Here is a 142,828-nt window from a genome sequence, read left to right on the forward strand (position 1 = left end):
CAGACCTACTAGTTTAACAGGGTCTTTGTGTGCGCTTCTTTCAAAGTCAAAATGAAACGAAAGTTATCGGTTGGCAAATAGGCTTGCAGGGCAGCCGACTTACATAATTTTTTGAACAGTTCAAAGAAAAACCGCTGCTAATCACATGTCCGCAAGCTTCCTTGTGTCTTGTGTAAAAAAACATGCATGGTTTTGTTTTGTTTTTTTGCTGAAATAAAAGCGTAGATTTGTTGAAAGCGAATATGTGAAAGTGTTTACGTACCACTTGGCGCCTCCTTTGGACTGTCAGATGGCAAGCTTTTGCTGCTAGAACTGCTCGAACTGCTCAGATTCCTGGACTGCTTATGAGACTTGCTCTTCTGTTTATCCGGACATTTTCCCGGTGCCTCGCCGGAATTCTGGAACGTGTGTGCGGAGTGGTGGTGGTCCGCCTCTTGCTCCTCGGTGTTCGGCAGAGCCATGCGTTGCGAGTGGCCAGCCAGGTGGCGTGACTCCACCAAGGCAGCTGGCACACTTCTTCTCTCACTGCGATGCCCTGACGAGTCCAGCTCCAGAAGTTGTCCTTCGCTGCCGCTTCTCGTGAGCCTGTCCGCCCCCGACTGCTGATTCCTGGAGGAGTGGTCCTTCTCCATGGGAAGCTGAAGCTTTGAGTCCTGAGCCCGCGTGACTTCGTCCTCTCGCTGACCAGTGTCCCGCGACGCATCTTGCTTGCTGTCGCTCAACTGCAGCTGTTCTCCGCAGGACACTGACCAGTCGCTGTTCTTGTCGCGACCCGCGTCGCTGGCCTCGCTCCTCTCAGGCGCGTCGGGCGCCGTTTGTTTGACATCATTCCGGTCAGTATGTGACTCATGATCCCCAGTTCGAACATGCTGTCTCGCCCTCCTCGTTGACCGCTCAGGCTCGTACGCGTCCTTCGACGTCCTCGAATTACTGGGAGTCGACTTGCTGGGCTCTGCGCCACTGCCGTTGGACGGTCGCCTTGTCGGCGCGACGTTCCGCGGCGCAGCGTGCGGCTGAGCTCCTCGTGATGCCGGGGTCGCTTCACGAGCGGCCTCTCTTCTTGACTGCTTGAACGATCCCTGCTTCTTCAGAGGAGTCCCAGTGTCGTGACCTTCCCTGGAGCGGCTCGCTGCAGCCTGCCCGCCGTGGCTCCTGCTGGCTTTACGGAGGCGCACCGTGGGTATGGACTTCGGGTCGTGCCGCCCTTCGTCTGTGTCGCCCTGGTGGAAGCTGTCGCCGCTCGTGTCACTGTCGGCTGCTTTCTTCGTGTCTGCTACGCAGTGATCCTGTTGCTGACGCGTCTTACCTGTTGCCCCGGCGTCCGAGAGAAGCACTTCGGTCGTGTGGTTGATGAAGACACCTCCGAGGTCCGGTGGCTGGGTTGACGGACCCAGGCGCCTCCTCGCCGCAGGTGGCGACTCGTTGCTCGGGATGTAATCCGAGAACTGGCTCATGCGCGATGGCATCTGTTGCTGGTGGTGGTACTGCTGCTGCTGCTGTTGCTGGCGGTGGTACTGCTGCTGTTGCTGTTGCGGCTGGTGCTGCTCTTGATGCTCTTGCTGCTGGTACTGCCCTTGATGCTCTTGCTGCTTCATCGATAATGCCGCGTCCGTGGCAGCGTGTGGCATGTTGTCTTCCTCCTCAGTGGCCATCGACCGCGCAGGTTTCCTGTCTAGCGCGCTGGTAGTGCGAAAGAATTCGGCACTGTCCGGCATCCAGTACACGGAAGGCTCAAGTAAGGATCCGCCGCTGTTCTTGGCGAAGTGGTTGAACCACGGCTCACTTGTCTCGCCGTCAGGGTATCGCGGGCGTCTGTCGGCGCTGCTAGCGGGTTCCTTAGTCGCCGGATGCGGTGACGGGGCGCGAGGTTGGCGGTGCGCCGGAGGCACCGAGGCCGCCGGAGGTGAAGGCGGAGGCCTCCAACGTTCGGGAGTCTGGTTACGCGAGAGCAGGAGGGGGCCTTCGCGAGGAATCCAGGGCGGTGTCGACAAGCCGAACAGAATCGGGTCGGGGATGTACTCAGGAGGGCTGTAGTCAGATGTCTGCGACAGGCCAATGAATTAAAGAACTTTAGGGTTTTACGGGCCGAAACCACGATTTGATTATGAGGCACGCCCTAGTGGGGGACTCGGGATTCATTTTGACCACCAGGACGTCATTAATGTGCTCCCAATTCACCGTACACAAGACGTTGTTATTTATTATTTATTATTATTTTATTTTATTTTGTGCCACAATTCCCTTCGTTCTACAATTTAAAAGCCAGCCGCTATCGCAAGTAGTGACAAGAGAGAATTTTCTTGCCGTCGACATCAAGACAGACGTATCAGAACGCTATATAGCATGGCACTTTACCAAGGATTTATGCCCAAACCCTGTCACACACTCCCAAAAGTTGTCTGAGCCTCATCACACACACAGAGCCATAATTAGGTTTAGTTGAACCATTTGTTTAATTGTTTTCTTGGAAAAGCACAGCAGGCATTGCGTGTGTGGCATCAAGAAATTAAGGTTATGGAAACTAAAATGTCATTTGACGAAGAAGCATGTACCCTGTATAAACCTAACTAGGGTGTCCACGTATACTGCATGCTATATCTGCGTGGTACAGTATTGAAATGCGTAGAACTTTTCATATTTTTTTGTTTTTACAATATACATTTCATCCCTTGCAGCTGGCGACGAACACCAAGCTGGGGAAGTTATTTAACCCTCTTCTGCCTACCCCCAACCCCTTCCGAAAGAACCCGCTAAATCTTGTATACGCCCTTTTGCACTTGACCTCTTGCCCTTAGAGTGCTCCTAGTTTATTAAAGTTGAATTTGCTCCAGCAAACGAACTTCTCAAAACTTTCCTTGCTACACCTTGCACACTTTACAGCATTCGTGCTGAATCCAAAGCAGTGTGAACATGCGTAACTTGTTTTTCACGTGGCCAATTTTTTTCGTCACACACAGACTAACAACTTCGCATTCTAGACAAAACAACTATTTGCAGTTCTAATAGCGTAATAAATGTAATTGTTCATATATAGGTTCATATAGGTACCACTTTGCTTTCATAAAAAGATATGTAGCTTTTCTTCTTCCTCTCTTATTTCGAAGAGAGCACCGTGACCGTCAATGGAAGGCATGCAGCGTCGCACATGCTGTTGGTATGCTTACTGGTTTTGCTCATCGTGGGACAGTAAGTATTGCCCGAACATTAACACGCTTAACAAGAAATTATGATCAATGCACAGTTCAAAAAGCAAGTCTACTTCAAGACTACCTGTGTGTGAACAGCGCAGGGACACTGCTCTTGACAGGACAACGCGATCTTGTTCTTGATGTGTCTCATTCTTGTGTTGTCCAGCCACACTTAATTACGCATTAACTGGTCCAAATGCATAACTTCACTTACCGGAACTGAGCCTGTAGTGATAGCAGTGACTGAAATAACTCGCAGCTCTCAATAGATAGTGTGTCAACATGAAAATAAACGTGTCGGATCATGGAAAGAGTATAAGAGCTTGCCAAAACTCACCTTCGAAGGCTGGTTGTAATCATATCTGTAGCTCATTTCTTCGGGACTCAGATAACGTTCCCGGATCAGCTCTGAAAAATTATCCTGCAAGTTTAACAGTTTAGGTGTCATGTATAAACAAAAAACTGCATCAAGCACTTGACTCATATTTTTGAATACAGCGTAGGGCCGCTTTCCTTTTGTAATGGTGTCCTGTATACATGCGCGCATGCTGACTTAGTGTGGATTTAGCATAGCGCAGATTGCATCGAGTTGCCGCGTTATCGCGACGCAGAATAATCGTGATAAAAGCAGCTGTATTTAAAGTAACACAAAGTTCTAATTGCGGTCCATGCGTTCAAGTCTCTTAGTCAGCAAGGTTATAGTAGCCGATTCATTCGGGAAACACCAGTTCTTATATTATACGCAAAAGCCGTAATGTCGAAACTCCCTTATTCCTGAGACTCCACTAGAACAGTTTGATAAAACGCTCCGATTCGGTACAGACGAGACACCTTGGTTTGACAGCATGATCACCAATTTTGTGCCAGCGTTTCAAATGGCAAACGGGAGTTCTAGTCCGTAGTTCAAGCTATGCCGGCACACTGGCAGCAGTTTTGCATGTGCATACGGGAAAGCAGTTTTGGAAGCGACGTTTAGTGACGCTGGTGTGCGATAACGCGCTAGAATCGTCATCGGTTGTTGTTGTTTGGTTGTCGTTGTCGTCGTTGCTTGGTCTTCGTCGCCGTTTCTTGGTGTCGTCGCTGTTTCGTCGTCGTCGTTGTTGTTTGGCAGTTGTCCTTGTTTGGTGTTGTCGTTTGGTCATCCTCGTCATCGTTTGGTCGTCCTTGTTTTGTCGTCGTCGCTTGGTCATTGTTTTGCCGTCGTCATCACGTCGTCGTCGTTTTGTCGTCGTCATCATATTATGGTAGTCGTCGTCATCGTTTGGTCGTCGTTGTCCTAGTTTGGTCGTGTCTAAACATCAAGCGGTGGTCGGAAGGCTTCCGCATTCGTACACGTAGGGATAGCTAAGTGCCCCTTTAATTTTTTTATTTCCTCAGTAGCGTTTGGGATGGCATAGACCGCCCAAGCAAACCTCTCACCAGATTTGGCCCTTGCAGACAGACAAGTGCCGTTCGTAGATCACGCACTGAACATCGTATCTGCAAAGTATCAAGCAGCTGCCTGGCGCGAAGCTAAATAAAATTTCAAACTGAAGTTCGTGCGCCCTTCTTGGTGAGGGAGCGGCGCTACCTGCCAGACAATCAAGGTCATACGCATAAACGCCTCTATGTCAGATGCACTGCCTGCGACGTAGCAATGTGCAGAGTAGCAGGCTAGCTCAGGCTGACCTCTCCATTTCTTTTGATAATTTATCTCTCTCTCCTCATCTCATCGCTCTAACCAACCCTCTGCCGCCCCCTGTTGCGTTTTCCTTTTATGGACGCCCTTTCAGACCCGCAGTTGTCTCTTCTGCGCCGTACGTGGCATGCCCGACTGCACTCTTTTCTCTCAGACAGACATTCTAGAGACACTAAATTTAGATAGATAGAGAGATAGAGAGAGAGAGAAAGAAGACCGGAAAGGCAAGGAGGTTAACCAGACGGACGTCCGCTTTGCTACCCTGAACTGGGGGAAGCGGCATGGGGAGGAAGAGAGGGAGAGGAGATACAGAGATCACAGTTTCGCGCACATTTGAAGGTTCGCACCGAGTCTACACACGGTTGCCAAGAACTGTCGACTTGAGAACAATGCATTAGTGGCTTTGTGTGCCATCGACGCGTGCGACCATGACCCGAGGATCTCCATTTCCGGAAATGGTCTAGAGTCCAGCTAGTTCAATGCTGTCCGCAGAGCGTCACGGGCGACGTCGTATTTGGGCCAGATACATAGAAGGTGTTCAATCGTTTCTGTGGTTTCATAAGAGTCGCACCATAGGGGTATCTCCCACTCCCATGCGCAACGAGTAGGCCTTCGTAAATGCCACCCCGAGCCAGAGGCGGCACAATACTGTCGCCTAGGAGCGGGAAACTTTTGATGGCACTTGGATGGATCGAGCCTATGAGGATGATACTTCGGGAGATTGGAAGAAGACCAGTATTTGTGTGTCATAGCTTTAGCCACGATATGAAGCTTTCTTGCAGCGTCTGTTCTGTATAAGGACATTGGAACTGGTTAGGCTTCCAGATGGGCAGACCGGGCGGCTCCGTTGGCGAGGTCATTACCAGCAATGCCGGTATGTCCAGGTAGCCAATGTAATATAATTTCATGGCCTTTAGCGATAGCTTGATGGTGATCTTGTCTTATTCCATATGTCAGCTGTGCATGAGTCCTATGATATAGGGCAAAATGCACACTGAAGTGCTGCCTTAGAGTGAAGAAATGACCCATTTCTAAGGAGTCTCTTGCAGGAGGTATTTGACAGCAGCACACAGGGCAGCAAGCTCTGCCGCCGTTGATGTCAGGTCGGACAGTTTGCATTTCATCGTGGTTTTCGTCGCCGGAATGACAACCGCACCTGAAGACCTGGTAGGTGAGACCTAACCATCGGTATATATGTGTATTCGGTCCCCGTATGCCTCATTGATTAATATCAGCGTTATCTGCTTCAGAGCTATTTTTGGGTGATTGGCCTTCTCTTTGCACCCGGAATACTTAGGCGCACCTGATGCTGTTGGAGACTCCACAAAGGCACTGAAGGCCTTGCTGCTGGTATACATCCTGGGAAGACAATCTGTATGGGTGATTCAGAAAATGCTGCACGAGGTTTCTGCGATGGCAAAAACGCCAAGTGATGATCGGGGACTCGGGAAAGATGACGGATTTGCGTCCTCAGACAATCCACAGCAACGTATGTTTGGATAGAATGAACTTTGGCGAGCCCGATTGTTGCAGCTGTTGATGCACAGCGAGGAAGTCCTAAACACGTGCGCTATGATTGGCCCTGTAAGTTCTTCAATGAGCGAATGCACTTGCACGTACTGGACAACACTGGAAGACTGTAGCGTAAGTACTTTATGAATAGAGCTCTGTACAACTGAAGCATAGAGCGTACAGATGTGCCCTATGTTTTCCCACACATTAATATCAGTACCTGGGCAATCTACAACAGTTTTTCTTCAGGTACGTGCAACGACGGCTCCAGGAAAGATTCCGGTCGATTATTACACCCAAGAATCAATGGGTCTTTCCATCGGTGATAGTGTGTCCATTAATGGAGACTGGGTATGGTGTCATATGTTTATATGTGAATGCAGTCAATGCACATTTCTCGGTCGATACAGTCAAGCCTTGTGTTTGAAGGTATGCTGATGTCAAAGTTGCTGCCCACTGCAAGCGCCCGCGAACCTGAAGGCGAGTGACCGCAGAATTCTAAAGGCAGATGTCATCTGACTATATAGCGAGGTAGATTGTTTCAGGTAAAACTTCAGCTAGTCCAATGAGTGCCACATTGAACAACGTGGGACTCAATACTCCTCCTTGAGGCGCGCCGCAGTAAGTGTAATATCCAGTTGTGGGGCCATCTTCTGTTTGTACAAAAAATGACTGGCGAGTTATGTAGTCGGATAACCAGCGAAGCATGCGGCCGCCGATTCCAATAGTCTCCAGGGAGTTGATGACGGCGTCATGTGCAACGTTGTCATACGCGCATTTCACGTCGAGAAAGAGCGCAACTGATATGCGCTTAAGGCTTTTCTCCTCTTGCACAAACGTTGTCAGGCCAATGACCCTTCAGTTGAAGAACGACCCCGGCGAGAGCCTGCCATGGAAGCGGGGTAGATCTCGTAACGCTCGAGATACCATTCTAGAGGTGCAAGGACCATCCTTTCCATCACCTATCTGATGCAACTGGCCAGAGTGATAGGACAATAGGCCGCCAACTCCAACGGAGATTTCCCCGGCTTTAGCAAAAGTACCAGTTCACTTAACTTTCATCATCATCATCATCATCATCATCAGAATGGTTACGCCTACTGAATGGGGAAAGGCCTCTCTCATACTTCTCCAAATACCCCGGTGATGTACTGATTGTGGCCATGTCTTCCCTGCAAACTTCTTAATCTCATCCGCCCACCTAACTTTCTGCCGCCCCCTGCTACGCTTCGCTTGGAATCCAATCCGTAACCCTTAATGACCATTGGTTATTTCCCCCCCCCATTACATGTCCTGCCCATGCCCCATTTCTTTTTCTTGATTTCAACTAAGATGTCATCAACTCGCGTTTTTTCCCTCACCCAATGTGCTCTTTTCTTATCCCTTAACGTTACACCCATCATTCTTCTTTCCATAGCTCGTTGCGTCGTCCTCAATTCAAGTAGAAGCCTTTTCGTAAGCCTCCAGGTTTCTGCCCCGTACGTGAGTGCTGGTAAGACACAGCTGTCATACACTTTTGTCTTGAGGGATAATGGCAACCTGCTGTTCATGATCTGAGAATGCCTGCCAAACGCATCCTAGCCCATTCTTATTCTTCTGATTATTTCAGTCTCATGATCCGGATCCGCGGTCACTACCTTAACTTAACTTCCTAACTTAATTAACTTAACTACTTAACTTTCATTGCCGGGGAACTCAACCTCTATGCCATGGATTGTTTCAACTGTTCAGAAGCACTCTTCTTGTCCAAGGTGTCCCAGGGCAGCATAGGTGACATCTCAGGACCTGGCGAGCATAATCGTTTAGAAACGGCCAGGGCAGCTTCGAGTTCTTCCATCGTAAAGGACACGTCTATTTCTGATATCCAAGCCGCAGGAAGGTCACTTGCTGGTCAATGGAAGGTCAATGCTGGTGTCGACAGGCTCACCAGTGACTCTCGCACAGAATTACCCTGCCACACCAAACTCAGTTTGCCGAAGATGGATGGCCAAAGCTGCGAATGGGTGTCATTGTTGTGGGGACGATCGAAGACCATGGGCTGTCCTCCAGATATGTGAAAGCGGCTTGCGAGGGTCCAGTGATTCACAGAATGTCTTCCATCGCTCACTCTCTATAGTTTGTCTATGCCAGGCTTAACTTCCTTCTGAATGCGGCGTGCGTCTCTGAGATCACAAATTGTTATAGTGCGTCTGTATCGTCGTTCTGCACACCGTCGATTCGCGTGTAGTCTCTCAAGTTCAATGTCGAAATCCTAAAACCAGGGAACAACGCTCCCGTCGCCAACGTGCATCAAGGAAAGCTGCGTCGGTGATGCGTAAGCCATGTTTACTCTCACCTCCTCCACTGGCACCTCCTCCACAATATATATATATATATATATATATATATATATATATATATATATATATATATATATATATATATATATATATATATATATATATATATATATATATATTGTACGAAAATGTGGTCTTCTGGCATCGTGCCATGTGCGAAATACATCATATCTTTTAATTAGTTTTTCCCAACAATAATATCAATCCTCAACTTGCAAAAATACATTTAAATCCTAGACGACGCCATACTAGCATAGCGGTACTGCAGTTTGGGCGGAATATTGTCTCTTCATTTTATCTGCTAATAACCGACCTTCTTTCCATAGAACAAATTGTATTAGAGTCCTAAAGGAGGAAACATTAAACTTAGCGTTCTTATTCATTGAGCCTTAAATCACAACTACGATATCAGCTATATCCCCTCTCAAACAGTGAATATTCCACAGCACCAAAGGAAACAAATGCATATACCCACGAAAGAGGACAAAGGGTGTGGGCGCCTTTCCAACTGTCACATCGCTCATCAGCGACCGCCACGAATATCTTCTTTTTTTCTCTCTTTCCCCTTTTCTCTTCGTCTAACGAGAAATTTCCATCAGGAACAAATTTGTCCCGCCGCACTCGTTGTCTGACATTTGTCGAACAAGAGCTTTGCAGCTACACGACACGGCGCGGAAGGACATCAGCGCTCGTCACAGAGCGCGCTGTGGGGAGCTCCCGTGGGTTCAATATCGCTAATAACGTAAACGGTTGGCTCATTCGCTCACACTGTGGTTCCGCAATGTCGGTCACGACCTTTAGGTTGTTCGTCGCCATTCGCTATAATTCTTCCTCAATCCGTAACAGCGCTATACTAAATGCGGGCAGTTTATTAGCTAACAGCATTATCTTATTAGTTTTTCTAATGGCGCTGACCGAAGCTACAGCTGTGCTTTTTTTTCAGCTACTTCGTAGAGTTAGAAGGCGCGATCCCGTGCAGATGTACACGCACCTACACGCATGCACGAATGCGTGTAGCGTTGCGTCATAATTGTCGCGCAACAACGCCATCTCTGCAACGTTAGTTTGATCGAAGCAGAGATTGCAGGAGTAACACGAAGGGTATTCGTTCGGCAAGAGGAGAAATTAGAATTTGGAAGATAAAGTTGGCACTTTCTCCTGAAGAGGGGGAGAAGAGGGAACATTGGCAGCGATAGCATGCGAGGTTTAGCGTTGCGTTTGAACTCCTCGGACGGTTTTCTAACTATGCGCGACGGCAACACGCTGGCTGGACGCAGCAAGCGCAAGGCAGCTCCTGCTGCGCTGAAGGAACAGCACCCTCGCAGCTGCCAGGCGTCTCACAACGCTGTCGTGATGAAGAGCGCCGGCCGTGCTGTTGCAGAAGTCGCACCTCGACGGTGCACGAGATTAGACAGACGGAACACCGTCGGCGCTAGTTAGCGCCCAATGTATACTGTAGGCTTGACGTATACTGCCCGTTCAGCTCAGACCAGTGCATACACACAGCAGCTCAGCAGCAAGGCTAGTGTGGTTATAGTGTGCGTGCACACAACGCTGTCCTGGCACCGCCACTGAGGCGATTGAGCGTAGCGTCAACGGTGCGTCGACTTTGCTTCGTAGTTGATGCAGCCAAACGCATTCCGCGTCTCTGAAGACTCTCTAGGAAGGAAGGAAGGAAGGAAGGAAGGAAGGAAGGAAGGAAGCAAGAAAGAAAGAAAGAAAGAAAGAAAGAAAGAAAGAAAGAAAGAAAGAAAGAAAGAAAGAAAGAAAGAAAGAAAGAAAGAAAGAAAGAAAGAAAGAAAGAAAGAAAGAAAGAAAGAAAGAAAGAAAGAAAGGAAGGAAGGAAGGAAGGAAGGAAGGAAAAACTTCAATGCTCTATATACAGCTTTCAGCGGCTAACAGAGGTCTTCATGTTTTACTGAAGTCTCCGTCGTCTTGAGTGGTCGGCGCCCCTATTCCAGAGCACCGCTGAGCCTGGCCACTTTGAGAGTGTGTTGCACCAATCCTTTTTGGAAGACTCTCTAGCTCTCTGTGTGCGTTCTGTGCATTCGCCGTCGATAGGGCACGCGTGACCGCGTCGACACCAACGGCGACGGCGCGAACGCACCTTGGGTTTCCTTACTTGGTTTTAAAACCAATAGAAGCCCAAAAAATACGATTTGATCGAAAGTCGTTTCTTCACGTAGTCCACGTGGCACAGAACTGACTATGTTGTGTGTTTTAAAATTTATTATGCTTCTACCGCACTACTATACCTCGTCGTTTACCAGGTATGCTCCATCTTATTCCTGTAGAGATAGCTCTGCCACAATAAACATCAAGTTGCGGAGAAGCCATTTTTACGATACCACTGTTAATATTGCATGCATGAAAGCGGCTGCTCCACGTAGTCCGCGAGCAGTGAACAATTAATATTAAGGCGAAAGCCTTAAGTGGCTCGTTGCAATGGCTCATACCCTAAAAAAGTGGCGTCGAGTCCAGCGAGACAAAAAATATAATCAAGAATGGCTCATACCCCCGTAAGCAAGCAAAAAATCCAATGGCTGAATACGAATAAAGAAACCAAGGAAAGAAATAATGCAGGAAAGAAAAAAGAACAAAAAAGGAAACGAAAGAAAGAACGAAAGAAATAAGGACCAAACGAAAAAAACCAAGGAAGAGAGAACGAAAGAAAAAAAAGGAAAGAACCTTTTGGTAGTGGATTAGGTGTTCACATGTGTCGTTGAAGAGGTCGACCTACAGCGCCATACGTTTACTTCGCACTACGGCTCGTTATGTCTTGCAAGAAATCTGACCACTCAGGTTTTATAACTTAATGTACTGCCACGTATGCAGCAGGCTTTCGCCTTCACGTGTTACAGGAGTGTAACATGCTGCCGAACTTTTTTTTTTTAGACGCAATGAAATTTGACCTAATTAATGTTTGCGTGACGAATATACCCAACCCGCTCCTACGCACCTAACCACGCACCATGACTCCTGCAAATAAATATCTGCCACAAGCAAAGTCTCATTGCAGAGAAGATGTTGCTGTAATTCAACTATGCCACAAGCAATGTCATGTTGGTAAAATAGACAGAACATTGCATGCATGAAAAGCTCCTCCACTACGTATTCCGTGAGCAGTGAACATTTTACATTTGTTTGTAAACCTATCAAGCTTCGTCAAGTTATATATATTTGCCTGCTGGATGTACCCTCCTTAGCCCTCTGCTCCCCACAACCACACACTACATAAGCATTGCCATTTGTTGGCCGTGTTGGTAAACTGACCTTTTCCTGAAAATAAAGTTGTTGAAGTTAGCGCATTGTAGCGTCGTCTCCCTTCTGTCCTTGTTCGCTGGCGCTACATATGCTTTCGAACACACTATGTGTCTGACTCCTGTAAAGAAACCTCTGCAACAAGCAGAACCGCACTGCAGAGAAGCTATTGCGGTAATGCAACTATGATACAGCGTTACATGCACAAAAAGTGGTTCTTCCACGTACATCACGGGCTGTAGAAATTTTTCAGCGGCCACGCAAAAAAACTTTTCGCACTGGCATTTATCGTCAAGTGATGAAATTTCGTCTGTCTCAAGAATAAATGATAACTTGGCGAGATACATACGCATTTCTTTAAAGCGCTCGAGAATTCCAACGTCGTAGTGGTCGCGAAAAACGTGAACGGCCTCCAAAAAAAGAAGCTCTCAAATGTCATGTTTTTATACACGATGTGTCGGGCTCGGTAACTACGTCGCATCGCCTAAGTTTACTGTAAGTCTGCTCCACTATCGAAGTCATGCTGTCTCTTTATCATTCATATACTGTTAAACTTTGCATGTGAGGCTCCGACTAGTGTGTCGTTTCAAGCTCCTGTATTACCAACCCGCCCACCCACTTCCGCTTGCCCCACTCAGGTAAAACTACTGTCCGTTTGCAAAATATATTTTAAAGAAATTGCTCTCCCTTATCCGTAACTGTCACAAAGCAGCATACAGAGGGGTGCGAGCACGCGTGCATCGTAGTTAAATAAAATTGTTGTAAGTTGTTATCACACATTGAAAATTCGCAGCCAATGAGTTAAAAGTCACAAAGTGCTGGAAGCCTAACTAACTGCCTGCTGTGAAGACTAGTAAAGACGGCTCTGGGGGGACACATAGAATAAAAAGTGACATTGCATTAGGGTTCGATAATAAATATTCTTTCAGGTTCCATTCTTTGTTGACACGGACCGCGGGTCTTAGGAGCCGATAACAAACGCAGAAGAAAGATAAATGTAAGAAGCGTAAGAAGCAGCCGCCGCCACTCAGTTTCAAAAGGGATGTTCATACCATTCCTTCCACGGCGTCATCAGTATCGAAGTGCTGGTAGAGCCACGAAGAAAAAGAAGGCAAAACAAATACGGCCGAGTGAATTAGGATGAAGAAATCACGGACGAGCAGCGTTTTGCGTGTCGCATTTATGAATTCCTTTGTTCTTAGCTTTGCTTGCGGAACACGAAGTGCTTCGCAAGTCTTTCGATAATGTTTCCAATAATGCCATGCCACCGCTCGACGAGTTGCGTGCGCGGAATATACTGTCGCTGAGTAGCGCCGGAATTGGAAAAAAGAAGAGAAAAAGAACTCTACTACTTTAATTTACGCTGGGTATTTGGCTCTTGCGCAAGGTTACTTAAGTATTACGGCTAATCACGGCCTATAGGATCGATATATGCAGCGCGCAAAGCCCCCAGCGCATAGCCCCAAACTATTGCAGCATTTGTAACCTTCTCTGGCACCGCCCTAGAATATTACGTGCCCCACTGACTCATAAACCTCGCAAAATCGTTAGGTCACGTTCGCCACGCAACCGTGATGACGCGCACAATGCAGAATATTAACTACAAAATAAATGAGCACAGAATAAAATTACGTGCTCTTTTCCGCATTATACCAAGATATTATATATTATCCGAATTTGAACGAGAAAAGGGGGAATAGAGGGGTCCCATTTTGTTAAAACATATAAAGCCAGCAGATAATGAATCCAAGGAAAGCATAGGAAGAATTTTTTATTATTTAGTATTGTTTCTTTTCTTTTTTTCCTGGCAAGGGTGAATTTGTGAATGAGGAGGTGACCTAACGGCAACGTTAGCGTAACGGTTTCGACGAACGGACAAATTTAACCCAGTTTCTAAAAAGGTGTAAAAAACATATTTTTAAGCTTTTCAGTGATTTGAATGTTTCACAATGACGTCCTCAAAAGCTCTGGTGAAGTTTAAGCTACGACACTTTAATAGCGAACGTCTATCTACTTCACAATCAATTATTGCCTTTGCTTTTTATTCGAGAGTTTTCTACTGTCTCGTAGAAATAGCAGAGTTACTGTATCAAGATATAGGTCATCTTCGATAGCAGATGCATAAGCTCAGGGCTGAATTGGGTTATCGGTATCCCGCAAAACATTTGGCGCACGAAGCATAATACCATCTATTACAGCGGCGCGTTATTATACCTATAGAAAAAAACAAAAGCCGAAGTGTCTTTAATGCCAATATTCATTTTATCAGTTGTTTTCAGCAAATTTCATGCCTCAAAGCATAAATTTGCGATGGAATTACTATAGCAGTAGACGAGCAAAACGAGAACAAGGTAAAAGCGGAAGCCAACGTTTCGACAAGTGGACTTGGTCTTTTTCAAAGCGACATATGCTCTCGTCGGCACAGTATTATATGGGTAGGGTTCTTCTAAAGGGAAGAGGAGGTAAGGCGGGTGGGTGAGGCAACGACCGAGGGTGTGTTAGCGGAGAGGGTGTACAATTGAAAAGAAATGTGTGCTATATTCAACGTCGGTAGAGGACTGTGAGGTAGCGCCATGGTGTCAGCCGGCTGACGTGTCACTGTAAGTTCCTTTTTCCGTGGAAGTGGCCTGGACGACGGGGAGGGTGGGGGAAGATTATGTGCTCCGTTGCCTTTCCCCTCCGCCTTACCCTCTCTCCCCTTTAGAAGAACCCTAACCATACATATATATATATACTGTGCCGACGAAAGCGCATGTCACTTTGAAAAAGACAAGTCCACTTGTCGATGCGTTGGCTCCCGCTTTCTCGTTTCGCTCAACGTCTTGAATTTCCATCTCCCGCTTTCCCCGTTTGTTTCCCTATTGTAGTAAAGGAGCGTTTCCCTAATGTGTTTTCTATCGAGAGACACCTCGTATACAGTGAGGGCTATACGTATACGCTTAGTGAGTACGAACGAATTGCGTAGGTCAGGCTTTAGTCGTTTAATAATGCAGAAGTATTAGCAGATAAAAGCAGCTCGCGCCAACAAGCAGGCACATATACATATATTTAAAAACTTACATGCGATCTTATCTAATCGAATCCGATCAAAATATACTTTTCCCTCTAAACGCGATACTTTCTGGAAAGCGCTATGGAATCAAGCTGCGAACACGTGTTTCAAGCACTGCTCACTCATGACTTCTCTCTTGCACCGCTGTTCTTGCGTCAATTGTCGTCCAATTTCCACGTTCTTTTAACAGCTGCCGTGACATAGAAAGCGAGTCATGTCTGCCACAGGAAATCGTGCTGTCTGCCACAGGCAATCTTTAAATATTTGATGCAGCCATAGAAAGAAAGGCACCTGATGTAGCGGACGGAATGCGGACGGTCCCGTCTCCTGTAGCTGTTAGCTCAATGCGTCACGAGAACGAAAGCAATGTATGATGTTTGTCGAGAGAACAATGGCTATGAGAGCCGTTTGCGTAGAGAAGTGCGACGCATATCTAAATGCATACAAGGCTTCTGCACCTCTTATGTTACAGTAGCACATACCCATTCGAAATTGGCACACCGTGATCGCACTCATTCTGCTGGGATGAACCAAGAATGGGCACATATACCAAGTGGGCAGCCCAAATATAAGAAATTTATGAAAATCAAAGAAGCCGTTAAATATCGTGCGCTAAATTCCATCAAAAAGTGTGACTGCTTTAAACATACCTACGTGCCGCATTATAAAAGTATTGATTTTATATAACGATTTATTGTTTGATTACACAGAATAAGACTACGCAGATTATAAACTCACTGGCATTGCATACTTTGTCGGTCAACGTTAAGTACTATGCCATGTAAATCGTGTATTCGACGAGACACTTTAGCAGTGACGTACTTCAACCAAATATCGGTGGCGAACGTTGGCACATAAAACTTCGCCATAGTAATTTGTCATAATAATGCACGATGAGCAGAAATTAATAAGCAGGAGTTATCTGCCTCGTGTGCTCGTTCAGAAACTGCTGTCTCTGCGCAACAACCGCGGTTCTCGCCTATAGCAGAATCATGCGGAGCAGGCCCCCGTACCTGCATCGATGTTTCTCCCCCGATGCATGCTCCAACACGAGCTCTCATTTCTCGTTCTAAGAGAAGCGAATACTCGACCATTTCTAATTGTGAATTCTCGAATCTAATGAGCAAGAATATTCGATTTGTATTCGAGATTTCAAATATTTGTGCACCGTTGTCAAATATCCCCACAACTCCGCAAAGTGTTACGCGATGGAAGACGCTGGCAGACACGTATATACACAATATTTGCCCATAGAGGCGCACTGGCAGACACTCAAGGCAGTATAGGCGCACAAGCTGCGTGCGACTACTCCGTCGCTTTTGTTGTGCGCAGGCGCCTTCTTCAGATCGTTCCGCAAGGGTATAATTAAAACCACAAAATACGATTATAAAATATCGACAGTGCATCGACTGATAGAACACATTCCCATCACTTTTCTCATTTGATAACGTTTCATAAAGTTTGACCGCTGGGGTTATTTCTTTTTTCTACTGCTTCCCACTATACGAGAGCAGGTGCCTAGTCATGCTGCTCTTTGATGCAACTTTCTTGCGACGGCGTCTTTCATTGCATTTCAAGGAAAAAAAAACTTGATTTATTTGATATGTTACACTGAAGTCGAGTATATATGATCACTGTCGCGTGTCCCGACAGCCCCAGCACGTTTACATACCGGTAATGGACAAATCAAAGGCGGCCGGTACTCGATGCAGAAAGCTTGGCTAGTTGTAACTTAGACATTTGAGACATTTTCAACTTTGTATGAAAAATAAAAGAAAAAAATAGAAAGACCTTAGAAGAACTCGGGAACGAAGACAGGTACACAAGGACAGCGTCTTTCCTGTTTCTGCGTTCGTCTACAGTGTTCGCCGACAGAAAGCGAATCTTTCTATAGGTGAACTTTCGCGGACGTTGCTCATCGTGGCTGCTCGTGCTGTCTTGCTGAATAGCTCACACACAGCACAGCCGATCATATAGCCAATTCGTTATATGTAGCGCCATCGGTGCTATAGCTAGCTCTACATGTGTGCCGGTGGCCATCCCGGTTCTCCATAGAATTTCCGCAGCGAACCGACAAAAGGTACCTAAATATAGCCTCGCTGCACCGATATACGCCAAGTGCATAGCTCCTTTATTAAAGGGAACTTCACTGCGCCTTCTTTACTGGAGTCGGGTGCGCCGGATCGGTCGGCTCCTTGCCGAGTTAGCTGACGGGCCCCTTATGCAGCAGTGAAATGTGCCGATCCCGCGGATATGGATTGATGACAAGCGATCCGATCCCGGATACAGTGTATATAATCCGTCGTCGCGCGGATATACCGTGGGTCGCGTATAGCGAGGGGCGTTTCCGGCTTTCTTCGTCTTGCCGATTTCCCGGGAAGGCACGTAATCGCTATATGCTACGACACGCTGTGCAAAAGGTAAACAGTTTCAGGGCATTCAATAAGCCGCTTCACGAATGCTTCGCTACTCGTGGATCCCAACATGTGCGCTGAATCTGCACATACTTACTGTGATAAGAATTATGCGGATGCTCCCGGCGAATTTCGCCTTCACCGTGATGTTCCGTATCTATTTATGCACAAGTACGCAATATGTTTACCTATAAACCGCATATGGAAAGGCATATGCTACACTATTCGATCCCCAAAGTTCTTCAAAACGGATCTATATTCTTGATTGAATTATTCCTGGTTTTTCAGAAAATTGAAGCGCGCAAGCTAAACTTCCAAAAAAATATTTCTTTTAGAGCGCAAATACCTTTATCCTAAGTATCCCGAATATTAAAAATTCCAAAACAAATATTAGCACTCACAATCTGAAAATTGTGTAATTTCACTGGCGCCGCTCTTTACTGGAAGCGCAGGGGCGCCTGTGCGATGTCATTGCAGGTCCCTATACACGGAGTGCTGAAACTTTTAAGGGTGCCGCGCATAGTTAGAACACCTTCCGAGGAATTCAAGCGCAGCGCTAAACTTTGCTGCGGCGTTAGAAATGTCACTGCACATAGCGTTAGAAATGTCCGATCGAGGTCTAAGCATGCAAAGCTGTAGAAGAAACAATGCACGTGCGGTTCTCACCCTGAGCTGTCGCAGTCTCTCGGAGCGCTCGCTGAGCAGGCTGGTGCGTTGCTCGATCTCGTCGAGCTTGCGCATGAGCATGTGGTTGCGCTCCTCGTTCTGCTGCTCCTCCATGAGCAGCCTACGCCAGTACTCGTACAGCGACGCATGTTCGTTCATGCTGCGCACGAAAACAACCCGCATGCGAAGCCCCGCTTTATCAAACGCGACGTTTCTTCTGTCACCACCTGCGGAGCTTCCGAGTTATACTTTCCGCATACGTCGCCAACAGTGATTGTACAGATTACTAGTGCGGTAAACCCTCGTTGTACCGAAATCAGCGCGACAGAAAACGGAATTCGCTATAAGCGGTATTTTGTTAAAAACTGAGAGGTTCTAAAAGAGCCGTCCTAACGCGGTAAGTGCGCTCCGACGGTCCGGAAGTTCGTGAAACGTGCTATCGTGAGCAAAGGAATCGCGGACAAGCTGTAAACTAGGATGCATTATTCCGTTCCCGCTTTGAAGACTATTGCATGATGTCGGCATGATTTCGGCTTGAACGCATTGGTTAAGGCCTGCACCATCACTTGCGACTTGATATTAGCGGTACGAAATCGCACTATCGTGTTTCTTTTATTTGTAAGAGATGTTCCTCATTTATAATTTTACACTAAGTCTTATTTATTTGTCCACGATTGTACGTTGAGACAGGGCTGAGTTCCATAAGGGGCCGTATGAAAGTAGCGAGATTCTGATGGACTGCCGCCAGCGACTGCCTCGTCTGTCGTTTCTGATCGCGTGATGCACCCACAGTCCCGATGAGCTGCCGACATGTGGTTCATTTCAGCGCTGTGTTTGTACAAGATACGACACGAAAAAAAGTAAGTGGTCACCTTTCCTGCTGCACCGAGCTGTCCCGTGTGGATTAGTCGATTTTCACTTCACACTATAAGCAGAGTCTGACGCCGCTCCACTTCGAATATTCCGGTATAAAAATGCACACACTGCTGATGGGACATCGTATAACTTCGGATAAAGTGATGTATCGGATAAAGCGATTTCGTTGTAACGAGTGTCACAACGGAAATGACAAGCAAGAATGAAAATAAGGCTTAAACACCGCAGTCAATGCGAAGGCAGTTTTAATAATAATCCTGTTTCCCTCCGAAGCTGATGATTTCTCTATATACGTTCGACGTTCGCTTGCTGTTCGATCGTCTAAGAATAGGTACCTTCGATCAAACATAGACGTTCGATTTCATTTTTGCAGACTTTCAAAAGTGAAATAATCCAACCTGTTAGGTTATCGCAATACCGGTCCGCTGTAGTTACAATTTGAAACTGCCACCATCTGAGGAACAGTACCAGTAGTGGAACTTTATTCTCAGACGGGCCATTTGCCATATATATATGCTATACCAAGGTGTATGTTCTCGTCAGATGGTGCATATAACGGCTGCTTTGTTATCGTTGTCACCATTATCATTCGCACTATAAAAGGTTTGTTAATTAGGGGTAAAGTTAATTATTGAGCACTTTTGTACAATTCCAGAGGCAGCACTTCGTCGGCAATGCTGTATTTTCGCGCGTACAAGCCGACCGTACATGCTGCCTGCACGGAGGCTTAAACCCCAAGGGAAAAAAAAGAAATAATCGGGCATATGACTCACACAAAGGACCGCATACTGGCTGAACATTACAAAAGCGAGACGGCACTGTTGTAGTCACGAACAAAAGCTCCGGAAACAATCATGTTTTGCGCGCTTAGTCACCGCCGCAGTCACAAATTCCTGTCAGCGTAACGCAGCCTCACAGCACTGCAGAGCGGTTTTATGCGCACATTTTACTTGAATGTGTGACTTTTTTTTTTTTTTTTTACCTACGGCTTTTTTTGCGATGCACTCCGCATTGTCGTGGCTACGCACTTAAAGGAAACAATGGTGCGTAACTCTTATCGACTATGTGTTCTTAAGTTTCCAGAATGTTTCTATGTGGGATTGTATGCGCAAATCTGTAACAACGCAATCATTGCTTACGTAACTGCCTGAAAACGCTACGCACCTTTCATTGTCTCTGTAATTTAAGTGCAAAATTTCAATCAAGCTCAAATTAAGTACAATGTACGAAAGATGCTCCATAGTGCGTCTTTGATATCTTAGTGCATTCTTCGTGATCTTGTTCCGTGGGGCATGTCTTAACTAGTTCCATACACATTTAGGCGCTTGTAGTCTATATTAGTTACATAGGAGCGAATATGCAATGTAAAACAGATTGCACAGCTGGCAGCATGGAATGGTACATCATTAATAATATGCGAACAAACGAATTCGCTATATAATCTTGGAATAAAGCATTTTCACTCATGGTCACACATTTTTTACACATTCCACGCAAGTTTGAAACCATTACCACCGTCGCATAAGCTCATTTTCAAGTTATTAAACGTTTTCATAAAACATCGAGACGACTTGACTCACGTCGTCGTGATTCAGTCAGTCAGCAAGCACGGAGCGCGCAAATAAAAGAGTACTCCGCCTTACCTAAGTTCTGGCGACGCGTAAACGCGCTCCACCGGCGAATAGCTCATACCGCATGCAAATGAAATTTGTCCCTCCGCTGCTGCGGCCTGGCGATAGCCGCGATGTTCACGCCGACGCTGAACAGGGGCATCTCGGGTTCTTCCCGACAGAGTTCCCTGCGCGCGGCGTGGCCCAATAGCCGCAGCGTGCGTGACCTACATTTTGCGGGACGGGATCTGCCGCTAATGATTTGTATTCAGGCTGCGTCGCTATATAAAAATGCGTCTAAAACGTTGCAACATCAATGAAAAAGGAAGAAAGGAAAACTAGGTCGGCGCCGCAATTCTCGCGCTCATTCGTCATATGCTATATACCTGAAACTTCTGAACACTTTCCACGGACCAAGGTAACATCGGGATCAATTAGAGTGGCTTGCGCGTGTTCATAACCCGGGCACTGTACTCCTCTTCTTACGTTCTCTGACGAAGGCCCCGTAATCCCATCTTTCCTTTAGGAGACAAACTCTCAACGTTCTCATTCGACAACCACGGAGCAAGTTTAAAGTCAAAGAGAACAAAATTCACGTTCCCACCGTTCGCGCGGGACTGCGATGCCAAGGCGTCATGTTCGTCTTCCTCGTGAGGGTACCGCAATCTCAGTCGGCCGGCACCGTTGACAAGGCCGCAACACTTTCTCCCTGTGGCGAGTGCGGCGTAAAACTGGTGACAGCCGCCGAGTAACTCACCTTTGAAAATGTCCCGCACTGTGTAGACGGTGCGTTGGGCACGTGTGCGTAGGCGGGACGGCGATATGCTCCGCAGAATCGATATACGGATGCGCAAGCTTTTTTTCAATTTTTGCTATCTTTCTTCTAAGCCCACCGAGAACGTGATGTAGCCGCCGCTGCACTCTGTTTGGGTAATTACGTGCGATTCACTCGAGCGCTCAACCATTTCAGTTTACGCGGTTGCTACGGGCAACGAAAGCAGACAGCGCTCGACACGTTCGCAGAAGGGGGGAGAAGAGGAGAAAGTCTGGTTTTTGTGTGCGTGTCGTGCCACACCAGGGCCTAGGCGTCATTTTCGTCGTTATGCGGCCATGCTCGCCGATGTGTTCTTTGATGCTGCCCTTGAAAAACTTCGTTACGTCGAACATAACCGTTTACACCTTCGAAGGACCCGCTTCAGTGATCATTGCGTTACGAAATTAAACTGCCGTCCAAAAGTGACCGTGGGCGGCCTTTTACGGCGTGCAGCGTATTCTTATGAATGACCAAGGTTGATTTATTAAATATTGTCTGCGTATTGTGCTTTACAAGCGCGAAACGTAAGTGAACAATGCACAAAAAGCACAGTCGCATAGACAAAAGGCTGCATCTATCTTGTGGGCTTGCAGCCGATTTGTAGCCGTCGCCGGCCGTTCCCCTGTCCCAATGTTTGCCACGTGTAGCTGCGTGTGTAGCGTTGTTGGCGTTGTCGGCAAGTTTCACCGGCTTTGAAGTGGGCGATAGCGTTAGCGCGGTGCGCCCGGCTTATTATGGTGAAACCTTCCATCGCACCGCCGTTGTTTTAGATGAGGCGAAGATCGCACGACCATCACCAGGTGTATACGGCGACCACAGAGAAAAGGAAAAGACAAAAACGCATCTCTTGACTGACCGTCAAGAGAAACTGCTTGACACGGTCGCCACTTGCTTAGGCCTAGGTAAGCTGATCTTACGAGCTCTTACTTTGTAAATACGAATCGGCAGGTGATCTGCATGCGTGAGCGCATAGTTTTCACGTATAGGCTGCCTTAACAGCGCTTGCTTGGGCTCTTGTCGTTGGTGTTGCCGCGTTGGTGTGAGGAAACAGGTGAGGAAACGATGCCGGTTGGGCGTTTGTTTTTGCTTTTGGTTGCCGGCCTCTAGAAAGGTTTGAACCTGTTTGACACATGCGCGTTGCCCTTGAGACTCAAACTGCTCAGATTGTATCTGCTGCACCTAGAAATTAAACTGCTCTTAATTGCCGGGCGCATTTTGGGCGTTATATTTACACACGATCGTGGTGGTCGTGGTACGAGTTTCTTGGCTGACGTGAGGAAAAGGCCACTGTCTGCCAACTTGTTTCTCGACGTGTATCATTTTAACCCTTTCTTGGCCGAACTTTTCGTACCGCATACAGTGTCGAAAAACAGGAGTGAACACGGTGCTCGATGCGAGAATGTAGTGATGTGTGCCGAGACACGCTGGAGGCGTGTTCAATCGCGCATGCTGCCAACGTGCTCGGTTTGATGTTCGTTGCGTCTCATTGTTCTATATAAGGTTCTGGGAAAGCTTTGAAATGGGTGTAGCAGCCGCGAACAGAGAACTCAGTGCAAGCCTCACCACGTTGCACGATTGATACCCGCTCCGGAGATAAGACAGCGCTAGATGCAGTGCGCGCGTGTGAACGTGGCGCTTCCGGAAGCCGGTTGGCAAGTGTTTCTATCCGCTCCCTTGGCATCGCAGGCTCGGGCTCAACATGTCATCTGCAAGCCCCGTCCAGTACAAGAGAGCGTCATGGTGGTCGCGAATGAATCCGGAGAAGCAGGAGACGCTGCTCAAGATGTCCATACTCTCTATGGCAGCAGTGCTGTGTGAGTAATGTGTTAGCATTTGGTGCACTGAGCTGGTTTTAATGTTAAAGACAGACCACTGTTCTCATAATGAAGTGTAATTTACAGATTAGAAGCCGTTCAGTAAGATGCTACCGAAATTTAAAGCATATTACAACACTATAGTATTCAACTCTCAAGCTCCACGTAATATTATTACAAGTATGCGGCCATTAAAGGAGATATTGGAAATGGGTAGTAGTTGGCCTAAAGTTCTGATATGTAAGGGGGACAATGCACACAGGTTAACCAACTTAACACGAGAAAGTAAAAATTGGCCATGGTGTCGTGATGACCAATATTACAGTGAAGTTTCATTTGCATTATCCCCATGTTGTTCCCGTACCAGCTTTCTTCCTGTTAAAATTGACCTTTGTCGCAGCTACATGCTGTACACTGTGACCTGCTAGGGTGAACGGGAGCTATTATTAGTGCATGTTCAAATGCATTAGGGAGGTCAAATTGCCAGCTTTATCTGTCCAATCCTTTCTGTACAGTCATTGTGCTCACCTCAATACACTTCTTTCAAGGTTTTTAATGATTACTGTAAATGGTGTTTCTTGGAACGCAGTTCCATGAATATGTTAGGCTCAACATTCATTGACAAGGTGCTGAGCTATTGTGAGGAGGCTGTCTGTATTGAATGTGGACAATAGCTTGTATTGTTTTCCTCATTTTCCTTTCACTGCTGTTTAGAAAATAGCATCCTTCAACAATGCTCTTATCTCACCGAGTTGCAAGAGAGACAATGAAAAGCCAGGTGGCCTCAGGAAATCATGTTAACAATGAAAATGAGCTGGCTTCCACTTCTGATAAAGTCTTAAGTGGAATACGAAAGTCATGTAAGAACTAGGGCTGCTGGCTAAAATGAATGCCACAGTTTTGTGGGTCAAGATCCCACATACTTGAACCTATTTCTTGATATACAAATGCATCAAAGCCAGTTTTGCTTTAGCATTTTTTATTCGATGTGTGTTCAAAACTGCAGAGATTGATCTTGTTTCAAGGAGATTCGCTGAGAAAATAAATTGGCAAATGGGAATGTGCATTGAAGCTCAGACTAGGATTTCTCGCAACTAAATGTACTGAACAAGAAAGAAAGAGGTATAGTGTAAGAATTGTCCATGCTGATGTCGAATGTCCACAAATACAAAAGTTCAGATTGTCTTTTTACATTAAAAATTCTTAAAATTCAAATTTGCTTGAAGTTTTTAACAGTACCGAATTAATTAAACTGTCCCAGTAGCACATGTTTTGACTGAAGTATAAATCATCAAAAGTGTGATGCTGCATTTGTTCCACACAGAACGAGCATTATAGTGTACTTAGTTTGCAAGCTGCCAAACGTGCATGGTAATATCATGCCAGAATGAAAACGAGATGAGTAGAAATAAAGAACTCGCCTCTTTCACCTGATTGCTTCCGAGTGGTCCATACGATGGGAGTGTAGCAGGATTCTAAAGCTCGCTGACCCCAGAACTACGCCTGTGGGAAATAATTGTTCCAGTTTCATGCACAGCGACAAACGTAGAAAGGGAAATTCGCTTTCTAGTTAACTTTCATGTGTGGAAGTGACTCCCCATTGCAAAGAAGGCATTGCAGTATGGTATCAGGTTCTTGAAAACAAGGTGGCTCACTAACTGTGTTATGTTTATTTTTCTTTCAGCATTCGTCTGCCGGCTCTTCTCTGTACTACGCTTTGAAAGTGTAATTCATGAATTTGATCCATACTTCAACTACCGCACTACCCGCTACCTCGCTGAGGAAGGCTTCTACAGCTTCCACAACTGGTTTGATGACCGGGCCTGGTATCCTCTTGGAAGGATCATTGGTGGCACAATCTATCCCGGTAATTTGTGATTGCTAAATATTTTTTTTCTGATAGCCCTTTGCATGTAGCTGTGGTATGTAATCAGCCTTGGCAATTAAGAATTGCAATATTTATAGAAGAAAAAGCTGAGATCTCTGTTCCCTAGTGAGTTCAGATTTCATTTTATGGCTCTATCCACGGAATTTTGCCAGTAATGCGACTCTACTTCCAGCATGTGGTGGTTAGAGGCATTTTTTTTTAAAAGCCAAGTAGGTCATACAATTCACTTGGTCACTGCACTTATGCACTGTCATAGCACTGCTGAACACATCTTCAAAAGAACCCGCATATAAACCCTTTCACTACTGATAACGAGTATAGTTCTCACCGAAATTTGTACCAATATAGCTGATTGTTCGTGTTGTCAACATGAAGAAAATACCTCGCAGTGTGAATTGATGGCAACTATATATCTGGCAGCTTGCTTCTAGTTGCATTTGTCGATGTTAGATTGCAGCGGTGTCAAAATTAATCATTTTTGGAAGCATCAACCGGTCAGCAGTCGAGATAAGCAAGAGACATTTTGAATATCTGTGAAAAAAAAAGCAGGCAAGAGGTTGTTGATACGACCAGGCCCATTACAGGCATAGGTAGCGGTACAAGATAGAGAAGGTTTGAGGAAGAGAAAAAAGATTAAAGAGACGTATACAAAACTGCTAGAATCAGAAGCATTTATATCATACCTGAGTAGCTCAAGCAGGCTAGGTGCTATTTATCACTGCCCCATTTCAAAGGGGGTGCCAATAAATCACCATCATCATCATCAGTGGCATTGTGTATACTCCTTCCCTTAATCATTTGCTGCCTTAATCATTTGCTGCCTGAAAACAAATCAGCCTGCACACCACATTACTGGCAGATTTTGCACAATATTAATTTCCTGTGATATAGAAAGAGTGAACACTAGGGCCCAATGCTTATGAAGTGGCAGAACTTAAGGGCTAAAACCGAAAGGTTCAGCAGCTCATTGCATAAATCCATGTGATTAAAAAAATAGTGTAACAGAGAAGAGTAACCTGTGCCTCAGTAGCATCGCCACTGGCACGAGCTCGTCGTTGCTGTCCTTCGCCGAACGCTTGTGACTGCTGCCCATTCGCCTGTGTCCGCTGCTAATAAATCTCTTGGCAAGTACTGGAAGTTGCTGGGTTTCAACCACCCTGGAACTTCGGATTCATCATGCCTGACGATGCACGCACTCTTCCAACTCCTCCAACGGTGCCGCCCAGCCTGGTTTGTGCCAGTGCCTTGCATCAGGGAGATTCCCCTATCTTCTCTGACACAGATGACAAAGACGTTGAAGATTGGATCTCCTCTTACAAGCGAGTGAGTGCCCATAACTAGTGGGACAATGCTAGCAAGTTGAGAAATGTAGCATTCTATCTCTCGGACGTTGCGAAACTATGATTTCTAAACTATGAAGCTGACCTAACTGCGTGGGTGGTCTTCAAGACCAGCTTTACCCATGTTTTTGATCGGCCAGCAGTACAAAAGCTTTGTGCAGAACAATGTTCCAAGAGATTGGAGAATTTCACAAACTCTATTGAGGACATTATTGACCTTTGCAAACATATAATAAAGGATATTGAGGATGACGCATTCCAAATGTTATTATCGAAGAGTCCTCACACTTTCATTGAAATGATCAAATTGTGTCAATGTTACAACGAGTTGCGCAGGCAACAGCTTCGCACTTGACGTCCCCCTATGCCCACCGATTCTTTGTCAAGTCTTGGAGTCTGCGACAACCATGCTACTCTGTTCCTAAAAATTAAGAACTTTGTTCGCGCAGAGGTTGCTCGCCAGCTATATTTGATGTCTTCTCTCCCAGGATCACCACCCGCTTTGCCACCTCCGATCCACGATTTCATCCGTGAGCAAGTTTCTCAAGCCGTTCCTCCGTTCCTTGAACAGACGCCAGTCACTGCACCTCTCACATACACAGAAGCAGTTGCCCGATTTCGTCCACACATGCTCTTGCCGCCCCCTTTGTATCGACTGCCGACCTTTTTGCCACCACCTATGCCGCTACTAGACCGACAGCATTTTCCTCTTATGTCACTACCAGACTAACAGCATTTTCCAACTCCTCAGCCATGACTCGGGCCTTACCCCTATCAGTGGTGCACCTTCGATGACTAAGAGATTTATTAGCAGCGGACGCAGGCGAATGGACAGCAGTCACAAGTGCTTGCAATCATGAGTTCGTGCCAGTGGCAATTCTGCTGAGGCACAGGCTACTCTTCTTCGTTACAGTCGCATCAATGAGGCAGGTTTCGTTACTGATCTTATAATTATCTCTTGTTATTTTTGTTTGAGGTGCCCTATGCATGCTTCACATTGTCTCTCTTACATTTACAGGTTTGATGGTGACATCAGCAGCCCTGTACCATGCGTTGCAGTTTCTGCACATTACAGTGGATATTCGCAATGTGTGTGTCTTCTTGGCTCCATTCTTCTCAAGTCTGACCACCCTCGTAACCTTCCTGCTTACAAAGGAACTCAAGGTGAGTTGGGTGATCGCCACTGCAGCCATGCTGAAAGACTCCATGTGGAAAACTGGCCAATCATTCCTTGTGTTTTCTTTATGATTCTTATGAAAATTATATTAGCTATACAGAATTCATATTGACTCTGTCAGATTGGTGCATTAACTGAACCTGAAATGCCTTGGCGTCGGCAATGTGGGCTTAGCAACTTTTGTGGCTGTCCTCAGATGTGCACATTACCAGGTGCTTGCGTTGATAAATTTATCTGGTTACGTTGAAATCCCTGTGACTTCAAGGCTGGGAAGGCTAAAGAAATCAAATCGGATTTCTCCCTCAGAGCAGCGAAGAGACATTTGCCACTGGCAACATCATCTGCATTCTTTTATTCGTGTGAATACTCCTTATTATTGTGATAAGTGTTTGTAGTGCATATAATCATACGCTGTAGAGAACAACTGCTTGATCATTAATAGATTGCTTGAGCCTGGAAATGTGTAGCAGTAATGGGGATAGAGAAGAAGACAGCACACAAGCTACAGTATGTGAAAATGGAGAAACCAACAGTACTCGTTTGGCCATCATCCACAGCACCATAAAAGGCTGTTTAGAGTGTTTAGGCAAGTATGTTGAAAACATGCAAGTCCAGCGTGTGTTTCAGATATTTCCAGACATGTTTCAGATAGTGCAAGCCAAAGTCATGCTGACAGTACATGAAATGCTAAAAATGAAAATGAAAGAACAAGTTCTAGTTTGCTTTTACTTGTTCATGCTTCATTAGTCCATCATATTGCAACCATTCTCATTATTTCAGCCCAAATCTAGTGTGCTGCAGTTTGGTGCCCTAAGATTGGCAAATAATTTTCTCCAATTGAAAGCACTTTTGTGCAGCATTTCACTTTCAATCACTGATCACTGTCTTTGCGCAGGACACTGCTGCTGGCCTGATGGCCGCTGCTATGATATCCATCGTCCCTGGCTACATCTCTCGATCAGTAGCTGGGTCTTACGACAATGAAGGCATCGCCATCTTCTGCATGCTCCTGACTTACTACATGTGGATCAAGGCTGTCAAGACAGGAGCCATATTCTGGGCTGCCCTCTGTGGCCTTGCCTACTTTTACATGGTGAGCTAACAAGTGTCAACCACATATATCACATATACGAATGGCCAGTCAGAGCGTGCAACTGCTCTTAAAAGGCGCCTCACCGGGCCACATAACAAATTTTGGTTATGCACTGGAAGTTATGTGCCCTCAAAGGAGTGTTCTACCACAATGATATTTCAGGTGGTTCATAAATAGCAGAAATAAAAATATGTGAAGTGCTGAGAACCCATGACTTCAGGAGGCAAGCTTCACCACCAACATAGACTCTCTCCACTTTCCCCCATCAATCCTCAACAACTGAAATTCCTTCCGTATGTTCTCCCAAACTGAAGCCAAAGAATCATGATGCGGGCCCCGCCTTCCTTTTTTTTTCTTTTTTTTCTTTTTTCTTTCTTTCTTTCTCTCTGTCATGTTTTTTCAGAGTGACGCGCTTCCGGTGGCGGTGTCGCACGCAAGCTGTTGCATTTGTTTCGTTTCGCACAGCTCCCTATTTTGCGCACTCTGCAGAACACCTGAGTAGCAGTATAAGTCAGTGCCACAGTCACAAGGACTGAGGCAGACGTAAGTGGATCAAAGAGCACACCCAAGCATTGGAACCCAGTAGAAAATCGCAGATAGTTTTGCCCGTGTGACTGCACGACGTGGGAACAAACACACGAAACTGAAGTATGTACCTCTCGCTGCGACACAAAGTATAACAAAGACTCCCAGACATTCGGTATGTAGGTTTTCTTATTTCTGTAAACTTTCAATTGTCTATTGAAGAAACAGATCAAACAAATAACTGATGTGGCCTTAAATAATTCTCGAAGTCGTATGTCACTGCGGGTAACGTCGCAGCACTGCAATTTATGTAGGTTCACTTTTGCGATTGACATCGGCTCTCCGGCTGGGAGTGCGGCAGCCACGAGGAGAAGGGTGCACGGTGTTTGGTTTGAAATTTTAGCCCTTTTCACAGTGCATAACGGTGTAAAACTTCCAGACACGATCTTCAGCGTGCATTGTATGCACTGCGCTTGTCAGCTCAAAATGGCCAGACCTGGTGAGGAGCCCTTAAAAGGGGTCCTAAAATTATTTTGACGGTTCAGTGCAAATGCATTGGGTCCATAGGGTAGGTCTTTGTGATTATAAGAACCCAAATATAAGTGGTCTGCATAAACCATGTAATTTATTATTATGTTCTAAACATCTGCATAGCTACAGATTGCAACGCAGGCACTCCTTGTGTTTTCAGTTACCCCTGCCCATTCTAGGTTGAATGTGTGAAGGATGTCACTCCAGAGAATGATCCGATTTGCTTCCTATGTAACATCATTCGGAATACATGAAGCGTGCTCCTGTAGTGCATCCCGGTAAAACCAATACTGATAAAAAATAAGTAAACAAGCAGACATTGTCAAAATTCATGACATCACGGCTAGTTGGTGCAGGAACTTCAATGCGGTGTTGCCACAAGTGTTTTGTTTTGTGATCTTTATGGCTAACCAATCCTCCTCTCACAGTCAATGTCTCGTTTGGTGTTAGAAGCGTCATTTACTAATGCTCCTCAAGCTGTTTTTCTATTTAGTGTCCCTTTAAGCTGAATACTAGTGCAACTAAGTGACAGCATACAACAAATCCTGGATTGTACAATCAATAGAGCCTTTTCGTAATTCTGAAGTTCTCTTCTCTGCACTGCACTTTTGCCCAACTAATGGCAGAACCAGCGATCATTCAAATAAACATGAAGTGCTAGCTGCACATGCTCAGGATTGTTTTTTGCACATGGTTTCATAACGAGAGCCATGTCTACATTTGTCAAGCCACAGTACGAGCCAACTGGGTTTGTACACATCGTTTGCAAAACATTTCTATGCCTCCATTAGTTTGGCAAACTGCCTCGCAATAAAGCTGCCTTTGGAATCATGAAAAGGGTTTTATAGTGGCTGCCAGAGATAAGGAGGGATTGCTTCCTGGATGTGCATGTGTTAATGGAATCAATTCATTTCCGCAGGTGTCATCGTGGGGAGGCTACGTGTTCCTCATCAACTTGATTCCACTCCATGTTTTAGCACTGATGTTCACGGGGCGCTTCTCGCACCGGATTTACACAGCCTACAGCACAGTAAGGTTTTCCACATTGCTTGTTGCACTCTTTAGTTTCTGTGTAAATTAGATACTAAGTCCAATTTTTTGTTAAATCTTTTTCTTTTCCTCTCTTTTCTATGCTAGCTCTACGTGTTGGGCACACTGCTGTCAATGCAAATCTCATTCGTCGGTTTCCAGCCCGTGCAGTCCTCGGAGCACATGGCAGTAAGTACGACATGCCCTTGCTTATTTGGTGACCTAATAGGTTGCAATGGATCAAAAGTGAATGATTTCATCAAAGAATAACGGATACTGCAGTGTAATTATGCGCAGTAAATGCTGATACTAAAACAGCTGATGTTCAAAAACTTCCAAGAGCTTTTTAACACATTCGTGCAGCCATCCTTACATGGAAAAGTTTACAATTCATACTGCAAAGCATTGTAACTATTCACAGTAAGAATACAATAGATACTACATAAAAAGCTCTAGCCAGCTGTTATGCAAGGTGCAAAGGCAGAAACTGAAGCGAATTGTCATTGCCAGTGCTATTGTAGCATTGATTTTGTAAGCTCACTTAGTGCGTGAATTACTATAAAATCACAAATCTTGAGAAATTCTGCACAGTGCAGGGTGCTTGTGGAACACTTGTGAATACAAAAGTGATTCGTGATCCACATTAGCTCATGCATGCATTGAACAGAGCTGACCATTGCGATCAACGACTTGGGCTTAATGCAAGAACATTCTCTTCTTTTTCTGTTGCACCGTTTCATCAATACTAGGTACGAAAAGGTACCAGAGCATATTCTCCATTCTGAAGGGCATCACTGTCGATGACTACAAACATCAGCCACATCGTTATCCACATCTTCGACCTTGGGTCGTGGGTTCATTTCTTGGCCACAGCTTCCTATTATGTGGTGACAAAATGCAAAATGCTTGTGTATTTGTATTTTCTGTGAAAGAATGCCAGGTGGCTAAATTTAATCTGGAGTCCTACACAGCGGCATCTTTTCTTACTGGGCAGCCTAGGGGCATGAGATGCAATCAATTATTGATAACCATCATATAAGTCAGAGATGCGATGTGACATTTTGCTGTTTTTGCACTAGAACTTTTTCTTGCGCTGCTATGTACGTCTGTTGACAAAGTCCACTTGTTGAACTGTCCAGCAGTTGTATGATTGTAATGGAACATGGTAAACAGATCTTGTTTTGCCAACTCTTTGCACACACGAATATTGGTTTGTGTGCTTGGCTAGGAGGAGGTCTTACTCAGACCTTGCATGCGACTGCCTTTTCTCTTCTGCAGGCCTTGGGTGTGTTTGGCCTGTGCCAACTGCACGCCTTTGTGGACTATGTGCGTTCTAAGCTGCCCAAGGAGCACTTCGAGCTTCTCTTCCGCACCGTTGTTGTGGCCACAGCCACAGTGACATTGGCTGTGGGTGGCGTGCTCACCATCCTCGGCAGTATCCTTGCCTCTTGTTTTTACCGAGTCCTCTGTTCTCTTAGTAAGACCGACTGAACTGCACTGTGCGTTTCACAGTGCCTTCATGTCACAGTGCCTTCAGCATGCTTGGTGCCATTGCGTGAGGTGCCAGAGAGTAGGATGTTGTTAGCCGCAGGTGGACCTAGCCTTGCAAGGCTTGCCTGCAATTGCTCCACCCAAGTGTCACCTCTCGGGAGAGCTTAAAGAATGTAAACACTGTAGGTACGTCGTTCAGTGCACCATCATTCTAAAGCGCAGCAAGCGTCGGGTGCACACACAATGAGGCAGAACAGGAGGAACAGCCCACAGTTTTTGAGCCATCCATCACACGATGCCACACTGGCCTTCCCACTTCTCCAACGTAAAACTCTGGAATGAGTCTAGCAAATGTTACTAATCACAGGCTAAGTCAAGGAGGAGTCAAGGAGTCAGTCAGTCGAGGAGTTCAGGAGAAGTCAGGACACCTGCTTCCTGACTCTCCAGCATCCTCATATAAACACGATGTCATCCACACTAGTGTGAGGAGTGCCTCAACAGTGAAGTGCCCCAGCAAAAGAATTGTGCTCTGTAGCAAATCCAGAACACTCCCAACAAATAGTGTTCAATGCCACATTGAGTCTTACAGGTTCCATATAACAGCGAGTGGTACTGACACTTTTGTTTGATGCTTGGCATTTTTGGTTATCGAGTTTTCTGGGGGCTCTTGCTGTGTGCCACAAGTGCCCCCATTGCTCAGTTTCATAATATGTCTGGTGTTTTTAGCATTGCATGGCATAGAGCACAGTGGGATAACAATGCAACGACAGTGCGGCATATCAAGCACAGCAACACATTGAACAATACTATTCGCAGCTTGCCTCAAGGACCCAGAAAAAATTGCAAATCAAGTAAATGTCATAGTAAAATCTGACTGTGTGTTTTGCAGAACCACCACAGGGCACACAGCTTTTCACAGTTCCCAATTTCTTTACAGTTTTCTTTTATGAGCTTATTGGAAGAGACATGACCAACAATGCATATCATTCTTGAAGCCCACAGAATCCTGTGGTTTTTCAGCATCGATTGCACCTTGACTGTCTCATTAGAAAAACCTTTTAATTAATTTTGAACCCTTAGCTTCAAGCAACATTATTTGAAAGAGTTCATGGTTGGCAAATGTATCTGTGCACTTGCCCATAATAAGTACTTGTGAGCTGACACATGACTGCAGGAAGATGCAGGGAGCATTATAATTACTGAAAGCCGTTAAAGCAATCGTAAATTCTGAAGTGTACTTTTGTCTATTAGACAACTGCAACTCTCATTATTATCATGAGCATTTATTTTTATTAATTATATTCCTTGTTTTCCTCGACATTAACACAATGTCAGTTACACATTACTGAAATGGAATGCACTGTGCAGTTATCATGATGTTTGTTGTGGAAGAAAAGTTCACCATTAAAGACGTACTACCTCCTCACCCCCCCTCGCGCCCAATGTGTAACACTATTATATATACTGAAATATTGAGCTTATTTAAGAGTGTCTGTTTTTCAAACGTTTTATTTTTCATTTGCTGGTTAAGTTGTCTTCTCTCATGATACACAAGGCAGTATACAGCAGAGAAGCTACAATGAGAGAGAGGTGAGAGTGAATAGAAAGACAGGAAACTCCACCGTGATGGAAAATCTAGTTTGCTGCTCTGTATTGTGGCAAGGGAACAGAAACTATAAGGTTAAGAATAAGATGGGGGAGAAAGGAGAATTTAATATTGAGAAAAGAGTTTTTGCAAATGACCGTACCATCACAATCGGAGTGTTATTGCTTAGCTGAAGTATGCTTCAGAGATTTCCCCATGGACTGGACGTTTCTACTCGCTGCTCGATCCGTCGTACGCCAAGAACAACATCCCAATCATTGCCTCCGTCTCTGAGCACCAGCCAACATCTTGGTCCTCCTTCTACTTCGACCTGCAACTGCTCGTCTTCATGTTTCCAGTCGGCCTGTACTTCTGCTTCAGCAAGCTGACCGACGCAAACATCTTCATCATCCTCTATGGCATCACAAGCATATACTTTGCCGTGAGTAGCACCCCTAATCACTGCCCTTGTTTGCATGTGACTGGGCATTGTGTTTTTTGTTTAGAGTGAATAAGCACCAATGAAAAAGCATGCCAAGTCAGTTTCCGAAAATTCTGTTTTGCTTTCTTTAAGGGGGCCATGACACCAAATCTTCAAGCTTGAATTATGCTTTTCATGTTATGCAGTGTGCATCCCACAGCAAGCTAGCAAAATTTAGCACATTCACTGTGGTGGAAAACTTGTTTGTAAATTTTTTAATATTGCAGCTTAACTGTACAGCAGTCTGGCAGCACTGATGGGTGACGAAATGAAGTGAATTCTGTGCAGTAAATGTGTGCATTATACACGTGATTTAATTTTTTACATGTTTACCTCAGTGGTCACTGGTTCGTGCTCTTTTTCTCGTGTGAGTGAAATAATTACAAACGCAATGCAACAATAATGCCCTTGCTGCACTGTTGGTTGCCATTACAAATAGAGTAAGGAGAGTTTGGCATAGCATGGTTTCAGAATGTTTCGGAGCAGAAAACACAGTGGCAGCCCCGGCACTTTTTGACGTCATACAAGCCATGCCAGAATGGCAGTTACTGTCAGTGGGAGGTGCTAAGAGGCAGCAAATTCAAATTGAAATTTCAGGTTAAAATTCACACTTGAGCACCCAGTCTTCTTTTACTTTTAAAGCGAAGCTTTCTTTGCCTCTTCCTTCGACTTTCCGCTGCTGCTGTGGTCTTGCTGCCACTAATGCCAGCCACGTAGGGACGTGGATGAGGCATGGCCATGTCACAAAAAACATAAAAGGCATGTGCTGTCAGTGTTATGTTTAATGAAATTTGTTTATGAGCTGTAATTCTCAAAATTCAGAGAAATAAATTTGTAAAGAATGTAAGACAAAGTATGCATCACATGGAGGGCCTGCGCAGTTGTGGTTCAGGATAATTATTCGCCAAGCGACACCTGCAGCATCGACACCGTATGTTCTATGACACGGTGCCCTTGACACTATCACGTTAGTACATGACAGGAGTGTGGCACAATGGAAAGATGACCGGAGAAGCTCGTGTCAACATTTGCATCGTGTCGCATGTGCGCAATGCCTTCTGGACACCGTAACTAGGTGTGACCACCCACAAATGCAGTGCAGGAACTGCGGCACTTGTCTTCACGCTCACCCACAACAGCAATGACAGTAGAGGGAGGAGGTTGGGAGAATGTTAGTGAGGGAATAGAGAGAGAGAGAGGAGGCAGTTTTGTGAGCTACAATGCTACAACCCAGAATGGCGCCAAAGCGTGCGCTTAGTGCCTAGGAGACGAAGGCTCATATAAAGCGTCAAGCAGAGCAAGAACAACAAACACAAACGGAGCAGGCAAGGTAACATTTCACATCACGTCATGACTGTCATATGGCATCAATATATCACTTCCAAATAACAAATGAACGCAAACAGCAGACAAAGCTTCGCTTGCATCGATTCCCACAGTGTGCGGGACCTGCATATTTGTTTATTTTATTTTCTTCTCCTTCTTTTATATATATATATATATATATATATTAACCCCTCATACAATGATAAACAGACTAGTTGGATGACCATGTCATGGCCCCCTTAAGGAAGGTCATTGTAATGAAAGGTGTGTTGGTGTGATTGAAATATTCCTTAGCACTCAAGTGGCATGGCATCGTTGATGAACACTGATTCAGATACTATGTGGGTGCAGCTAATAATAAACTAGTTGTGAAGATTAATGGCAGTCACTAGACCTTGTGAGAACTGCTGAATACCTGTTTTGCATGTCTAGTACATCAGCTTGCATGCATGCTTCACATTTTGTACACTTCTAATGTCACGAAGAGAAGTGTCCAGCGCAGTAGTTAATTGCCAGTGCCAGTCACACTTTGTGTCCAAATAGTTTGGTCAACTGGATTGTCATTTGTTCACGCATCACAAAATTAGTGTACAGTAGTGTACAGTGTAGGTAGTCTGGATGCGGTTAAAGCAATTTTATGCTTCTTCAAAAGGCTTTGAACAAGAAATGTCACAGTGACTGGATATATGACGCCAGTTAATGAAACAGAAAAATGCTAAGCAAGAAACTTCTAGAAGTTTTGTGTCTGAAAAGGTTTTCTCCAAGAAAAGTGATATTTTCACTCAAGGTAGATACCACAACAAGTTAAGCTCCATTGTCAAAATATGAAAACCAGATATGCTGAAGCCTGCTTTTTAACCCTTTGAGGGTCGAATTATTTTGAAGAAAACTTTCCCAGGTGGTCAGATTACTTTATTGCGGACCTTGAATGTACAAGATGTATAAAGTCGGGAATAAATAGTAAAAAAAAAACTAGGAACAGTATTTTGGTGTCGGCATCACTCAGAACTGCAAAATGTTCAATAGTATTTCAGAGTGTGGTACTCCTTGAAACACGAGTCTCCGCACAGCCGCAGAGAGCGAGAATACCTCATGAGCAGCGGTGATAAACGAGCTAAGAGCAGTGCCAATCAAGATAGAAATCAACTTCCGCCGCCCCTGCGATAGCGTGCCGACAAAGATAAAAATCACGTTTCGCGCGCCTCCATCGCGGCGGAACCGAAACCACGAAAGCGCTTTGCCGCTGAGAGCGAGAATACCTCGCGAGCAGCAGTTAAGCTAAGAGCAGCGCCAATGAAGATAGAAATCAACTTCCACCACATCTACAAGAGAGTGCCGACAAAGAGAAAAATGACGTTTCGCTCGCCTCCGTTGCGATCACGCGGCGAAACCGAAACCGCAAAAGGGGTGTTGCCGCAGTCTGCGCGATGCGCTGAAGCTAGAAGTCAGTTCTGTTTATCTCCCCAAGAAGGTAGCACAAATTTCAAACGCTTCTTGTAAGCCCTAAGAGGTGGCAGCACCTCCCAGTGAGCGTGCATGGTCATTATGGCACGAAATTTCAAACAGAGGGTAGAAACCGTACCCGTACGGCTAAGACCTTGCGGGACAGAAAACCGCCGCCATACATGTACGGCGAAAACCGTCAAAGGGTTAACAACACTCCATTTCAGAACCCTTCTTGAAAGCGAAGTTACGGTCTGTTTGATTCACCTGCAATTTTTTCACAAGTTTACTGCACAGTTCCAAGCTTGTGCAGCACCAATTCAGAAGTGCAGCTGCAGCGCAACACTATGGCTTAAAATTGTTGATGCACAAAATGAAACCAACGGAAAAAAAGAAGGCTCAGTGATCAATATATTTTATTGTATTGAGCTATCATTGCCGTTGCTGCAGAATACAAATTGGGCTTAGCCAGTATGATCTCTGAGAAAGAAACAACAGTGCGTGAAGAGGGGCAGAAGTGAACTTGAAAATCATGTACCGAGTAGCAATTAAGTGTTGAGTTGCCAGTCAGTATTTTAGGTAGTCTTTTCCCATTTACACTAGCTTTATGCACTGTTGCTTCCTTCTTTAGTTGTGCCTGATTAAGGGCTGTATGTAAGACTGAAAATTTTTGTGCTTCTATGGCTGTTGATCATGCAGGGCGTGATGGTGCGTCTGATGCTGGTGCTGGCACCTGTCATGTGCATACTGGCAGGCATCGGAGTCTCTGCCATGCTCACCACCTACTCCAAGCAGGTGGACGTCGCTCCACCTGACAAGAAAGGCAAGCGCCATGAGGGAAACTACTTTATGCGCACTGAGGTGAGCACTTGACATGGCTCTAACTTTAAACATCATAATAAATAAGACTATAAATAAGATTTTCGTGTGTATAATCTGCCTGCATGTATAACTGTTGCGAGCATAGAGCATGGTGGCATTGTCAGTTAATGCCAGTGTAGCAGTTCAAAACGGTTATTTCATTTCAGACATTCACATGCAAGACTAAATGTTCTTTTTCTTCTTCACATCACATCACATTTTCTTTCTTTATGGAAGTTATGCAAAATATTTGTGCTAAAGCAGCAAATCTTTGTAAGTTATGTATGTAGTTGTATATGTACTATGTCTACATTATATGTGTGTATATAAGTATGTGTACGTGCATGTACGAATGTGTATAGTTGTGTGCGTATAAACTACATATGTAGTTGTATGCAGCTTGTATACCCAGCATGAGGACTCAATGCTAAGGTGTTGTGCTGCTGAACATCAGGTTGTGGGTTTAATTCCCAGCTTTGACAGCCTTATTTCGATTGGGGCAGCACGCAAGAATGCTTGTGTTCTTAGGCTCATGTGCACATTAAACAACCCCAGGTGGTTTGAATTAATCTGGAGCATTCCCATTATACAGCGTCTCACATAGACTAATTTTGATCTTCACTATGCTTGTATCATTTACATACGTAGTGGGTTGCACTGTAGTCTCGATGCATGTGCTCTGTGTGACATTGGCTAGTGCCGTGCAACATGTCGCAGGTGGCACAGGGCTTTGTGGCCATGATGTGCATCTTCCTGACATCATACACAATGCACTGTACATGGGTGACCTCGGAAGCCTACTCGTCACCCTCCATCGTGCTGTCGGCGAGAGCGCACGACGGCTCGCGCATCATCTTCGACGACTTTCGTGAGGCCTACTACTGGCTGCGGCACAACACCCCAGAGGTATGCACCATGCAACTGTAGCCACATTCTGCAGCAGTGACTTTCAGGGATACTTAAATGTTGTGCAACATCAGTCGCAAATGTCTTGCTGTAGCATACCTGCCAAATCTGCAGAATTTCCCATAATGTTTACAAATTAGTGCTCATTTTATAGTTTTACAAATTTTGCTTCAAGTGCTCACATTACTGGTCCGCTCGTCGATTTCTGAACCTATTTTTCTGTTGATGGTGAAAACATGTAACACAGGTACTTGCTTCGAGCAAGCTTATACAGACGGGATCCTCAGGCGGGTGCAATCTGCAACATCGAAGTCGGTGAAAAAAGTCAGTATAATTTAAAGACAATGTGTTGCTCGTCAGTATTTGCCCTGCAAAGTATATTGCTGCTTGCGTGCTGGTTTATAAAGGTAAATCATCTCTAATAAAGCATGTATGTACAGTAGAACCTTTCTAATACGTTTCGGAAAGAAAGCACCAGGAAAAATGCACTTAATGAGAAAAAATACAATCCAAATTCATTAAAAAATTAGGCAGACTCAACTGTACTTGACATCTACGTAATGCAAAACATTGCATGAATTGTTGCAATTAGAGACACTGGCACATGCCGACCTGTTCGGGCCTGAGCCACCCAAGGCACCTGTTTTCCTTGTTTTCCTTTTTGCGGCTTCTGCAAACTTGCATTAGCACTCGTCGAATTGAGCCTGGGTCAGCAGCTTCTTCTGTCGGAGGCATCTTGACAGGAAGTTGTGACATGGCGAGAATCGTTGCAGTGTGAGACACCAATACATAAAACTACTGGTGGTGGCCAAGGTGCGCATTGTTGTTTTAAGACAGCAATGGGGAAGCCAAAACTAAATCGAGCTACCGGGCAATGGCAAAATACGATGCCACAATGCCACCAGAGTGAAACATGATGCTCACGGCGCGCCGCCTGCAGCAAGAATTAGAGACGCGTTTAAGTTATTATTAAAAGCATGCAGTACACTTCCTGTGCCACGCATGCTGTGAAACATACAGGGGAGATGCTTATCGCAATGTAATAGCGTTCGTGGCTGTGAATGCCAGCGTGTGACAACCCGCGAGGAGATTTGCTGCTAACGGAACAGGAAACAGAGTGCAGAGTGCATGGCGGCATTAAAGAGTGTTAGCTTGTACGATACTCCGGTTAACGCAGGCGGACTGGGCGTTTTACCAGAGGGGCGTAGGCATAAGTGTGAGCAGCTGGAGTGGTGCAACCTTGTGGTGCAGAGCTCACCCAGACAAACACAGACATGGCCTCCGAAATTTGAGTGCACCGGCTGGCTCCGGCTGTCCCATTCATCGTGCTCCCCAGCAAAAAAAGTGTAATGCGGCGCACGTGCCCGGCTAACCCGCAAGGGTGCTGTTAGCCAAGGCGTACGGCGCCAGCAGACGCCCCGGTAGAAGGCAGACTGCGCCAGATCTCGGCGTGCTCATTGGGGGCTCTTCTTTCGCTTTTTGTGGAGCATTTTCACCATCAAGGGGAAGGAGCAATGCCCAGATTCTTCACATACACACACATGTGCACGTGCACACACATGGGAGCTTTACGTATGCGCCTGTAGCTCCAGCCCGGAGCCGTCACAGTGCCAACTACACTTGGGCTAGGTGTAGGGCCACTGCTTTACCCTCCTCCCTGCCTCATGCTTCTAAGAGTGTGTCCACTCTTTGCACCTCCGCAGCACAACGGAAAGAATTTGGAAGGGAAATATAGGGAGCTTGGCAGGCAAGTGGTGAATCATTGTGCACTATGCAAGCATAGCTCTCGCTTTCACCTTCACTTCGCCAGACCGGCGCCGCAGGCTCCAGCGATGTATTACCCTTCTCACAAAGGTGAGGAAGGTCAGGTGTCGCCAGACGCAGTGGCATCAGCAATATCATGAGAAGCAAGCATATCCATGCCTGTTGCCATTTCACCGGTTCAGTTAGCATCACTTTTCAGCGTGCACTCACTCTTCTTTCTTTGTAATGTGCACATGCTGGTTAAACTGAGTATTTGTGCTGTTGCCTTGTTTGGATGCTGCGCTGCCGTTCAGCGCAACTGAGAAGAAATGTTGGATGTCACAGCCTGAAGTGTCAATAGCTATCGCAATAGAAGATAGTGGTTGTATGGGCCAAAAACAATATGATTATGAGGCACGCCGTAGCGGGGGACTTCGAAATAGTTTGGCCACCTAAGGTTCTCTAACGTGCACCTCAATCTAAGTACACAGGCGATTGGGTCATGCCATGTCTTGCTTCACACCCTATCCACACGAAAACAAGCACCGACACCAACATGCGAAACTGCTTTGAAACTGGCCGCTTTGGTGAGCCAGCATTGGAACTAGCTCACAAAATGATAATCATAACTACATATCTCGCAAATTTCAAAGTATTGTGCGTTTCCAGCATATGACAATATTTTGCCAAGACATTCCACTTCTACATACCCACATCAGTGTAGCGGGAGTAAGTCTGCGTAAAAAAAAATTTAATCTTTTGAGAATAAATAGGCACGGGCATGCACTTTGCCCCCCCGTACACCTTGAGCCATCATTTCTAAATCAGTAAAGTATTATATAGCAGCACAAGAGCATTCTTTTCTTGCCTAATCCATGCTGCAGCAGCAATATCAGAGCTCTCGAAAGCCACCCCGACACTTCCATAGCCCTTTGTCGCAAGCGCTCTGCGACGTGGAGAAGGAGCCGGCCACGCCCACCTCAGAAATTACACTCTCTTCGTGCGATTGGGACGGCCGGAGAAAAACCTGCCGGCGCATCCAAATCTCAGAGGCCATGACACAGAGCTAATATTGCAGTGACCAAGTGTATTCTTTTTCGCTGCTGCTCTGAATTTTCAGAGGTCACGATTCACCGCTGTCGAAAATTTACTTCAGCAGTGAAGTAGAATATACTCGGTTGATGCAACGCTAACTCTGTGTTTGTGTGGTTCAGCTGTGCTCTATGAGGTGACAGGCATTTGTCAAGCCGCTGGCGTTTACCAAAACAACAGACAAGTTAAAACTCTCTATTCTCGGGTGACACGGGCCAGAGAGTTCTGCAGGGAAGCTGCCATTACAGGCGCCAACTGCTCTCGAATGTTCATGTTGCGCACCTTTTCTTGTTCACATGGGATCTAGCAGCCAGAAATTGTATTATACGATCGCAGTTTGGCAATATACTGAACAATCGTTTTCTTGGAACTTTTTAATTGGTAAAATAAGAAGCGTAACTGTACTGAATAATTTTTTGCTTTCTCGATCGTGAACATTAGCGCCGGAAAATCATACGAAATGGGATTGTATCCATGAGGTTCTATTGTATTCCTGAAAAGGAGTATTTTCAGACAAGCTTCTAAAAAAATTTTTGCTATTCCCATTGCCTTCCCTCCCCCTTCAGTGGCGTGCTTGAGGGATTTTACAAATTTTAATGTTCACAGGCTGGCAGGCATGACAGTGGTAAAAGTCGTGAAGCAGTACCTCCCATTTCATGCTGTGCTCAGTTTGAGTGCTGAATTGTGAGTTCGGCATAGAAAACAGCACTACATTGTGCAAGTTGGGGCATGTCACTCAACTCATATGAAACGTGCAGCACCTTTTAAGATGGTGTAGAAACATTAAGAAAGCTGTAGTGTGTACTGTAGTAAAATCGAGGAAAGGAATTTTGGCCATCTGTCACTGTTTTACTTTCTTCTGTGAAAGATGATTTCACTCCACCAAACAACTGCCCTGAGAGTTCTAAGAGTTATCTTTTTAGCCTAGTTTAGTGTCTGTTTTTAAAGACTGTCTGAAAATAATTTTAGACACAAATACAGCGTTTGTTACTTACTGTCGTAGCTGTGGCATTGTGCTACTAAGCCTGAGGGTGCGGGATCGAACTCGGCCACGGAAGCCATGTTTCAATGGGTGTGAAACGCAGAAACGCCCGGGTACCATGGATTGGGTGCACGTTAAAGGACCCCAGATGGCCATATTAACCCAGAGTCCCTCCACTACAGCATGCCTCATAATCAGTTCGTGGTTTTGGCACATAAAGCCCCAGAATTGAAAATGAAATTAATTTAACAGCGTTTGTTTTCCCATATTACATGTAAGTGAATGACTACAATCACTGCAACAGGTTCTGGTTTCTTTGGTACACTCTTCTGGTTTCTTCATCAGTTGACAGATGCCATTGTTTCACAGGTATAAAGGCCTCCTTAACGCTACTAGAGCTTTCAACTTTTTTTTTTCTTACCTTGGTAACACCACTGTACCCTAAATCATGAAAACAAAAGTAAAGAGAGGCACTTGGTGTTGACTTATTGGGGAACATACAAATAGGTCTGTTCACCGAAGTGTTTTATACCAGTGTATAACGTTCGCTGACCCCCAGCTTATTTATGCACCATTGGCAGGATGCCAAGGTGATGTCGTGGTGGGACTACGGCTACCAGATCACCGCCATGGCGAACCGTACCATCCTGGTGGACAACAACACGTGGAACAACACGCACATCTCTCGCGTTGGCCAGGCCATGGCCTCTCCCGAGGACCGTGCCTACGAGATCATGCGTGAGCTCGATGTCAACTATGTGCTCGTCATCTTTGGCGGCCTCTCGGGCTACTCGTCAGACGGTCAGTAGCTGCTCCCCTCTTGTTGTCCTGCTTTTTATATCATTGCCATTGTATCTTGGCTTTGACGAGCACATGTGTTAAAGCTGTTTGGCACTTTCTCGCAAATTTTTCTTCAAGTGCTTGCTCTATACCCTTCAGCTGCTGTATGCACAATTATGCACACCAATTAGTGCATCAAATGCAAACCCACCGATGACAATAATATTTAAAATGTGTCACATACATCTTGAAACACTTTTGGTTGACCTGCGCTGCAAGTTTAAACAATTAGTATAAGCTCTTTTTTAGTTAAACAAGTTGCAAGGTAAATGGCTGGGTGTATGCTCTCGGCGTCGGTACGTCGTCATCTAACAGGCTCGCTTCTTTCATCGTTTTCCACAATTTACATCGGGCATTACTTTTAGGTAGCTGTATAACCCATCACAGGGATTGCGCAGCTCAGCCAAGGTCACAGGTTCAATCCCGTTCATGGCGGCCAGCCCTATTTTGATGGAGGCGCAGTGCAGGAGCGCATATGCACTGTGCATTGTGTGCACATTAAAGAACCCCAGGTGGTCAGAGTTAGTTCGGAGCCATCCACTACAGCATGCCTTATAACCCACTATGCTGTTTTGGGATGTTAAACGTACACTTTGTTTAAGTAGCTAGATAGGTGCTTTCTAAGTACTATGTTAGACATGAAATAGTTGTTCACTTATCTGACAATCCCATAAGAATTTTGTCATGGTGTCCACATCATGTAAACTTGACAAAACTCATTCTAGAATTGATAATTCTTCTGTTCTGCAGCTGTAAACTTTTCACAATTCTGAAGATGCAAGAAGTGTGATGAAATTAAGTTTTCAATGGACATAATTAATTGTGCTTGAATAAACTATTGGTAACATAAGCACCGCAGCACCGCATCTTCATGTGAGATGGGCGGGCGAGTTTTGCAGTGAAGCTGCCGCGGCAGATGGCTACTGTTCTTGAGCATGCACACCTTGCGCATTTTCTTGTTTATATGGGATGTAGCGGCTGGAAAACATATCATACGATTACACTTTGGTGATGTGCTGACCATTGGTGCCAAAAGATTATGTGTGAACCGTTAAAAAATAAGCATAGCTCTGTTAAGTCATTTTTGTGTTCTTGATCATGAATGTTGCCTACGGGAAATCACCCATAACAGGATCGTATCAAAGAGGTTCTACTGTAGATTCCCTGAATTTTCAGCTGCCCCGTTACAATCTGCATAGTTGGGCGAACTGTCCGATTGGCTATCCAGGTTGTGTCATCGATAGGTGTTGCTTGTAATAGTTGGAATATTGGTCAATCTTTTTCTATAAAGTAAGAAAAGTAACAGAAAGACAATACACAACGACAATTCAACATTACATTTAAGCACTTCCAACACACAACAGGTGTCGTCTGCTTCGCATTACGTAGATGTCATCAGCAGTTGAGTCTGCCTAATTTTTTTAGTTACTTCAGATCGTACGTTTGCCCTGTTTGTATGTGTTGCGTTTTTTTTTTTCCCTATACGTATGAACGAGGTATGAACTACTGGTCAAGCGAGTACGGTTGAGGTTTTTACTGTATTCGAAAACAACTTTTCTCCTGTTTGATTCGCTATTCAGCATTTCCGAATGTTGTTAGCACCCCTATGCTCGAAAGCCTGAAGGCAGAGTGTGTCATTACTCCTGCTTTCTGCAGACATCAACAAGTTCCTGTGGATGGTGCGCATTGGGGGGAGCACAGACCGAGGCCAGCACATCAAAGAGCAGGACTACTACACACCGTCGGGAGAGTTCAGCGTGGACCGTGAGGGCTCCCCTGTGCTGCTCAACTGCCTCATGTACAAAATGTGCTACTACCGCTTTGGCTCCGTCTACACTGAAGCTGGTAAATGTCACAGTAGTACATTCTGCAGCTCAGCTTGGCAACGTTTCAGAAGTTCCCACAAATCTTCCTTGTTCCCAATGCGATCCTTCTTTTATTGCCAAACGTTAACCCTTTATGGACAAGTGTTACCTATTAGGCAACGCTCCTCTTGTTCCAGTATGTTGCCTATTATGCAACACACCAGGAATTTTTAATTCTATTTTTGTCATGTTTCCGTTTTGAGTATGGAGTTTCTGGCTACCGTACTTACTCGAATCTAGGCCGGCCGTGATTCTAAGCCGACCCCCGAGTGTCCGAAGCCAGAAAAAATTTAAAAACTTACCTCGAATTAAGGTCGAACAAGAAAAGTGAGGACACGTAGACAAAATGATAACAGCAATTATTTAATAGGAACATGCCTAGCTCACTCTACGTTGTCACCACCGTTAGCCTCGTCGCTACAGCCCAGACCACACGTACGCTTGCGGACTCGCACAAGCTCACGTCCGCGCACCTATGCATGCGCAGACAGTGCGACATCGCACGCGTCGAAACTCGGCGCAATCTCGGTGAACAGCTTCTCTCTATTATTATGCACTTATCTTCCTTATCGCTGTCATCTTCTTGTTGCGGCACATGCAAAAGCATCTCCCGTTGCCCCTTCCAACGATAGACGTTTTTCTCATAGATGCTGAAGTCCTACGCCTCTGTCGCTTGCACAATTTTTCGTTTGAAAGCTGCACTATAGTGTGCCATTACGATAACACCACACAGCACATTGATACCATAGAACCAGCTATAATATGACACAGGTCAAAGCGATGACATCGCTCGTGTATGTACTTCAGTTGACTACTTGCCCGGCTAGTAGTGGCTGTGATACTGACTTTTCTAGATGGCACTAGCTATGGACCATATTTATCATTTTCAGTTACAAACAGGCGCGTTTCTTTAAATCCTCGAATCTAAGCCGACCCTAGAGTTTTGTACAGTCGCCGACCGTTTATTCGGACTTCACGGGGACTGCGGAAATGTCCAAATAAACAGGTGTCCGAAAAAGTAGGTTAAGAAAAAAAGAAATCCTTTATTTCCATGCACTTATTCGGGCTCGGCAGTAGGGTTGAAGAAATCGTGAATGCGCCATTGCACGCTGTTCCGCTGCGCGCAATCAGATAAGCCTGAATCTCGGAGAGGGTCGTATGGTCACTATAGGCGGCTGAAAGCACAGTCACTGCTTGTGCACGCTCCACATGCGACGGCAGCATAGCACATGGTGCGTCATCTTCCGACTCTGAGTCATCGTCTGGCGGTGCAGCAGAAAGTTGACGAATGATCTCGCCGTCATCGAGTTCTGCACATGTCAGTACAGCAGCGTGAACACCTGTGAAACTGTCAAATGAGACGGTGTCTGGAACCACCGCACAGGTCTTGGCAGAACACTTTCGGCATCAGTAGGGTGCACATCGGAAGGCGGCAAATCCTAGGCGGCAGTTTTTACTATTTGGAAAATGTGTGTCATTATTCCTTTAACTAGCACCAGTCAGACACTGTTAACTTTCTTGACAGGTGTTATACGCTTATGAAAGGAGAAAAGTAGTACAGACTCATGATGAAACTAACAGTGCGGTAAAGTGTAGGATGGAAGGCAAGCAAAGCTTATGTTGCGAGGCTGCAAGGAAGCATCATTTTGTTCTAAAAGTCATCTTTGTTGAGGTTATGGTGGGCTAGTTGGCTGACCATTATTGTAAAAGCAGCACATTTCTGGAATACATAGACAAACGTCAAAGCAGAGCTGTCTGTTCGTGTATCCAGAAGTGTGCCGCCTCTATTTTCTTTTGTGTTTGTTTCACCTTAGTCGTTGCCACTAATCTGTCTGCAAGGATTTTGTTCTACTGCTGCAGAGGAAACCAAGAGCTTCCGTTGACCAATTTTATTCACATTTCCAGGCAAACCACCAGGCTATGACAGGGTGCGCAACGCTGAAATTGGCAACAAGGACTTTGAGCTTGACGTTCTAGAAGAAGCATACACGACAGAGCACTGGCTGGTGCGCATCTACAAGGTCAAGGACCTTCCAAACCGGGGCATCTGAGGACCAGAGCAATCGTCACTTGCTGCTGTATCCTGTGACATACAATCCGTGCAGCAGCGGGCCACACTGCAGCATCGAGATTGTTTTCCATTCTTTTGCTGGACACAACAGTGTCATGGAACACGCGCAAATCATCCTCACATTTCTGCGAGAAGCCCTGTGACATCCTTGGCTCTCCCCCCTCCCTTTTTGTTTACCCTGTGAAAGTCCTTGTGGGTTTTTCTCTCTCTCTCTCTTTTTTTTTCTGGGCCATGTGTTGAATGAGAGAATGGATGCTGAATGCGAATAAAAGCTTTCTACAAAATAATTCTCTATTTGAACTTTATGCAGAGCTTTGTGGAAGTATTGGAAGCATGTATCTGTAGTGGCCGTAAGGTTTCTAAATTCTCCTACAAGAGAAGATTTTGCCTCCAGCCTCATTAGGTATGGAAACTAGCTCAATTCATCAAAATGCAAGCTCCGTTGGAACAAGTTTCCCTCCCCGCTTTCTGCAAAGCTTAATCGGCAAGGAGCTGAATTCACGTCATTTGCAGCGTTCAACTACTACACTATCTGGATGTCAATTTTTTCTTGAACAGAAGTTTCTGAAGAACTCTGCACAATCTCTGTGCAAGTTACTGTGTCAAGTTCTAGTCGACAGTCTTATTGACCATGCGAAATGCAAGGGGCCGTACTCCAATTCCCATCCCCACAGACAGTGTACAGGAAAACATGGTCAGATTGGCTGGTACGGAGATAAGGAAGGGCCCATTCAGGTGTGGCAAGACATGCAAGTGCAGTGACAGCACATTAAGTTCTTATTGCCCTCTGTCTGCAATACCCTCTTTTCCAAGATTACACAAGCAGCCACAGTGCATTAATGCTGCACAGTGCTTCATTTGTGAATATATTTTCTAAATATATCTAGTTGTGCAATTAAGCTTTGTTTGCAAACAGGCAAAACAATTTCAAAATAAATTTTTACAACCATAGTTCCTGTGAGATATTGACACGTCCTTTTTCATATGTTGCATAAGCTGCAATAATCTCGCACCCAAGACTGGTCCAATGACTAGTCCTGAATGCAGTCGGACACATCACTTTATCCTGGTTGGAGGACGTGTTGTAGATGGACACATTTTGTTGCAAATTGAACGAAATCTGAATCTGCTCTTTCAGTCAATCAGACCGTGCTCTTTGGTTGTTTCCGTGGAGATGAAAAATTGGAAAGTTTGGAAGACGCTTAAGCTTTGCCTTTAAGAGTGGAACGCAACAGCATTCAATGATCCCTGACTGCTTCTCACGCCTCCCGGCAACCGCAGCGTAGGTAACCGTAATGTTTACCGGGAAACGCTCGCGGCAAAAACTATGCTCAAAGGTGGGCTTTCTGGTCGAAACGTAGCCTTTCGCAGGGGCCACGATGCAGCGGAGGTGAGCGCCATCTGGAAGTCTTTCAAGAAAGGGGGCGCACTGCTCCATGGACTCCGAGATATTTAAGTGCAGGCATGCGCAAATGGCAGGCACTGTCTCCGGTTTGTGCATTGTAGAAGTGCTGGAAAAGGGGTTTATTTGAGTTTTCGCGTAGCAGAATTATGTTTTCTCGTATGTTCAAATTACAGTTCGAAAGCCATCATATTGGTACGTTGTGTGTAAGTCGTAGTTTACTATTTTCCACATTTGTTAGCTTCAGAAATTCAATTAGTTCAGTGAATTCCTTGCGTCACATGAACGACCTGGGTATGTGTGATTTGAAAATGTTCTTGCTGATGTGACGCCAGACGCTGGACACCGACATGGGACGCAGGATTTTCTCCGACACGGGCTCCTTAACGCTATCGCGTGAAAATGGCCTCGGCTGCATGTTATTGCTAGGTGTCCCTCAGCTACTATGATTAAAAGTGGTCAAACAATAGACATTTCTGAGCACGATTTCTCACCGCCATGTAAAAAAAAAGACCAGAAGCAACGCCTTCCCATTGCCTAGGCAACCCACAGGCTGTGGAGCAGAAGGTACTGCAAAAAATTCGGGCAGAAGCCATCTCCGGATGACTGTCAGCATTAATGTGACACACCATATTGCCACCGTCAAACATGTTGTGTACGAGCGTGCACTGCAGCCGGGCTCCTCTTGCACTTCCGTTTGGACATGCTTGCGCCATCTAGCGGTGCTGCCACGAAGTACATGCATGGTTTTATATTTTTTTTCTGATTCAAGGGGTAAAAGTGGGTCGCATTTTGAAAGAGTAAAACTGGAGAGAAATCTTTTTCTTGTCTGGCAAGTTGGCGGATCTTGTTATTCGGCAGTCCAAAGCTCAGAATTCATAACTTCTACAAACAATTAGCACAAGCACTAGCCTCTCTTTAGACATAAACATTATGTTTAAGTAAGCGAAATCACTCACAGGAACGTGTAATGGCAAATCAAGCTGCTCGCAAATCATGTGACGAACTCATCTCGGCAAATCTTCGTTGGCAGGCATTATGAATACAATTAAACGAAACTGCGTTAACAAAAATGACAAATACAGGCAGACCCGGCAATCCCTTCTTCCTTTTGTTCTGGTTATTTTTTAACAAAGGAAGGAAGTGCAAAAAGTAGCTCGCAGGTGGTGTGGTGCTTGCCATTACTATTACAAGACCTTGTCGTTACCATGTGCATCGGAAACAATTCTGTGTCCATCCTAGCGGACCTTTCGGGCCTTTAGTCCTTGTCTGTTGTCCTGTTTTGCTGGTTTTCAGTATACTTTCTTGTAACAAAATTAATGGAATACCAACTAGACAACTCAGCCACTCTTTCTTGGGCGTAACATATCTTAGTAAACATCGTCTCGGTGTTAAAGCTACCATTCGCTACGTAGAGCAGCGTCTGCGCTACGTTGATGTGATGATTTGCTTCTCATCACATTACTGCTGTTTATGTGCATCTAAAGGGTGAGAAATGTGATGCAATACGCCATTGTTGTATTCTTGTAAATGCAACTAAAGAAGCAGCAAGCTTTAATTCACTTACGGCCGACAGGTACTAAAAACATACATACGCCAGATTTTGATTAAGTGTTAGGTAAAAAGAAGGCACTTGCAATATTCATATAGTAACGATATTATTACGATGTATCCGTGAACACTTGCTCGCAAAAGGTGGGCAGCGGTAATTCGTTTTGCAACACCTGCACTTATCCTTTATGAAAGGACGAAGTTTGGAGTCAATTCAGTTTAACCCAATATTGATACATTTTTAGGGGGTGCAAAAATCAGGAATGTTGAGTTTTACCTGAAAACGAAGGACCCTATATACTGTATAGACTCTTGTAAGGGCTGCGCCCGTGCAATGGCCGCATCCCCAACTTGGCAGCCCAAATTTGTGAAAAAAAATTCCAGCAATTCGGTGCCCCGATGCCACACACACGCATCAGCGAATTTTCACGCACTGCGCACTTCCGTGTGCCACTACTAAATGGCTCCGCTACTTCCACTACTAGATGGCTATCGCCATCTAGTAGAGGAATTCCAGATCAAGCTACATAACAGGTATTCGGCTTTAACTCAGGAAGAGGACCTTAGTGTTGAAGCAATGAATGACAATCTTGTGGGCATCATTAAGGAGTGTGCAATGGAAGTCGGTGGTAACTCCGTTAGGCAGGATACCAGTAAACTATCGCAGGAGACGAAAGATCTGATCAAGAAACGCCAATGTATGAAAGCCTCTAGCCCTACAGCTAGAATAGAACTGGCAGAACTTTCGAAGTTAATCAACAAGCGTAAGACAGCAGACATAAGGAAGTATAATATGGATAGAATTGAACATGCTCTCAGGAACGGAGGAAGCCTAAAAACAGTCAAGAAGAAACTAGGAATTGGCAAGAATCAGATGTATGCGTTAAGAGACAAAACCGGCAATATCATTACTAATATGGATGAGATAGTTCAAGTGGCTGAGGAGTTCTATAGAGATTTATACAGTACCAGTGGCACCCACGACGATAATGGAAGAGAAAATAGTCTAGAGGAACTCGAAATCCCACAGGTAACGCCGGAAGAAGTAAAGAATGCCTTGGGAGATATGCAAAGGGGGAAGGCAGCTGGGGAGGATCAGGTAACAGCAGATTTGTTGAAGGATGGTGGGCAGATTGTTCTAGAGAAACTGGCCACCCTGTATACGCAATGCCTCATGACGTCGAGCGTACCGCAATCTTGGAAAAACGCTAACATAATCCTAATGCATAAGAAAGGGGACGCCAAAGACTTGAAAAATTATAGACCGATCAGCTTACTGTCCGTTGCCTACAAACTATTTACTAAGGTAATCGCAAACAGAATCAGGAACACCTTAGACTTCTGTCAACCAAAGGACCAGGCAGGTTTCCGTAAAGGCTACTCAACAATAGATCATATTCACACTATCAATCAGGTGATAGAGAAATGTGCGGAATATAACCGACCCTTATATATAGCTTTCATTGATTACGAGAAAGCATTTGATTCTGTCGAAACTTCAGCAGTCATGGAGGCATTACGGAATCAGGGTGTAGACGAGCCGTATGTAAAAATACTGAAAGATATCTATAGCGGCTCCACAGCCACCATAGTCCTCCATAAAGAAAGCAACAAAATCGCAATAAAGAAAGGCGTCAGGCAGGGAGATACGATCTCTCCAATGCTATTCACAGCATGTTTACAGGAGGTATTCAGAGACATGGATTGGGAAGAAATGGGGATAAAAGTTAATGGAGAATACCTTAGTAACTTGCGATTCGCTGATGATATTGCCTTACTTAGTAACTCAGGGGACCAACTGCAATGCATGCTCACTGACCTGGAGAGGCAAAGCAGAAGAGTGGGTCTAAAAATTAATCTGCAGAAAACTAAAGTAATGTTTAACAGTCTCGGAAGAGAACAGCAATTTACAATAGGCAGCGAGGCACTGGAAGTCGTAAGGGAATATACATCTACTTAGGGCAGGTAGTGACTGCGGATCCGGATCATGAGACGGAAATAATCAGAAGAATAAGAATGGGCTGGGCTGCGTTTGGCAGGCATTCTCAGATCATGAACAGCAGGTTGCCATTATCCCTCAAGAGAAAAGTGTATAATAGCTGTGTCTTACCAGTACTCACCTACGGGGCAGAAACATGGAGGCTTACGAAAAGGGTTCTACTCAAATTGAGGACGACGCAACGAGCTATGGAAAGAAGAATGATAGGTGTAACGTTAAGGGATAAGAAAAGAGCAGATTGGGTGAGGGAACAAACGCGAGTTAATGACATCTTAGTTGAAATCAAGAAAAAGAAATGGGCATGGGCAGGACATGTAATGAGGAGGGAAGATAACCGATGGTCATTAAGGGTTACGGACTGGATTCCAAGGGAAGGGAAGCGTAGCAGGGGGCGGCAGAAAGTTAGGTGGGCGGATGAGATTAAGAAGTTTGCAGGGACGGCATGGCCACAATTAGTACATGACCGGGGCTGTTGGAGAAATATGGGAGAGGCCTTTGCCCTGCAGTGGGCGTAACCAGGCTGATGATGATGATGATGATGAGCAGCCCTTAGACAGGAATGGTTCGGTCTCATGTAAAGGCCGCACCTTGTCAAAATTGTGGGAAAAGTGCGATCCTTACAAGAGTCTATACAGCATATGTGGCACAAGTTCGATTCTGCCTAGCACTGAAGACATTTTATAGGATTCCTTTGTCATTGAAGAGTGGCATATATCCATTTACCCCAGTTAAAAAAATTATGGGGTTTTACGTGCCAAAACCACTTTCTGATTATGAGGCATGCCGTAGTGGAGGACTCCGGAAATTCCGACCACCTGGGGATGTTTAACGTACACCTAAACCTAAGTACACGGGTGTTTTCAACCCCATCGAAATGCGGCCGCCATGGCTGGGATTTGATCCCACGACCTCGTGCTCAGCAGCCCAACACCGTACCCACTGAGTAACCACAGCGGGTACCCCAGTTAGTGTCAGAGGTTCATTGAAGCGCAGTGAATACCAAGTGATCCAAGCGGCATAGGTCACAGCACAGATAAAGTGCAGGAAGTATCCCACGAATGCCGACTGCATTAAAAATCATCTCCATTGCTGCACTTTCTTGCTTGCAACCTGTACTGCTCTATTAGTATCCCCAACACTTCTGGTCGTTCTTGGCTCCCTCGCATGCCGGGAGTTTTGCATCGATACCAATTACGAGGGCTGTCATCCAGGTCCCCCTCACCATACACCCTTCTTTGTATCTCCACACTTCCCCACACTGTTGACTTGACATTTAGGTGTCAGGGGCATGCTAGGCAGTTCAACACTTTCATCGGCTTTAGGCACTGCAAACAGACAAGCTCATACCTACGTAGCATCAAATCGCTACACGGCATGAAAACAATTAAAACTTGAAATGCCTGTGCACCTTTCCTGCCATAAAAAATATAAATCAGATGCACTAACCAACATGAATTATGGCACGAGACTTCAGTAAATCATCCAATAGTGCACAGAATGGGCTAAATCGCCAATAAAAGCGCAGATGTGCTTCCATTGCAGGCCCCCCAACAAGAACAGGACCCTGCAGCTCTGGCAATAGTGGGCAGGAATCTCACTTGCGGACACTACTCAAGACTAAAGGAGAGTATGTTGGTAGGGAAGCTTGTTTCCTGGAAGCATGATGAGACAGTTCTATTTCTTATGCCTCCTCTGATAAAAAACCAATTACACTCTTAGGTAAACACTCCTTAGACAATTCTTAAGAATTTCCAATCTATAACTAAAACTTTCAATGGGGCCTGGCGTGGAACCTTTTAAAAAGTACAAGTACCATTGTCCATACTATGCGTCAGCATTGCTGCACTTCCACTTTGCCAGCGGCAACAAACGCAGCAGTCTTGCCAAACCTGTCGAGATCATTCAACTATTGCACTGTACTGCCTAAAGCCACGCTGCTGTTCACCCTCTTCATTACTCATATCTGCACACTTAATTGCCGCCACTTTATCGGCTAGTTAGAAAAAGTTAGCTTTTTCCACATGGCTACATTCAGTGCGACATAGAATAGAATAAGTTACCACTGCAATGTCTTCATGGGTAACTTCTCAGATATCCTAATTTCGTAGCAAAATCACATCCATTATCATTCGTTCTAGTGGCTGAAAGTATATTTTTACCATGTATATAGTCCACACCCTGCAATAACAAAACAAGCAGCAGACCTTTCTGAGCAACTTTATTGAGGAGCGGTAAAAGCCACTGCTGCTTTGCAGCAGTGGGCAGCCAGCCATATGGAAGCTCAGTCGAAGAGTCCGAAGCCCATGTCGTCATCCTCCTCTTCGGATTCCTCCTTCTTGGCCTCTTCCTTCTTCGAGGCCTCCGGCTTGGCTGCGGCTGCCCCACCTCCTGCGGCTGGAGCTGCTGCTGCAACGAACTTCGACGGGTCCTTGAGGTACTCCTTGGCCTACATGCAAATGCATGATTGAGGTGAGCCTCTTGGCAACAAGTACTAACATGCTGTGCCCACGAACTAGTTGGTTACTAAATAATCAGTGCACCACTTAAGACAAACAGACATGTTAGCTTAACTTCTCGCCTTGACAAAACAATTCTGAGTGTGCCGACTGCTTTCCCTGTGTTAGCGCATTACACTTTGCAGCCGCTCAATAGAATGGTGTGGCCAGTCTAAGCTATGTGAAACTTGCACTTGGGAAATATGAACTTCACACCATCTTGAATGTTGTCTGCTTGATAGAAAGCACTTTGAACGAAACGTGATATGTGCATCCAAGGTTGAACCTATGGCTCGTAGTTGATTCACTAAAGGACAACCAACCTTCCGAAGGAAGTTACGATAAAGTCTAAAAGGCTTTGCACAGAAAACCACCCTTTAAATACATATTTGCCTCGTAAAAGTGAGGGCATTGGATCAACTAGCTACTACAATGCCCAAGACAAAGCTACAGCCATTGAAAAATTAACATCTGACAGCAGAAACCAACTAGAAGTGGTGCTCGCTCCAACATGACACTGACCATTTCTGCCTCCTTGAATGTGATGTCTGTCTCCACAGCAATGGCAATGAGGTTCTTGAGACCATTGACAATGGAGTGTGGGACTGATGCAACAGTCGGGTACCCGATGGACAAGGATACAGCAGCGACATTGCGGACACCTTCAACAAACGCTGATCGCAGGTCCTCCGGCGTGATGTCCAAAATGTCGGGAGAGAACACAGTGCCAGAATCGTACACCTGCACAGGAAAGTTGGGCGTGTTAACACAGACAAAGATATTAAATGTTTATAATACTTGGAACACATAAATATAGGTTTGTCAATGTTGAATAAAACTGCAAATTGGCTCCAGAGCACTTCGAAAGGTGACGTTTAAACTGTATGACATTAGTTTGCAATAGCTTTTAATGTCAGAAGCACGACCTACTGAACTCCAAACCTGCACAGATCTCCCTGCTCCTGCACACCTGGTCTAGTTCACCACTTTTGCCGCTAGCGACAGAGTGTACGAGCAGAGTGCCGCTGATTATAACTTGTTCGCTGTCGTCTGCTTCTGCAATCTGTTCAGCGCTTATGCTGCCATTTCAACAGGCACAAAGCGCTTGTATTGGTGTTAAAATAGCAAATTCACAAAATATAAAAAGAAAACACAAATTTGTGAATGCTCTGCATTTGAATAGTGAAATTAGAGGAGTAGCGGTGCAAGGTAGGTGGCAGCTGCAATGCAAAACGGCATAAATTTCCCTTTCCTAACCTTTATAAGAGACTGGAAGAATTGTTTTAGAAGATTCATAGCATAACCTAGCTTTTTTGAGTAGATTCCAGATGCCCTAATGTCGCAGATGACATTAGGATTTACTGCTGTGTGCCGTAGTGAAAGACAGATGATCTGGTAAAAGTATTCACAAGTAGGTCCTGCACCCGATATGTGCAATAGGTTGATCCAGTCTGTTTCAAAGGTGAGCCTAGCTTGTTTTTAATGTTGGATGTCTAGCTCATTAGAAAGCTTGCAAAAGCAATCCCACTGCTTTAAAACGTGCTGACTGCAAGCCTTGTGTCACGGAACTCTTTTCAAACTGCAAAGCTGGCTAGCTTTTCTGCGTGGTACGGCGGCAGCAAAACGGTGGTGCGAAAGATACATACACAGTGAAGCTGTATACGTAATTCTCTTCTTGAACTCGTGACAAATTCATGGGCAACATTTAAGAGTTAAATGAGTGGTAATTGTTTGTCGTCCAACGTTATGGTTGTTTCTCTACGAATTCTACAATGTGACTTAATGTGAAAGATCTATGTGGTTTGCTACTGCATGAAAAAAGGCAATATAAGCGGCTGTTTAACACTACTTTAGAGAGCAGCAGGCTACACGCACCGACATTTTTAAGGTTCAGGCAGTCAACTTTTGGAGCCAAGTGACCGATCAAAGCCTTGTGACATCACCGTCGCTGTGTTCGCAAAAATCAACTAGGCAAGCAGCTCGTCACAACACAACAGCTGCCGTACTGTTTACAACATTGTACCAGCGAACCATACGAGTAGCAGACAAACAGTTATAAAAGCGACACCAACAGCCAACGGTTGAACGTGAGTGGGCGCAAGTGGCTCCCATAGAAGCCGGATATCTGTACAAGTCTAGAGTTCCAGTTACTGTGCAATGCTATGCACACTCGGTGCAGGTGCATACCTGGAGAATCTTCAGGCCGTACGAGAAGGGAGAGATGTTCAACATGTTGAGAAGGGTGGCCTCAGAAGCCCCGACCCTGTCATCTTTCTTGATCAAGTGGATCTCGTTGAGAATTTCAATGGTACCCTTCGAGATCTTGGTGGGGATCTGCAGGGCCTGGAAGAAAGAGGTCTTCTCGGGGCCAAGGCCGGTGTTTTGCGCCGGGATCATGACGTCCAGCGGGGCCAGGGCGCCAGCTCGGGCGGGCGCCTTCACCTTGTTGTCGATTATCTTCTCGCGCACTTCAGTCAGGTCCTCCTTGGTGAAGACGAAGCCAACGTTGCCCTTGATGTGCGGGAGCAGCTTCTCGAGGGCCGGGTTGTTGTCCAGGTGTCCACGGATGGCCTTGCGGATCATGGTGTTCTTGCCCATGAGCAAGACGGCGTGCTTGCGCAGCGAAACACGGATCGTCTGCATCTGCTTAGAGCCGACATTGTCGACGCCCACGATGAAGCACTTGGGGTACTCGTCGAGCAGCTGCACCAGCCGCAGGAAGTAGTTGCTCTTCCAGGTCGTCTTATCCTCCCTGACCATCTTGATAGTGAGCCAAGGATTACTCTTGCGAGTTTAAGGACTGTCAAGAGAAGAAAATAACATGTCGCGGTTACATGCTGGCGCGCGGTGCGTAAACGGAGATCTAACAATTTAAATTCAGTTATGGAGTTTAACGTCTCGCAACTGCGCAATTGGTTACGTGGAACTTCAGGTTAATTTTGATCACCTGGGATTCTGTAATGTGCCGCCAAATCCTAGAAGACGAGCGTTTTTCATCATTATCCGCGAGCTGCTGACAAGAGGGATGTTTGATACGGCACACGCGGAAGGCGGATAGCCACATTCACGTGTCATACGGACTGTTTATGCGCTTGCCCTCTGGTTGAGACACACACACGTCATCCGTGACAAGGCGATGTAGAGAATGCGACGGCGTGCCCATAAATTCACATGCGAGTCACTAAAACACAACACAGATGATCAAATATGCTGTACAACCACGCAGCTTGGCCACATGCGTCCGAGTATACACGAATGATTTTAAAACTGCAATTCGCAACAAACAAAACTTAGACACATGTAAACTTTGTCCGAGGACCACTTCTTTTAAATACAGAATGGTAACAGCGACACTCCGCTCGTAATAATCATTCGCAAGCTCGGCACGCAGCCTGTATTGGCCGCAAGTTTACACCGCGAACAAAAGTTCTATAAAGTTCCACGCTCATTCCGAATTGTTCAGAAAGAAATCACAAACAGTTCGCGTGTCTGCAGTTTCAATATTTACCAACAGCAATTAATATAACACTCGATTAACTTCGATTTTCAGGAGCGAAATTTCATACCGTAACAAGACGACAACTCTTCGTATGAAAGGAAGTTGTGAAGCGGAAGCAGCCGAAAGCTTCTTATCTGACTTCGACTTCATCTCGAACTTGGATTCAGGTTAGAGTTCACGAAATATTTATTTTCGGTTTCGTTCACAGCACTACTCGTGTGGAATGAAAGTACGTCAAGCTGTTGTCTTAGATTATCACATCTCGGTCCATTTTAATGTTAAGAAAATCTTTCTCTTGGTCTTTCTGAAAATATTAGTAGTATAGGCAGTATACTACTAGGCAGTTATAGGTCCTAAAATTGTAAAGCCATCTCAGCTAATTAAACCGTCCACTATGCGAATCATGCAGTTCCGGCAGCGCGCGGAACCATCCCTTACCAAAATCCCATTTAAGTTCGGAGAATTTGTCTAGTGTCAACGCTGCAGAGAGCTAGCTCTAGAAGGCTTTACGCGTTGTCTTCATTTCGCTAAAGTGCATGCAGAGAAAACGAAGCGGCTGGAGTTCAACGTGGCTTGAACCTAGTTCAAGAACACGGTTCTTCAGTGCTTCTTCCCGGCGCTCAGGCTCAGCCTGGCGCCTGCTGCGAAGAGTTGACGCGCTCGCACCGGCGCCTGCTTTATCCATGGCGAGACTAAGCGACCAAGCGCCGCCGAAGCAGCTATTTAGGGCGCGTTTAGAGTCCGACTTTATCGGCGCGCGGACAAGCGTCGTTCGACGCCGACCGCGTTGGCAGCGTCCGGTTATGTTGGCTGCACCAGTGCGGCTGCAGACGCTGTTTGTATAGTTTGTATAGGTGTTCTGTGACGCTGTTGTTCTCGCCAACGTGACGTAACGTGTGCGCGCGCTACGTCGGATTATATTTACTCTTGACTAGTCACGTAGTACGCACTGGCAAGCATGGCGGCGAGGCTCAAGCGAGCGCAGCTGCGGAGCTTCTCCGCAGCGGATCACGTGACGTGACATCTTCGCACGTGCGCGCCGGCGACTGAAGGTCAAACGTGCTCCGAGATTGACCTTGGGAGTTGTACCTCGAGTAGTAGAGCTTTTGCTCTAAAACGCCTGTGTGGTTAGGCTCCTCTTCTGCTAGAAGTCAACTTCACCCTGTCACTCCCTGGATATTCTTACTGTATGTCCTCCCGAAGTTAAAACGCTGGCAATAGTGCGACACAATGCATTTTGTACAGATTTGACACTCCGGCAATATTATGTCGCAATCAGCAAACCCTTCATAGGCACTGACTGTCAGCATCAGTCAGGCCACTGCCATGTGTGGCTGTGTCAAAGCTTGAGAGAGTGAGAGAGAGTTAAACTGTAATGCGACAAAGGCGGAGAACTCGGCCTGAGTGGTGGGGCTACCAAAGCTCAGTGTGGGACACTGCTGAAATATTGCGAATTGCTGTTAACTAGCGAAAACCATAGATTTTGTTGACGGCAGAAAATGTCCGCTTATCTATACCTGCCCTGTAAAGTGTATTTATATTGACATATATCTTATTGTAGCATATTCTCTTGGTTTTATACATGCTATTTCTGTTAACTTTGAGTATATATAAATATGTTCTCATTAAACCTTGTAGTTGACAGGTATCACAATTATTTGTGCAGCCTTGTCTGTAGTGCCTTGTTTGCACTGGTAATATGAAAGCTAAGTGACTGGCTCATTTAATTATTTTACTCATCAAAAATTACTAAATGTTCAGGGCACTGATCATGAGAGTACCATATTCTCTATTACTTTAAACAGATTTCTAACCCTGCAGTTGCAATCGCCTACAGTAGGCATAAAACATGAGAAATTACGTCGGTTACATAGTGCAGCACGCTACATCGTATAGGGAATCGGAGCTTACAGGATAAACTGCGACCATTCCCACTCTTTGAAGAGTCCGAGGAATGTGAACTACATATCCATTCCTAATGTTACCTTTATGCCTTTAACCAGCAAGCCTTCATAATGTGCAATGTAATGACAGTGATTCACTGGCTTTATTGATACTCGCATGTGAACATTGTTGTTTTATAGTAATGGTGATAACTGTCCATTATTCAAAAAGTATTCTATATTTGATTCGATTAAACTATTGCAGTAGGACTTGAACAAGATGAGTTGTGCCGTCTTCTACATGCAATTAAATATAAAGCAGGTCATACATGCACCCGAAAAGCACTGTAAAGTAGATACGTCCACATATTGTATTAAATTTGGGAATGCATTATTCAAAGGTGTTGAATATTAATTTCTGCTGGTATAAATGGGCTAACACTTATTAGAATCGACAGGGAGGAAGACAGAGGCAAGTGGAGACTCTTCCGAGTGATTCTGCTGCGGGGGAGCCGTGGTTTCTGCAGAGAGGCTCCAGTCACTGAACAAATGTATGAAGCATGGTAGCTAAATTCTGCTCAATATCCAGACAGTCAATGAGGATAGCTGGCCTTTAGGAAGCTTGTAAATTTGTTTTCTCAACTTAAGCAAAGCAATTTATTACTTAAGACAGTCTGACCAAGTTTGCATTCCTTGACAATGTGCCCTGGGGTAGTACATTACACATTGCTCTTTCAGCAAACACAACACTCTATATGCATATATAGTGACGAGCTGTTCATTACTGGCATTGGTGATGGCACAGAAGATACAACCACATTTCGGTTGTTTTTCATTTGCAAGCCCCTCAGTTTATCAGATGTTTTTTCAAAGTTTTTTTTTTTTTTTTTTGAAGTCAAAGTATTTTATTTAGGCATCAAGAAACAGTTACCTAGGAGGCAGACAAAGGCAATTAACGCCTGACAGTGTCAACCCCCTTCCCTCCACTCCCCAAACATCTCACCCAACATCGCTGTAATAATTGCTGCATTGCCTGTCGACAAAACTTTCTATTATATATCAGTGGAAAGCACTGGCAACAATGCATCAAAATGAAAACATTTGAAACAACAGTATTCTGTATCACGAGAAATGTGCAACTAAGAACGAATGACATTTGTGACATGAAGTACATGAAAATCGACCAAAGCAATGAAACAGGAACAATAAAAACTAAACTCACAACTGAAAACAACATTTACTGGTCACTTATCGCACCAAGAGGGGGAAAAAAAGACATTTCAAAATTGTGTGCCAAGAAGGTAACTGCTTATGCTCTTTTTAAATGCTTGCACTGAGACGCTGTCTGTAACAACGGTCATAACTGTTTTGTGTCTATTCAAGAAGTCAGGAATCTGTTATGATAATTTTTGTTAACCGTAGTTAGTGTGAATGTTTTCTTTGTTATAGTTATGTTCAGCTGTACACGGCATTACATGTACCAAATGATATAAATAAGCCTCCTCCTTTCTATCACGTGGGCTCCACGTAACCCTTAGATTTCACTTTGTTTCGAATTATGAAAATATTTGGTATACTTGGTATTCAATTTTTATTTACAAAGGTAATTTTTGTCAAATAATTATATTTAATTTGAAAATTTTACTATTCAGACACACCTACCAAGAAATGCAAAAGGGCAGGGCACCTTGACTCAGTCTTTGTAAAGCAGATTATTACTGTCATGGTTAACTCTAGTGTCTTGTGCATTCAACATACAAAACAATCACCATGAAGTACATTAAAGAAAGAAATAGAGTTCTTTATGGTGAAAAGTTACTTTTTTGACGTAAGTTATCACTACGACAAGTGGCATACCGCACTATTGGACATGAAGCAAGTGCTTACACTACAAGTTACGTGCATGTCCTGATAATTATTAAAGTTCATAACCCACTCACAAGCATAATGAGCAATATACTGAACAAAATGAACACTGTATCATAGTGGGTTCTGCATTTAAATTGAAATGCTGTATCACTCGCACTTTCCTGGTGCAAGCAAAAGTTTGGCACTGTATAATTTAACACATCACAGTTGCACACCAGGCAAGAGAGGAAGGAAAGCAGCACACAAGGTCATCACAAATAGTGGAGACAGAAAATAATAAAAGCCCAGCAAACATCTTTGCCACATATTTTTAGATACTCTGCAGCACATCACAATTTTTGAAACATAAAACTATCCTATCGACCTCGCCTATTTACAGGTGGACACCACATGTTCCCAAACCTATCAGGCAGCTCTCTATGCTGGCTGTCCCAAGTCCAGGGTTCATCATCCTTTGTGTATGGGACCAAAGGCACATCATATGGAAGAGGCAAGAACAAAGCATTGTTTCCACTTGACCCGTCGGACACAACAAAGGTGGTCGTCTGCCCGAAATTTGCTGGAAAAAGTAGGACTCCGAGTTCATAAGAACGTATCATCAACTGGCTTCCATTCTTCTCCAAGGCACCCCAAGCAGCCTTCGAAAGATTGGCACTCGTGACAAGCAACCAGGCAACCTGTTTGCTGCTGGGTGATAGCCGGGTGTATGTCTTGATGTGGGGGGACGCTGCAGAGCGGCCTAACCGGTCGCTCTTCCACCGGTGAAAGTAAGAGTCCAGCCATCGCTGCTTGTCTGCCGTGACTATGCTGTACGGAATCGAGGCACCGGCAGGGTAGCCTTCAAGGCTGCAGCGAACATCGTCCACTGATGGGAACACGAGTTTGAGAGGCACTGACCGTGCAGTCACCACAGAGCCCTTTGTTGTCGAGAGGCTGGAGAGGAATTCACCTAACAGCCAACTCTCTGCACTAGCACCTAGAGAACCAATGCTAGAGAACTGGGCAACGAGGGGCCAGTGGTTAGACACCAGGTCCTTGCTAGGTCCATGTTGATTGAGCAGGTTGCGGAGTCTCAGGTGACCGAAGCTCGACTTCCTTGGCCCCGTGTGTCTTCCCGGCACTGAACTGCAAGATGATCCAGATAAGCACGAGTGCATGGCAGCAGTTGTTGATTATACAAAAACATTATTACATAGTGCAGCCAATGACGATGATGTGTAAGACTACAAAGAGGGACAAAAAAAATGAATGGAGCTTGAATCGGTTAGCTGAACTGTCTTTCACCAAATCTCATAATCCATCTTCACATCTGTTACAAAGCCTATTAGCTTTTTCTCCCTGTACATCGTTAAGCACAATCCACAAATTGTTACCACTGCAGCCTGAATTAATTCAGCCCACTCTTGCTCACAGTCAACAGTGGCATAGTAAGGTCCATAGTATATGTACAGTCATTTCGCAGAGATTTCCAATGAACTCTCACCTGAATCAATTGAACTAAGCGACAGCAGTTGAATTTTGCAATCTCGCCACTGCATTAAACTGAATGCACTTTCCATCCCATGGTATTAACTACTCGGTTCCTATATTAGAAGAATGCTTACAATACCTGGCCTTTTAATGAAGCTAAAACATAATAAACTTGAATCGGATTCCTAAACTATCATACAGACCATTATAAATTTCATGGCACACTTGTAACATCATTAGGTAGTGATCTGAGCACTACTCGCTAAGCTGGTACATACACAACATAAGGATGCAACATGCTGCCCACAGCATTATTGCCAAAGGAGATTATTGCAATTCAACATATGTTGCTGATGTTGCAAAAAAATACAGTGCTGAACAAACCCTGGACAGATACAATCGGCCACTTTCTTACGGAACCATTAAGCGACTTGTGATCACAATGTCAATTGCATCTTCCCTAAATTTTTCAACATTGTAGAATTAGCTCATGATAATTACCACCAATCATATCTTTAAGTTTTAAGGTTCAACTTCTTATAACACTTCGGTATTATCACATTTCAACTATTGCCACTTTTGCTATTGCCAAGTTCACGCCAAACTTCATATACTAAAAAATAGTATTCAGCACGCTTTCCATGACCATTCTTGAGGGCAACTTTTATAGAAATACCATTTTCTAAAAGGCTCCAACTTCATTATTCAGGTTTTCATTACCAGCATGTAAAAAAACAATAAAGAATGTAACTCTCTCATTTCTCTTTCTTACAAAATGGGCTATAGGTAACATACAATCAAATATAAGCAATTCATCTATTCCACTGAGTAACAGTGACATATGTCTAATTATTGCAAAAAATTATGTAGCTTTTACTTTTACTACACAAATAGTTTTGAGCCTTTGGTTTACCTTCACATTCTCTGAAAAATAATTTTGCTGCTTAAGACACATGCTCTTGTACAAAACAAGTTAAGGGTAATATGGGTGTCCCATGTCGCAGTTTCGATTGTGATCTATTTCTCAGATGCCATTGGCTCCTTTGTGCAAGTTGTGGGAGGGAGCCAATCGTGGTTAAGAATTGCAATCCGGATAGGATTCGATCACGGTCAAAAGTATCCGTGTGACACCGGTGTTACAAACCATCTTGTGTAAATTACCATAGCTATTAAACTTTTGCGTAACAGATGGCTAGTGCACTGATGTTCTTGATTTGCCTTTGTGATGTTTTAAAATATATAATGTGCCTAAATAACTATGTTGCACATAACATGCTGTGATGAGTGTTATGCAAATATTTTGTTTTTGGAGTGGAAGATGCCAGTTATCCTTCTGATGCGGAGATGCAAATGGAAGTATTAATTACAATAAAAAAAGGACATCACAGGTTAAGTTTCACACTGCATTGATAAGAGCGAAAGCGAAATGCGCAGCTCTGACGCAGTTGGTTTTACCAGGCCAAGTTTCCACATCTGCAAAGGGAGTACCAAAATAGCAGGTAGATATAACAGAACGCACCCGACAAGGTAAACCTTGACTGCCGAGAAATCGTGCGTGCGAATATAGTGACACCACTCGTTTATGTGCATGTCACCGTAGGCCGACAGATAGCTCAGGAGGTCGGCTCTAAACCCAGTTTCAGAGTCGCCGTCCTTGGAGCCCGGCGCAAGGCGAGGACAAAGGGGTCCAACCCAGACAGCTTGCGTTTTCTGAGCCCAGTCGGACGGGACCATGTTGGCAGTGTGTATAATAACTCGTAGCCCATCTTTGTAAAGCAGCAGCATCATTTTGGTGTGGTGGGTGCCGTATACAATTTCCAGCTTGGCCTGCGCGAACGAGACGTGCTGGAAGCCGGCCGCCGACGCCTCCAGCTCCCTTTTCGCCTCTCGCTGTTCGCCGTGCACCACGAGCAGAGGAAGGTTTCGGAACTCGGCCGGGTACTGCTCAACGAGCCACGGAATATCGAAACAGTAATTGAACTGCGCAGAGCGCACTAAGCGGCCCATGTCGGGCGACAGCAGTTCCCGTACGGACCGTGCGATCTGTGCCGCATTGTAGCGGGCTGGAATTCCCGCGACACTCGTGTAGTAGAGCCTCAGCAACGCGTCGTTGTAGCATGACGGCTTCGGCTTTTCAGCGACGTCGTGGCGATACGCCCGTATGTGCTCCGGGTTCTTGCGATAGCAGCCGGGCCCGTATTTACACACCGGCCGATCGTCCGAAGCGGCATCTGCCGCTTCTACTGCCTTCGTCTCGCGTACAACTTTACTGTCTCCTCCGACTGTTCTTCTAAGAGCTTTCGCTGTTTCTTTCCTGTCAGCTGCGAGCTTTTCCGTACCGGAGGATGTGCCGGGCTTGCGCTGAGTAACTGACACGGGCTTTTTAGAGACTGCCTTCGAGATGGCAGTGGGCATACTTGGAGCATCTTCGCAGTCGGTATCGCTGCTGGAGTCCGATATCTCGTGTATCTTGACTGGTCGTTCGCTGACCTTTATTTGTTTTCGCGGAACGTCGTGGTCATTCTCACGGCTATTTTGTCTGCGCTTCGTTGAAAGAAAGGAATCCAACTCATCCGAGTCGATCGTGGCGTCGGAATCACTCATGCTGCCAGCACTCGGGAAATTTCAGGCAAGCAGCTCTTCTCTCACGAAAGTTAATCCACGATTAAGGTCTTGGTGGAATATGTACTGTACATACATGGCACAAAGCATAATCAAGCACGACAACAAAACCACAATTTACGCAGCCACAGGAACTGCATCACCACTACACCGTAATCTCCACATGCATTTCCTTCCTCTATGGCCACATGCACATGTAACTGATGCAACCATCGGCTGCTACTACATTGCGGCTACCGCATGACCGCACGTTCACGGAGCACAAAACGGGTACAAAGAAACCGAAACTCCAAAATACAATGTCATTTTCTGGAAAAATAGAACACAGCGCCTAGAAAACTATAATTTGACCAAACACTAGAGGTAGCACCATATTCACACACAACTCGCGTGTCCTGCACGTGCAGTATGGCAAAAAAAAAAAAATCAATAAGAAAGTCTAGGCACGCGCAGACCGAAATCATCCAGCGCCAGGTGACGACACCGTCGCGTGGTCTGCTCTTGCTCCCATTGCGGTTCCCAGAAACCTTCCTCTGTATCCGTGACGCAACTTTTCTCTCTGCGTCACTGATCTGCAAGTGACGTCTCGTAAGCGCGAAAGCGGCGCAATCGCACAATCACACTGACACTACTGGCGTTGTCCCAGCACAGCCGCACTGTAGACTTTAGTAATCATACTACGATCAGCAGCGCGCGACGCATTACATGGTGAGTACTTGTTCATAGGCATTTTACTCACGACCTTTATGTCACGGCTTACCTTTCGTCTGCTACAACTGAGTTGCGATGTCCAGTGACGCTCATGCAGCGCGCTCGCACTGTCGTCTTTGTTTTCGCAGTGTTAGCAGTCACCGCATACCCAGTGTAACGCCTGTGTTGGCGTTTCACGCAAGGTTTGATGGTCATAACTGAATTTTTTTTTGTAAAGTCGACTTCGTGCTGTTAGACAAGTTGTAATTTTTCTACAAATGCACATTTCCACATGAGTTGGCGTTTACATTTCTATAAGAATTGTCGCCATGCTGGAATAGTATTATTTTTTGTTCAAATATATTCCATGAATAAACAGAAAAAAAGGTGGTTGCAGATTAGTTTTCAGCTCTTTGTCAAATCGACGTCAAAAACGAATCAGCTGATTGAGAAGGCGATTCTCGTGCGGGTATAAACAAAGCGCACGCTGGTGATCGAACCGCTATGGATGACTGTTACGTAAAACGTCAGTCTCACCTGAAACTAAAAAGGTGCCATTTGTAATGAAGTTTTAAGCGCGCATATTCATCTACGGTGAGCCACTCGGAAAGTCACATGCCGAGGTTCGCGCTCTGGTCACGTGATCAGTCAGGTTTCTGACCTCACACCGAAGTCTCGAACAAAACGTGAATCAGCGCGAACGGCCCGAACGGTTCGCGAGCTCTCAGGAATTCTGGGAGAGCTGTGCTGGCTGCGTGCACAACGCAGTCTGGAACAAAGCGTCGTGCAGGGTGAGTGCGATTCCTCCGCAGGGGCGAGCTCGTTTTTTGTGTCTGTAGGTTTCGTTTGTTGTTTTTGTATCGAGCCCTTAAGCAGTTAAAGACCGCAAGTAAACGCGTTTCAAGGGGCAAAAGACCATTGTAGGAAACGTTTCGTCATTACACCTAGCTTTTGCACCGATGCGAGTGGTAGTTGATCTTGTCGGTTGCTCAGGCCTCGTTGTTCGCTGCAGTTAGTCCTAGCCACAGCCATATTGGCCACCCGGACTTCACGTCAGGGTCGCCGGTTTTTATTTTTTCTGTTCATCGAATAAACGACCTTCGAATTCCTTTTGTAATTTCTTTTCTTACAGAAATTTGCTTTATTTGAGATTGCTCGATCTGATTCAATATGTTTAATCTTCGGCGTAGGTGTATCGGCGCAGTTGAACAACCGCAATTTTTTCACCGCTACCGATCTTTTCTGCACGCTGGTTAGGCCTCATTCGAAATTTCGGAGTGAGACTCGCTGAAAACTGCTCAGTGGTTTTCCACACAACCCGAAGGGATGCAGTGCAAGTGTTGCGTTTCGGAAGCAGGGACGCTAACCGTGTTCAGTTTATTTAGCGACCTCCTCTTTGTTCCCGAGTCGTCCGGCATGAGCAATTCATTTATTTTCTTTCGCTCTGAAGTTCGTGCACAGCGGCGGGATGTCCAGTGAGCTGGCAATGGAATCTGCATTTCCGGGCTAGCGGGTGAGAGGGAGGGGGGTAGCCCGTGCGTGCGACCCCCCCTCCTCTCCAATCTTTTGGACTTTGCTCCAAGGCACTGACGCACTAGCGTTCAAGGGAGGGCACGCAGTGGGGTCACGTTCAAGTCGTGTTCGTGGGGCCACGTAGGGGAGGGGGTTAGGGTAGCACACGCCGCGAACCGTTTCCTGTTCGTGGTCGCAACTCGTTCTCTGCCTCCTCGAGAGTGGAGCGAGTCCCGTTCTTCACACTTTTTTTTACTTTTTATTTTATTTCGTTTTTTCCTTACTTTTCCGACAAAGACTGCGGTGAGAAAATTAAAGCGCATGTCCCATTTGCTACGTAGGCGGAGGAGACGCCATTCATTCTCGCGACCACTGTTGGGAGGGGGGTGTGCAGCAGTGAAGCTAACCTGATTTTTGTTGCGCTCGCACCTTTCTCTTCCTCTTGCCTTTCTTAATCGTGCACGAATTCACTGCGGCCGCACCGTGCAAAGCACGACAACGGGCCGTCGTTCACCGCAGCTTGCTTAGCCACGCATTCGTTTCTCGTGCATGCTTTGGGAACTGCATTTAAAGGCCCCATTGCATCGCCTCCTGCAAGCGCAACGTTGGTCTGTGTTGCAGCGTCCGCGTTTGCTTTCTCGAGTTATCCAGTCAGCAAGGTCTCGCTCAGTTTACGAGCGCGTCAAGTATCTAAAGTACTGCGTGGCGAGCGCTGTCTTCGCCGCATGATTCTGCCGTCATGTTCCAACTCGTCCAGGAATTCGGGAGTAAGAAAACGTCCTAGCCTCCCAGTGACCTCTGATTAAAAAAAGAACGGCTTTTCTCTGAGGAACGCATCCCTGGTGTTCGGGGTTGATTTTAGTTGGCTCCATGTGCCGGATGGTGCCAGATTGCGTAGTCGCCGACCTTGTCCTGCAGTGAGTAATCGAAAGCAAGCGGTGCGACGGCCGCAGCAGACAGCGCGCCTGGTGTGCCTCCTCCTCGAATTCGCCGGGGCTCGTCGAAAGTGCACGCGTCCTTGGAGGCGGCCTTCCAGATTTGGGCGACGGCTGTGTAGCCTTGTGGCTGCCTTCTTTGCGGTCCTTCCAAGTTCATTACGGCTGGCTCCGATGCCCGGTGGTATTTTTGTTGCACCTGGCGAGCCGATGGAAGAAACGATGGGGCCGTATAGAGGGAAGGGGGGACGCAGGCACCGTTTTCACGGCGGGGCTGCCTCACCGAAAGAATGGTGTCATCCGGGCCATTCCCTGCGTACAGTTTCGAACGTTTGCCTGACTGGATGCTCCCTCTCCCACTAGGCGCTGGAGGCTTTGTCGTTCGCGGTTGCTATGCGAGCTGAAAGGGGCTTGCTCGTGATCGAAAGAAACAAGCGATTGGGCTGCTACCTTTGAAACGGTGGCTTGGGGAGCAGGGTGTTGAATCGGTGCTTGCATGTGTAGCGTATCGTTAATTTCGCCTTCCTCCTGACCCAGGTACAAAGGCCCTGCGAGCAGGAGCCCCACAAGACCAGGCGAGCGGCGGCGAGGCGGTTTAGTGTGGCGCGGGCGTCCCCAACAGACGCAACAACGGAAGGGCCGCGAGGAGCGGGGGGCTCTTCATCTCCGTGCAACAGGGACGGCACAGCAGCGGCAGCGACTGTCTCCTCCCCGTGCGTGCACCGATGGGTTCCCCCAAGCGTTGTCCGGCGAGATGCCCCCATCAACTCTGCCGACAAGAATGACCTCGTATTCCGAAAGGTGCGCGGCATTCTCAACAAGCTCACGCCGGAAAAGTTCCACAAGCTCAGAAAGGAGCTGCTGCTCGTGGGCCTCGACTCGACGCACATTCTCAAGGGCGTAATCCTGCTTATCTTCGACAAGGCCTTGGATGAGCCCAAGTACAGTTGCATGTACGCGTCCCTCTGTCGGGAACTGTGCGACGAGTCACCAAATTTCGAGCCGCCCCCGAGCAGCAGCAGCAGCAGTCAGACCACCACTTTCCGCCGCCTGTTGCTGACCAAGTGCCAGGACGAGTTTGAGAACCGGCGGCGCGCCAACGAGGCCTTCGAGCGTCGAAATGGGCCCCTCACGCCCGACGAGCAGGAGCAGCGGCTGGTCGCCAAGCACAAGATGCTCGGCAACATCAAGTTCATCGGCGAGCTGGGCAAGCAGGGCCTGCTGCAGGAGTCCATCCTGCACCAGTGCGTGCAGCAGCTGCTGGTGGCCTCGGCGCGCGTGCAGAGCGGCGGCGACTGGCAGGACCTGGAGTGCCTCTGCCAGATCCTGGTCACGGTGGGCCGCCGGCTGGACACCCCCCGGGCCCGGCCCCTCATGGACCAGTACTTCGAGCGCATGCGCACCCTCTCCCACTCCCCCGAGCTGCCCGCGCGTATCCGCTTCCTACTGCGCGACGTCATCGAGCTGCGCGCGAACCGCTGGGTGCCGCGGCGAGGCGCCGCCGAACACGGGCCCCGCACGCTGCAACAGATACGCGACGAGGCGTCGCGCGACCTGGGCATCTACTGCGGCTCCCGGGTGAGCGGACCCCGGGCCGCTTCCCTCGGGGGAGGCATGGACGACGTGTTTGCCCCGCTCCCAATGGCCAGCCTGGGCACGGGGCCCGGGGTCATCCCCTCGGGAGGAGACCGCTTCTTTCCCTACCGCGCGGGCGGCTCGGCCCGCACGCCCCTGAACAACTCTGGCGGTGAGTGAGCATCTACGATTGATTGCGGGCTGTGTGTGCTTTGAGCGCAACACTGGCTGCATAGTGTGTGCGGAGTACTACCATTGCTGGATCTTGGAACCGCGTTTTGAACAATGGTGGGATGGCCTTGTGGCGTGCCCGTAGATTCGAGGCTGAAAGCCTTTAGTGAGACAAAGTATAATTTGCTGTTGCTCCTTCGTAATTTCTGCCTGCATCTGCAGCTATAACTTTAGTGCCAACTGCTTTGAACTTGCCCTGCCTTTGTAAAAAAATGAATTTTATTGGTGTTATTATGCGCAAGCACATTTTTGCAGGGTCCTTAAAAGGAATTTTTCTGTATTGGCTTTCTTCAGGATCAGACATGATATGCAGACATTGCAGCCACTAACCTGAAAATTGCGCTCAGCTTGCCAAGTGTCAATGAATGCCAACTGCTTTTTGAATTGTGCATATTGGCAGTTTCTGTGCAAGGTTGCGTGCAGGAAGTCATGGTTACTTCTGCCGTGCAGGATTCCTGGGCGGTGGTGGTGGAGGCAACTTCTACAACGGCCGTAACAATCAGCCCCCACCACAGCAGTTTGGCCGTGGCCAACGAGGCGGGGAGCATCTGCCCCCACGCTTCCTGAAGAAGCAGAGCCCTGGCAGCGCAGATGAGATCTCCCTGCGACCAGCCCAGAACTCCATTGTGCTCAAGCCCAAGACTCCGCTGAGCTTCTCAAAGACAAACACTGGCTCCACGGGCAGCACACCCCTGGGACCACACCCTCTCGCTAAACAAGCCATGAAGGAAGTGAGTGGGCACCTTTGTTTTCTGCATTGACTTGGCGAAAATCTAGTGATTCTACTGCAGTGGAGTTTCGGTGGCTTGACTTCACTGCAGTCAAGGCTGAAATAACATTTTATCAGAGTTCAGTTGTACTGTGCACAAGGAGATATTGGCAGACATAATTTTAACCCCACAGTAAAACAAGCTAATGCTGAAGTGGCTAAGCCTTCTCTTATTTTACATCAGTGGCTTTCTCTTGGAAAGTGTAGTATAATATTTCAGAAGTAATTGCTATAACATTTCTGTGGACATAAAACTATAGCTACAAATGCAACTCCCTCCCTGCAGTGGACAAGGTGTCCATTGGCACAATACTCAGTGCTAATCCTAAACAGCTAGGTGTAGCAGCTGAGCTGTACCAGCTAATTTGTGCAACAAGTGCACATCCAGTAGAAAAACTTGCATTCAGCTTTTTCAGCCAACAGACTACCAACATGACTAAAGAACTGACAGCATTTCGGTGTCATCTGAGTAGGCTTAGCAGTCAACATTGTTTAGTAGTGTACATTGGGCATGTCGTCATTTGGCGTAGGTCTACTCAAGTTTGGTGAAAGTGTAGTTATGTCATTCACTGAGAATGCCACTTCACTAGTGTCATAGCTCATCCTATGGGATTTTGTCTCCATACAGTCTACTGTTAATGTAGCGTACTTGTAGGTGACTAAGAGCAGGTCTCTGTAGGCCAGTCTTCTCTCAGGGGCAGCTTTTTCAGCCGAGTTCAGTGTTCATCAGGCGCCATAATTCTGTAGATGCCTTTGCAGGTTATTAGTATGGCATCCTTATAGTACATTTCTTGCCTCTGTTATCAGCTCTTGACGATTATTTTTCTGCCACAGCCCCCTATAGTGATCAAGCAAGTGGTGCAAGACAAGAACCGTGCCAACCGCAGTGCTCCTGAACGTGAGAAGGGGGCCACCCGTGAGGAGGTGATAGCACGGGTGGACGAACTCTTGGCTTCCCTGAAATTCTCCAATGGTGCTGAACAGCAGCAAGGCACCACCACTGCCAACAATGCGACCAACAACAATGGTACCACCACTCCTCCTGGGGGCAGCGACAATGGGTTGCCAGATGAGACAAGCAGAGCTTTTGAAGCACTGAAGATCCCCCGGAAGTTCCTCTCAGAGGCCCTGGCACATGCCATGTTGGCCACCCTGGACAAACCCCAGGCTGAGCTGCTACCCCAGATGGCGCTAGCCTACAAGAAGGATGGTGGGGCGGCCTACCTTGAAGCCCTGCAGGCAAGTTCAACATTTAAGAACTCACTTTCTGGAGTGCTAAGATGTTAGCTTGCTGTTTCTCCTCGGCTATCACTTGTGGAGGCGTGCAGAATCTGATCGTAAAGCACACTATGCATATCTATTTAAGAAAGCTGGACAGGAAGGGCGTTCGAACGAACATCTCCTTGGATTAGGTTGATTTCATGAGTTTCACTGTTTCCACAGAACATGCCAGTAGTAGTAATAGTAATCCCTATAGGAATAAGAAGCTTGTCTGTGGTATGACAAACCTGCTTATCCCTAGAGGTCAAAGGCAAGGAGTTCAGAGTAATAGGAGTGAGGTTGAGAAAGTGCAGCCCCGAACCTCTTAAAATTCACTGGAAAAATCCACAATGGCACTGTGCTCTGCAATCACATCAATGTTGCCTCGGACCAAAGTACAGAGGGGAAGTGCCACCGAGGACTACTGTCATGGTGCTGTGCATGTGACAAGAACATCGTGAAATCAATGTTGCTTGTAGTGAGGCCATTCAAGCAGTGGTTACAAAGACAGTTGCTGCCCGCTGCTCCAAAAGTTAATGGGGAACCCTGCGGTTCAGAGCTTTTCAATTCTTATTGATTTTGGTGAAACTTGCAGAGCTTATGTATTTAAATGTGGTAATTTTAAATGCTGTAATTACTCTAATCTAGGCCAGCCCTGATTCTAAGCTGACCCCTGAATGTCTGAAGCTAAGAAAAAAACCGTAATGTCGAATTAGGCACATACCCAGGATTCTTTTTCCGGGGGGAGCACAGCCCAAGGTAACTTTACTGTGCAAATGAGGGGGGGGGGGGGGTGGATGCTTTTACTGGTACAAATATGAATAACATCCACCATTTGACATAAAGACGTGCAAACCTGCAAAAGAGAAATCAAATTAGGCGTATCTCACAGGTAGGCATGCGAAATGCACCTCTTTTTTACTTGGCAAACAAGGAATCTCATCAAATGCACTCGCACAGGAAAGAGGCGCAAGAACGCTGCGAAGAACAAGTAAACAAGCGAAAGTGTAAAATAAAGATTTCTATAGAATACAACTTAAGGGGGGACGCGGGGATCAACTCTGGAAAAACGACCCAAAAATCACTTTTTAGAAAGTTGCAGATTTCGAATCTTTGACCCCTTTTCTATAAGTTTTCGAAGTATTTACGCTGAAAACGACTGCTAAGTACCATAAATAAATATATACATAAGGCAATACAGCGAAAATTTCGTGAAAATCGGTGGAAAAGTCTCGGTTTTCGAGCGTCCCTAGCTCCGGAACAGCAGTACGCGGTGCGGCCATGCTGGTATCGTTGAAAAGCGCGCCTCTTCGCCTTTTGACTCCTCTCTTTCATTTCCTGATAGAGAGAAGAGCAAGCATAAAAAAGCAAAAAGTCTGAAGGTCGCGGAGCTGCTTGTCGCGGCCGCCGATTGGCTTGCTCAGGCACGTGCGTTCTATGAGCCGCCCCATTGGCCGGGTCTGGAAGCGAGCTGCTGCGGCGTCTGCTTCTCCCGTTTCTTCGCGCGCTGGCTGCTGCCCCTTTGTTTACGTGTTGGATATTCGAGGTACGCCGCCGCTTCATCACTTTATTCGGATTTTAGTTTTCTATTTCATTTTGTGGTTTCGAGCATGACTTGGCGGACGTGGACGACTAAATACGCGACCAAGCACCGCTTCGGCAGCCGCAAGCGCAAACCGCCGAACATCCGAAGGATAAGTAGTCCTAGCAGAGTTGCTTCCGTGCGCAAGCTTAGACTGTCGACGCATTGCCGGGCAATTCGCAGGCTGTTGCAGCCTTGAGTTCCAGTGGTGATGATACCGAACTAATAACCGCCTTTTCCGATGCTTCCGGGCCTGCAACGCCCTGTAAATGCTCCGCGACGTACCCAGATTGTGCCACCGCCGTCACCGAGATGAACGACGAAAGTGCGGTCCAAGCGCGAGCGTCTGCGGCCGTGAAGACGAACCGTGCATCAGCAACGGTCGCACCATGGAGTCGCATCTTGAGTCACAATTCATCTTGTTGGAGGTGTTGAATATGACCGCCGCCACTGTCCGCGCGTCACTTGGTTCTGTGCCGGCAACCGAACGGAAGATAGGGTTTACGGCTGGAGGAGCATGCTCGGTGGCGACGGACTCAAGCGAGTCGAGCAGCTGAGAAAGATGCCTTGCGCAAGAAGAGGGCACAAAAAGCACATGAAAGCAAGCATAAAAGATCCAAGAAGCCAAGAGATCAACCTGACACCTGTACCTACAAGGCCGGTAGTTTCTAGTCGAATAAACATGGCCCAAAACTTCACACCTTTTTCTCAAAACTTTTTTTCTACCACCAAGGTCAACTTGCAAAGCCAATATCTCAGCCACCGTTATGAATATTTTTACACCGTTTGTTTTGTTACACTCATTGTACACCACTGCACATAGTGACATGTTTTGTTTTCAAAATAGTTGCTTCAATAATTTGTTATCTTTTGTTTTCACAGTCGAGATTTTCATGCAACTGAAGTAGCTGCAAAAGAATGAAAATATAAAAAATTTCTGTTCGGCAAAAAAAATTACAGGAATGTCACTGTGTGGAGAATACATATAGGAGTGCTATCAATGTTTGTTTGAACTCCTAGCACCAATATACAGGTGTGCAGGCATTTTGCAAAAATGAAAGCAGAACAATTTTGTAAACAAAAAAGTACTTCAGATATAGCAGCCATATTTTCACCATATTTTCAGTTTTGTTTATGTGATATTATTAACATCTGTGCAAAACTTAATCAAAATCGGATGGTAAATAAAAAAGTTAGCTTTGATCCCCATATCCCCCCTTAAGGGGGGAGGCTACCCTGGAGACCGAACTTTCTCATTTGTAAACATATCCAGATGAAACTTTCAGGGTACGTTCACACCACCGAACTATGAGGAACTGCAAAGTTTCATGAAGATATGTTTATTAGTTCCAGAGTTATTGAGGTCTAACTAGGTGATTCATGTATATGCCTGAGGAAGAGCCTGGAGAAATGCCAGGACAACGTAGGAAGCTGAAATTCACTGTGTTGATTCCTTGATAGATATCCCAGGGGGCTAAAGAGCCCTTTTCTTTAATTTCCCCTCCAAAAAAGATTTAAGACTACTTTGACTTTGATGTAGCCAGTAATGACCACATTAATCAAAAATTAATTGCTTATTATAAATTAACTGCACCAGCTTCCAAAAAAAGAAACCTGTTACCCCCTGGCAAAGTCATTCAGGAACAGAAAAAAAAAAAACTGCATACAAATATGAAGAGCGGTTCTTGAGATATCTCCTTCCCCAGCACCACTACTAGCAAAAAAATCCATTTCGAGAAAACAGGCCTTAAAGTTGAACACACGTGTTTTTTTATTAGAAAGCTCCTGCGGAGCATCTAATTAGCTCTTGCGGCTCCAGACACACTCAGTGTGTCGGATTTTCGACTGGCCAAAGCCGAAAGCACAGTTCCGCCGCTGAAGAGTCTACGCAGTCTGCACTCGCTGCGGGAGATCGGAAGTTCGATGCTCGTACAAGATGCATATCGCGCTCCCGTGCACCGAACATCTGCACTGTCTTGGGCTTTGCCGGCGTCGCGTGCAGCGAAGAACTAGAGAGAAAAAGAAAGCTGAGCAAATCTAAAAGATAGCGCAAGGCGATAAGCAGCGCGCAAGGTCATGTTGAGCCGATCGGAGTGGACAGAGCAAGGGGCAACGACGACGCGAGCGTGGCATCAAAGGAAGCAGCCGCCGCCGCCCGCGCAGCAGCCAATGGCAGGTGCACTTTTGCCCGCGGGATTTGAGCAGCCGCCGCCGCCCGCGCAGCAGCCAATGGCAGGTGCGCTTTTGCCCGCGGGATTTGAGCAGCCGCCGCCGCCCGCGCAGCAGCCAATGGCAGGCGCGCTTTAGCCCGCGAGATTTGAACACGCTGCTCCGGCCAATCAGCGCTCCGGATCACATCGCGGGAAAATGCCAATAGCGACTCAACCGCGCCGACGATACCATTTTGCAAGGCGGCATAATAGAGACAAAGAATCCACGGTCAAAACGACAAGATGGCACGGGCAGGCCGCATCGGCCGGGAATGGCGCGCGCACGAAGTTTGACTTCATTTCGGCATTTGCGCGCGTTTCTTGGGCCACGGTGGCCTCAAAAGTAGCGTTATTTTTGGTACTTTACGGTTGAATTAGGTGCTGATAATTACGGAACAGGTAGTTTATGACACACACAGACCAAAAATGTGGTTTTTCAAAAATCGACTTTTTCACGATTTTTCGATTTTCAAGGGCCGCGTCCCCCCTTAAAAATAACAGCAGTTAGCAACCAAGGTACACGGACTGCGCGGTTGTGTTACTCCGCCAGCTAATCACAAACGAAATTGTCAGTCTTTTCAAAATGGCGTCGTACTTGATAGCTCTGGAGCGTCCGTTCTTCAGTCTTTTCATTGGCGGTAGCAATGAGGTGTGCAACAGACATGGAAAAAGTGTATGGAGTCTGAGCATTTCACTCTCCAAAAGTCTGTGGTCTGCAGTTCAAAAGTCTGCATGGCCCGCTATTGCCATTCCATTTGTTCAGTTTGCGTTGCGCACAGTGTTCTGCCATGCTGTGCTTGTTTGATTAGTTATCATTCCAAACGGCTCTGCTGGCTTCATAGTTTTTCTCGTGAAGTTATAGATAGGCTGCATCAAATGGCACGAACGGTGCCATCACAGTCCAAATGAGCCCAATTCCGCCACTGAAGAGGCTGAACTGCCGCCTACCACAACGAACTCTAATGCGGACATCATCGATGACGTGCTGGGCTGCAGTGTGCCAATTCCAGACGCTGTTAAAGACTCTGCAGATGCCGACAGCATGGTTTCGTCGTGTGCCAAACGATGACGAAGTAATTGAGCAAGTTCTCCCACCGTCAGAGACCCTGAGTCTGATGATGTACCGTATGCTCCAGAGCTTTCCACATGCAGATCTTTCCACAAGCCTTTGCAGTCCTTTCATTGGCATACAGCGAAACTCAAAACTGGCAGAAATGCAGGCAGAGTTAGTTGCATGTAAGTGGAAATGCGTGCAGCAATGCATCGAACATTTGTTCCATGTACAGGCACCTTAAAACAGTGATCTTTTTTCGATACATTCATTTTTTCGGACATTCGATAGTTCGGACTTATGTTCCTCATGGAGTCCGAATTATCAGTCAGCAACTATACTACACAATTTGTGTTGCGCATGCATTATGATAATATACAAGGTTTGGTGAGGACATACGCAACAGACAACAAACGAGAACATTTGTGTAAGTTCCAAATCATGCAGGCACGTCTTGCACTGAGCAATAACATTTTAACATTTGTTAGCCAGTGAACAACGGTCACCGGAGAAAGGTAAACAAGCACACATGCCAGTGTTTACCGTGTTCTTATGCGTTGAACTTTGGCGCACGTCCAGGCTGGTTGAATGCACAAGGCTGGTATAATGCAAGATTGCAAGCAGTACAGAGAAACTTCAGTAAACTGTAATCAGCCGGAGCTCAGAAAAAGTACTTACTAAACTGTAGTGCTGCTTAACCAAAATAGCATGAGATTGCCAACTTACCTGCCGAATACTGAAGTCGGAGAGAGTGCGAATAAAGGGTAAAAGCATGCAGTATTTATTCACTTTGCATGACAAGTCTATTTTAGTTTGATGCTGCCGTGGCGCAGCAGCGACAATGGCCTCAAACTTACTGAAGCTGCGAGCCAGCTTTTCAGTAGGCCCCCTCTTTTCAGCGAACAGTCACATGGCAGATTCCTCGTTGGCGTTGCATATTCTCCATGCACGGGCGTGGCCGCACTGCAGAAGTCGCAGGCCACCTTTTTCATTGCGGGGTGATGTTCTCGTCGCAACAGTTGTATTCATGAGGCTGACATAACGCGCAGCTTCTGCCACTGTCGGGCCTGAATCGGCCGTGTTGTTGCTTTCAGTTTTGTCCTCATCACTGTCGTTAGGTGACACCAGGCAACGATGGCGAAAAGTCTAACCTTGTAGCCGACATGTTTTTGAGGTTGCAAGAGCGTTATTGAGCAACTTCGCATTCCAAATGTCACACGCCGTAGTTAATGGTAGATGCCTGTCGCGTGCCAGCGCAGGCTTTGTGCCACGTTAGACAGCTTGGATGGTCCAATTTCTCTACTATGCTGAGCATCCGGTGTTTTGTATCCAAGCTTCGACATGATGAGAGTCCTTGCTTGCGCGGCACTGAAATGGTGTTGATGTGGCTTCACACGCAAATGCAGAGTGCTTGGAGGCCAACGTGTTCCGATCACTGCGGCTTGTTGTTCTGACAGACCACTCGATGGGGATGACGCGCCACCATGATTGCGCGACAAAAACACACGAACAAAACACGATCCTACGCGAACAAGACACACGAGGCGGGTGCGATCGAGAACAGTACTATATAGCTGCCAGTCTCGCATGAAAACGACGGCGCGCACAGTTTATTCCGGTACCAGCAAATCTCTGCCCGGGTCGTCGCACACCGCATTCAGTTACCGTTTCCAATGCAATTGCGATAAGCATCTTAACCTATCTGTTTTACAGCGCGTGGTGCGTAGTGCCATTGGTAGCGTGCTGCACGCCCTTCGGAGATAATCCAAGTGTGTCGCCGTTGCGCAATGTGGGCATCGCATTTCGCTTCGGCAGCATTCGGCATCGCCCACCACAAGCTTGGTTTCGTTTCAGTTTCCCGTCGCCCTCTTAACACTAGGCAACAGGAAAACGACATAATGGACCGCCGGGGCACCATCAGCTCAACACGCATTGGCGTCTCTGGCGGCAACAATATGAGCGACACTTCGCATTTCGTAGATGTCAACAATAGTTGAGTCCTAAATTTTTTGGGTTACTTCGGATTGTACGTTTTCCTGGTTAGCAATATTCTTTCTCGTTTTTTTTTTTTTTTTTTTCAGAATGTGTAATTGAAGTTTTCTTGTATTAGCTCGCAGTGGCTATTGCATTCTGCTGCTACAAACATAGCTGGTGCAATTTCCAGCCATGGTGATCACAGTCTGATGAGGCCAAATACAAAAATACTTGTCTAGATTAATAGACAAGCTCAACTAGTTGAAAAATTACTCTGGAGCCTTCCCCCTTGTGTACATACACATGGACACACATGCACCCGTATAATGGCTTGTCTCATAGCCTTTCTGTTGCTTTGGGACATGAAGCCTCATACTTTCATTTTTATAAATTGGGTCCTGCATGAAATTAACATGGCTTAAATGCAGCTACCTGGTTTTTGCAGCATGCATTTTCACTAGACTCTACTGTTGCCACTTCTGCATAAGTGAGTTATACTGGTGGTGGCAAGACCTCGCACAGATCTGGTCAAATATGGACAGAAAGAATGTAAAATGAAAAGAATTCTTGCATAATGTGGCCCCTGACCATATCTTTTCCTGCTGCTGTTGGAGCATCGGAGTGCCATGTAGCTACGGGAATTGAGAAATGCAATTGATGTTGCTCATTTTGTGACCCTTTGTTGTGCAGGAGGTGTTTGGGCGCATGTCAGCACTGGAGGCAGAGATGCCCCTGGTGAAGAGCATGGTGGCAGGGCACGTGGCTCGTGGTGTGGCCAAGGGGCTCATCACCCTCTCTGATGTGGCGAGTGCGCTGCCCCAGGGCCAGCACTACCCGCTGTTCCTCCTGGTGCTACAGCAGCTGGCCCGCACTCAAGGCCGCCCGTGGCTCACCCAGGGTCTGGCACAGGCCAAGGTGGGAGGAGTCCTAGTAAACACTTTCTTGTTGGCCATTTGTGTGCACAGGGTGTTCTGCAGGCAACAATTTTACCAAGCTTGATTCCATGGTGAAATTTCGGAATACCCTCAAGCACTTACCCCATGGGCATGCCACTAAAGTAGTATTATGACTAATACCCCTGTCACACGGCAAATCTAATGTCATTTACAACGAATGACATTCGCTGATAATGCCATTTGTTTGCCGTCACACGGTAAAACGTAATGACATTAGTCGAAAATGACATTTACAAACGAATGAGTTCGCCAAACTCATTCGCATTCGTTTGGGACCAAATGTGTATCCTCGACACCACGAGTGTACCAGTGTTTCGCAAACAGTACATGCTTCCTTTTTTGTTTTAACAAAAATCACTATGATTCTATCAATTTTATTACCTAATTAATGCTTTAACGACATTGAAGTCAACCACGTGCGTAAATACAGAAAACTACTCTCAGTCCAGTGACCAGACAGCCGTCTTTAGCTTTCGCTGCAGGAGTAGTGTTGGTTCGCATCGTCCGCGGCCGCTTCAATTGACTTGGCGTAAAAGCATGCGCGTGTTTTCCTGTGGCACGCGCCGAGAATGAGCATATTAGAAGCCCGCATGCACATCAGAACGGCGACGACATGCAACAGCCCTTCTCGTACCACTATAGCAGATGTAGCGGACGCGCCTATCGTTCTCCTCGCCCTGTTGCTTGCCTTAGCTTTGGCTTGGCTTGGCTCGACTTCGTTGGCAATGTCGAAAAGTTAGCGATCGAACGCTACGGTTTGAAAGCAACGATCGCATATTCTAGTGGAATTTAGCATATTGGAAAATAATTATTGGACAAAAGTGGGTTTCAGGCGTGTCTTCTTTTTTTACTATCGTCATTGTCATCATTTTCAAATGACATTAGTTTTCGCCGTGTGACAGCGCGCTGTGATAATGACATTAATCGCAACAAATGTCATTTGTTGGAAATGACATTAGATTTGCCGTGTGACAGGGGTATAATGTGTGTTGCTTGCCAATATGAAGCAGTCTGGCATTTGTTGCATCGTGAGCTTGAGCACAGTGACAGAGGCCAGGTAAAGGGACGCTTTGTTTCCTACTATATTTACAAAGGTATTAACCCTTTAAGAATGGTACATAAATACTTGGAAGGAATTGTTTATTTTTCATCTAAATGTGCAAAATACGCAGAAGCATATTCAGTCGCCCAGTTGGATGTGCCGAGGCGCGAAGTACCTAGTCGCGGGCTTGAGGAGTCGACCCTTGATGCGCTCATTCGTGCAGTCCGAGGTGCCGATGCGCGAAATGCTGGAGTCTACACTCAATGTGCTTACTCGCGCAGTCCAAGGTGCCGACGTGGGAAATGCTTATGTGAGGGTCCGCAAAGTCCGCGCGGGGTGTGCTTGATCGCCAAGTCAGTCCAAAGATTGCGTGCGCGATATGCTTCATCACGAATTCCAAAACACCGAGTGCTGAAAGGCTTAGCCGCATGTCCGAGGATTCCGCACGTGAATCTTCGTCGCGAAATCCGCGTTGCCAATGCTCGGAATGCTTAGCCGCGAGTCTGAAATGTCCACAAGCATAGGGATTGTGCCACGGTAGTGCGATGTTCGCGTAGCGCCCGTTTTGACACATCGAGATTACGGCGAGTGGAGACGTCCAGACTTGCGAGGTGCAAAGAACCGAACAGACGATGCGAGCGCTGGATCAATGGCGAACGGCGCTAGTCGTGTCAGGCGCGGCCAATCTGACTCCGGCACGACCTTCAATCATTTGCTTTTTGTGTGCTGGTTTCTGTATGGAGGAGATAGCTGAGATGGCAGATTTGAAGACTGAGAAATGCGCTTTCCAGTGAGACCAAGGAGGCGGCGCTCGGTCGTGCCGTTCCGGAGATATTGTGGCTTGAAAAACGCTGTTCTTGATTTCCAAGAGATTTTTCGCCACCTTGGCTGATAAAACGAATTTTTTAGAGCACTTCTAAGTGGTTTACAGGGATAATATTTGGGTATTGGATAGAAAAAGGGTTATAGAAACTGAAAATGTGATTTTCAAGAAATTGATTTTTCGCGATGCAAAAGCAGAGTCCCCCCTTAACAGTGACGTTATAAATTGACATTGTGGGCAGAATACTCTCCTGCGAGATGGGAAACTTGGTGAATTAAAGGAATAGTAGCTGTAGGTACTGAAAATGTCATTTTCAAAAACCTTTTTCTCGCAATTTTTTTGCCTCAAGAGTCGTGTCCTCCCTTAAATATCCGTTTTGATGCCTTGATAGGTGGTGATTACTGATGCTGCAAGTACTTGTGACTGTACAGGGTGTTCGATGCGTAGGGGCCAATGTGGCTTCATTGGCCTAGGAGGGCAGTTTGGTGTCAGGGTAATGTAATGAGAAAGCATAGGGCATATTTATGTGTTGGAGCACAAAACGTGAATTGGGCACTGCGGGACATGCTTTGATAGTAACCTCTCAAGGGTCTCTGAGGGAGAGAGCTGTCCTGGGCTTGCAGCAACTGTGGACAGTGTGTGACCAAGATTGTTGTTGAAGGGTGAGTTGTTGGTGCACCTTCGCAGGTGGACTTAGAGTCACTGCTTCCCGAGGGCAACCGTGGCCCTGAGCGTCTGGCAGAGGTCTTGGAAGACCGGGGCTTGGGCTTCCTGCTGCCCCGGCTGCAGGGTGATCTGTGGCGGCAGCTGAAGGCAGACCCCAGTGCTACGGCCCTGTACCGGTGGATTCGAGACTCTGTTGACCCCCAGCAGCAGACTCAACCGGCCTTTGTGCATGCCCTGGTCACCTGCTTGCTGCGGTACATTCTTGGCCAGACCACCATGCCCCAGCTTCTCAACACCAACCAGGGCACCAATGACTCGGAAAATAATGAGGTGAGCAAGTACCCCCTTCTCTTTCTCCATGTTTTGCCTAAGTTGTCTGCCTGCAGACAAGTTTCTGTGGTAATGAAGGGAAAGCTATGGTATGGACCTTCTGCATTCATATTACAGTCAACGACCGATTTTTCGGACCCTCTAGGGAACGTAAAAACGTCCGAAAATTCAGGCAGTCCAAAAAAATGAATGCATGCGAAAAAACTCACTTTTTCTTTTTTTATCGGATCTTGAGGTAAAGGGCGAAGTACCAGGCTTCCGAAACCCTGCCAAAGCATCAGTGAAGTGGCTATAAAAAGATGCGTTCAAAAACTGTGTATGCAGCCGACTGCCGGTTTATTATGTACATTGCATCGTCGGGCAGCTGGTGTTATTGCTGCAGTGGCTTAAAGAACTTGTTGATTGTTGTTTGGACGGCGTTCCGGTTGCATGCGATCATATTCGCCTCGATCTGAGCAAGGGTCATGTCAGCACTGTACACCGATGAGAGTCAACAGTGCACGCATCAACTCGGCGCTTGTAGTCGGCGCAGGCATTGGCTCCTCATTTTCAACATCGGAGTCTTCTGAATCCCTCACAACCTGACGGACTATTTCCTTGTCGGTCAGTTCTGCGTAGAAGTCGAGCTCGTTGTCAGCGTCGACAAACTGTTCGAAAGTTATTTCCATAGGTATGGAAACTCCAGCAGAGTGGAGGTCGTTGATCACGTCGTCCATGGGCGCCGAACTCCTTGCTCACGCCAGCCTGGGATCGGCCGCTCACGACTTGCTTAATAATGGCAGTTTTCCTCTGCATCGTTAACCGACGGTACTGCTTTCTGCGCTTCGATGCCATCGGCGAGGACGACGAAGACTGAGTGGGGGCCATCCAAGGCAAGCGAAATCCTCAAGTTGCGAACAGTGGAGCTCGCTGACGAGCGTCGAAGCACCTAGGCCTAGCGTCGCAGAGCACGCTTGCACAGCACAACCGCACACCACGCTAGCCGTGGCCGGCGTAAACAAACGAAATGGCGCCGCTCCGGAAACTCCGCCGGAGGCGGAAGTGCGGCGATAAACGTAGCCAGCGTGGCCAGACCAAATTGGTGTGTGACGGCTAGATTCGGCTAGTTGTGGTTCAAAGCGGTGATATGCTACGGCTGCAAGTCAATTTCCTTCGCAAGGGCGCTGCGCGAGGAGCCAAAGGACCTTCCGTCGCGTCAAAAAGTCCGGAAAATTGGACGGCGGGGGGTTCGAGCGTCCGAAACTTCAGATGTCCTTATACATTGATTCTATGGGGCTCGTGGCGGTGCCGCAAAGACGTCCGAAATATCAGGCATGTCCGAAAATTCAGTCGTTGACTGTACTACACCAAAAAACTATACAGTTAACTCTCCTTGCAGCAAGGGCCCTGATAATCGACAAAAAATGGCCGTCTTATGTGAAGTCTGCAATCTCTGAAATCATATTACGGTCTAAGCTCTGAACGACGGACCCACATGCAACAGACTTTCAGATATAATGGACCACATTTGAGCCTTAGTTTGTTCTAACTATTTAGTTAATGCAACAGAGTTAATGGACTGTGCTATAATTGACTATTGGCTACAGCGGATGAAATTAGCAGCTATTTTATTTCAGAATCGGGCACATAACTCTTTTGCCGTATCAACACTGGGTGACGACTGACTTGCGAGGGTCAGCTGACGATCGTGGCTTAATATCGCGTGCGCGAGGGAAGAAGGCGGGGCAAAAACACACCGCCTTCTTTTGTGCGCAATGTTGGGGGGGGGGGGGTCGAAAGAGTTATACTCGGCAAGTTGCTGCTTATGGCTTGGCTGCCGTGTCTTGAAAGTGATCTGTGATGTTGAGTGTGCCGGGTGTTTTTGACGCTTAATTCTCATTGGAGCGAGAGGCAGCACGAAGATCAATTGGCTCACTGCTGGTGCAGCTGTGCTCATCTTGCTTAATTTGCTATCGCCATCAATGTTTTGCCTTTGGGGCGAAACTGCAACTTTTCTGTTTTTTACTTTGGATGTTCATCACTCACTCTTTGCAGTAAAGTTGTTAGACATCCGGATGAAAGTTTCGGAAGTGTGGTGTTTTGGATATTAGGGACTTCTGATAAAATGGACGTTTCTTGTCGGTATCAGGGTCCATTATAACAAGAGTCAACTGTATATCCGAAACTGGAGGCCATCGCTGAAATGCCAAAAGATAGTCAAACAGTCGCTGCACATTTTGACTACTGCCGGAATGCTGCGAAACATCAGATAAAAGGGAACAAATTATGCGTGGCTCTATCACAAACACTGGAGACCAGTGGAGCTGGGGAAAGGCCAGTAAAGTAGTGCCAAACTGGAATGAGACATGGCAGCAGCAGCGAGCGAATTGACCTTTGTCCTGCCCACCTTGATAATAAAAGAATATCAATATGGACATTTTTTTTACTTCGACAACCTATAACCGGTTCAAAATGGCCAAAAATGATTTATAGCTTATGACACACTATGAGCATTTAGAATCAATTACATATGCTGTATGTTACCATGCAAGTTGCTGTTGATTAGCCAATTACACCCTAAAAGAACACCATGTTCTGGATGTCATAAAATATGTTTATAATGAGAAAAATGTTAAACCTCGATATAAAGAACTTCAGTATAATGAAATTCTCAATATAACAAAGTATTTTAATTTTAGTGACCTCTTATCCCTAGAGCACCATTCATTTAGAACCTCAATATAACAAAGGGTGTTTGTGTACTGATTTCAATATAGCGAAATTTCACTGCTGCTGCAACTGACGCCGAGACAATAAACTGAAACATCTGCGGACACAGTTGGTCAAATGATTGAATTGGAAGCGGTTGCTTGCAAACACGCCCCTCAAATAACGTGCCAGCCGCGTGACAGGAATGACTGCCGAAGTCGAGCCACAAATGATGTTCCGTATAAAGTCCAAGTGCAGTAAGATCCTATCGTGCACTATGTGCTTTAGGTGCGAGTTAAAGTGCAAGGGCGAGACGAGAAAGATGTTGGCTTTCACGAGTGCCGCCTTCCCACACGAGTAGAAAGGGGGAGGGGAGCGAGCTTGCAGTAAATGCGATCAAGCGTGCGTGAGGGGAGGTAAGTTTGGGCTTGTCTCGATTTCTGGTGTGCATCTTGGCTGTTTGGCTGCGAATGCAGCTGTGCATCCTGCTTTAGAGGCAATCTACCGAATGCTCAAAGGGTGGGTGTGCCGTGATGCTGTCTTCCTGTGTGTTTAGTATTGGAGATAGTGTAATCTCTCATTTCTGTTAACTGTTAGAGTGAGAGGCAGACCAAGCATTTGCTCCCCAATGCCAGTGTTTTTCCTGATAGCGTCATCACAGTGCGGGCAATGCTATTGGCCATGGGGGGCGGAGTGCACACAGAAGCGTAGCTGGCTTCACTTAATTCGTACTGCCGATGTGAAGATGTTGTTTGCGTGGCATGAAACGTATTTGTCACAGGCTCCCAAATTTATCAGAATGAATTTTCTCATTCAAGCTTGCTTTTTTTGATTGCCTGATAATTCGTAAAAGTCTGTGGCCCCTTGTAAGAAAGATAGATCAGCGACTGTACTTATTTGCGTAAAAGGTCGAATTTCAATACAACGAAATTTCGATATAATGAAACAAATAGCAGATTCTACTGACTTCGTTATATTGAGGTTTAGCTTTAATTGCATTTCTGAAATCGGCCAGTAAAATGCATTAGATGTGGAAGTGTTCCCTTGGGATTTTATTGCTGGTTTCGACTGTATAAGCCACGACCGGCCAGTGGTGCCACGGCAGTGAAGCATCAGCTTTGTGTAAATGCTGGCATGGGTTTCGTGTGTACCTAATGCTTATGTTGCTAGCAGTATTGCTGCTTTGCATCAGGTCATTCAAATGAAATTACCTGTGTCCTGTTCTTCGGTGTTTCGCAACATCTTCCTTCCCTCTGCTGGAGCCATCTCTCTAATTTGCTGGTCTGGAAATTGGCAGGTGTGCATGCAGATTTCTCAAAAAGGAAGCTTCACAGTAGATAAGGATCTTGAAAATTCCTGCATCGGGAGAAATTCTGCTCAAGACAAAACTCAAGCTGTCTGAAAAACTTGCATGGGTGTCCTTCATGGTTTCTATGTTACTGTTTGGTGGATGACTATTACCTTGCCGGTTTCCTCTGAACTAGTTCTTTTCTGCCTTGTGCGCACAGAGCACCATACAGCAGCAGCAGCAGCAGAATGCAGTGGCACCCGAGCGTGCCCAGCTGGACAAGGAGAGGGAGCTGCTCGAGCGGTACCAGGCCCTGTTGCGGGCCTTCCTCGGTGAGCGGTCAGCCTTGCAGCTGACCGCACTGTACGCCCTGCAGACCCTGTGGCACTCACTGGGCTTTCCCAAAGGCATGCTGCTGCGCTGGTTTGTGCTCCTGTATGACATGGAGATCGTCGAGGAGGAGGCCTTCCTCAAGTGGAAGGAGGATGTCAACGACGACTACCCGGGCAAGGGCAAGGCCCTCTTCCAGGTGGGTTTCTTTTGCTAGTCGTTATCGTTATACAGTTCAACTCACTTCAGGGGGACGTGGCAGTTGAAGTGGTCAAATTGGTCAAAAGTTGATTTTCCAATTTATTTCATTTTTTTCATGATGCTTGGACCTTCATAGTACTGTTGTGTAGCGACGGCCATTCTTCTTAGAGGGCCCCTCATCAGGTCTGGCCGTTTCGAGCTGACAAGTGCAGTGCATACAATGTACGCTAATGATCGTGTCTAAGTACCGTATTTACTCGAATCTAAGGCTCACCTTTTTACCGATAACACAGGTACAAAAATTGCATGCGCGTTACAATCGAGTAAGACCCTAAATTCGCGTTACCATATCGCCATTGGCATTTGAAAAATGACCGCCTCGTACACACTTCTAGCCTAGTTGCCGTAGCTTCCTCCATGTGCATACTTCCATGCTGTATGTGTAACCAGGCGCTGATGTAACTTGAGTCTACCGCCTGTCTTCCCGTTTTCTGCGTTTATCAATCAGTATGGAAACACTGACAGCGAAGACATGCTGAGTCTACCATGATGCCGCATTTAAAAGCAAAGTTATCATGTGTGCGGAGACGAACGGAAATCGGGCTGCATTACGGGCGTTTGGAGTTTCCGGAACTTGCGTGCGGGACTGGCGCAAACAGAACAATGTTTTCGCCAGCAAAGCAACAAGGAAGGGTTTCAGTGGACCAAAGCAGGGCCGCTTCGCCGAAATAGAAGAGCTGCTCGCGAAATACATGCAAGAGCAGCAAGCGGCACAACAGCCGGCTCGCAGATGCGCCGTCGCTTGCGGTCGCGCCTTCACCACCGCTCCCGGTTGCGTAGGTGTTCTGTGGTCACGTCAGCAGCGCATGCGGGCGTGCTTTCCCAGTCACCGACGTGCGGCGACAATAATGGCCACATTTGCACTGGCATGTTACAGCTGTACCCTATTCATACGCCGATGCTTGTAACGCAGCTAAGATATTCGGCCACTCTTAGAGGAAACGTGCCATAGTAGGATAGCAGTGAAGACAAGTGCCGCAGTTTCTGCAGCATGCCCGCCATGTGTTTTTATATCACTGGCAGCTAAGAGCGCCCATCTCCGTTTGTCCCCTCAAAGTGGACATGGCTACGTTATTGTTGCAAACTTGCCGATATTAACGATGTCATTCATTACTGATACAGAAGAAACTGTTTCAATGTGCGTAATGTACTCGCGAGAAGAAAAATAATCTCGTTCGGCTTGCTCCGCTGGCCGCCAGTTTTTTCGTGTCCCACACTCACAGCGGCAGCCGCCTGCTTGTCATCCCGCAGCAAATGTGGGATGAAAAAAGAGAATGTTTCTTTTCATGAGAAATTTAACCTGCGTAATGATCACACCCCTGAACTTGTGGCAATTTTTTTACAAAAAAGGGGGCGATCATTATGCGAGTAAATACGGTAGTTGTGCGGCGTCTTGTGGGGACAGCGGCTGGAAATATTCATAGCTGAAAAAACATCAAGTTCTCTCTGCTGGTTCCCAGTGCTCTGCATAGCACATGCTGCCAAAATATTTACGATGAACGGGTTCCCCGTTTGGTTGCCGCTTACATGTGGCGAGCTCTATGCGGCCACGATGTCTTCGCAGTTGGAACATGAGATTACATAAATTTCAGTGAGGCCGCATTCTCGATCACCTTTCTTGATGTCGGTGTCACCGTTGCCACACGTCATGCACCTTACAAACTTCAAAAGCTGGTCGAGCAAATCCAAATTGACGATTGTGATGAGTGCGCTTTCTGGTCTTGCGCTTCTGGTCTGGTCATGCCGCCACAATGAAAGCAATCAGATTTACGCTTCATCACTGCTGCTAACGCGAGCACCTGGAGTTTTTCTTAGTCTAATCTCGTTCTGCTCCTCGTCAAAAGGCTGCAGCGTGTCACGGCGGATGCTACTTCTGTCGGCAGCGCGTGTTGGGGCACACGCTAGACCCACGACATTGGCGCTAACTTCCGTGACTTGTCCACTCTATTTAGTAACTGATTGCCCTTGCTTATGAAATGTGAAGACCTTTAAAATTGTCAAACATTGATTTCTTTTCGCTTGTCAAATTTGTTTCGCATATGAGACATGCATGCCGATCCAAGCATTGTTGCGTGCTTTTCAGTCGCCACACATAGTTTCTCAAAATGGTGTCTCAGCGTCGCGATGGTGTGCAAACTAGCTCGCCTAGCAGACACCAGCCAGCTCCGCCAATCAGGTGGCAGTCTCTCCCTGTGCACTTTAATAGGAAACAAATATTGTGTTTTTCTTGATTTATTTTCTGCCAATCAGTGGACGAAACTCAGCGGCAATTGTGGGAAAGTTAAGGGGGGGGAGTGGGTGACAAATAAATTTGTTTATTGGCAGAAAGGCTGTAATTTGGCACACAAATAGCACATTGCAATAAAAGAAATATAAAATTTCATTGATGTCTTTATTAGTACAGTCAACTCTTGTTACAACGGACCTTGATAATCCGACAAAAAACGTCTGTTTATCTGAAGTCTGTAATATTTGGAACATCTCACTTCCGAAACATTAGTAGCAATGTCTAACAACTTTAGTGCAAAGAGTAAGTGACGAACATCCAAAGTAAAAGCAAAAAAGTCGCAGTTTCGTCCGGAAGACGAGGCGTCCATTGCAATAGCAAATTAAGGGGGGAGGCTACCCTGGAGACCGAACTTTCTTATTTTTTAAAATATCCAGATGAAACTTTCAGGGTACGTTCACACCACCGAACTATGAGGAACTGCAAAGTTTCATGAAGATAAGTTTATTAGTTTCAGAGTTATTCAGGTCTAACTAGGTGATTCATGTATATGCCTGAGGAAGAGCTTGGGAGAAATGCCAGGACATCGTAGGAAGCTGAAATTCACTCTGATGATCCCTTGATAGATATCCCAGGGGGCTAAAGAGCCCTTTTCTTTAATTTCCCCTCCAAAAATTTTTAATACAACTTTGAATTTGATGTAGCCAGTAATGACCCCATTCATCAAAAATTAATTGCTTATTATAAATTAACTGCACCAGCTTTCAAAAAAAGAAGCCTGTTACCCTCTGGCAAAGTCATTCAGGAACAGAATAAAAAAAACGGCATACAAATATGAAGAGCGGTTCTTGAGATATCGCCTTCCCCAGCACCACTACTAGCAAAAAAATCCATTCCGAGAAAACAGGCCTTAAAGTTGAACACATGTTTTTTATTATTAGAAAGCTCCTGCGGAGCTTCTAATCGGCTCTTGCGGCTCCAGGCACACTCAGTGTGTCAGATTTTCGACTGGCGACGGCCGAAAGCACAGTTCCGCCGCTGAAAAGAGTCTACGCAGTCGGCACTCGCTGCGGGAGATCGGAAGTTCGATGCTCGTACAAGACGCATATCGCGCTCCCGTGCACCGAACATCTGCACTGTCTTGGGCTTTGCCGGCATCGCGTACAGCGAAGAACTAGCGAAAAAAGAAAAGCTGAACAAATAATCTAAAAGATAGCGCAAGGCGATGAGCAGCGCGCAAGCTCATGTTGAGGCGGACAGAGCAAGGGCAACAACGACGCGAGCGCGGCATCAAAGGGAGTACCGTATTTACACGATTGTAAGTCGACCCCTTTTTTAAAATTTGAAAGTCTGAAGTTGGGGGGTCGACTTACAATCGAAACCAAAACATGGCCGCGCCAAAAAAAGCGATACAAACAAGAGCTACAACGTAGTTACAATTTTATGTTTGCTCTATGGCCCTACCCATATCTTTTTGCTATCCCGCGTGTTTGTTCGCTTTTCGGAAGGGTTTTTCAACATTTTTGAGAGTCTTACAGTGCATGCAACACTTATGGGGGGGGGGGTGTCGATAGTTGATGGAAGCACTGCTGTTCCCATTCGCGGCGGCACCCTCAGAACGGCGGCGCTTGCGGAGGGTATCGGTAGTTCATAGAAGAGCAGACGCCGCTCGCGGGTTTCTCTTTCTCTGTTTAAAGGCATTGGAATTGGTTTGACCAACTTTTTGACGCGTTCCACTTGACTGCCGGCTACGTGCTACTTCTATGCTCCCCCAGTCGTCATGAGTGCTGCAGGCCCACTAATTGTTCGGCACTCGTTCACAGCAGCGTTCAAGGGGCTGCCATCCTTTACGCCGAAGAAACAAATCACTGCGCAGCGGGCCGCAATTTCGATGTTTCTAAATGGGTGGTGCGAGAGTGGCGACTGCAGCGAAGCGAAATTTTCACCCTGTGACGGCAAGTGACAAATTTCCCACGTGCCGAAGTCTGGACGCTTTCCGGAGCTGTAGGCTAAGCTTGCGGCGTACGTCGCTGAAATGCGTGATCGGTCCCTGCCATTGAAGTGCGACGTGGTCATGAAACAAGCCCGGACCTTCGCCTTAATTTAAAGGTTCTGCTCCGCCGTGAGTACAACGAGTGGCTGGCGGCAGAAGACTGCGAAATTACGCCAACCGGACCTGTCAAAAGAGCCTCCGTGATGGCTGCGTGTGGTTGGGTGCATTTGGCGTGGGCTGCTGTTCTGCAAGATGTCCTGGTGCGGTCGTTTGCCAAATTTGAAATTTCGCTGGACCACGACGCGCTGTGGGACCGCAGCAACGATGACGATGGCAGCACTAGTGAAGACGAGTAGTCGAGTGACCATGTCAGCTACTAATAAATTTTCGTTATCGAATGCGCCCTCGGGTATGCTCCATCTTTTTTTTTTTTTTTTTTCGATCAAGCGATATGGGGGGGGTCGACTTACATTCGAGTCGACTTACAATCGTGTAAATACGGTAGCCGCCGCCGCCCGCGCAGCAGCCAATGGCAGGCGCGCTTTAGCCCGCAAGATTTGAGCAGCCGCCGCTGCCCGCGCAGTAGCCAATGGCAGGCGTGCTTTAGCCCGCGAGATTTGAACGCGCTGCTCCGGCCAATCAGCGCTCCGCATCACATCGCGGGAAAACGCCCATAGCGCCTCCACCCTGCTGACGATGCCATTTTGCAAGGCGGCACAATAGAGACAACGAATCCACGGTCAAAACGACACCAAGATGGTGCGGGCAGGCCGCATGGGCCGGGAATGGCGCGCCCGCGAAGTTTGACTTCATTTCGGCATTTGCGCATTTTTTGGGCCGCGGTGGCCTCAAAAGTAGCGTTATTTTTGGTACTTTACGGTTGAATTAAGTGCTGATAATTACAGAACAGGTAGTTTATGAGACATACAACCCAAAAATATGATTTTTCAAAAATCGACTTTTTCGCTATTTTTCGGTTTTCAAGGGCCGCGTCCCCCCTTAAAGCAAGGTAAGCGTGGTAGCAGCAGCGAGCCAATTGACCTTTGTGCTGTCTCTCGCTTCAACTCAAACCAAACTTGGTACTGGGCACACTTTGTCCATATTGCAGATGCTTTCAAGATATGGCACCCACGCTGTTAATAGCAGCCACCTTGTTAGAACCCCCTTCTCTCCCTTGCACCGACCCTTTGCCTCACCTGCGAACGATGGGTGCTTTCGCCCTACTTTTCTCCCTTCCTCGTGCACGCGATGTTGGGCCGCGATGACCTTCACCAGTCAGTTGCCAGCCCGTGTCCACACAGCAAAAGTCTGTTTTATTCACCCGATCTTGACAAAAAGTGCCGCTAATTTCGTCTGCTGTAGCCGATAATCCGTTGTAGCACGGTCTGTTAAAAGCGAACTTCGTTGCATTAACAAAATAGGTAGAATTAAGGCTGAAATGTGGTCGGTTATATCCGAAAGTTTGTTGTTCTGGGTCCATTTTAACGAGCAAAGACTGTTTTATAAAAATCTATGAGCTTCTTGCATGTGGAAAGCCTGGCACTTTAACGACACGTTAGGGAACTGGGAATACCTTGTACTTTTGCCCACATGTCTAGTCTACATCAAGACAGTGTTATATATTTTTTTTCTTGCTCTAATAATTTTTTGCTCAACATGAGACGTATGTGACTACGCCTTCCTGCATAGAGCCTTGTAGTTATTGTGAAATAATCGAAAGGTAAAGAAACATTTCAAGATTGTCTTTATGTACAGCACAGTTTATGGATCACAGCAGAGCAAACTGGATCAACATTGGTCAAGCCATTGTTATGCTATGCTTTCCACTAGTGAAGTGACCGACAAAAAAAAAAAAACTGAATTGAGAAAATGGGTCGCAAAGTTTTGCAAGCAGTGCAGATTTATTAGAAATCACCAGGTCTGTCGTATTCGACATCAAAGCTGTCGGGCACCTTCTTGCATCTTTGTAAATTTGTTATTGGCCTTGCTGGTCCACCAAATTGAACTTCGTTCAATCACGTACACCGTGTGAAGGCAGTTGTGAACTGTGCGCGTGGCCACCCACTGTGGCGCGGGAGCTTCAGTCGCCACGTCTAGCGTTGACTGCATTAACGGTGTCGATGGCACAGGGCGATTGTTGGCTTCGCTGCTGGAGTCGCATGGTGCAAGATGACATGGCACATTATCCACATGTTCAGTTCGGTGCTCCGCTTCCGCTAAACGCCACATTTTTCTCGCTGTAAGTTTGGCATTTCCGTTTTCTGAAGCTGTCCTTCGTTGAAAATTTCTTCTCAAACAAGGGATGATCCATCACTAACCTGGGAGCTCTCGCAAATTTAAATTCTGCATGTCAAGTGAAGACTCCAGCGTGGTTTGCGAAGCAGACAACTGCGGTTGCCAGCTTGCCCACTGCCGCAGCAGCAACCAGTAGGGAGACTCCGTTCAGCATGGCAGCCAATTGGAGGCCCGCTTTCATCAGAGGGCCTGGATGAGCACCTCCAGCAGACCTGTTTCTTTTGCGTTTTTGCATTTGCTATAAGAAGGCGATGATTGAGGAATTGAGAAGCCGCAGCCAATTGGAGGCCCGCTTTCATCAGAGGGCCTGCATGAGCACCTCCTGCAGACCTGTGTTTCTTTTGTGTTTTTGCATTTGCTATAAGAAGGCGATGATTGAGGAATTGAGAAGCCAAAGGGCAAAACAGCTTTCGAACGATACCAAGATGGCGGCGCTCGGTTGCGGGAGAGACTAGATACCGTATGTACACGACTGTAAGTCGACCTATATTTTTAAGTTTGAAAATCTGAAGTGGGGGGGTCGACTTACAATCGAAATCAAAACATGACACCGCCAAAAAGCGAGACCAACGGGACCTACAACGTAGTTACAAGTGGCTAGCGGCAGAAGACCGCGAACTTTCTCAACCGGACCTGTCGAAAGAGCCTCCCTGATGGCTGCATGTGGTTGGGTGCATTCGGCGTGGGCTGCTGTTCCACAAGATACCATGGCGCAGTTATTTGCCAAATGTGGAATTTCGCTAGACGGCAAAGTGCTGTGGGACTGTAGCAGCGATGAAAATGGCAGCACTAGTGAAGACTAGTAGTCCAGTGACAATGTGAGCTACTAATAAATTTTCGTTATCGAATGCACCCTCGGGTATGCTTTTTTCCCTGTCACACACGATATGGGGGGTCGACTTACAATGGTGGAAATAAATACGGTATGTCTCCGTGAACTGCAGGGATGTTGCGAAATTTAAAGCTGGTTTCTCACCCTGTGCACTGACAAATGAATTTTTTTCGGGCAGTTTTAATGCATTTCCAGCCAAAGCATTTTGATACAGCATAGACTAAACGTTGAAGATACCAAAACGCTTGGTTTCCACAAACCCCCCCTCCCTTTTTTTTTTCAAGATTTTCGCGACCTGATCCCCACGTCCCTCCCCCCTTAAGCAGAAAGGTTACCCTCTTCAAATGAGACCGAGATCGCGGTGATACGCAGCATGAAATGGCAGCTGTGCGACGCTAGGGCAGTTTTAGGGTGAATTTTGGCTTGAATTCAGCGAGAACATGTGCAAATTATTTCGGCTTACATTCAGATTCTAGAAACGAGAAACTTAATGGATAGGTGGGAAAATCTATGTAGATTGCAAAGCCAACACTTCCAAAATTGATTTCTTTTTTTGCTTTTTTTTATGACAATGTTTCTTTTAAAGGCGTACCAACATATTTTCATCTCATGTTTTTGCTAAATGAAGGTCTGGGACCTCAAAACCCTAGAAAAAAAAACACTTGCAAGACTTGCAACACTCTCTGAAAATACAGTCGCTGACCGTTTATTCGGACCTCACGGGGACTGCGGAAATGGCCGAATAAACAGTGTCCGAAAAAGCAGATTAAGAAAAAAAAAGATCCTTTATTTCCACGCACTTATTCGGGCTCGGCAGTAGGCTTGAAGAAGTCATGAATGCGCCGTTGCACGCTGTTCCGTTTACGCGCAATCAGATAAGCCCGAATCTCTGAGAGGGTCCTACGGTCACTATAGGTGGCTGAAAGCACAGTCACTGCTTGTGCACGCTCCACATGCGACGGCAGCATAGCACGTGGTGCGTCATCTTCCGACTTGGAGTCATCGTCTGGCGGTGCAGCAGAAACCTGACGAATGATCTCGCGGTCATCGAGTTCTGCGCATGTCAGTACAGCAGCGTGAGCACCTGTGAAACTGTCAAATGAGACGGTGTCTGGAACCACCGCACAGGTCTTGGCAGAACACTTTCGGCATCAGTAGGGTGCACATCGGAAGGCGGCAAATCCTAGGCTTCCAACACCCGCTTTCCGGCATTCCCCAGCACAGTCCGCGCGGGCAGTGTCGGCGCCATTAGACACTTGACGCGATGTTTCTGTATGCCGCGTTGGATCACCGGAACCTGGACACAGCACACAAAGCAAACACCACCATGCCTACACCAGTCGCACAAATGAAAAATGTGGCCTACTTGCAGCGTCGTGCGCGAAGAAACAAATCAGCAGCTGAATTGTCTTGACATGGCTTACTAAGCCGAAACCGGAACTGCCGTAGAGCCACTCTATCGAACCGGGCAGAAACAATGATGAGCGGGGATTTGCAGTAGCACCACTCCGTGGGGCAGCAAGGAGGCTCCGTTCAAAACAAGAATGGCATTCAGCAAGTCGAACCATGCACCGGTCAGTCCGTGCATGGTGCTCTCGATAGAGTTGGCTCAAGGAGTGTCCGAAAAATCAGATAAGAGGTTGCAAGGTGTCCAAACTGTCGGCAGTTGTTATACATTATGGTCTATGGGGAGAATGGCGGTGCCGCAAAGCAGACCGAATAATCGAGCATGTCCGAATTTTTGGAGTCCGGAAAATCAGTTGGCGACTGTATTTTGTTACAACAGTTTTTCTACATTGTGGGGTCTCTCACCACGCGAATCGTGGCGCGTTCGAAGGCGGCCACGCGAGGCGGTCTCGCAGAAGCATGGGTCGGCGTGCGGGACGTCCTCGCTGTTAGCCAACCCGCCGGGGAAGAGGGTCGCTCCACGTGCGGCACGGCACGTCCGTGCTGCTTGCTGTCTCGAACCCCAGAGAGACAGAGCGCCTTGTCTCCCGGCGCCCGCGTAACCCCGCAGCGGCGCGACGCTCGCGCCATCTCTCGCACTGCGCTTGTACCACTCCAACCGCCGCGGGCGCCAGGCCACGCGGCGGGCAAAGCCGCCCTGCAGGAGACGAGCCATGTGGGAAAACTAGATCTCAGGGGAGGCGTGAGAGTCACGCATCCCCACAACATCCAGTTTCGGTTTGGTTTCTACCGTGTCAGGATGTCATTACGCAGAAGATGGTCACGTGGGAGCTAGACATTGAAACGTTTTGACACTTACTTCATTGCCTGCTATGCTGCTACATCAACCCTAATGAGTAGCCGCATAGGAAGCAACTGAGCAAGCCTCGGAAAGTGCCAGAATGTCGCAATGTCCTGTTCGCCCACGTCGACCATCTCTGTATCGTGATATTGCGGCACAGTAATCTCCCAGAAAATGAAACTTGCTGTAGAAAAGCTGTTATAATAAATTAAGGGTGCTCCAAGGCTTGCCAGCACTTCCGAAAGCTAGTTCTAATACCCCCATTGCACGGGCATCTGAAAACTCCTTTTAACTCTCTTCTATCTCGAGGGAGATGCACTCAGTGTCACATGGTCGCTCTTTTGCGAAGGGAGTCGGGCTCAGTCAACCTGACTATGGGGTAGGTTGATCCCGCCCAACCCGATTGCAGCATGCATCTATACGCAGACGAGTCGAGCTCGCCAGCGCAAACTTGCGTGGGGACCACTCTGACGTCACAATTTATGCGCTGGCATCGGAAAGTGTATCGGGACACGGCGAAGACAAGCACTGTGCAGTGCAACTTGATCATAGCAATACGACCCATGAAATAAAGCTGTTGCAGACATTAGTGGGAACTTGATGCCCAATTCGAACGTGTTGATGTCTTTGCTTGACACTCTGCCGTTGTTTTCCAGACTCTTCAAAATATGGTCGTAAATGTGATCACCTTGGGCCTGGTCAGCCAGCCTTCCAACTCTACCTGCTCCCTCGGGTTCATGTAAACGTAGCTTTTGTCGTGCAGGGGTTGCTGTGGTCACTGATGACCAACACAGACAGCAGTACACAAAAAAGAAAAGCTCACAAGGTCACCGTGCACAAAATATTGCATATTTAGTATAGCTTGCAGTAGTTAGAGTAGAACCTACTCGCCACACTGCAAAGGAAAATGCAGATAAGGACAGGGTGGCTAATATCTGCTTAGCGAGTGCACTTTGATTCTTAACGAGGTGCATGTTTTTCTGCATCAAATATATTGAATAAATATTTTTTTATGGAAAGAGCGTAGATTATAATAGCTAGGAGCATAATTAGAAGTTGCGCTCATGTGCTAAAACTGCTGAATGCGCCTCTGACCGCTTCTTTCACAAGTAGTTATTGGCCGTGTGACACAACTGCAACTTCCTTGAAGTCGAACTCACTTAGGTAGTCTCATGTTCACTTGGAGTTCATGGATGGCCATGGGACACAAATATAAGCAGACTTCAGATAGGGTTGACGTATCTGGGATCTGGTTATCTTGTAACCACTCTAGAAAAAGAAACTGTGGGTTGACCATGTGTTATGAACATGAAACATTTATCAAATAAAACACGTAGCAATAGTCTGCAACTAAGGACATAATATATAGTATAATTAGTCTTAAACAGAGCGGGTTGCGGGTGCCTGTGTCATCGCCGTCTGTCGTGCCGCTGCCAAGTGCCATTATCGTTTTTTATGGGTTCAATAGAAAAAACAAATCGCTAATTTCCATGCATACACATCTTTATGTTAAGAAAAATTTTATTCCTCCTATTTTGGTAATCGGAGATTTAACCTGAGCAGTTTACCTTTGCAAAGCTTATGGTCACTCTGGGATAGCTTTTTTGACTGTCACTCACAAGATGTTGTTTGTGCATTCTACTGCGCTTGATATTCTGATTTTCCTCCAACTACCATCGTGAATTGGATGATGCCCCATGCCTGCACTAACCCACTGCACCAGTTCATCCTGTGGGCCAAACGTCTACAGAATAAATAATGCGGAACATTTCTTGCTGCTGGCTTAACATGTAAAACGGCTTTCTTTGACAGCTCTTGTAATAAGAGCAGTGCATTGTTGTCATCAACCTACATGAAAACTTCCGTTGCAATCGCAGAGAACACTGCATTGGTTTTGCTTTTTCATTATGCGAAGGTAGTTTTGGGTAAATACTGTGAATGAGAAAGTGTGGTGAGAAATTAAACTACTGCATGGAAATTGATTTTTTCTGCTGCTCATTGTGCAGGTGAACCAGTGGCTAACCTGGCTTGAAGAGGCTGAGGAAGAGGAGGAGGAAGATGAGGAAGACTGCTCGGATGAAGGAGACAACTGATGTGCTACCGGCAGGACTCAATAAAAAGCGAGGCGGCAGTCGGAGAAAGACACTCCGCTCTCAAAAGACAACAGCGTAAAAAGAACCCTGCATCCTCTGTTCTCAGCTCCCCCACCTTCACTTTTTTTTCCATTGCGTGCCTTTCTGTTCCAGATCTGCCACTCTTTCCTGTCCACTCACTCTCTCAAGCCCTTGCGCCTTTCTTAACATCCTCGCAGGGCAGGAACAGTCACTTTTTTAAAAGAAAGGCAAGCAGTTGAGGCTGCAAGCTGAGCTCTTTTTAAACTGGAACGCATTGTTTTGATCTTAAAGCAAGCAAGGACTTCGCTGGTGGGGCACCCACCCGTGCATGTGGGACAGCCCTACTACGATTGGGATGAATAAAGCTTTCCTTTTTCTATCTTGCAGAGCTCTTGTTCTCTTCCGTGGGGTGCTTTATTTTGCAAGGCAGCTCCACAAGCTGTCTTGCATAGCTGGCACACCTGTGACTAGTTGCACTGCTTAAGGCATATAGTAACAGCCAAGTCCTTAGAGCATTTCCTCTGCAACACTGCAACAGCTGGCAGGCAGGTCTTACGCTTTAATAAGACAGTTGCAAGCACATTGGGGGCAGCTGTCTGGACCTCACTTTTGCTTGCGTAGCACAGTGGCAGTTTGGCTGCAACAGCAGTGGAAATCGGGACTAGTACTTGGAAGCATGAATGTCAGCCATCGGTGTTATACATGACGTCTGCACACGAATGCCTGTGTGAGAGGTACTATCTTGCCAAGTGCATTGTGTACATGGGCCAGAAGTTACTATCACTCATTATGAAAAAATGCAGGATACTAATGTATCGCACACTTCGGTGGACATTTTTTAATAGTAAATACACGGCTGTAGCTGTAGAAATATTGCTAAAGATGAGTTGTGCTTGTCCAGGCTGCAGCTTTTTTCCCAATTGCTTGTGCGACATCAGCTGGTCCTGTGACACTTGGAACATATTCCTCACAACTTCAGATTCCTTTCGTTATCTGCTTGGAGAATCTGGCTTGAATCTTGGACGTGCTAAGGGAAAATCTTTCCAGGCCAGATGTGCTTTAATATTTGGTGCAGCTATACATGTAATGTTTATTGAGTGTGGGTATAATGTACAACTTGCTGGAATAAGAAAAATTGCACATATCTGGGAAAGAACTTGGGAATGAAGGGTTAAACTAGTTGGTGCTAGGTAACTGAATTCCTATGAATTGAGCCATGGTTTGATCTTCTGGCAGCATATTTTGCTGAAGTCTTCACAGTAGCATTAGCAAATGAATTGCTTTAGTTCCAGAAGCCCTAAAATGCTTCACGTGCTGAACGAATGTACGAGACTGCGTTCGCTTTTTCTTTTTACCTTCGGTCAGTCTTTCGCGCATATCTGACGTACTTGCGCTGCAAGTTGTACACACAATGCGCGTCTGGTCTACCCAAAATCCCGTCGTTGGGTGGAGGTTGGGGATAACGGCTAGCGACTCCCATGCTCGCCCCACGCTGGCGCCCGCGTCGCGTTTGGGGAAGCGCGTCGGACGGCGCATGCGCGGGCGGGCCTCCGGGTGAACGCCTACCTTCGCGTCGCTGCTTCGCGCTGGTGTTGCCGCTCCCGCTTGCTTGCGTTCGCCGTAACCCAGTGCTCGCTGCGCTGTGGCTCGGAATTACTCCGCCATGCCGTACACCATGGACGTCGCCACTCAGGTGAGCCTCGGCCGAGCGCTCGCGGCAGACCCGAGCCCCCGGAGTCGCGTCGGGGAGCGGCCACAGCTGTTCGCGTCGGGCCAGAGCCGAAAGGGCACGCGCCTGCTCGGCTGCTGCGCCGCAGGGCGATGGCGTCTCGGGAGTCCGCGGATCGATGCCCAGCTCTTCCGCATCCCACCACGTTTCGCGGGCGCGCGCTCAGCCCCGAGCTTCGCCCCCCCCCCCCCCCCCCGACTTTCCTCTCTTTCCCATTTCGGTCGCGCGTTTGTATTTTGGAGCTCGCGACGAGGTGGGAGCGGCTTGTTTACTGCTGCTGGCATGTCGAGGGCGCAAAAGGCGCGCCCTAGTTCCCTCTCGGCGCTGGGCGTTATAGCTTGGCGCGAGTCGGGCGCTGGACATCGTAACAGGGGATGACTGAGGGGGAGAGAGCTCTCTGGACCAGTCTTTTTTTTTTTTTTTTTCTTGTGCTACCCTTGTTCGCGACAGAACGAAGTGAGCAGCGGCGCGGAGAAAGACGTATCTGAATGCGTCACGATATTCAGGGCCCGATGACGTCATGGCCCAGTTGAGAGAACGTACTGCAATGATGCGTGCCCCGCTAACCTTGACTGATTAAACGCGATCGCTTCACGGTGGTAAGCTTTTGAGTAGCCAGGACTTGGGCACATTCGAACAAGTGAGCCTGTTTCTAGACGTAGATGGTGTCGCTTTTTGCGGCTCGCGCATTGCTCTGCGCACTGGTCAACTGCTTTTGGTCGACGCCCAGGCGCCCGGTCTCAAAGAACGTTGCAGCGGCAGTTCGTTTCTTCACGATGAAATATGCGCATGATATGTCGTGACTCGTGTTGTCCTTAGCTGCTTACAATACTAGGTTCCATCATAATGCAGCAACACGCCACCTACGTTTGCCAGAAAACCGCAAGAATGGACGCAGTGATTGCTACCTCTGCCTTGTAATTCGTATACGTTGAGAGGACAACTCGCTTTCGTGACTTCGTTTCCTTCTGTCACGTTTCGTATTAGAAGCTCGACGAGATTTATGATCTCGGAACTGTAATGACGTAGGAATTCATGCGCATTTCAGAAGTTGTAGACCGTTGGCTGCAGATGCTAACCGTTGCCGTCGCACCGGCTCGTTCTAATGTGAATCGTGAACATAGCATGTTGACGCCTGCTATTTTAGCCTATAGTTGTGGAGAACACGACCAAGTTAGAGATACTGCAAGTGCACAATTCAAAGCACAGATTTCATCTGCAGAGATGTCTAGTTCTTTCCTTCGCCCCCCCCCCCCCCTTGCCAGAGACATTCCTTAAAAGCGACCTTTTGGGGCTCGTTTTGTTCCCAAGCAATAACGTACCCTACGCAATAGCTCAGTGACTATGTCGTTGAGCTGCTCAGCTCGAGGTCGCAGGTTCTACGCATCCCGGCTGCGGCGGCCGCATACAGATGCGGGCGGAATGCAGAAACGCTCGTTTACAGCGCGTTGACAGTTTTAAATCACCCCAATCGGTCAGTAATAACCCGGAATCCTCCACCTACGGCGGGCGTCATGATCAAATCGTGATTCTTGCACTTGAGGCCTCAGTACTTAATCGTCTTTTAAATTTCAATCCCTAAGCAATAATGGCACACTACCTGCACGACGGTTGTCGGTACTGTTTTAAATAGTCAAAGTTTTGTAACGTGATCAGCACCCGGTGAGAAACGACTCGTAAAGAGCACGTGCTACCTTTAGATGGACGACTTTTGTTTATGCCGATTCAGAACGTAATTGAGCGAATCATAGGCACATGTAGTGGCTGTGGGTAGTTAACAGTGCACGTGAAGCATTATCTCGCCAGTCTATAGTTTCGTAGTCCCATCTTGGACTACAGAAAGACGAGCAGGAATACGTTTCCTGTCACAACTTGTGAAGCTTGAAATACGGCGTTATCCCTAAGCCTCTGCGATATCTTAACCAGTTTTCCCTGCTAGCTCAATCAAATGGTTGCTGCATTGTTAGTAAAGAGCTGCGGAAGATCTTCCTGAGCCACGCGATAGGACATGTAGATAGGCCCTTGACTACGCCTTAAAGACGTGAAACTTCATGCACATGAAAGAAGCGACCTCGCGACTTCTGATTTTGGTCGAACCATTTTCCCGTCTCGGACTTGGGCCGTCTTTAGAAGAACAACGCGTCGTATAATCGAATTAATTCCTTAATTTACTCACATCCGTAGTGCAAAAAAAAGCAAGGGGGCGGAATTGGTGGGACTAACTTGTCAGTGTCAACTCACCGTGGTGTGAAGAGCTGCCTCGCTATGAAGCCTTTTGGAGGGTCTCGAACCAGGGAATCGCATGTACCCGATGAAATCATTCGTGGTCGCATAATAGTAAGGTCTCTCAACAGAGGTAACTATATACGATAGCCCTGCATCACTTGTATCACCTTCTCCAAATGATGTACTTTTAACCTCCTGGGGAGTTTCATAGGGCACTATAATAAAAAGCTTACGACGATACTGTATACTGTGGGCGCTATAGTAATCATATGCTTCAAGCTCGCACGAGGGTTGACGGCACGAGCTCAAGACGTTGCTAATCGTTTACCTGCTGTGTTGATGGGTATTTCCAACACGTACAAATGGTTTCAACGGGTAGTCATCATCACCATCGTATCGCAGGGCCGTACCTTGCGCTTTCTCAACGAATGCATTATTCGAGCTCTGTTTGGGTACGACCTGAGTGAAGAGGCATTTCTCGCTGCGTACCGCAGGAGAGCGTCATCTTTTTTCTTCAATATCTATCCATTCAGCATCGCAGAGGATGGTAGTTAACAAGCATTTTGCTGAAGCCGAACGCAAGTGTAAATTTATCCGGATAACATTCGTGCATGGTTATCTACCTGGGTCACAGTGTCGCGGCACGGATGCTTCAGGAGGCATTCTCTTCAAAACGAGCCGGCCGGACCCTTCGAAGTCATTCGTTCTTTCCTCGGCTCCGATGCGAACAGCACAACAGTTGCAGCATATGGGGTATGTGCTGTGCGTGCATCTGTCGCGGTAGGCAATCTGTGGTTCTAACCATTGACTGAAAATGGGAGGCAGTGCAATCTGAAGTGTTACCAATGTTCGCTTTTAGGCCGTCATTATGGAGCCCGAGAAGTTCGTGTCACATAGTCAGCATCAAAGCCTCCAGAGAGGCCGGACGCTTGTCCACCCTCGACAGAGTGGGCGCGTGCGCACACAATGACGTTCGGTGAAGAAAGACGCCATAAGTATAGCTCGACTAAGGACGACAGCGAGCTGGAGCGTTCCCCGGACTGGCAGCGTTGAATTTCAGGCCGACATGTTGTAACAGCGGCAGTACATATCAGCCGATTCGTCATATGTGTGCCGTCTCCAGCGGCGCGAGCTCTGGCGTAGACTGCCATCCTCCTTTTCTGCTAGAGGGAGCGGCGGGAAACAAGGAAGCCTCTCCTTCCCGAGCGCTTCACCACAGCACGCATAAACCTTCAGACGTCTCCAAAGCTTTCGTGCAACCAAGTTGCGGGGTGCGTTCATCACTCGAGCCTCGAGAACTCATAAGTTCTCACCAACTTATGAGTTCTGGGCATGTCATTTGCAACGGTAAAATAAGAATTTCGTTAAATTTGCAGGGCTGTTGCGGAGGTTGTGAAAGTATAGGCGATGGGCGACATTGGGAAGGTAGATTCGCTAACGGTGTCTGTTCAGCAACGTGTGTACGCGAAAAGCCGGGCCTGTCGGCACGTGCTATCGCGCGAGATCTTTGAGGCTGCAGGTGGTTTACATGCTGTGCTGGGTCGCTCGGGAAGAAGGACAGCCTTCCTCATTTCCCTCTCCTCCTGTGGTGGTTTCGAGGAGCGGCTTCCAGCACCGCTACAGATTTGCTCGTTAACGGCTCTGGTCTCCACAGAATTGCACAATGAAACTACAAACGCTGTCAAAATGCCTTCCCTGCAACAAATAGACGAACGCTTTAGAATCTTTGAGCTAATCGTTTTCACTGACGGTCATCGTCGAATGTTTCCATAGCATTTTTGTGTCCTCTTTTTGTGATATATATATATGTATAGCTTCTTTGTTATCTGCTAACTCGCCAAAGAAAACGTTTTGCGAACCCACCTTATTCGGGTCAAGTCGGCCCGGGAGAGAGGACCGAAATTTGGTCAACTTGGAATTACGTGGGCAGAGGTATGGAGTCGGCTGGGTCGCATTTGGTCTTCCCACTGGGTTCACTCCCTCGACTCGCTTGGCAAGACGCTTACATAAACGTAGTCAGCCGGTCGGTGTCAGCCCGGCATTTAACTAGCCTTACATGAATTAATCGTATGTGAACATGAGGGAGCAGAACGAATGACCGTGGGTGAGGGATACTGCTGTCAGACTGGTAAGTAGCGCCACTTCTGGCGCGTGCCTGCGCCTCGCTTCGCTTGAGTACGATTTCGCGCCTCGGTGTCAAACGGGAGTCGCCATGACCCAGTCGAAAACCTTCGCCAGGGCGTTGCGTCATGCCCTACCGGTTTTTCTTCGCCCTCTCATTTCGCGCTGCCGCTGCAACGGGGCCACCACCCCGAAGCGTCGCCCCCCCTCCCCCCTCTCTCTCTGTGTTGTCCGACACGTGCGGGCTTCTGCGCTGCGCTGGTTTCTTTGGCGTGGATAGGAGAGACCACGAGCTGCGCCGTTCCTCCTCCGGCGCGTTTGTTGACGCTCGCGCCGAGCGTGCCACGGTCGGACGAAACCCCGACCACACGCCTCCCTGTTTTCTTATATCTCTTTCTTTTTGCCTGGTCCCCCCCGTCCCCTCTCCTCCCACCTCCGGACGCGCGCGAGGAGGCACGAGCTCTCGGCAGAGCCGCGGACAACGAGCCGTCGGCAGTGAGCGCTGGTGCTTCTGCGTTTGTGTATCGGTCAATCCTCGTGCGGATGTTGGGCTTGATGCTGAAAATCCGAGCTGCCCCGGATGGTGGCTGACCGCAGTGTCGTTCGTCGTTTGCTTGTCGCCGTTTCGCAGGTGCACCTGAACGAGCCTTCTCCCGTGGAGTGTCGAGATGTGGAGGTTTATTTTTTAGTGATTCCTTAGAGGGTGAGTAGCATACGCTATTAACTGCCTGCTTTTTTTTTTTTTGCTATAGATCGAGCCTCGCTCCGAGAACTGTGCACGCGTATATTGTAAGATCCCCGCTCGTTATATAGGTAACCGTCTATGCAAAGTGAATTCACACACGCTTTACATACCACCCGCCCCGCCCACCGTTAAAAGAAATGAGGTGGTATGGATCCGAACGGCGACATACCCGTTCTCTTAAACGTACATCAGTGACCTTCGTGGTGAGGTATATTACCCACCCAGAATGCACACTGTTGGCGCGACCACCGTCCACTGAGGCCTTGCCGTTAGTTACGTAGTCGCAACTCAGTCTTGAGAGCTTGGCGTTTACGCGTCACGAAAATGGCATTTTTGGGAAAATAGAGCGCAGCATTCTTCCTTGCAAGAAGTGTTGTAACATATAGTTGCGGTGGTGTTTGTAGATCTAGGGGTAATGCGAATAGTTCTTGCCTCAGATTTTCGTTCTTGCAATTTTTTTTTATGATTTTCATGGTGAATAAGACATAATGTACCACATTGTTGTGCATGTACTCTGAGCTGTAGTGTTCTCTGTCCATGTTCGGCACGCGTCATTAACTTTCAAAGCTAAATTTACCCGTGTCCAAGTGATACAAGGTAAGCTGTTCTTATACAGACTTCGAATGCGCGTGTCGGTATCCTGTGTTCAGGGTTTCGCATTTCGTTATGTACGTTTTGGAAACTAGACACCATACAGAAGCGCGCACTTTTATTGTTATTGCCGTTGACACTTGTATCTATAGGCCGCAATCGGCCACTTGCCGCTTCTGAGTACAAAAGACATTCTATACAGATGCGCTCGAAAGCGGACAATGACCCCGGACAGTGACCCCGGTGCCCCTTTTGCCGGTCACGCGAGGGACAATATCTCAGGCAATGGAGTTCGCGTCTCTCAGCGATCATAACGTTCAATGAGCGAGGCATTCAAACCGTTACTTGTTCACGAAAGGTCGCTTTCTTTAAAAATTAATTTGAGCGGAACGTGGAGCGACAAACGAATAACAGGAACAAACTGGACTTGTGCTGTTCAGCTCGAACAGTGCATTGCAAGCCAGTTTCCTCATTTTAGCCTGTCTGTGTTGTTTTAGAAATCTGTATTTTAACACACACACACACACACACACACACACACACACACACACACACACACACACACACACACACACACACACACGCACACACACACACACACACACACACACACACACACACACACACACACACACACACACACACATATATATATATATATATATATATATATATATATATATATATATATATATATATATATATATATATATATATATATATATATTAATGAGCACTTATCACTGCGGTCATTTCAATTCTGTCGAACGTTCGCGTTATTTCTCCTGGGTTTTGATGCATGTCGCTAGAAGGTGTAGTTGAAGCGATCTGTTGCACACGTCTCTTCTCGTGCTTTATAGGTGAAAGACACTTTGTGGTATGGCTAGGGCGAGAACTGCAATCGCGATGGAGCCCCGCACATTGTAACACGGCGTGCAAACGGACGTTATTGAAAGGCTCAGGGCGCCGCTATATTCGTTTGCTATAACCGATCTCTACCAGAACTGTAATCACACCGCCCGCAAAGCTATTGTTTTTTCGAGCTTGTGACCACTTCCTGGAAGCAATATAGTAATAGAGGACGTAAGCGAAAAGTAGTAACGAGGTATTAAGATTGCAGTCGCTATAACCACGTCTTCGGAAGGGCATAACATATGGGCATAACAATGCCTGCACGGTTTTCATTGTTCACGCCAATAGGACGCGAATTAACTTCAGAGCTTACTTTTCTCTTTGTCATGGGAAAAAGAGCGGGGGGGGGGAGGAGGGGGGATGTTTAACGAATAATGAAGGTTAAAGGCGCACATCAGTGCGCTGCTATGCCGGGCACACTAATCAATAAGCAAATACTGTAGATTACTGAACACACTGATTATGAAGGAAATAGTATTGTTTGAAGGTCTGAGAGTAATTCTGAAAATCGAGAATAAGAATAAAGAGACTTCTGCATACATGGCGCGCGACACCTCAGCGATGGTCACTGCGTCACCAAATTGTGCTCGTGGGGCTTTGAAAAGACACCCACGGAAAGGGGTGCCCAGGATTGGGTAATGTATTAAGCATGCAAATAAAAGGAACACTATCATGGACAAAAGAAACGCATTGACGACGTGTATCGAAGGACGACAGCGTTTTCCGAGAAGGGTGGCATACCAACTGAGGTTTGTGGGACAGGTGCGGCATGTTACACTACGTCCAGGCAGCGTTCCGGCTTTTAACACGTGGATCCTACATGGAGAGTTTAGGAAGCAATATGTTATGTAGCACGAGATTGCATTCGACGTTATCACTCCCCTAAACCAGCGTAGAGGAGATGAATGGCGGCCTATCAAAGTAATATAATGGCTGCCAAGGGAAGGAAATGACATGTCCAACTAGGCGGCAGATAATGAGGTGGCGTGATACATAAGACTAGAAAACTAGCAAATGGGCCGGCTGACGCAATACAGTATTAACGTTTGCATATCGTTAGGAGAGAGACCTTCGTCCTGAAACGTCGTAAAATAGACCGATGACCAAATTATCATGACGATGATAATTATGCTGGCGGGAGTCGACAGGTGTGGCGAAACCAGCGGGAAAAGCGAGAACGTGTCGTGTCGCGCAATATGCATGCACAATCACAAAGGTCGAGAATGTGCTGCCTCGTGTGACACAGCCTCTGTCCCGTGCGCGTCACACAGGCGCGGCTTCCGTGCGAGCGCCCTCTGAACCGCGCACACCGTCGCCGGCGCCTGCGAGTCTCCGCGAACAGCAGAGGCAGCGGCCCGGCGGGCCCGCGACCCCGGGCTCGGAGACAGCGGGGCCCGAGGAGCAGGCCACAGCGGCGCCCCCGCAGGCCGCCGCTGTGGTTGACCACAGCAGGCCGGCTATGGCACCACCAGCGACCGACGCACATGAGCCTGAGAAGGTCTGTCTCCCATTCTCTTCCTTGATGTTTTGGGTATTCGCTTTTATATTCGCTCCGTTTCCGCAAGACGGAAGAAGTCACTCGCGCAAGTTACCGAGGCCCGAGCTGTGCCGGCGGCGAGTGTGCTTGCGAAAAATGAGTGGCCGCGAAGAGGAGAAGACGATGTGTAGCTCGCCTATACTTGCCTGCCTTTGCAGTGTTCGACCTGAGTGTATGCAGGGGCAGTCACGCCGAAGGCTGGGAGAAACAAAGATGGGAGGAAGGGAAGGAGTTTGTTCATTCAGTTTCTCCGTTTCAGATGTCACTGGTTTCAGCTAGATTGTACGTAACCACTTAACAAAGCAGTGCAGAGGCCCTGTTCATTTCCGCAGTTGACGGACCACGATGTCTGCAAATACAAATGCTATTCGCAATGGGGAGGCTACGCCATCGCTCTCTCGTGGCCACTGCACACACTGCTTTCCACCTTCAACTAAGACCGCGACGGCTGTCACTAAATACTCTGTTTGTTCTCTGCAACAAAGGCTCAGCCGGCGTAATCAGTTCCGGATATGGCTGCCGTACGATTGAATGTGGTTCGTATAGACATGACTTTTTTGAGGGACGCTTTTCGGTATACCTTCTGTGCATGACATGTATGGCGAATTCGTGATTATTAACGCGTCGTATGGCCTTTACAAGTATACGCGACAATGTTCTTCGGCCACTCTGAAGACCGAGCCTATGACAGCGGGAGACTCTGCTGCGCGTGACAGGTTCCGCTACGCACAGTCTCGGCAACTGCCGATGGTCCCGAGGATGGCGCTGCGACGAAGGCCGATGGCGCCCGATCCTCCGACCAGCAGCAAGCACAGCAGGAGCAGGGGGGCGCCTTCAGCCTGTGGCTGGCCAAGCCGCGGGTCATGTGGTGGATCGCCGTGCTGGTGGCCATCCTGCTCGTGGCGGTCGTGCTTATCGCCACGCTGCTCTCCACCGGGAGGGAGATCGACGACACGGTATGGACGGACGACGCCTCCCTACTGACAGTGTGGCCACGGCCCAAAGGGAAGCACCGAATGATCTGGTGAGGAGAGCGCGCGATATTCTTTCTCTCTCCTTTACCGCACGCTGAACGTAAGGTGATAACGAACCTCGGTCTGTGTAGAATCGCGGCCCACAAGCTCCAAGAGGAGGAGATTACGCGACCCCGCACCGACTCAGCAGATTATGTTAAAACAGCCTGAAGTTACGCTTGCGTAAACCGCAAGGCGTTTTATCGCGGCCGTTTATGTTCATCACTGCATGAATACCAACTTCAGCACCATTTTCTTTTTCTTGACCTCGTAGCCATGACATCCAGGGGAGGCTGCTCTTAACTGTATAGAAAGTGTCTCGGGGCATGCTTATCCTTCGCGGAGTGCTTTATTTCACATTGATACAGCGCGTGCCAGCACCAAAGAGACCATGCAATTGAAAAATGGTAAGGTGGATTCTCAGATCTTGTGTTATCTTTCCCTGTCGCGGTCGCTGCCCATTTCATAATCGTTTGACATCGGTAATAGCTTGATTTGCACATCTTAGTGGTCTATGTCGCATCTGCAAAAACCCGCGCTCGCAGGTTCCGCCACGGAAGCTTGCCGTACGAAGGTCGCGAATGGCCCGAGCTGACTGCGCAGCTCAACGGTCTCGTGTCGGCCTACGACCCCGTGCGCGCGTCGCGCAACTCCAACGTAACCGAGTGCTTCGGCCGGCGGCCGGAACACGGCAAGGTGTGCCTCTTCGACATCCGCGCCGTAGCTCCCGAGTGCACGGCGGCGCTAGACTTCGGCTACAAGGAAGGCAGTCCCTGCGTGTTCCTCCAGTTCTCCAACGTTCTAGGCTGGGAGCCTGCACCCATCGCGAAGCACGAGGCGGCGCAGCTGCTGCCGGCGGCCCTGCTGCCACTGCTCAAGCCGGACCTCGTACTGCTGCAGTGCGAGGGCGACACCGTGGTGGACCGCGAAAACCTGGGCGGCGTGGTGTACACACCGTACCAGGGCTTCCGCACCGAGTTCTTCCCGTACACGGGACACAAGGACTACATGGCGCCCCTGGTGGCCGTCCAGTTTAGGAAACCCTCGACGGCCATAGTGATCGGCGTCCGCTGCCGCCTCTGGGTACGAAACCCGCCGCCGGCGAATGCCTCGGCCGAGCTCTTCTTCAACTTGCTCGTCGACTGAGGCCGTCTGCTCGGCGTCTGCGCGGCCGGCTGCGACCACACGGGGGCGCCCTCTTGACCCATTGTCTCTGCCATCAAGTGCGCAGACGTAGCGCTACTGGCCGCTGAAAAGGAGCGATGACCGAGTCTCCTGAGCCAGCCCGAGGTCTGAGTTGAGAAAAAACGTTCGTCGGTTCGCGTGGATGATTGAGGGAAACTTAAACCGAGCGTTGCCGCACTTTGCGTTGAGCGTTGCCCTGACATTCTGATACGTTACTTGAAGGGTGTTTCGCTCTGACGGGAAGAGACCAAAAATTGGTGGGTTTGAAGTGGCTATAGATTTTTTTCTCGATCTCTCTCTCGCTTCTATGTGAAATCTGCGTGTATACCACAAGAACGAGAGAGAGACAGATCGGTCACGTGTATAGTTTGCAGCTCAGTAGCAGCAGATCTACGTTAAGTGCGGCAACATTCGTTGCTTTGTGGTCATAGTTGCGGAGACTGACATCTTTTTCCGTGGCATTGTACCGCGGCCAGCTGGCACGTTATTGTTGTCATTGAACGTTACTGATACGGCGTCAACGATAAGCCAACAAGTGTCTGAGCATTGTATATGCCCGCAGCAGGTTGCGTTTGCGTCTGTGGCAGGGCTAACAACATGAGCGGCACTGCGAATGCGCACTTTTGCCGACCACGTAGAGTGCTGGAAACGGAAACGCATTCTGTCGCAAGTTTGGGTGCCGTCGATGGAGAGTTGCAGGGGAGTGTTCTGGATCAAAGGCAGGCAGACCACCATTGCCACTGCTGCCATTTTCACATCATGCATGGTGCACGCTTAGAGCATTGGCGATCTACATGGACGTCAACCCCAAAGTTTGTACTTGCTTTCATGAAGATACGATGTACGTCTGCAATAGGGGGAAAATTTGTTGGGTTACAAACTTTCACGCGAGACAGTTGGGAAGCAGAGCTTAAGTGATTGCGTTGTTAAGGAATAGGATGAGTTGTGAAATGTTATGGTATGAATTGTATTGCGTCGTTGCAACTTGAAAATAATCTATCTGTGCTCTGTTTTTTTTTATTTCCATGATCTCGTTGAAGGAAAGAATTTGAGATGGTGAAAATCTGACGCTGAACGCTGCTCAGAGAGAACCCATTGAACTTGATCATTGTTCCATTAGATGGCTGATTTTCCGTTCAGTGTACGCGAAACTCATCACGATTAGTTATGCTGTTTTGCTGATATTAGATTTGATTGTATCCTTGACTTGATCCAGTTGGTTGCCTGAGAAAGGCGTTCTAAGCTTTGGTCGGTGGCGGAGTGTGCAATAGAATCAGATGAAAGATCGGTAAGCAGGCAGAGACTTTCGCTCAAAGTGAGTTATTAGGAAGCGGGCTTAGGTTTCGATGAGGGTCATTGTTACAAGGTTATGGTCTGGCGAGTCGAAGCCGCTGTTTGTTTTGTAGGGCTGAAGACTGAAGCCTTAGACTTTTTCGGAGAGTCGCTCTCATGTACTTCATATGCCACACTGCCATTCTGTTGAAGCCCCCACAAGTAAAGGGTAGTTTCGACGTCATAAGGGTATGCAAGGGATGAAATGCGCAATGGTCACATATGGCTAACGTTTAGCGGTTTTCAAGAAGCCCTGAGGCAGGTTTTCGATTAACGAAGTGGTGACGAGATTTGCTTGAGCCTTTTTTCACTGTCATTTTTCCTCTGATTGTCACAGGTGCTTTAGGAAGCAAAATCGGTTAGTTTTCCCTGACAATGATTTTTATTTATTTATTGTTTTTTTTTTCTTGCAGCATAGGAACATTTAGAACTGATGGCAACTGTACGATGTTAAAGATGAACAATTTCTGTCTTTGTTCAAATATAAGGCGGATGGTAGCAAGTACTATGAAGCATTCTTTTCTAATGCAAAAAAAAAAGAAAGTTTAAAATATTACGATCATTCGCCTGCCTCACACCCCTTCACCTTCGCGTCCGCTGTCATTTTTGCTTACATTTATGTAGTCCTAACGGTTTCTTGAACTCCATGAGCTACAGCCGCGTGGCAGCAGAAGTAGGGGTTCCGGCTGAAGGGTATCCGTCAGAGATAAGCCGTTCGGTGAAAGTAAAGAAACAAAGAGTGACGAAGGTGTCGGTGTTCTTTTGTGGGCTCATTTATTGTTACGCGCGTCCACACGCTCATCGACGCATGTGTTACTCGCAGGTATATTGTGCACAAAGGCAGCGAGAAGGGTAGGGCGGGAAGGTGAGGGGTTGTTCTCTTTAATCGTATAACAGGACAGCAGTTTAATTACCCACCTCTTTCGCGCCACTTCTTTATACTCGTTGTGAAATACAGGTCGAGTCTTCTTTTGAAGTCGCGGACCATGTATGTACGGGGTATTTTCCTCCTTGACTGCACCAAGTTAACAGCGAATCTTCTAAAGAGTACTTGTGTTTTTCAGTGATGTCGGGGAAGTTCTTTGAAGCGGCTCCCACGTCGAGTAAGTCTGTTGTCCTTGTAAGCATGAAGACGCCCTGAAACATCCTTCGTCGAAAGTGCAATGTTTTCTTTTTTTTTTTTACCTGCGAAACTTTCGTTCAAATGTAGCCATTGCAAGGTGAATGCATGCAAGTGGAGCGACCAATGCACCCGGCTGCCAGATGATGAGACCTGGGACTGGGAGCTGTAATGTTGCGCTAGCAGTCTGACAGGAGGACGCTGTCAGAGGAGGAGCAGCGACCGTTCGCGCATCCATATTTTGGTTACTGCGTGTTTGACAATAGAAACATCAATACACTGCTGACACCGCAGCTGCAAACCTCCAGTACTTGTCTAGTGTGTGATTCGCTGTGCTGACTCTTTCATTTATCCACAAACACATGCGAACATGGGGTATGAGGCTATGACCTTGGACAGCTGGTTCGCAGGACTTGTGGCGCTCGGAATATATGTCGTGGCCGAGGAAAAAGTGTGTACAGAAAAAAAAAAGTGTGGGTAGCAGTCGGAGGGAAGACAAGTCTGAAGACGACGGCTGACATTTGACCAGCCGAACCTCTTTTTTTTTTCTTCAGATAATGGTTACGTATACGCAACTGTCACCTGTTTCTCATCTTTGCTGAAATTTGTTTCTGGTGGTGAGCTTCATATTTCTTTTCTTTTTTGCACAACGAAACCGGATATTGGTAGCTGTGATCTCTGCACAAAAGTCAGCGTACTAGCACAAGAAAACAGTCGAGGCATCGCGAATGGTTTCAGAAACATAGGAAAGGGCCGACAAGAGTGTTTCGGGGCAACTTTACGCCTATTGACGACAGTAATTGGTGTTCATCAAAATTGCCAGCTATTTAACATTAGCAAACTATAATTACCATGTTTTCTTGCCTGATACGACAAAAAGGTTTGCTAGATGGGGATTATGATTCGCTTAAGTTTCCCGACTGAGCGCTACTGAGCGCAACCACGTTTATCAAAATGTTGAGGCTGATCATGCCTTCTGGTTTTATTAAATTATCTGGCGCCGAACGAGGGAGAAAACACCCAGTATACAAATATTATATATATATATGTGCATTTTTAGCTTAGGTGCTGCACGAAAAAGAAAAAAAAAACAACGTATTCAGATATTTTTAGCGCCAGTTGAAGTATAGTAGCGGTAGTTCCCGTTTGAGGATGAGGCGTGAAGAACGAAATTAACAAAAGGCGCTTGAACAAAACCATATTTCTGATAAAAGCACGTCGAGTGGATCTATATTTTTTGCGCTTGTATATATATGAGGAAAATTGTGCGAAGGGGAAGACGACCGGAGCGGGGGGAGGAATCAACCGTTGTCCGGTTTTTCGCTCACTTTCGAGAACACTGCACGCACACCCAAGAGCGACGAGTCGGGCAGCGCGACCTCGCTCACCGAGAACGCTCATTCATTCTGCGCTCACTGTTCTCTACGTGTAGCTGTATTTGCGCGTGTGTGGTTGTATGCATACATGTACAACGTGGGTCGTTGTTCTTCGGACTCACGTGCATTGCACTGTGGAGTTGTGGCTCTAATGCGCTTCGCTATAGTTTCTGTGTGGCTCGTTCCTTTTCTTTCCTGTCCTACAGCAGCCCAAGGAGTTGCACCCTTGCACGGGCATGAAAACTGTTGTTTGAGGCACGTGCGCGTGCATAGAGGGCGCTACAGCGGTTTGTTTACTTGAGGCCGCACTTGGCGCGTACACAGCATTGCCTCGGCGCCCCGTTATCGCAAACGAATCCTGTCTTGCTCAGTATCCATCACTTGTCTTTGCGAGTCGGGGATGCGAAAGAAGGGCCATCTCTCGCTTTTGTAATTTATTTTTTTTTAGTTGCGTGTGTGTGTGTGCGTGTGTGCCTTTGTCAACTTGTTGAGTTAGAGCTGGAACTGAATCACCTCCTTGTTTTTGTTTTGAGACATCGGGGACATTTCTTTGACCCCAGAGTCGTACGCGCAGCTGATTCGACTGCTGAGCCGCCGGCTGTTACTGAAGCGAGATCTCGGCACTGAGGCGTTTTTCGTGAAGATGCCACGTCGTGGCTTATGCGAAGGTGTAGTGTCGACGTGAAGTCTTATCCTTAGACTAGCTCAGTTGTACATTGCATTGTTTTATTGGTCATAATGTCCCAAAAACTACACCTGTACAATGAGAGACGCCGCATACAGTCGAAGATTCCGAATCGATTTTGATCACGTAGTGTTTTGACGTAAGTTTGTATCGAAATACATGGCCACTTTTTCGTTCTCTCTCTCTTTTTTAATATCATCAGCAATGGAGAACAATGGATATGCGCACTGTTGGGGCACCACAAATTTGAACACGAGTTCCCATACTCTTGGCCAGGTGCCCGAGTCCACTGTACGTTCAAGTAGCCAAGCGCTCCATATGCTTTATTTTGGCAGTGCGGTCGTTATTGTTGTGCAGCCAAACTGCTTGCAGCTGCTCCGGAACCATTAAAAAAAAAGCTTGCATGCCATGACATCAAATGACTACGAAGTTTCAGACAGTAGGCACCTTTCAAAATAAATGTCTGGATTTTTTTTTTCTCTTCTTGAGGAAGAAGGGGGGGGGGAGGAATTGTGGCCACTGCGGTCGATTCTGCTGTGTAGTCGATTCTGCGAAAAGATCTCGTACACGTTAACTGATACTGTTAACTGATCGTTAACTGATACGTTAACTGATCATGTGCCGAAAGCGGTCGCGTGATTTCAAAGAAGCGGTGTAACGAGACGCGGTCTTGTGGGCTGCACCGGTCAAGCATATAAACCGTAGCTGACGGCAATGTCAATACGCAGAGCCTTGATGTCCTCGTCCCACGAAGTGAACTCCGACGCGCCTTTGAAGCACCGGCGTGCATTCGGCAGCCGCGAGTGAAACGCAGGAATTCGAACGCGTGCCTTTGGACACGGACTGCGTCAAGACAAGGCATGCACGATTCGGGAAGCATCAAAATATACACGTACTATTTCGCACCTTAGATTTTTTTGGCACGGTCACTGAAGTTGCCAAAGACCAGCTCATCGAACCACTGCGTTTCATCCTTTGCCAATAAACGGGCGTGTGACGCGGAGAGGAACCACCAATTAAATGGTCGATGTTACAACACTGATTGCACTTCATATTAAATGAGCATGTGCGCAGACCAGCGATATTTCGATAATGTACACATGGCGCGTCAACGTCGGTCACTGTTCTCCATGAAAATGGCTGGAACGTGAAAGCTATTCTCAGCGGACAAAAAAAAATATGAGCGGTTTCTTCTAGGTGTGACACGCGATGTGCGCAAACATGCGCTGCGAATTTTAGTCATTGTCGTACGTTGTTACGTGACGACGCATTCACTTGTGCGGATGAGTGTGTTATTCACTATGTCGTTGCCCTGCTCTCCCACCTTCCTGACTCTCCGCCCTTCTCTGTACAATGTGTTCAGCGAGGACCGGGCCTCTGCACATCAAAGAGCCGTGTCTTCTCCGGGTTTACCCAACTGTCCACTGTCTCAGCCTGAGGAATAAATCTATCTTATCTCGTTCCTCTTTCTGGCAAAACCACTGAAACCCTTTCACGTCGAAGTTTGATTCGCTGCATATGGGCTTCAAGAACGTGAGCTCTTTTGCCCATGGTAAGTTTCACCCGCCACCTTTATTTTGTGCCCACTTCAGCACAAACGCCTTTACCAGTAATCTCCAGATTTACCTTTGTCCTGCGTTAGCTTACCCTATCATATAGGCCTGCGGATTTCTTAATTTCATCAGAACACTTCTACACACTAGACATTTCAACACCCTTAAGGTGTATAAATGGTGCTTGGTTTTACCCATGACTACCATGCACCTTCACCCTTAAGAGTAATATCGAACCTTTTCTTTAGTGGCTTTTTTGTGACGAGTAAAGGTGATGCTAGTTGCGACAGCTGACACGAAAGCCACATGGAACAAACTATAATTGCTGTCGCTGCTAAACTCCCGGGTCAGATATTTCAGTGCGTATCAGATGGTCAGAATAAATACACAGTTTTCAACTACGGCTTCTGTCATCACAGGTGCAGTGGTCGGGTTTTAACCGTCGAACAAACCCTTAAGGGTGTAAAAAGCTTTAGAGGGCAGTACTCTTTTGTCCTCTACTGCGTTTCCCTTTCCTTGGCGCCCATTCTGTAGCTCTGATAAGCCAGCGGTTGTCTGTTCCACGCGTTACATTGCCGGTCTAAATCAATGTTCTTTCTCTTAATCTCAACTATAGAATATCGACTACGCCCTTTTGCTTTAGTTTTGTTCTGGTGAACTCCGAGCGCGCACGGCTTTGGAAGGGCTCACCAGGACAGGCCCTTCGCCACACGCTTATTGGCGCTAAAGTGACGTCACAAAAAAAGGCCTGCCGCAGCCTATAGTGAGACGTGAATCGGGAGTTTTAGAAATAGCGGACATAGTAACTTTGGATGCGCGATGCCTAAAACTTCCTAATGTTAGCAATGAAGACACGCCACATTGCAAGCAGATGACGGTGAGAGAAAAATTGTTTTATTCCTTGTTACTGTGGCTTTCTTTGTTTCTTTTTTCTTGCGGACGAAGTTGTGAGCATGCGAAGCCGGACACTGAGTGGCACGTGTTGGTTTGGTGAAGCGCCCGGCAAAGAAGCCTGCGATATATGGAAGCACGTAGGTAGGTGGGGTGGCGATCGGAAAGACGTTAGTGATGTACCGACTAAGCATTGTTAGATGACACCTAAAGAAAAAAACAAGTCGAGTGTTTGTCGTTTTCAGGACGTTCGCCGCACCCACTGGCGAAATTGTCTCAGTGCAGTGCTTCAATGCGCATAGTTAATGGATGTGACGGGACCCACGGCTCCCACTTTTACACTGATCCTAAATTTCCTCTGTTTTATTGTAGAGTAGATAATTTGTTCTTTAGAGAACGAATGTGTTATATGCTTGACCGCAGCGAAAATGTGGATCGTGCGCGCACGCCATAATTATTTCACAGCGGAGCTGTTACACGCGAGGTCCTGGTGGTTTGTGTGCGTAGGCATAAAAGATGGCGGCCACCCCAGAGCTAAAAGAGCTAAAGCATAAAGCGTATCGCCAGGTATGCCCCAGTTACGTTTAATCGCGAGAATTAAGTGTCAAAACATATTGTGATAAAAAAAAATATCGTAATAAAAAAGTAAAACCGGAATAGACATTGTTTAGCATGGATTGTGGTTCGACGTCATGGGCTCTATATAGGCAAACCGCGTAACCCTATCTCAGTTCCACCCGAGCAATGGGAAGGCCGCTTGCGGTGAGGTCTGCGGAAGAACAGCGTGCTATGCGAACACTGTCGTGAAGAGAAGCGGGAATGTGCGCGGCGACGGCGATCGGCACATAATTGCGGTCGAAAATCGCGCCGCAATTGCCAAGTGTGTGCACTTTTGATTGGGTCACCCTATCGACTCTACTCCCGTCGTAATCGTGGGCGATTTCAACATACACGTGTCTCGGCCAGACGGAAAGTGGTTCGTGGCGTTTACTTGGAAAGGTTCGGCACTCTATACTACACAAACATCAGTGTGGCCAGGACGTGTCGTGGGTCGTGTATAGACCTCCCACCGGCCAAGAACCTTTCCAGTGTCGCCGCCGAGCCACTGGCCGTATATCATAGCGATCCTAAAGCGATGGTCACCTTGGTGACCAAATAATAAATCCAATAAAGCAAACACAAGAACGTTAAAAAAAGCCACAAAAAACAAAATTCATTGTGGTTTGTATCTTTCGTTTTGAATGTACACATTTATTATAAACATATTTGTCACCATATATATACAGCTCCACTGGCCATTCACCTTCGCAAAGTGGAATGGGCCTGATTACTTTTTCTTCTTTATTAAGAGAGTGTGGATGGGTACAAGGGATCGAGCGACGCCCATGTGTTTGTAAGCTGAGCATCACTGGCCGGCACGTAAATAGCTTCGTTGTTAAACCACGGCCACACGGTTATCCAGCGGCCGTGGTTAAACCATCCTACGAAGTCGTATTGCTTCTATTTATCATTCTTTCTGTGACCGAAGTTTAACGTAACGTCAGATAACTACCTTAAAAAATAAAGAAAATAAGCAAATATTAACAGGACTGAAGAAAGCAGCTGTTCCCTCAAGAATCGTGACTACACTGTTCCTAAACACGGCAAGAGACGAAGCTTAGGACAGCACAGAAGACTACGACGCTCGCTGATGTCGCGCAGACTGCCTTCCACCTTCCGAATCCCCCCCCCCCCCCCCCCCCGCATTTGGAGCATAAATTTCCTAATATCTACGGAATTAGCATTGAATAGCGTAGAATTACCTGTTAAAATAAAATCAGGAAGGTCATATGGAATGAGTAATAATAAATTTAAAAGTAAGAAAAATCACCCATTTCTTGGCCAATCCCCCATCGTGGGCAGGAGCCACACATGTGACAGGCTACAACAACAACAACAACAACTTTGTGTGCCAGTGAATGCGTTGTAAATGCCATGTAAATATATTTAAACCTCTCTTCTGCCCGTAACAATGCATTACTAGATTGGGTTCATGCTCACCGTAACGACGCGGTGAGCGCTTGAACTGAACAAGATAGAACGCAAATCAATGCTTCCCGCAAACGTCGTATAGCCAGGTAGCCTTCTTGCAGAATACGTCAGACATGGAGTGTGGAAAACCTTCATATGTTTTCTAGTCGTGATTGTTCCAAGCAGCCAAATTGCGAACAGAGGTACAAAGTAGAGAAACTATGATTGCAAGCAGAACCACGAACTGCTGCCAGACCACAGCAGCTGGTGCATGTACATATCTTGGACTCGAGACATAACCTGTGGTCCATAGCTCGCACATAAGAACACTAGGACAAACGGCGCGCTTATTAAATGGCCACAAAAGACAAAACATTGACTCAATCTAGAATGCTATTGTGGAGAGGACCCTAATAGGGGAGCTGAGATGGCCACGACTTTTTGTCACCGGCCAGCCAAACTGATGGTGATGGCCCCGGGAGAGGCAGGTCGACAAGGCCGCTCAGGTCGGGCGGGCTAGATGTTGACGTTGATTCCTATTCAACATGGCAGATACCCAAAGGGGTGAGGGGGTGGGGGGGTGGGGTGGGGGGGGATAGTCTACACAAACGAGAAATAAAATATCTATAACTAACATAATTTTGAAAAGAGGAAAAGAAACATACTTGATGAGGAAATATAGCAAAAAAATATATATATCCTGCTTAGAAGAACGTGTGACAAAGGTGTTCTATCGGGTGCCAGTATCCCGCGGCACTCGTCGTCTTCCTCAGCCATAGCTGCATGTGGCTGTCGCGTCGCTGCACTAGTAATGCTACTATAAGAACCCGCAGGCAACTTTTATCGGCAATGAAACGGCCCACGCCAGTGCTCGAGATTTCACGAACTGAGCTCAGGCTAGCCTATAGAGGACTGTTCAGACGCCTATAATTTCCCTCTCGCATTCATTTCCAAAGATAGACTATTTACATACCATGACATTAGCGGGCATGACCGCTTAGGTCGACGGACCCTCCCGCCTTTAATACGTCTGTTCTCACAGAGGCGCGAGCTGCGTAAACTACAAATTCGCACTTTTCTCTCCCCTGCCTTAACGTCACGTATTTCACCTGGAAATATACCATACATCAGCCTGCAAGTTCTTGTCCTGCTAGAAAAGCGGACATAAACCACATTATGTGTCAATGCAAGAACCACTCACCTCCTCCTAACCTTAGTGATGTTTTAAATAGTCAGGAGCTGTGGGAGCCTGATGAGCGCAGCTACAACCTCGAACTTCAGGAGGCAATCCTAAGGTGAGCTGAGGTCTTAGAGGAGGCCTACCGCGAGTAGGATAACCTCTCCCGTCTTTTTGTCGCAGCCACTTTCCCTTTAAGATGGGATAAATAAAGTTGTTTCGCTCTCTCTCGTCTGTAGCAATGAAGGGAAATCTACGGGGGCGAAGCTACTGCACATGTGTTACCGCTCCGAGCAGTCCGGTAGCGTTTGACAGAACTTTTGGCGAAGGAGGTAGAAAAAAAAAAAAGGATATTGCTGCAGTGGCAGCACCCGCAGTTTCTTACCGGCGCAGGTGAAGCCAGAGTTTGCGTACACTTTTACCCTGAAAGAGGGCCGCGACAGCTGAAATCCGCTCACAGCCAACTTTATTTTGCTCAGTTATTGTAAATGCTTGCCTAATCGGAAAATAAAAACTCATGGTTTCTGGCTAAAATGTTACCTTTAATTGGCTACATATCAATATCTTGATGCGCCATAAAATTTGACAAGAAGTTTAGGCTTTCTTCTCAAACCAGTGACAGAAAGAAAGACACCGAACAATATCTGTGCAGCAAAACCAACGATCCTAAATAGCACGGTGTAGGAGGAAAGTGCTTCCTATATTCCCCGTCATTTGCAGACGTTTCTTTCGTGCCTTTTGTAAGATCGTGGCGGCTCGGCTTCACTTCTGAGACCTCATATCCACTCCAGGAATCTTTTTTAAAACCTCCTTGGAACAGCCGCTGAACCTCGGAACAGACGCTGGGGGTATCGACGCAGCTTCCACGTGCGATGGTTTCGCTTTTACTCAAACGGGGGAGCGAAAAGCAGCAAAATAAGTGAACTTCCACACTCAGTGGTGTGTTTTGGCTTATTTAGGAAGGAAGAAGACGACGAAGCTGCTGCTGCCGGTCAAAGTAGATCTGCCTGCATTTATTGTTATTTTCTGGTCATCTTACTGGTCGGAACTGGTCAAGACGTCAGACGACTCGAAAGTATACCTTCCGTATTCCGGAGATCGATGGCTGCTGCGCCACACGTCACCTCAGAACGTGCTAGAAGGACCCAAGCTGACACTGACGAGCACTCCGCCATGGCCTCTCAAGGGGTGACACCGGGTCAGAAACGCCAGCTGGCTTGTACAAGCCTATCTGACTGCAAGCGACAAGACACTGGAGAATTTGAGGACTAGTCAACAATCATCGGGGACCACGACGAGGCGAACCTTTCAAACCTATATATGGACGAGGCTAGCTTCCGAATCATGCGCCATCGTAAAGACAGGATGGTGGGCATTCCTATGTTGAATAACTGCAGCATCAGAAAGAATTGATTTAAGCCAAGTGAACCCTATTGTCCCATATTCTGAAATTGAAATAATTATCAGCGGAGACCCAGTCAAGAGCCATTTCACAGGGCAGGGAGCATTGCTCTTGAATGTAGAGACAGAAGGATAAGCTAATGTCTTTCCAGAGACCAAGAATATCGTTGGCATAGCCATATCTTCCCGTGTCCCACACAATTATACGGAAAACACGTGCATTGTTAAAGGAGTCCCAAAATGGCACTCGGATGAAGAGTTGCTCACCTACCTGAGACCTCAGGGAGTATTCCATGCGAGAAGAACCATTCGTCGGGTCCAAACCTCGTCATCTGAGTGAGAGTCAAGCCGCACTGACTGTCGTTCTCACATTTGTTCCAAATTCTGAGCGCCCGGAAAAGGTTAACCTTGGTTTTACGAGATACGAGCTTGTCGACTACGTGAAAACGCCACCAAGCTTGTTTAAGTGCCAGCGCTTCGGACATGTAGCTAAGTACTGTCGTGGGGAGCGGAGATGTAAGCGCAGGGGGAGGGCGGGGGGGGGGGGGGGCTCATGACTTTAGGACGTGTGCAAGCAAAGACAATTTTATGTGCGCAAACTGCGGCGGCGACCACTCAGCTAGCTATGGCCGATGTCCTGCAAGGACAGCTGCTCAGCGAAGGTATAAGATGTTTGTCTTAGGCCCAAAGGGTGCAAGCGCACCATCGAACAAGAAGAAGACGTCCAGCGCGCCACAACTATGTGGCGTCTCACACTGTCAAAAGAAGTTATTGAGCCAGCGCAACTGGTAAACGCCGCTGGAGAACATGTTCCAAAAGAGAAAAAAAAAGCGCACCTATGCAGCCGCAGTGAACCGACCTCAAGTACCAGTTGGAAGCACTCAGCAGGAAAACTGCCAACATGTGATACGCGCTTTGTTCACGGCACTGCGCTCACACATCGCGAAGATGCCTGCGAGTACAGCGAAAGATATGCTGGAAGCAGTGATGACTCTTAGTAGCATACCCTTAGTAGCATAATGGCAATTTCTCGCCCACCTGGTACATTCCGCCGTTCAAAAGTGCCCTTAATAATGCAATGGAACTGCGCCGGTATTCTACAGCGTCGGTGTGAATTTAGTCTTTTTCTTCGAGACATGCCTATATCAATTCTAGCCTTTCCGGAGGCTGGTTTCCCACATAGAAGGACGATCCCAGGGCATACATCAGACACGGCAATCCGAGCATACCTTCATTTGCAAATGACAGTGTAATGATATACATCAGGAGCGAAACACCGCACCTCACCTATACCAGTGCAAGACCTTTGTTCTACCTCCTTGGAAGTCGTCGCTGTGCAAGTGTGCCTAGGAAACGGAAAACTCAGTGTGGTGTCAGTGTAGTCCATGAAGGAAGGTCTCCATGGAGGCCTTCCATGGAGGCCTAAAGGACCTTTACATTCGGTGCCCCTTGTCTAGAATAATCTGTGGGGACATTAACGCACATCATTCGCTGTGGGGAGATGAGATTGTAGATTTTAGCTGCAAGGAACTTGTCGCTACCACAGATACTGCTGACTTATGTGTGGCGAACGATGGCAAACCGACTTTCTCCATTCCACCAGATTCATGGGGTGTCATAAACCTCGTATTACACTCTACAGACCTTTTGGTATCATCGACAACGGCCCCAGACAGGATGGGCAGCCACCATTTCCCAATATTCATAAACATAATCAAATTTTACACTGCTGGTCGGCAATTCTGTACTGTGACACGCTGGAACACATACACAGAAGCATTGGATGAATGCCCTGGTGAGCTGTTCGCAGATACGCCACGGAGCAAGAGAGTGGCTACTTCAGTGTTGAAACTGCCAGGTCATTTCCCTACTCCTGACTAAAGAAACTAAAGAATCTCTGCGCAGCGCGTAGGGGAGCGGAGCGGAAACTGATGAGAAAGAAGGGAAATCCATCTGCAAGAACTGAATATAACAGGATAAACGCTGTCATCCGTTGTCACACAAAAAAGGTTAAGACGAGTTCAATGGACTGCTTTCTGCAAAATGTTGTCGGCATTTACTCCCATATCAAGAATATGGGGAGTAATCAATAGCCTATCCTCAAAGATTCGACCACACAAGCCATTCGAAGCACTTGCTTGAAAGCAAGGAAAATATTTCCCAATCATTGCAGAAGATTTTGCAGATGTATACACATCTGGCAGATCAGGAGGAATGGCGAGCCCTCTGTCATCTCAATCATTCCATGCGATGGATGCGCCATTCACCTTTCGTGAGTTGGATTTGGCGCTTAGCAAGAACATGTTTAAAATGCTCCACTGTTAGTCATGAGGTACACAATCTCTACAGCGAAGTTGCCTGTATAACGAAGGGTTGCGAAACCCCAAGAACTTCATTATAAATGCGTTCGACTGTATCATGCATTGCCTTCGCCTTTATCACATTGTTGTGTTGACGTCTCACTATGCACCCGCCTGATTTGGTATTTATATTTGAGCGCAGCTTGTGAACGGTGTAGTCCATTGACAGATGAGCATTGCATGAAATTAAAGTTGTGCGCTGTGCCGTGCGGATAGCCGTAAACATTGCATGATATTACGCGTTGGATAGGACGAAAATAAACCTTCGCATCGCATGTAGTTGTATAATAGCGTTTAATTAACCGCTTCACTAAAGCGTCGCTTCACATAAATTCCAACATCGTGTGTGGGATCTGCATAATTATTTTTAAAAGATATCGTCTATCTTTTGCTTGCAATTATCACCACGCACAAACGTATATTTCTCGCACTGCTTTCATCAATGCCGTAGTTCTTACATTCGTTTCGCCAATGGCCTTCTAACTGGAACGCGCTCGCGCGATATAGAGTTCGAACGGAAAGTATGAGCGTTCAAGAGGGTATAACATCATCAGTGACCATCCAATGTGGTCTTCCCTGTCAGTTTCGACATTTTGTTAACTTCACCAGTCGTCGATCACTATGTATTTTCTTCGCCAAATGCGCAACCCGTATCTCTACCGAGTTAGATCATTTCAGTTTACATTTTCGTTTGTAAACTGCCAAACCGCGACAATAGCGCCCGGGAGTCCCGCTTGGTTACTACGCGAGCAACCTTCAAAGTCAAGTCAGCGCGAAGCTACGAATCGCCGAGAGGCTCCCAAATCGATTCCGGATTCCGGGCACATGGACTGACGTCATTGCACGCGCGCCCTTGCCTGCTGTTTCGTTGTTCCACCCACTGCCCCTTCGTGTTGATAACGGAACACTTTTTCCACCCGACCCCGATGGGTCGCGAGCGGCGGCGAACGGGGGAACCCGATCCGAGAAATACGTTATGTGAGTGGCGGCCGGAGAGGCCGACTATATCGGACTAGGCTGAGCAGCCACTGATTACCTCTGTCGTCTCGATTGGAAACGGGCTCCAAGAAATCCATTTCAGGGGGCAACTTCCGCGGCTCTTGAGTAGAAATCCCCCATAGCAGTTCGCATTTTCCCTCCTTTCCAGCTCCCTTTCTCTCTCTCTCTCTCTCTCTCTCTCTCTCTCTCTCTCTCTCTCTCTCTCTCTCTTTTTTTTTTTTTTTACTCGTGGCAACGTTTGGAAATTGGCATATTGTGCAGGGCAAGCACTCCGCGCCCTTCTGAGCCCCTCTCAGCCCTTTCTACTCTTTTCCCCACTATTTCCAATTGCTGTTCTTCAACTATCTTTGTGTATCACTTTATAATGCGATTTTGAATATGGGAATGAAAGCGGATGTTCTTAACTTTTTACTGTTGTCCCAAGAAACAAGCGGCCGCTGCGACTTTCCCTGGTTGCTCGGAAATCGAGTTAGAAGCGCCAGTGCACGTAATTGCATTGGGAGCACTGACGTTAATGGGTTTTAGAGCGATTTCATGCTGTTGCAAATTAACTTATGATTCACGCGTGTTTGTGTCACATGATCTGTCAGCGCCAGTCGTCGTCTACGTCACGGTACTTGGGTCGGCTTGAGCGCAAGTTCGGGCAAGAGGAAATTGGTGAACTCATGTAAAAACGGTTTATTAAACGGTGCGTTGCACACGATATCGTTCGTTTTCTGCTTTTTTTTTCAGAGAACAGTTTTAACGGTTAACCAAATGCCGCATTGGGCACCAGGTAAAACCAGGCTGGCATCAAGTAATGCTTTCTTCAGTTGCGCGCACAGCACTTTGTAATTTATTCGTCAGCTGTATTTCTTAAGAGAATCCACAACCAGCTCATGCATTTCGGAGGTAAACATGACTTGAATGGCAAACACAAGACTGAGAAACCAGAACCTTATTTTGCGAATGAGCTAACCCTTCCACAACGTTTCGACATGGAAGGTAGAGATGCGTGTCCGTTTGGAGATATACAACGGCGCAGAAAAGTTTCCCATGAAGCCAGTTTATTTCATACACACGCACGCACAAAAAAAAAGAAGTCTTATGCGAAGCTGCATCATCAAATTTTATTTTTTGTTTCTATATGTGCGGGATACTCGGATGGGCTCTCTCGTGCCCAGTAGGGCTAGAGCGAGTCGAGGCACCCTTGTCCCTATAGAAACGTCGGAATAAATTGCTTTGTCCGACATGTTTAGCAGCCTGTTGGGAGGCCAAGATTAACGTCTACGTATACAGCGCCTGAGATGGTGTGCCTCGCAGTTCCACCAGGCGGAGCTGTTGCATTTCGCAATACGCGTACGCGCGTTTGAGAGAGAGAGAGAGAGAGAGAGAGAGAGAGAGAGAGAGAGAGAGAGAGAGAGAGAGAGCGCTGCTCAGCACCACAGTCTGCATACATACACGTACAAGCACCACAATCTACAGTCCTCGATGTAGTCTTCCCGTACACTCTATACTCTTTCCGGTGTTCCCGATGTCTTCAGTAGCTATCGCACGCTTTATCACGCTCCTGTGCCACCCTTCCTTCCGGGCAATCTGGATGGCTGATACGAAACGACGCGAGACATTCACACCCCGCCTTCGCTCACACTACTCCCGTTCTCTCTCCCCCCCCCCCCCCCCCCCCATCTCTGTCCCTTCTTCCCGTCGAGCGGCCGCTATCAGCAGCCGCGTCGTCAGCCAAAACCATCAAGGGAAACACACACACAAGCGCGCGCGTGTGCACAGAGAGAGAGAGAGAGAGACAGAAATAAATGACCTTCTAATATACGGCCTGCTGCGCCCCTCCGTTAGCTGCCAGATCCCTGTTTTGCATTTACGTTCTTTCTTTCTCTTGTTTACTGAGAACAGCTGTTATGATCCACGGAATGGGGGCTAATCGTGTACGTTCGATCACGAAGCTTCCTTTTATGTACGGCAGGATGTGACGTTGAAAAGACGGTATCCCACCTGAAAGCGAACCAGCGGCCTGCGAATTTTCAAGCACACAATTGCAACCGCTATACGGCTGGGTCACTTTGCTCAGGCGACCAGATAATATCAGAATAGGACCCTGGCAAACCGACAGTTCTTCGACCCTCATGCGCCTTACCATAGCGCCACGCGTAATCCTTAAAAACCGAACTTCACGCGAACCGCAATATTGCCGAAAAAGTAAACCGAGACATCCCACACAAACCTCGAACGTGACTTGCTCAGAGCATGCAACATCAATTCATCGAAAAAGAAAATTGATTAAGCTGGCTTTTTACCACAACTGCTCTGCGTTTGGCGGCAGTATTTCCTTGGGAAAAGTAAAGGCAAGAAGAGCGCGCATAATTTAGAGCGTTATACGCGCGCATATGCGAGCAGGTGAATGCTCTGAACCCGCGCCTTCGGGTGTCGAACGACGCGTGCACATGACTGCCGCATCAACATTGTGATGAGCCCAAGCATTTGGAGGGAACGCTATGTGGTAGAGGTTCCTTCCAGTCGTTGAAGAGACACCAAGCATCTCGGCAATGTGCCCACGGTAATGCGTACACGGCATCCGGCCTGCGCGGTTTCTTTAGAAAAAAAGTCTTCGCTGTAGCCTTCCCTTCTCAGTGGCAAGTATGAACATTTTCGGGTGCTCGAGGTGCTAGCAAGAGAGAGAGAGAGAGAGAGCACGCGTAGTTGGAACTGCGAATAGAGCGACGAGCGCATTAAAGGTTAATCACTTATTCAGAGCCGGACACCCGAAGTATTCCTTGGGGGGGATCTGCTTAGAGCGGCGCCGACACCATTCCTCCTATGGGCCAGCAAAAAAACGCGAGCAAAGAACGCGCACCAAGTGCTGAACTCCTCTGGCAACGGCATTTGCTCGATAACTGCTTCAGCTGTGCCCTGGAGCGCGGGAAACCTGTCTGAATGTGCTAAAAAAAGGTTGAATTGAAGCCGGATGTGCCACACAACTATATAAAACAGTTGGATGATGGACAACGAGTTCTGCGAGACATTGCTGCAGTTCTTGCCAGATATAGAGCCGCACTCTTTCCTTCGATATTATTTTATCGTTAAGCCTTGAGGAAAATGTTACCAATTATAAGGTTTAATTGACTCAGTTGCAAGTTCTTCCTTCTGCGAAACGAGAAAATGTTTTTTTTTTTTTTTTTTTTTTACGAGAGAAGGCGCAGAAAATAGTTTAAATAATTTTGGAATTAAGCGTGCCGAAACTGCAGAATAGATTACGAGGGACGTGCAGTGGAGCATTCAGGATTATTTTTTACCACCATAGGTTCTTTAACCACGGTACGCGAGCGTGCTCTTCTTTTTTTTTTTTCTTTTTTAATACCGCTCCCATCAGAATGCAGCCTGCGCTGCCGGGAGTCGAACCCGAGCCCTTGTGCTTAGCAGCAGGTGGTCATAGTCACTCAGCCACCATACCGGATAAGGTGAAGCAGGATGACAAATAAATAGAATAATAATAAAGATGAGACATGATATAGAGTCCCCCCCCCCCTTTCTAACAGATGGCGAGGTCATCGCCCTCCAGAGTTCGTTGTCGACGCCAAATGCGCTCTCTGCAAAAGTGGCGCGCGGCACTGGTGATCTTGTGATCGATTGATTAACCGAGTGAGTGAGTGAGTGAGTGAGTGAGTGAGTGAGTGAGTGAGTGAGTGAGTGAGTGAGTGAGTGAGTGAGTGAGTGAGTGAGTGAGTGAGTGAGTGAGCGAGCGAGTGAGTGAGTGAGTGAGTGAGTGAGTGAGTGAGTGAGTGAGTGAGTGAGTGAGTGAGTGAGTGAGCGAGCGAGCGAGTGAGTGAGTGGGAAACAAAAGTGTTGGCGTTATCATTTGCAACCCTTGTGGGCGCACGGTGCCTTATAATGGTGATGACAAGTGGTCGGCACAGACTGGAGAAATATATATCGCGTCTCTCCCAGCGCGGTGTCGCAGAGACGTAGACACCCGTAGGGAAGTGTGAGACAGACTTTACTCGCAGCATGACGTGCTGTTGCAAAGCGAAAGCATTCTCAACCTCCTTCCCTTTGTCTTTAGCGCTCCACGTTCGACATTTCTCCTGCCCAGCTTGCATTAGTACACCGAAACGCTTTTTTTTCGTATCCTTTTACAAGCAAAATGGAGCACCATGTCGCAGATTCTTTCCCACCTCTCCATCTAATCTAGTTGACCCCTTCTCGCTCCCATATACCGTCATCTCCTGGTCTCTCTATTTCTCTTTTCAGTTGTTTTCCTTTTATTAGTTGTTTTGCTTTTTCGGTTACGAGCGGATGCAGCGGAAACAACGGGAATGTGTGTTATGCGCAGCAAGAGCGCGCTAGCACCGTGAGCCCTGAAGATCAGGCACTGAGCGCCACGAAGAGCGAAGGGAGAGGACGCCGGGAGAGCCGCATCCTGGCGCTGATGGACGGCTTCCTGCTTGGCGATAGCGCTGTAGCGGCGACATTACGACGCGCGTTGTGGCCGCGCCGTGCGACGTCGCTTGCCGCTGCCACCTCGAGCGATCGCCGCTCGTGCGGTGCTGTGGTCGCCTTATTGTAGAGCATGTCGCTTAGCTCTTGTCGACGTTTATAGCTTCATTGTGTGAACGCGCTACTTCGAGCTCTCTGTCTCCCTCTTTTTCAGGCTTGTAACACATTTCAAAACTCAAGAGCACCGGCCGCGTGGAGTGCATTTCAGGCGCGTTCCTTTAATTCGACTAGCATTCTTTGGGAACCTCACGCACTTTCTGAGGGGGACTAACTTTCCATCTAACCGCTTTCCTGCCAACTTGGGTCACGGGTCGCTTGGGTACATGGTCTAACGGGTGCAACATCTGGCTGCCGTGATGTGGGAGCATAGTTCGAAACCAGCCGTAGGACCAACTTGCGCAACAGGGTGCATGTCACTGGGTGGATGCCGCCCTAGCCGGCGCAGCGTGCTCACTGGGAAGGGTAATCCGGCGGCATACACTTCTCATATATAATAGGTCTCTACTGTGGCAGTGTAGGGTGTGTCCCTACATTGATTCAATTATAATCGCCTTAACGTCGACATTCATCGTAAGACAGGGTACTGCCATAATTTTTTTCTCTATCTCTCTCTGCTTCTCTCTTCTTTTTCTTCGCCATGCGTCGGCGCGTCCATTCGGCACTGCTCGGCGAGTGACAACGCCGTTACCGCGGTCTGGTTCAGTAGAACGGGGTGTTCGCTTCTGCAACTTATCACGCGGAGCGAACTTCCGCCGTGATTACATGCGAACAGGAAAATATGTGCACGGAAGCCGGCAGACGACGAGCCGAGATGCGCCCATGAATTCGAGGAGGTTGACGGTAAATACTCTCGACACCATGTGACACTGAACGTTAGCATCCCTGGCGCGTACACACTGCTCGTTTTCAGTTTTGATACTTCCAATGTTGGAAAATGTTCGCGCTTTCGATCGTCTCATTTGCTTACGAGAAATTCAGGACCTAAATAACGAAAGAATCAGCAGACATGAGCAATTTCTCTGACTCGGAGCTCTAACCCACCGTGGTTGCTTACTATATATATGGTGTGGGGCTGCTAAGCGCGAGGTCGCGGGATTGAATCCCGGGCACGGCGGCCGCATTTTGATAGTTGCGGAATACGGAAACACCCGTGTACTTAGATTTAGGGGCATGTTAAAGAACCCTAAGGGGTCCAAATTTTTCTGCAGTCCCCCACTACCGCGTGCCTCATAATCATATTGTGGTTTTGGCACGTAAAACCCCATTAATTGGACTCGGAACTCATTTGCTATACGACAGCACTATATCGCAGCGGATGCTGCAGCTTTCTCAAGAAAAACGTCGCAGTGCACACAACATCGTGTTGGTTTGCTATCGTATTGCCTGCTATCGCTATCGTACTGCACCTCCCCTCCGCCGCCACCCCCCCCCTTTTTTTTTTCTCTTCAAGTTGCCATAGTGCATTCGTTTCCACTCTCAAAGTCGGCGGGACGCAATAAAGATCCACGCAAACTGCCCATCACCGAATCAGCACGATCGCGTAGTGGTTAGCACGTCGAATGTCATGTCCAGTATCGATGATGGGAAAAGTGTTATTGTAAGCTTCGCCATAGGGTGAGGGCAAATATGACGAGGCGGCTGGATGACGGCCACATGACAACCACGATGCTTGACGACGGGCTAACGAGATGTACGGACGGACGGGCACAGCAAACACCGGTTTGCAACCTTAAGCTACTCTCAGAATAAATGAATGAATGAATGAACCTTGATTCGAAGCAATGACTTGCCGGTCAAGGTGGGAGGGTCGCTTATTCCAGGAACCCTCTGGCTTGGATTGCCCTCCGGGCACGGGCGACGAGTTCGCGCTGGTCGACCAGGTCCGGCTTGGAGATCGCAGCCTCCCACATTTCAGCGAGGAGATTTGGGTCTGCGTCTGCTGCTACTAGTTGTGTCGCTGTGATGCTTGCTCGGGTGTTCTTGCATTGCAGCAGGAGGGGCGCCAGGGTATCTGGCACGTTGCAGTGTGGACAGGTGTAGCTGTATAGCGTCGGGTGCAAATGATGCAGTAAGCTTCCGTGGGTAAATGTATTGCTCTGGAGTCGCCTGTAGTAGGTGCCTTCGTTTCTCGCTAGTTTTAGATGTGGTGGAGGGTATACCCTGCGTCCAAGCCGATAGTGCTGCAGTAGTGCTGGGTAAGTTAGCGGTATTGTTTCCGTTTCCTCCGCTGATTTGAGTGGTTGGGACATGTCTAGAAATTCGTGCGGGGAGGCCCGGTTGACGCTTGCGCGGGCCGCGGTGTGTGCCGCTTCATTCCCCTAGAGTCCCTCATGTCCTGGAACCCACATGATGCAGGTATAGGTAACGAAAAAAAAAATAAATCCGCAACAAATTCTAACGCATCGCTTATAGCCCCTTGAAAGCATGCTTCGTACAATTTTTCTTTTTTTTTTTTTGCACTGCGGTGAAGGCCGTCGTATCAGAAAAGTACCATGCATGCCCGCACGCATATACCTGAGCCGCGATGATTGCAGAGACGCAGAGACATCAACGTTGTTGACGCTGTTCGGGGTTTCGCTCAATATTCATGTCCTATGCATTACGGCAGTAGCCGCTTTTTTTTATTTTTCAGGCTCTGGTCATTTAAATGCAAGTGAGTGACATTGTACCAGATGCGGTTTGGCAACCAACTTTATTATTATTATTATTATTATTGTTGTTGTTGTTGTTGTTGTTGTTGTTGTTGTTGTTGTTGTTTTTGTTGTTGTTGTTTCACTGTAATTACGTATGGCCGGTCTGAGCACCATTCCCTTTTGCAACAAACATCAAAGAAGGTCATAGTGAAATAATGACGGCACAACTTTAGAAAAGACATGGAGTGATAGGAACTTTAAATTTTTAGAGTATAGGAATCCTAATTAGAGTCCGAATGCAAAAATGACGAAGTTCGCCGCACCAGCTACAGCGCTCTTGCACAGGAGGTCCTCGTAAAATCGATACATGCATTCAGCTGCCCCGCTCTACCTTTGACTTGAAATGTGAGATATAACCCCGCTGTAAAACGCGAACGCTTGAACGTTGGTGAGCGACGTACATCGAATCAATGCTTTGATCTTTTCCCGGTGACCTATCCAAAGGTGCACATTTTCGCATTTGGGGTGAACAACCGGCGTGCTGATCCTGTTGTTTAATATTTCCGTCTGATCTAAAGGTTATACCGAACGCAGCGATGTTTGCTGGATCAACTTATAGGCAACTGCAACACCAGGGTTTCGCGCCAAATTATACGCGACGCCACCAAACTTCTCCAAGTTAAAAAATAGGATATCTCCATTTTACAATGCCCTGTCCCCCCCCCCTCTCTCTCTCTCTCTCTCTCTCTCTCTCTCTCTCTCTCTCTATATATATATATATATATATATATATATATATATATATATATATATATATATATATATATATATATATATATATATATATATATATATATATATATATATATATATATATGTGTGTGTGTGTGTGTGTGTGTGTGTGTGTGTGTGTGTGTGTGTGTGTGTGTGTGTGTGTGTGTGTGTTGTTGCGTTTCGCCTGCGACACGTGGTTTTGCCGGCGCGACTGCGGCGGGGCGGCAGACATTTTGGCCCGATCGTCGTCGCCGCAACACTCATCGCCAGGTGTTTCCAGGCGCGTCTGCGGCGATGCGACCGCCTAGGGATCCTCCTCGCATTCCAGTCATTGTGCCCGAAACAGGCGATGCCAAAGCAGGGATCTCATTCCAGTTATTGGGCCCGAAACAGGCGATGCCAAAGCAGGGATCTCGTTCCAGTCATTGTGCCCGAAACAGGCGATGCCAAAGCAGGGACCATCTTCTCGTTACAGTCATTGTGTCCGACCGGCAGCGCCACGACAGTGTGCTGCGCAGCGCCACGACAGTGTGCTGCGCAGCGCCACGACCAGGTGCTACGAGATCGTGCGCAGCGCCACGACATGGTGCTACGGCATCGCTACGACAGTGTGCGTCACCATTAGCCCATTGTACATTCACGTGCTCGTCTTTTGAGGGGTTCCTTCTTGCCCTCAACTGCGAGAGTATAAAAACAGCTGCCCCCGGACGCCAGAGGAGGGCTCCGATTTCTTCTGTTGAGTGAAGTGCTCTCCCGTCTCTCTACTTCGGTCAAACCTGACCACCAACTCTTTGCGATGTTAAAATAAACAAGTTGTTTCGTTGTTACCAGTCGACTCATGCTTTGCCGGGACCTTCGGATGCTTCGAGTTGTACCCCAGGCCGCCAGGCCAACGCTACCCTTGGGGCTTGCGACCCAGGTACAACCACGGGCGTCAGCGCCGAGTTCCCAACAGATCGCTCCAGTGTCGCGATCCAAACATCTGGTTGCCAGCGGTGAGATCGCCTACAACTTCAAACAACGGTCTGCCAGCGGCGAGATCGCGACAACGGAGGCCAGCAGCAAAGAGATGCAGTTGACAGTATGCTGAGCAGCTCAACGACGATCCGGGAGCAGTGCAACGAGCCCTGTGTGACGACTGGTTGCCTGCAGCGGAACGACTGCGCGGAATTCCTGCCTGCGAGGTTTGGTGAGTGCGGGACTTTCTTCTTCTGAGCTTTGCCAGGCTTTTGTTAGTGTCAGAAACAGAGCTGGTAATTGTGGTTGTCGTTGCTGCCGGGTTAGTTTGCGGCAAGACAATAGTAAGCAGTAGAGAAAGCAGCATTCAGAGCAGCCATGGATTTGAAGTCGTTGCGCAAACCGAAATTGTTGGAGCTTGCAAGAGAGTTGGGTCTGGATGTCTCAGACAAACTAAGAAAACCTGAACTGCTAAAGGCTATTCTTGAGTTAGAGGCTGAGGATGACGAGCTGTCGGAATGCCTTGAGACAATTGAAGAGAGAGAGACTGCAAAAAGACAGGAGCGCGAACTTAAAGAACAAAAAGAAAAAGAAGAGCGTGAACGTAAAGAACAGAAAGAGCGAGAGCAACAAGAGCGTGGCCGTCAACACGCTTTGGAAATGAAGCGTCTTGAGGTAGAGATGGAACGCGCTCGTAATGGAAGTCAGGCACACGGTGCAGGAGAACGCGTATTGTTCAAAATGACTGACCTGATGCGGCCGTTTAAGCTTGGAGAGGACATTGGTTTGTTCCTGGTTAACTTTGAGCGAACGTGCGAGAAGCAGGGGTTCTCTCGGGAAACGTGGCCACAGCGCTTGCTCACTTTGTTACCCGGCGAGGCGGCCGACGTAGTCGCTCGCTTGGATAGAGAGGAGGCAGAGGATTTCGACAAAGTAAAATCGAGTCTGCTAAAAAAGTACCGGCTGTCTGCGGAGGCGTTCCGTCGGAAGTTTCGGGAAAATGAGAAAGGCAGAAGTGAGTCATATACAGAGTTTGCGTATAGGCTTATGTCGAACATGCAGGAGTGGCTCAAAGAAGAGAAAGCGTTTGGTGACCACGATAAAGTTCTGCAGTGTTTCGGGCTAGAACAGTTTTATAGTCGGTTACCGGAGAACGTGCGATACTGGGTCTTGGATAGGCCAGACGTGAGTACGGTGGCTAGAGCCGCTGAGCTAGCCGAGGAGTTTGTGACGCGTCGAGCTCGCGGAGCTAAGGACGGTCAAAAGGGTGAATTTGGCTCCAAGTCTGAGAGGCCAAGGTTCACGCCCATGAGATTTAAGGGGGACACGCGTAGTGAGGATGCGAGTGAAAGCAATCCGACCAAACGTAAAGAGACGGCAGCCGAAGCCGAACGCAGAAAGCGGTTCGAGATGAGGCGAGCGGGCGTTTGTTATACGTGCCAGAAGCCGGGTCACTTTTCGGCGCAGTGTCCGGAAACAACACCAAAAGTTGTGTTTTTTTCAATAGGCAGCACGGACGAGAACATGAAGCTTCTCGAGCCTTACATGCGAGACCTCCTCGTGAACGGGAAAGAGTGCCGAGTGCTTCGCGATTCCGCAGCTACGATGGATGTAGTTCACCCATCTTACGTAGAACCCCATATGTTCACGGGCGAGTGCGCATGGATCAAGCAAGCCGTGGAAGCTCATAGCGTGTGTCTGCCGGTAGCAAAAGTGCTTATTGAAGGACCTTTCGGAGCGCTTGAGACGGAGGCCGCAGTGTCATCTATGCTGCCACCCCAGTACCCGTACCTATTTTCAAACAGGTCCGATCACCTCCTGCGCGAGAAGGGGCTTTTGTTTGGTGAAGCTAGTGTTCAGGCCTTAACCAGATCGAAGGTTCGGGAGCTCGCTGCAAAGGCGGTAGTTGCGGGGCCGACATTATCAAACAACGAAAAAGGGTCAGAGGCGCAGCAAGCTGATATTCAGAGCACGCCCGAACTGAATAAAATTGAGTCTGTAGCGTTGAAGGCGCCAGATACTGGAGAGGAAAATCCCGATTCGGGAAAGTTAGAAGAGCTATCTACTGATTTGCTCATCGCGCCTACGTCAGACGGACTTGATAGGTTGCTAAAAGTCAGCCGGTCGGCTTTGATAGCCGAGCAAAAAAAGGATGGCAGCCTGGAAAACGTGCGCTGCAATGTCAAAGAAGGTATCGCCAGGAAAACTGCGCGTTTTGTGGAAAGAGGGGGAGTCCTGTACCGGAAGTATCTAGACCGCAGAGGAGTGGAGTTCGATCAGCTGGTCGTGCCTCAATGCTATCGTCAGGATCTGTTGCGCTTGTCACATGGGGGTTCGTGGTCCGGACACCTAGGAGTTAAGAAAACTAAGGACCGTCTCTTGCAAGAGTACTATTGGCCAGGGTGTTTTCGGGACGCAGACCATTTCGTGAGGACATGTGACACTTGTCAGCGGGTGGGCAAACCAGGGGACAAATCAAGGGCGCCGTTGAAATTGGTACCTATCATAACGGAGCCTTTTAGACGGCTCGTTATTGATACTGTGGGACCTCTGCCGGTAACAGCCACGGGGTACAGACACATTTTGACTGTGATCTGCCCAGCGACAAAGTTCCCTGAAGCAGTGCCGCTTAAAGAACTCAGCTCAGTTGAGATAGTCAATGCACTACTGTCCATATTTGCGCGAGTTGGTTTTCCTGCAGAAATTCAATCAGATCAGGGCACAGTGTTTACTAGCGCTTTGACGACAACTTTTCTCGAAAGGTGTGGGGTAAAGCTGTTACACAGCTCAGTGTACCACCCACAGTCGAATTCCGTTGAGAAGCTCCACTCCGTCATGAAGCGCGTGTTGAGAGCCTTGTGTTTTGAACATCGAACTGACTGGGAGCTGTGTCTGCCTGGGGTGATGTTTGCTTTAAGGACCGCGCCGCATGCGGCTACGGGGTTTTCGCCAGCTGAACTGGTGTACGGTCGCTCGCTTCGATCTCCGCTTCGCATGCTTCGAGAATCATGGGAAGGTAGGGGCGACGACCCAGTCGTGGTGGAGTACGTGCTTAAGCTCCTCGAACGCTTAAGAAGGGCACAGGAGTTGTCAGGTGAAGCAATGGCAAAGGCCCAGCAGAGGGCCAAGGTTTATTATGATCGGACAGCCAGGGCCCGTCGTTTTGAGGTTGGCGATGAGGTCATGATATTGCGCACATCGCTAAACAACAAACTAGACGTGCAGTGGGAGGGCCCAGCACGAATTGTTCAGAAACTGTCGGACGTTAACTACGTGGTAAGTCTGCCAGGAAAGCGGAAAGCACAGCAAGTTTACCACTGTAATCTGCTCAAACCTTATAGACCAAGGGAAGCAGTGGTGTGCATGATGGTAAACGTTCCTGAAGAGCTTCCGGTCGAGCTTCCAGGACTAGGCTCAGTGACGAACAGGGAAGACACCGGTCAAGTCATTAGTGACCTTATCAGTAAAGCACCGCTGTCGCCCGAGCAGAAAACCGAACTACACCAGCTATTACAAGAGTTTCAAGGTCTGTTCTCTGAGAGGCCTGGTAGGACTTCTGTACTTACTCATGATATAGAACTTACCTCCACAGAGCCAGTACGATCCAAGGCGTATCGGGTGTCACCCCGCCAGAGCGATATTATGGAGGCTGAGGTAAAGAAAATGCTACAGCTCGGTGTTATTGAGGCAGGTGAGAGTGATTATACCTCCCCTTTGATTTTAGTTGAGGTACCGGGCAAGGAACCTCGTCCTTGCGTCGACTACCGCAGGCTTAATTCCATCACTAAGGATCAAATTTATCCGATCCCTAACATCGAGGAGCGCCTTGAGAAAGTTAGTAGCGCTCAGTTTATTTCCACCCTAGATCTTGTCAGGGGTTATTGGCAGGTTCCACTTACAGAAGAGGCTAGTAGGTATGCGGCGTTCATTTCACCAATGGGAACATTCCGTCCTAAAGTGTTGAGTTTTGGTTTGAAGAACGCGCCATACTGTTTTTCAAGCCTCATGGATAAAGTGTTGCGGGGACAGCAAGAATTCGCTTTACCGTATCTAGACGACGTAGCGATATTCTCCGCATCCTGGTCTGAGCATATGACACACTTGCGGGCAGTGCTAACCCGCCTGCGCGAAGCGGGCTTGACAGTCAAGGCTCCTAAGTGCCAGTTAGCACAGGCCGAGGTTGTCTACCTCGGTCACGTGATTGGTCAGGGTCGTCGCCGCCCCTCTAAAATAAATGTGGCCGCTGTGCGAGACTTTCCGCAACCGCGCACCAAGACCGATATTCGGTCGTTCTTGGGTGTCGCCGGCTACTATCAGAGGTACATCCCTAGGTACTCTGATATCGCGGCTCCCCTGACGGATGCTCTAAGAAAAACAGAGCCTCAAACAGTCGTCTGGGACGAGACAAAGGAAAGAGCTTTTAGCGCCCTAAAGAGTGCCCTAACAAGCCAGCCTGTGCTACGATCGCCAGACTATACAAAAGGGTTCATTGTTCAGTGCGATGCTAGTGAGCGAGGCATGGGCGTTGTACTGTGCCAACGGGAAAATGGAGAAGTAGAACACCCCGTCCTGTATGCTAGTCGTAAGCTGACCAGTCGTGAGCAGGCGTATAGCGCCACCGAGAAAGAGTGTGCGTGTCTCGTGTGGGCCGTTCAGAAATTGTCATGCTATCTAGCCGGCTCGAGGTTTATCATTGAGACGGATCACTGCCCTCTCCAATGGCTGCAGACCATCTCTCCCAAAAATGGCCGCCTCCTGCGCTGGAGCCTCGCTTTACAACAATATTCCTTTGAGGTGCGTTACAAAAAGGGGAGTCTCAACGGTAACGCCGATGGCTTAAGTCGAAGCCCCTAACGTAGGAATCAGCCTCAAAATTGTTTGTTACTGATGTTTTTCTTCCTGAGGCAGGATTTTTTTTAACATATCGCTTTTGTTTAGTGTTTCAAAGTGATGATATGCTTTCTAGTGCAATTTTTCAATTTGTGGACGCGTTCTGAGTGATGCTAGACTACTGTAAGGAACTAGGCAGTGGTATAAAAAGGGGAAAGAGCCTGGCAGGGCTTAGTGAGGGTTGTGCCGTGCTTGCTGACTGAGCGGTTGAGTTTTCAGCGTAGTTCTAACGCTTGCCGGGAACGAGAACAAAAATGTGAACTCTCCCGAAGTCACTTTGCAGTGTCCCGTGCGAACCTGAACGAGAGAACGAGGCCTTCTCTGTGCGCTGCGCTCAAGAAACGTCGAAGGACGCCCGACTTCGGTTATGAGCATCATCGAGCGACATCCCTCCGGACAGCGGATGCAGTCCCCTGTCCATCGGGATCTCCTTCCCCCGGCGGGGCGGTCTGTTGCGTTTCGCCTGCGACACGTGGTTTTGCCGGCGCGACTGCGGCGGGGCGGCAGACATTTTGGCCCGATCGTCGTCGCCGCAACACTCATCGCCAGGTGTTTCCAGGCGCGTCTGCGGCGATGCGACCGCCTAGGGATCCTCCTCGCATTCCAGTCATTGTGCCCGAAACAGGCGATGCCAAAGCAGGGATCTCATTCCAGTTATTGGGCCCGAAACAGGCGATGCCAAAGCAGGGATCTCGTTCCAGTCATTGTGCCCGAAACAGGCGATGCCAAAGCAGGGACCATCTTCTCGTTACAGTCATTGTGTCCGACCGGCAGCGCCACGACAGTGTGCTGCGCAGCGCCACGACAGTGTGCTGCGCAGCGCCACGACCAGGTGCTACGAGATCGTGCGCAGCGCCACGACATGGTGCTACGGCATCGCTACGACAGTGTGCGTCACCATTAGCCCATTGTACATTCACGTGCTCGTCTTTTGAGGGGTTCCTTCTTGCCCTCAACTGCGAGAGTATAAAAACAGCTGCCCCCGGACGCCAGAGGAGGGCTCCGATTTCTTCTGTTGAGTGAAGTGCTCTCCCGTCTCTCTACTTCGGTCAAACCTGACCACCAACTCTTTGCGATGTTAAAATAAACAAGTTGTTTCGTTGTTACCAGTCGACTCATGCTTTGCCGGGACCTTCGGATGCTTCGAGTTGTACCCCAGGCCGCCAGGCCAACGCTACCCTTGGGGCTTGCGACCCAGGTACAACCACGGGCGTCAGCGCCGAGTTCCCAACAGATCGTACCAGAGGCCGGATCCAAACAGTGTGTGTGTGTGTGTGTGTGTGTGTGTGTGTGTGTGTGTGTGTGTGTGTGTGTTTGTACTTTTACACCGTGTTATGTGCACTTCTGTAATTTATTCTGTTAAATTTTTTGCACAACAGATTGATAAAGAAAAGGTGAAAGATCTAAACGTGAAAAAGGAAAAGAGTTTATTACACTGAAAAAAGTGTTTTTCACAGTGAAGTGGCATCCAGGAGTATTAAGATCAAAGTGCAAAATTTGTGATGAGGCAGCAGATTTGGTCCACATGGTGTGGACATGTCCGACTAAATACGATAGCTCGCTCACTCTAGAATCCTGGGAGGCTTTGCTCCGCAGCCCAGACCCCAACGTCCAGCAGGACATCATCGGTCGAGTCCTTGCTGCTGCTGCTGTGTCTCAAGGGATTCCCGCCGACGGCTAGGGGCGACGGGGGCGATGGACTTCTCTCCTAACGTTCATTGACTGGTGCTTTAATAAAGTTCTCTCTCTCTCTCTCTCTCTCTCTCTCTCTCTCTCTCTCTCAGTGAAAAACCCTCTTTCCCAAGAAAACACTCTATTCTTTTTTCACAGTGATACAATATCAGCCAAATCGAAAATACAGTTCGCTCGTGCGCCAAATATTAGGCAAAATGCGGAGCAATTGTTAAGAAAAACACGCAAAACTGTGTTTGTAGTGTGGGAGCAATGATTTTTACGTT

At 47.3% G+C, this 142,828-nt stretch overlaps 6 protein-coding genes across 9 annotated transcripts in view; 3 read left to right on the forward strand and 3 right to left on the reverse strand.

The window, feature by feature from the left end:
- LOC142579280 (uncharacterized) overlaps positions 1–21,466 on the reverse strand; it is a 38,495-nt gene extending 17,029 nt beyond the window's left edge. Inside the window, exons 1-4 of the mRNA XM_075689322.1 lie at positions 21,354–21,466; positions 18,111–18,270; positions 3,526–3,609; positions 263–2,042 (exon numbers count right to left, since the gene is read on the reverse strand). Coding sequence (XP_075545437.1) covers positions 263–2,042; positions 3,526–3,609; positions 18,111–18,269 — 2,023 coding nt within the window. The 5' untranslated portion in view covers position 18,270; positions 21,354–21,466. The remainder of the gene's footprint in view (positions 1–262; positions 2,043–3,525; positions 3,610–18,110; positions 18,271–21,353) is intronic.
- A 574-nt stretch (positions 21,467–22,040) lies between these two features.
- On the forward strand, positions 22,041–47,798 carry Stt3A (catalytic subunit 3A of the oligosaccharyltransferase complex). Its single transcript, XM_075689323.1, has 14 exons — positions 22,041–22,312; positions 23,097–23,224; positions 24,909–25,091; positions 27,471–27,616; positions 28,525–28,722; positions 30,698–30,808; positions 30,916–30,996; positions 32,086–32,242; positions 34,090–34,325; positions 37,833–37,994; positions 38,712–38,900; positions 43,299–43,518; positions 45,214–45,402; positions 47,328–47,798. Exons 2-14 carry the CDS (start codon positions 23,110–23,112, stop codon positions 47,471–47,473), a joined length of 2,133 nt encoding a protein of 710 aa, XP_075545438.1. The 5' UTR covers positions 22,041–22,312; positions 23,097–23,109; the 3' UTR covers positions 47,474–47,798.
- A 6,848-nt stretch (positions 47,799–54,646) lies between these two features.
- Positions 54,647–58,589, reverse strand: RpLP0 (ribosomal protein LP0). Its single transcript, XM_075689324.1, has 4 exons — positions 58,507–58,589; positions 57,128–57,740; positions 55,463–55,681; positions 54,647–54,891 (listed from the first exon to the last, which is right to left on the reverse strand). The coding sequence occupies exons 2-4, from the start codon at positions 57,698–57,700 to the stop codon at positions 54,727–54,729; spliced, it is 957 nt and encodes a 318-aa protein (XP_075545439.1). The 5' UTR covers positions 57,701–57,740; positions 58,507–58,589; the 3' UTR covers positions 54,647–54,726.
- Positions 58,590–60,467: 1,878 nt separating this feature from the next.
- Positions 60,468–66,674, reverse strand: gkt (tyrosyl-DNA phosphodiesterase glaikit). The gene is made up of 2 exons (XM_075689328.1): positions 65,181–66,674; positions 60,468–63,316 (listed from the first exon to the last, which is right to left on the reverse strand). Exons 1-2 carry the CDS (start codon positions 66,263–66,265, stop codon positions 62,548–62,550), a joined length of 1,854 nt encoding a protein of 617 aa, XP_075545443.1. The 5' UTR covers positions 66,266–66,674; the 3' UTR covers positions 60,468–62,547.
- A 176-nt stretch (positions 66,675–66,850) lies between these two features.
- On the forward strand, positions 66,851–100,551 carry NAT1 (N-acetyltransferase 1). 2 transcript variants are annotated; one of them, XM_075689325.1, is made up of 8 exons: positions 66,851–66,991; positions 69,958–71,167; positions 71,677–71,957; positions 72,830–73,234; positions 80,763–80,987; positions 83,581–83,889; positions 88,086–88,394; positions 100,058–100,551. In XM_075689325.1, the coding sequence occupies exons 1-8, from the start codon at positions 66,989–66,991 to the stop codon at positions 100,142–100,144; spliced, it is 2,829 nt and encodes a 942-aa protein (XP_075545440.1). In that variant the 5' UTR covers positions 66,851–66,988; the 3' UTR covers positions 100,145–100,551. The 2 variants fall into 2 exon arrangements, with proteins under 2 accessions (XP_075545440.1, XP_075545442.1); XM_075689327.1 differs by lacking the exon at positions 66,851–66,991 and adding an exon at positions 67,652–67,764.
- Positions 100,552–100,641: 90 nt separating this feature from the next.
- On the forward strand, positions 100,642–114,983 carry LOC142579286 (sodium/potassium-transporting ATPase subunit beta-2-like). 3 transcript variants are annotated; one of them, XM_075689329.1, is made up of 5 exons: positions 100,642–101,858; positions 106,873–106,944; positions 109,761–109,987; positions 110,743–111,050; positions 111,585–114,983. In XM_075689329.1, exons 3-5 carry the CDS (start codon positions 109,949–109,951, stop codon positions 112,183–112,185), a joined length of 948 nt encoding a protein of 315 aa, XP_075545444.1. In that variant the 5' UTR covers positions 100,642–101,858; positions 106,873–106,944; positions 109,761–109,948; the 3' UTR covers positions 112,186–114,983. The 3 variants fall into 3 exon arrangements, with proteins under 3 accessions (XP_075545444.1, XP_075545446.1, XP_075545445.1); XM_075689331.1 differs by lacking the exon at positions 100,642–101,858 and adding an exon at positions 102,333–102,493; XM_075689330.1 differs by lacking the exon at positions 100,642–101,858 and having other exon boundaries at positions 106,498–106,944.
- Positions 114,984–142,828: the final 27,845 nt, after the last annotated feature.

This window comes from Dermacentor variabilis, chromosome 4 (genome assembly GCF_050947875.1).
Source record: "Dermacentor variabilis isolate Ectoservices chromosome 4, ASM5094787v1, whole genome shotgun sequence".
In the NCBI taxonomy this organism is placed as follows: Eukaryota; Metazoa; Arthropoda; class Arachnida; order Ixodida; family Ixodidae; genus Dermacentor; species Dermacentor variabilis.

What these genes read in the sequence shown, in the direction of transcription:
- LOC142579286 (XM_075689329.1), top strand. Translation starts at nt 109,949, where the DNA reads ATGGCACCACCAGCGACCGACGCACATGAGCCTGAGAAG. An exon ending in ACGCACATGAGCCTGAGAAG is followed by an intron (nt 109,988 to 110,742) that starts GTCTGTCTCCCA and finishes TGCGCGTGACAG; the next exon opens with GTTCCGCTACGCACAGTCTC. An exon ending in GGGAAGCACCGAATGATCTG is followed by an intron (nt 111,051 to 111,584) that starts GTGAGGAGAGCG and finishes CCGCGCTCGCAG; the next exon opens with GTTCCGCCACGGAAGCTTGC.
- RpLP0 (XM_075689324.1), bottom strand. Translation starts at nt 57,700, where the DNA reads ATGGTCAGGGAGGATAAGACGACCTGGAAGAGCAACTACTTCCTGCGG. An exon ending in ACGGCCTGAAGATTCTCCAG is followed by an intron (nt 55,682 to 57,127) that starts GTATGCACCTGC and finishes TTTCCTGTGCAG; the next exon opens with GTGTACGATTCTGGCACTGT. An exon ending in CATTCAAGGAGGCAGAAATG is followed by an intron (nt 54,892 to 55,462) that starts GTCAGTGTCATG and finishes ATTTGCATGTAG; the next exon opens with GCCAAGGAGTACCTCAAGGA.
- NAT1 (XM_075689325.1), top strand. An exon ending in GCCCCTGAACAACTCTGGCG is followed by an intron (nt 71,168 to 71,676) that starts GTGAGTGAGCAT and finishes TCTGCCGTGCAG; the next exon opens with GATTCCTGGGCGGTGGTGGT. An exon ending in AGGGTCTGGCACAGGCCAAG is followed by an intron (nt 80,988 to 83,580) that starts GTGGGAGGAGTC and finishes GCACCTTCGCAG; the next exon opens with GTGGACTTAGAGTCACTGCT.
- Stt3A (XM_075689323.1), top strand. Translation starts at nt 23,110, where the DNA reads ATGTCATCTGCAAGCCCCGTCCAGTACAAGAGAGCGTCATGGTGGTCG. An exon ending in GCCTTGCCTACTTTTACATG is followed by an intron (nt 28,723 to 30,697) that starts GTGAGCTAACAA and finishes TCATTTCCGCAG; the next exon opens with GTGTCATCGTGGGGAGGCTA. An exon ending in AGTCCTCGGAGCACATGGCA is followed by an intron (nt 30,997 to 32,085) that starts GTAAGTACGACA and finishes TCTCTTCTGCAG; the next exon opens with GCCTTGGGTGTGTTTGGCCT.
- gkt (XM_075689328.1), bottom strand. Translation starts at nt 66,265, where the DNA reads ATGAGTGATTCCGACGCCACGATCGACTCGGATGAGTTGGATTCCTTT. An exon ending in GTCAAGGTTTACCTTGTCGG is followed by an intron (nt 63,317 to 65,180) that starts GTGCGTTCTGTT and finishes ATCATCTTGCAG; the next exon opens with TTCAGTGCCGGGAAGACACA.